Source organism: Mytilus trossulus, chromosome 11 (genome assembly GCF_036588685.1).
Source record: "Mytilus trossulus isolate FHL-02 chromosome 11, PNRI_Mtr1.1.1.hap1, whole genome shotgun sequence".
Lineage (NCBI taxonomy): Eukaryota > Metazoa > Mollusca > Bivalvia > Mytilida > Mytilidae > Mytilus > Mytilus trossulus.
The window spans coordinates 65,911,341-66,054,732 of record NC_086383.1 but is presented as its reverse complement, the minus strand read 5'-3'; the positions used below and the strand labels follow the sequence as shown (position 1 = coordinate 66,054,732).

The 143,392-nt window shown below is 35.1% G+C and overlaps 1 protein-coding gene and 1 long non-coding RNA gene across 2 annotated transcripts; both read right to left on the bottom strand.

Annotated features, from left to right (window-relative positions):
- Positions 1–60,502: 60,502 nt before the first annotated feature.
- On the bottom strand, positions 60,503–110,689 carry LOC134690247 (uncharacterized). The gene is made up of 16 exons (XM_063550224.1): positions 110,651–110,689; positions 109,814–109,915; positions 109,157–109,255; positions 108,500–108,598; positions 107,762–107,869; positions 103,360–103,431; positions 95,542–95,593; positions 83,313–83,555; positions 80,225–80,716; positions 78,838–78,944; positions 75,840–76,293; positions 72,491–73,266; positions 71,321–71,351; positions 67,379–67,650; positions 66,521–66,548; positions 60,503–63,794 (listed from the first exon to the last, which is right to left on the bottom strand). Exons 1-16 carry the CDS (start codon positions 110,687–110,689, stop codon positions 63,220–63,222), a joined length of 3,549 nt encoding a protein of 1,182 aa, XP_063406294.1. The 3' UTR covers positions 60,503–63,219.
- Positions 110,690–112,815: 2,126 nt separating this feature from the next.
- Positions 112,816–142,442, bottom strand: LOC134690556 (uncharacterized). The gene is made up of 5 exons (XR_010101970.1): positions 142,324–142,442; positions 120,242–120,327; positions 115,010–115,092; positions 114,733–114,756; positions 112,816–112,901 (listed from the first exon to the last, which is right to left on the bottom strand). It is a non-coding gene; the product is annotated as an uncharacterized LOC134690556 (long non-coding RNA).
- Positions 142,443–143,392: the final 950 nt, after the last annotated feature.

Below are 143,392 nucleotides of genomic sequence, written 5' to 3'. Positions count from 1 at the left end.
GTGGTATGATTGCCATTGAGGCACAAATCAATTAATAAATAGTACACTGTAAAAAGTAAACAATTATAGATCAAAGTAATGCCTTCAACACGGAGCCTTGGCTCACAACGAACAGCAAGCTATATAAAGGGCCACAAAATTACTAGTGTAAAACAGGAAAACCAACGGTCTAATAAAAATGTCTCAAATTCAGCATGATAGTTAAATAAAATAATAAGATCTTGAACACATATTTTCACGGTGCAATGCATGTAAAACTATTAATCATTCCTTTTAAATAGAAAAAAACCCAAACTTTTTCATTATTCAAACTTAGAAGTTGAAAAAAAAGGAACTCTTTCATTATTCATACCTATAAAAGTTGAAAACTGAATTCCGAAAAATGAATAAAGAATAATGAACCTACTTCTGCGTGGTGGACCATTTTCTTAACTATATATCCCGCATTACAATGATCAATTTCCTTCTCGAAGCGTATTTATAAAAAAAAAAAGAATGAAATTTCATTTATTCCATTTGTTCGTGTGCCTAAAATCCGTAAAATCCCTCCTACGAATGATCAGTTCTTTATTTCAAACAGAATGAAATATAATGATAAAATAAACATAAAAACATTCGATTATTTTTTGAGAAATAAACCAGACAGTCTTACATATCGTAACGTTTCAAACTGAATTCATTGGCCTAACGATAGATTTTTATTCTTTATTCAAAACAAAACACAAAACGAACAAAAAAAACCCAAAAAATGTCAAAAAACTAATAAAAAACATCTCTTTTTTTGTAACCCATACAATCTTACCTTTTCGATTCAAATGATGGAGACAAACTGTTGGACCTTATCAAATCATCCGGGACCTGATTGAACTTTTAACAGCCTGCGCGCATCCTGAAACGCATAAGACCTTGACACGTCCGTATCAAGGACATTATTATCGCCCTGCATCCTTGATTATTTTTTATCCCTTGCATCATGTCATCGAACTTTTTTTAAAGATTATAAATTATTAATAAAATATCTCTTTAAATAATCTGTTTTGTCAACACAAGTAATAACATCTCGGTTGGCTTACTTTAGAATGAAATAAACATTATTTTTTTATTGTCGAGCGACCTTGGAAAAAGAAAAGAAATTAATAAGTAACTGTAAAGTCAATGAAAATGTATACTATGATATTGGGTGCGACGGGCTTTGAACCTAGTTTCATAGTCTATGCTTTTACATTAACTACTTTTTAAAATATAAATATAACCAATTTAACACATATTCAGAAGTAAAGTCATCTTAAAATTGATATACTTATAGTTGTTGTTTTGCCAACTTCTTGTTCAACAGATGTACGTATATAACAAGGTGTAAATAAATAAAAAAATAGCCAACAAAATTTTGGGCAATGTAAAATTTTAACACTAAATATCTGCAATATTTGTGCAATTTGTCATATACACCAGGGATAAAGTTTTAAATGCAACACACACGGGTGGAACTTATTGTTTCAAAACAACAAGATGTTCAAAAGAATGTTATAGATTGATAGTATAAATAATTCAATTCAATTCAAATCCTTATTGCAATAACACTATATATATCTTATATAGCATGTCACGCCACAACATAACAAAATGAAAACATTCACTAACAAAAAAAACCATCATTACCAGGGGCGGATCCAGCCGTCTAAAAAAGGGGTGGTGGTTCCCAACTCAGGATAAAAAGGGGGACAACTATATGTCCCCATTCAAATGCACTGATTGTCCAAATTGAGGGATTCCAACCCCCGGAACCTTGTCCCCTGGGTCCGCCACTGCTGAATACATAATAATTAAAGTAAATATAAAGATAAATATTTCAAGAGTCCGCTGTCCTCAGTCCTATAGAATGTTTTAAAAAGGACCCTAGCTAATTTACCTAAATGTGTGAATTTGGGTTGAGTATACATAGAATTTTATCTATTATTATATCATTTAAATTTCTAAAGTAACGGTCAATATCACATCTATAAAAAGAAATGAAACTAAAAAATCAGAAAAAAATGTAGGGTCCGTGTGCATGGTTACGAGATTGAAGCCATTGAAAATTTGGCGGGAAATAATTCTCTCTAGACTTTTCACACATTTAACATTAGTACCCTTTTTATTATAATACAATACGGGTTATGGGAGACATTTTTCTTATGGCATTACATGGATAAAGCCAGAGGATTCCGAGTATGTGGCAAAATATTCAAAAACAAGAGGGAGCGAACATCACCTTAACGGTTTCGGCACTTAAAGTTTACCATCCAGGGAGCCGTGGTGTAGTGGTTAGTGCATCGGACTACTAGCACAAAGGTTCCTGGTTCGATTCCCATCTGGGATGAAAATTTCAGGAACTCAATTTTCAGCTCTCCCTTGACACCATTTGCGAGTATGGTCTTGAGGAAACGATGATAGTCCGTCGGAAGGGGACGATAAATGGCTGACCCGTGTTAAGAGAGAGCCATATTTCTTGCACGTTAAAGACACCCTTGTAGATTTCGAAAAATAGTAGGCTAATGCCGCTACAAGGCAGCACTCGTACCCGCAAAGTGGAAAGGGATTAATATAAGTTGCAAAACTTGTTTCCCAATCCACTATAAATAAATATGTTTAAACTAAACATCAAGGGACGTTAACTACAGAGGGTAGTAATGAATATTCATCTTTACCGGATGATTGACAGCGATGTAAATAAAAACATGAGAGTCATTACCGGAGTCAGTTGAGATTATTGTGTGCAACGTCAGATCAAATTAGTTCAATTAATAATTGTTAGAAATACTGTTTTCTGCTGAAAATTAAAAAAAAATTTAATTGAATGGAATGGAATTGAGCTATGTACAATACAGTAAATATTAGCAATTAGAATTAGACGGTAGACACTAAGCATATTTTGCCTATTGATTCTTTTTGCATGCCTATTTGGTTATATTATAATGCACTAATTGTTTCGATACTGTTTAATGTTTAAATAAGACCTTTTTGTGGACCATTTATGCACTATTAATATAAAGATCAGATTCATACAGGATCATACAGTTCAAGCTAACTATTTTATGTACGAAAGCTAATACTTATGCAACGGTGATGCTGAGATAATCTCCCTTTGCTAGAATATGGGATGACGCAAACTGAACTATATCACTGTGCAAGAACGGAATAGAAAAGTGAATATATAAATCAAACTATATTGGGATGATTTGGTAAACGTTTAATCCAACTTACTGGATATTTTATGGAAGATTTTGCCATTTGTATAGAGGAATTATACCTTCTAAAATGAACTTGGGAGAATAATAAACTAATTATACAATTTTCAATTACATTAAAGATGTTAAACGCCTTGAAAACTCGTCCACTGATGTGAAAAGTGATGCTTATATTGAAAGCTCCTCTAATAAAGCTGTGCCTGATAAATCGTGAAATGCAAACATAAAGTTTGTTAGACAAAAAACTTGGTTTACATTAGCAAATTGTTAAAAACTCAGTAAAAATAAATTCAAAATTTTACTTAGAAAATGTATCAAAATTACTTTTTAACATATTGGAGCCATCAAAAAGACTTAATTAAAAAAGATGATCACAGTAAATTGAGCAACTACTTTAAATTTAAACATAATTTCACTTTTGAAGATTACTTCAATATTAATAACAGAGATAAGAGAGTTATACTAACTAGATTTAGAATAAGTAATCATTGTCTCCGCATAGAGAGAGGCCGTTACGAACGAAAAATTGATGACCATGGAAAAAATATTACACAGCCAAGATCAGAGAGAACATGCCAGTTTTGTTCAATGAACTCGGTTGAAGACGAAGAATATTTTTTATTTAAATGTACCCTTTATAATACGGAAAGAAAAACCTTTCTGGGATGAACTCTTTGCAAAATACCCATATTTATCCCAAATATCTAATAGTAATCTGCTTATTTGGTTTATGTCAAACGATAGCCTTCATTTTAACTCTAAATTATGTGAATTGCTATCCTCATTTTACACATTGAGAAACTAAATATTTGCTTTACTGAAACTTATAAAACTTATTTATAGTCTTCACCAGTTCATTGTAACATTATATACTTGAATTGTTCTTTTCTGGGCAGTAAGAGTTATCCTTTGTTCCATATATACAATGTAGGCAACAGTTTTCTGACTCTCCTCATAAAAAAATACATTTGTATTGGTATTTTTATCTGTATTTTTTTTTTTTCATTTACATGTTGTACTGTTAAATCAATCATCCTTAATCAGAACGATAGTTGTATGTGTGAGTGTATGAGAGTGGGAGAGAAAGGCTTTTTATTTTTACTTTTTGTGATTACATATGCTTGTTATGAGCCCTATGATTAGGAAATAAAATATCTTTATCTTTATCTTTATCTTTAAACTTGTCAAATATCACATCAAATACTAATATTGATGCGTGCTATCATTAATGCGATGTTTGTCACTACAAACTTGAACTATAGATTTTGAATAAAATGATTATAAAAAAAAATCCTCTTTAATTTCATATATAATATTTCAAAATGCGAGTTTTATTATTGCGATTACAACTCTGTCGCATTTGCGCAAAAATAAAAACCTCGCATTATTTCTGAATTTACAGACATCTGTACCGTGATCTGTTATAGGTTTTTTTTATAGTTAATTCCTGTGTCATTTGGTCTCTTTTGGAGAGTTGTCTCATTGGCAACCATGCCAGATCTTCTTTTTTTTTTATATAATAAAACGAAAACCTGAACGTCTATACATCATGAATTAAAATTCATCTTTTTTTTAGTCGTGCTGGAGACAGAGTCAAATGAACAAATGGACTAGATGAAACTGAATGAAAAAAAGAAAGAAAACACCAACTTGATCTGATTCGAGAAAAGATTATATTTGCTGCAGCTTTTTCCATTTGCGCCAATCTGCACTAAATTAGAGCCATTTTTTTGTATTTCTCTGCGCCAATTTTATTTTCTTCATTTGAACAAATTAACCGGAAAACACAAGTCATGAGGCATATAAGATGTATAGAATTTATTTATATAATAACAAAAATATTCCTTCTGGCCTTTTGCCACCTGCCACTTGCTTACACGTGACGGGGAGGAGGAGGGGGAATTGAAAGCAGGATAAGTTTATTGCAAAAGTTCTAAAACTGTGTAGATCACACTTGAAGTAGCACTTTATAAAATAAGATAGTAACAGTTTGACATAAAAAGCACATTTGCATATGCACAAATCTTTCTTAACCGAGTATTGTCATGCAACACTTCTGTTGAACTGCAACCTTGTGATATCTTCCCTTCAATAGAGATCTGATTATCATTTTTACAAGTTAATGCCTGTATTTTCTTTATGGCATCGGTTCCATATATTAAAGTAAATGTTCGGGTACCAGACGTGTGTTTAAATGATGATACCCATGAGCTCAACATGTGTCTATATACACATTTATCTATATGATATCTTGTATTCATTGAACTGCTGCGTTTGGTTTAAAAAGATTTTTTTTTTCATCTAAATTTATCAGATCTAACCTTTCGAATTAATTTGGCGCTAATAAAAAATTGTCAATGTGCGCAAATGAAAACAAATATGATTTTTCGATATATTCAAAATTGGCGTACATTTACCGATCACATATTACTGGTTAGATTAAAAAATAATATGATATTTAGATTTAGAAGCGCCTTAAGAAATTGATTGATTGTTGTTGCCATCAGTACAGCCGCAAATATTTCAGAAAAGTTCAGGGAGAAAACTAATTAATAGATACAATAGGGACTTAATGTTACTGTCATCGGTCATTCAGAGTGAAGTATAGATACGAAAATTTGGACTGCCGATTGAACATGGTTTGTTTTGATATTGCATAATAACAACCGACGGTAGGTATACATAAATACTGTTGATAGACGGTATACAGGAGCACTATATCGTATGTTAACCACTGACGGTAGGTATACACAAATACTGTTGATAGACGGTATATAGGAGCACTATATTACATGTTAGCCACCAATGGTATGTATAGACAACTGTAACTATGGTATAGATATATTGTCATGCCTTCGTCACTTTACACCGGAACTCAAGGTGTGACTATGGTATAGATATATTATCATCCCTTGGTCAGTTTACACTGGAACTCACGGTGTGACTATGGTATAGATATATTGTCACTCCTTGGTCACTTTACACCGGATATCAAGGTGTGACTATGGTATAGAGATATTGTCACCCCTAAGTCACCTTACACCGGATATCAAGGTGTGACTATGGTATAGATATATTGTCATTCCTTGGTCACTTTACACCGGATATCAATGTGTGACTGTGGTATAGAGATATTGTCATCCCTAAGTCACTTTACACCGGAACTCAAGGTGTGACTATGGTATAGATAAATTGTCATCCCTTGGTCTCTTTAAACAAGATCTCAAGGTGTGACTATGGTATAGATATATTGTCATCCCTTGGTCTCTTTAAACCGGTTCTCAAGGTGTGACTATGGTATAGATATATTGTCATTCCTTGGTCACTTTACACCGGAACTCAAGGTGTGACTATGGTATAGATATATTGTCATTCCTTGGTCACTTTACACCGGAACTCAAGGTGTGACTATGGTATAGAGATATTGTCATCCCTTGGTCACTTTACACCGGACCTCAAGGAGTGACTATGGTATAGATATATTGTCATCCCTTGGTCTCTTTGAACCGGAACTCAAGGTTTGACTATGGTATAGATATATTGTCATCCCTTGGTCACTTTTCACCGGAACTCAAGGTGTGACTATGAAATAGCTATATTGTCATCCCTAAGTCTCTTCACATCGGATCCCAAGGGGTGACTATGGAATAGATATTTTGTCATCCCTTGATCACTTTACATCGGATCTCAAGGTGTGACTATGGTATATATATATTGTCATTACTTGGTCACTTTACACCGGATCTCAAGGAGTGACTATGGTATAGATATATTGTCATCCCTTGGTCACTTTACACCGGATCTCAAGGTGTGACTATGGTATAGATTTATTGTCATCCCTTTGTCACTTTACACCGGAACTCAAGGTGTGACTATGGTATAGAGAAAATTGTTGATAGACGGTATACAGGAGTACTGTATTGTATATTAACCACCGACGGTAGGTATAGGCAAATAGAGTTGATAGACGGTATATATATGAGCACTGTATTGTATGTTAACTACCGACAGTAGTTATAGACAACTGTCAATAGACTGTGTAATGGAGCACTATATTGTATGTTAACCACCGACGGTAGGTATAGAAAAATACTGTTGATAGACGGTATATAGGGGGACTATATTTTATGTTAACCACCGACGGTAGGTATACACAAATACTGTTGATAGACGGTATATAGGATCACTATATTGTATGTTAACCACCGACGGTAGGTATACACAAATACTGTTGATAGACGGTATATAGGAGCACTATATTGTATGTTAACCACCGACGGTAGGTATACACAAATACTGTTGATAGACGGTATATAGGATCACTATATTATATGTTAACCACCGACGGTAGGTATACACAAATACTGTTGATAGACGGTATATAGGAGCACTATATTGTATGTTAACCACTGACGGTAGGTATACACAAATACTGTTGATAGACGGTATATAGGAGCACTATATTGTATGTTAACCACCGACGGTAGGTATACACAAATACTGTTGATAGACGGTATATAGGAGCACTATATTGTATGTTAACCACCGACGGTAGGTATACACAAATACTGTTGATAGACGGTATATAGGATCACTATATTGTATGTTAACCACCGACGGTAGGTATACACAAATACTGTTGATAGACGGTATATAGGAGCACTATATTGTATGTTAACCACCGACGGTAGGTATACACAAATACTGTTGATAGACGGTATATAGGATCACTATATTATATGTTAACCACCGACGGTAGGTATACACAAATACTGTTGATAGACGGTATATAGGAGCACTATATTGTATGTTAACCACTGACGGTAGGTATACACAAATACTGTTGATAGACGGTATATAGGAGCACTATATTGTATGTTAACCACCGACGGTAGGTATACACAAATACTGTTGATAGACGGTATATAGGAGCACTATATTGTATGTTAACCACCAACGGTAGGTATACACAAATACTGTTGATAGACGGTATATAGGAGCACTATATTGTATGTTAACCACCGACGGTAGGTATACACAAATACTGTTGATAGACGGTATATAGGAGCACTATATTGTATGTTAACCACCAACGGTAGGTTTACACAAATACTGTTGATAGACAGTATATAGGAGCACTATATTGTATGTTAACCACTGACGGTAGGTATACACAAATACTGTTGATAGACGGTATATAGGAGCACTATATTGTATGTTAACCACTGACGGTAGGTATACACAAATACTGTTTATAGACGGTATATAGGAGCACTATATTGTATGTTAACCACCAACGGTAGGTTTACACAAATACTGTTGATAGACGGTATATAGGAGCACTATATTGTATGTTAACCACCAACGGTAGGTTTACACAAATACAGTTGACAGACGGTATATAGGAGCACTATATTGCATGTTAACCACCGACGGTAGGTAGGGACAAATACTGTTGATAGACGGTATATAGGAGCACTATATTGTATGTTAACCACCGACGGTAGGTATAAACAAATACTCTTGATAGACGGTATATAGGAGCACTATAGTATATGTTAACCACCGACGGTAGGTAGAGACAAATACTGTTGATAGACGGTATATAGGAGCACTATATTATATGTTAACCACCGACGGTAGGCATACACAAATACTGTTAATAGACAGTATATAGGAGCAGTATATTTTGTATGTTAACCACGGACGGTAGGTATACACAAATACTGTTGATAGACAGTATATAGGAGCAGTATATTTTGTATGTTAACCACGGACGGTAGGTTTACACAAATACTGTTGATAGACGGTATATATAGGAGCACTATATTGTATGTTAACCACTGACGGTAGGTATACACAAATACTGTTTACTGACGGTATATAGGAGAGCTATATTGTATGTTAACCACCAACGGTAGGTTTACACAAATACTGTTGATAGACGGTATATAGGAGCACTATATTGCATGTTAACCACTGACGATAGGTAGAGACAAATACTGTTGATAGACGGTATATAGGAGCACTATATTGCATGTTAACCACGGACGGTAGGTATACACAAATACTGTTTACTGACGGTATATAGGAGCGCTATATTGTATGTTAACCACCAACGGTAGGTTTACACAAATACTATTGATAGACGGTATATAGGAGTACTATATTGCAGGTTAACCACCGACGGTAGGTAGAGACAAATACTGTTGATAGACGGTATATAGGAGCACTATATTGTATATTAACCACCGACGGTAGGTATAAACAAATACTGTTGATAGACGGTATATAGGAGCACTATATATTGTATGTTAACCACCGACGGTAGGTATATAAACAAATACTGTTGATAGACGGTATATAGGAGCACTATATTGTATGTTAACCACCGACGGTAGGTATACACAAATACTGTTGATATATGGTATATAGGAGCACTATATTGTATGTTTACCACCGACGGTAGGTATACACAAATATTGTTGATAGACGGTATACAGGAGCACTATATTGTATGTTTACCACCGACGGTAGGTATACACAAATATTGTTGATAGACGGTATACAGGAGCACTATATTGTATGTTAACCACCGACGGTAGGTATACACAAATACTGTTGATAGACGGTATATAGGATCACTATATTATATGTTAACCACCGACGGTAGGTATACACAAATACTGTTGATAGACGGTATATAGGAGCACTATATTGTATGTTAACCACTGACGGTAGGTATACACAAATACTGTTGATAGACGGTATATAGGAGCACTATATTGTATGTTAACCACCGACGGTAGGTATACCCAAATACTGTTGATAGACGGTATATAGGAGCACTATATTGTATGTTAACCACCGACGGTAGGTATACACAAATACTGTTGATAGACGGTATATAGGATCACTATATTGTATGTTAACCACCGACGGTAGGTATACACAAATACTGTTGATAGACGGTATATAGGAGCACTATATTGTATGTTAACCACCGACGGTAGGTATACACAAATACTGTTGATAGACGGTATATAGGATCACTATATTATATGTTAACCACCGACGGTAGGTATACACAAATACTGTTGATAGACGGTATATAGGAGCACTATATTGTATGTTAACCACTGACGGTAGGTATACACAAATACTGTTGATAGACGGTATATAGGAGCACTATATTGTATGTTAACCACCGACGGTAGGTATACACAAATACTGTTGATAGACGGTATATAGGAGCACTATATTGTATGTTAACCACCAACGGTAGGTATACACAAATACTGTTGATAGACGGTATATAGGAGCACTATATTGTATGTTAACCACCGACGGTAGGTATACACAAATACTGTTGATAGACGGTATATAGGAGCACTATATTGTATGTTAACCACCAACGGTAGGTTTACACAAATACTGTTGATAGACAGTATATAGGAGCACTATATTGTATGTTAACCACTGACGGTAGGTATACACAAATACTGTTGATAGACGGTATATAGGAGCACTATATTGTATGTTAACCACTGACGGTAGGTATACACAAATACTGTTTATAGACGGTATATAGGAGCACTATATTGTATGTTAACCACCAACGGTAGGTTTACACAAATACTGTTGATAGACGGTATATAGGAGCACTATATTGTATGTTAACCACCAACGGTAGGTTTACACAAATACAGTTGACAGACGGTATATAGGAGCACTATATTGCATGTTAACCACCGACGGTAGGTAGGGACAAATACTGTTGATAGACGGTATATAGGAGCACTATATTGTATGTTAACCACCGACGGTAGGTATAAACAAATACTCTTGATAGACGGTATATAGGAGCACTATAGTATATGTTAACCACCGACGGTAGGTAGAGACAAATACTGTTGATAGACGGTATATAGGAGCACTATATTATATGTTAACCACCGACGGTAGGCATACACAAATACTGTTAATAGACAGTATATAGGAGCAGTATATTTTGTATGTTAACCACGGACGGTAGGTATACACAAATACTGTTGATAGACAGTATATAGGAGCAGTATATTTTGTATGTTAACCACGGACGGTAGGTTTACACAAATACTGTTGATAGACGGTATATATAGGAGCACTATATTGTATGTTAACCACTGACGGTAGGTATACACAAATACTGTTTACTGACGGTATATAGGAGAGCTATATTGTATGTTAACCACCAACGGTAGGTTTACACAAATACTGTTGATAGACGGTATATAGGAGCACTATATTGCATGTTAACCACTGACGATAGGTAGAGACAAATACTGTTGATAGACGGTATATAGGAGCACTATATTGCATGTTAACCACGGACGGTAGGTATACACAAATACTGTTTACTGACGGTATATAGGAGCGCTATATTGTATGTTAACCACCAACGGTAGGTTTACACAAATACTATTGATAGACGGTATATAGGAGTACTATATTGCAGGTTAACCACCGACGGTAGGTAGAGACAAATACTGTTGATAGACGGTATATAGGAGCACTATATTGTATATTAACCACCGACGGTAGGTATAAACAAATACTGTTGATAGACGGTATATAGGAGCACTATATATTGTATGTTAACCACCGACGGTAGGTATATAAACAAATACTGTTGATAGACGGTATATAGGAGCACTATATTGTATGTTAACCACCGACGGTAGGTATACACAAATACTGTTGATATATGGTATATAGGAGCACTATATTGTATGTTTACCACCGACGGTAGGTATACACAAATATTGTTGATAGACGGTATACAGGAGCACTATATTGTATGTTAACCAACGACGGTAGGTACTGATAGACGGTATATAGGAGCACTATATTGTATGTTAACCACTGACGGTAGGTATAGACAACTACTGTTGATAGACGGTATACAGGAGCACTATATTGTATGTTAACCAACGAAGGTAGGTACTGATAGACGGTATATAGGAGCACTATATTATATGTTAACCACCGACGGTAGGTATACACAAATACTGTTGATAGACGGTATATAGGAGCACTATATTGTATGTTAACCACTGACGGTAGGTATACACAAATACTGTTGATAGACGGTATATAGGAGCACTATATTGTATGTTAACCACCGACGGTAGGTATACACAAATACTGTTGATAGACGGTATATAGGAGCACTATATTGTATGTTAACCACCAACGGTAGGTATACACAAATACTGTTGATAGACGGTATATAGGAGCACTATATTGTATGTTAACCACCGACGGTAGGTATACACAAATACTGTTGATAGACGGTATATAGGAGCACTATATTGTATGTTAACCACCAACGGTAGGTTTACACAAATACTGTTGATAGACAGTATATAGGAGCACTATATTGTATGTTAACCACTGACGGTAGGTATACACAAATACTGTTGATAGACGGTATATAGGAGCACTATATTGTATGTTAACCACTGACGGTAGGTATACACAAATACTGTTTATAGACGGTATATAGGAGCACTATATTGTATGTTAACCACCAACGGTAGGTTTACACAAATACTGTTGATAGACGGTATATAGGAGCACTATATTGTATGTTAACCACCAACGGTAGGTTTACACAAATACAGTTGACAGACGGTATATAGGAGCACTATATTGCATGTTAACCACCGACGGTAGGTAGGGACAAATACTGTTGATAGACGGTATATAGGAGCACTATATTGTATGTTAACCACCGACGGTAGGTATAAACAAATACTCTTGATAGACGGTATATAGGAGCACTATAGTATATGTTAACCACCGACGGTAGGTAGAGACAAATACTGTTGATAGACGGTATATAGGAGCACTATATTATATGTTAACCACCGACGGTAGGCATACACAAATACTGTTAATAGACAGTATATAGGAGCAGTATATTTTGTATGTTAACCACGGACGGTAGGTATACACAAATACTGTTGATAGACGGTATATAGGAGCACTATATTGTATGTTAACCACTGACGGTAGGTATACACAAATACTGTTTACTGACGGTATATAGGAGCGCTATATTGTATGTTAACCACCAACGGTAGGTTTACACAAATACTGTTGATAGACGGTATATAGGAGCACTAATTTGCATGTTAACCACTGACGATAGGTAGAGACAAATACTGTTGATAGACGGTATATAGGAGCACTATATTGCATGTTACCCACGGACGGTAGGTATACACAAATACTGTTGATAGACGGTATATAGGAGCACTATATTGTATGTTAACCACTGACGGTAGGTATACACAAATACTGTTTACTGACGGTATATAGGAGCGCTATATTGTATGTTAACCACCAACGGTAGGTTTACACAAATACTGTTGATAGACGGTATATAGGAGTACTATATTGCAGGTTAACCACCGACGGTAGGTAGAGACAAATACTGTTGATAGACGGTATATAGGAGCACTATATTGTATATTAACCACCGACGGTAGGTATAAACAAATACTGTTGATAGACGGTATATAGGAGCACTATATATTGTATGTTAACCACCGACGGTAGGTATATAAACAAATACTGTTGATAGACGGTATATAGGAGCACTATATTGTATGTTAACCACCGACGGTAGGTATACACAAATACTGTTGATAGATGGTATATAGGAGCACTATATTGTATGTTTACCACCGACGGTAGGTATACACAAATATTGTTGATAGACGGTATACAGGAGCACTATATTGTATGTTAACCAACGACGGTAGGTACTGATAGACGGTATATAGGTGCAACTATATTGTATGTTAACCACTGACGGTAGGTATACACAAATACTGTTTATAGACGGTATATAGGAGCACTATATTGTATGTTAACCACCAACGGTAGGTTTACACAAATACTGTTGATAGACGGTATATAGGACCACTATATTGCATGTTAACCACCGACAGTAAGTAGAGACAAATACTGTTTATAGACGGTATATAGGAGCACTATATTGTATGTTAACCACCAACGGTAGGTTTACACAAATACTGTTGATAGACGGTATATAGGAGCACTATATTGCATGTTAACCACCGACGGTAGGTAGAGACAAATACTGTCGATAGACGGTATATAGGAGCACTATATTGTATGTTAACCACCGACGGTAGGTATAAACAAATACTGTTGATAGACGGTATATAGGAGCACTATATTGAATATTAACCACCGACGGTAGGTATAAACAAATACTGTTGATAGACGGTATATAGGAACACTATATATTGTATGTTAACCACCGACGGTAGGTATACACAAATACTGTTGATAGACGGTATATAGGAGCACTATATTGTATGTTAACCACCGACGGTAGGTATACACAAATACTGTTGATAGACGGTATATAGGAGCACTATATTGTATGTTTACCACCGACGGTAGGTATACACAAATACTGTTGATAGACAGTATACAGGAGCACTATATTGTATGTTAACCAACGACGGTAGGTACTGATAGACGGTATATAGGAGCACTATATTGTATGTTAACCACTGACGGTAGGTATAGACAAATACTGTTGATAGACGGTATATAGGAGCACTATATTGTATGTTAACCACTGACGGTAGGTATACACACATACTGTTTATAGACGGTATATAGGAGCACTATATTGCATGTTAACCACCGACGGTAGGTAGAGACAAATACTGTTGATAGACGGTATACAGGAGCACTATATTATATGTTAACCACCGACGGTAGGTATTGATAGACGATATATAGGAGCACTATATTGTATGTTAACCACTGACGGTAGGTATAGACAAATACTGTTGATAGACGGTATATAGGAGCACTATATTGGCTGTTAACCACCGACGGTAGGTATACACAAATACTGTTTATAGACGGTATATAGGAGCACTATATTGTATGTTAACCACCAACGGTAGGTTTACACAAATACTGTTGATATACGGTATATAGGAGCACTATATTGCATGTTAACCACCGACGGTAGGTAGAAAAAAATACTGTTGATAGACGGTATATAGGAGCACTATATTGTATATTAACCACCGACGGTAGGTATAAACACATACTGTTGATAGACGGTATATAGGAGCACTATATTGTATGTTAACCACTGACGGTAGGTATAGACAACTACTGTTGATAGACGGTATACAGGAGCACTATATTGTATGTTAACCAACGAAGGTAGGTACTGATAGACGGTATATAGGAGCACTATATTGTATGTTAACCACTGACGGTAGGTATACACAAATACTGTTTATAGACGGTATATAGGAGCACTATATTGTATGTTAACCACCGACGGTAGGTTTACACAAATACTGTCGATAGACGGTATATAGGAGCACTATATTGTATGTTAACCACTGACGGTAGGTATAAACAAATACTGTTGATAGACGGTATATAGGAGCACTATATTGAATATTAACCACCGACGGTAGGTATAAACAAATACTGTTTACTGACGGTATATAGGAGCGCTATATTGTATGTTAACCACTGACGGTAGGTATACACAAATACTGTTTACTGACGGTATATAGGAGCGCTATATTGTATGTTAACCACCAACGGTAAGTTTACACAAATACTGTTGATAGACGGTATATAGGAGCACTATATTGCATGTTAACCACTGACGATAGGTAGAGACAAATACTGTTGATAGACGGTATATAGGAGCACTATATTGCATGTTAACCACGGACGGTAGGTATACACAAATACTGTTTACTGACGGTATATAGGAGCGCTATATTGTATGTTAACCACCAACGGTAGGTTTACACAAATTCTGTTGATAGACGGTATATAGGAGTACTATATTGCAGGTTAACCACCGACGGTAGGTAGAGACAAATACTGTTGATAGACGGTATATAGGAGCACTATATTGTATATTAACCACCGACGGTAGGTATAAACAAATACTGTTGATAGACGGTATATAGGAGCACTATATATTGTATGTTAACCACCGACGGTAGGTATATAAACAAATACTGTTGATATACGGTATATAGGAGCACTATATTGTATGTTAACCACCGACGGTAGGCATACACAAATACTGTTGATATATGGTATATAGGAGCACTATATTGTATGTTTACCACCGACGGTAGGTATACACAAATATTGTTGATAGACGGTATACAGGAGCACTATATTGTATGTTAACCAACGACGGTAGGTACTGATAGACGGTATATAGGAGCACTATATTGTATGTTAACCACTGACGGTAGGTATAGACAACTACTGTTGATAGACGGTATACAGGAGCACTATATTGTATGTTAACCAACGAAGGTAGGTACTGATAGACGGTATATAGGAGCACTATATTATATGTTAACCACCGACGGTAGGTATACACAAATACTGTTGATAGACGGTATATAGGAGCACTATATTGTATGTTAACCACTGACGGTAGGTATACACAAATACTGTTGATAGACGGTATATAGGAGCACTATATTGTATGTTAACCACCGACGGTAGGTATACACAAATACTGTTGATAGACGGTATATAGGAGCACTATATTGTATGTTAACCACCAACGGTAGGTATACACAAATACTGTTGATAGACGGTATATAGGAGCACTATATTGTATGTTAACCACCGACGGTAGGTATACACAAATACTGTTGATAGACGGTATATAGGAGCACTATATTGTATGTTAACCACCAACGGTAGGTTTACACAAATACTGTTGATAGACAGTATATAGGAGCACTATATTGTATGTTAACCACTGACGGTAGGTATACACAAATACTGTTGATAGACGGTATATAGGAGCACTATATTGTATGTTAACCACTGACGGTAGGTATACACAAATACTGTTTATAGACGGTATATAGGAGCACTATATTGTATGTTAACCACCAACGGTAGGTTTACACAAATACTGTTGATAGACGGTATATAGGAGCACTATATTGTATGTTAACCACCAACGGTAGGTTTACACAAATACAGTTGACAGACGGTATATAGGAGCACTATATTGCATGTTAACCACCGACGGTAGGTAGGGACAAATACTGTTGATAGACGGTATATAGGAGCACTATATTGTATGTTAACCACCGACGGTAGGTATAAACAAATACTCTTGATAGACGGTATATAGGAGCACTATAGTATATGTTAACCACCGACGGTAGGTAGAGACAAATACTGTTGATAGACGGTATATAGGAGCACTATATTATATGTTAACCACCGACGGTAGGCATACACAAATACTGTTAATAGACAGTATATAGGAGCAGTATATTTTGTATGTTAACCACGGACGGTAGGTATACACAAATACTGTTGATAGACGGTATATAGGAGCACTATATTGTATGTTAACCACTGACGGTAGGTATACACAAATACTGTTTACTGACGGTATATAGGAGCGCTATATTGTATGTTAACCACCAACGGTAGGTTTACACAAATACTGTTGATAGACGGTATATAGGAGCACTAATTTGCATGTTAACCACTGACGATAGGTAGAGACAAATACTGTTGATAGACGGTATATAGGAGCACTATATTGCATGTTACCCACGGACGGTAGGTATACACAAATACTGTTGATAGACGGTATATAGGAGCACTATATTGTATGTTAACCACTGACGGTAGGTATACACAAATACTGTTTACTGACGGTATATAGGAGCGCTATATTGTATGTTAACCACCAACGGTAGGTTTACACAAATACTGTTGATAGACGGTATATAGGAGTACTATATTGCAGGTTAACCACCGACGGTAGGTAGAGACAAATACTGTTGATAGACGGTATATAGGAGCACTATATTGTATATTAACCACCGACGGTAGGTATAAACAAATACTGTTGATAGACGGTATATAGGAGCACTATATATTGTATGTTAACCACCGACGGTAGGTATATAAACAAATACTGTTGATAGACGGTATATAGGAGCACTATATTGTATGTTAACCACCGACGGTAGGTATACACAAATACTGTTGATAGATGGTATATAGGAGCACTATATTGTATGTTTACCACCGACGGTAGGTATACACAAATATTGTTGATAGACGGTATACAGGAGCACTATATTGTATGTTAACCAACGACGGTAGGTACTGATAGACGGTATATAGGAGCACTATATTGTATGTTAACCACTGACGGTAGGTATAGACAACTACTGTTGATAGACGGTATACAGGAGCACTATATTGTATGTTAACCAACGAAGGTAGGTACTGATAGACGGTATATAGGTGCAACTATATTGTATGTTAACCACTGACGGTAGGTATACACAAATACTGTTTATAGACGGTATATAGGAGCACTATATTGTATGTTAACCACCAACGGTAGGTTTACACAAATACTGTTGATAGACGGTATATAGGACCACTATATTGCATGTTAACCACCGACAGTAAGTAGAGACAAATACTGTTTATAGACGGTATATAGGAGCACTATATTGTATGTTAACCACCAACGGTAGGTTTACACAAATACTGTTGATAGACGGTATATAGGAGCACTATATTGTATGTTAACCACCAACGGTAGGTATACACAAATACTGTTGATAGACGGTATATAGGAGCACTATATTGTATGTTAACCTCCGACGGTAGGTAGAGACAAATACTGTCGATAGACGGTATATAAGAGCACTATATTGTATGTTAACCAACGAAGGTAGGTACTGATAGACGGTATATAGGAGCACTATATTATATGTTAACCACCGACGGTAGGTATACACAAATACTGTTGATAGACGGTATATAGGAGCACTATATTGTATGTTAACCACTGACGGTAGGTATACACAAATACTGTTGATAGACGGTATATAGGAGCACTATATTGTATGTTAACCACCGACGGTAGGTATACACAAATACTGTTGATAGACGGTATATAGGAGCACTATATTGTATGTTAACCACCAACGGTAGGTATACACAAATACTGTTGATAGACGGTATATAGGAGCACTATATTGTATGTTAACCACCGACGGTAGGTATACACAAATACTGTTGATAGACGGTATATATGAGCACTATATTGTATGTTAACCACCAACGGTAGGTTTACACAAATACTGTTGATAGACAGTATATAGGAGCACTATATTGTATGTTAACCACTGACGGTAGGTATACACAAATACTGTTGATAGACGGTATATAGGAGCACTATATTGTATGTTAACCACTGACGGTAGGTATACACAAATACTGTTTATAGACGGTATATAGGAGCACTATATTGTATGTTAACCACCAACGGTAGGTTTACACAAATACTGTTGATAGACGGTATATAGGAGCACTATATTGTATGTTAACCACCAACGGTAGGTTTACACAAATACAGTTGACAGACGGTATATAGGAGCACTATATTGCATGTTAACCACCGACGGTAGGTAGGGACAAATACTGTTGATAGACGGTATATAGGAGCACTATATTGTATGTTAACCACCGACGGTAGGTATAAACAAATACTCTTGATAGACGGTATATAGGAGCACTATAGTATATGTTAACCACCGACGGTAGGTAGAGACAAATACTGTTGATAGACGGTATATAGGAGCACTATATTATATGTTAACCACCGACGGTAGGCATACACAAATACTGTCAATAGACAGTATATAGGAGCAGTATATTTTGTATGTTAACCACGGACGGTAGGTATACACAAATACTGTTGATAGACGGTATATAGGAGCACTATATTGTATGTTAACCACTGACGGTAGGTATACACAAATACTGTTTACTGACGGTATATAGGAGCGCTATATTGTATGTTAACCACCAACGGTAGGTTTACACAAATACTGTTGATAGACGGTATATAGGAGCACTAATTTGCATGTTAACCACTGACGATAGGTAGAGACAAATACTGTTGATAGACGGTATATAGGAGCACTATATTGCATGTTACCCACGGACGGTAGGTATACACAAATACTGTTGATAGACGGTATATAGGAGCACTATATTGTATGTTAACCACTGACGGTAGGTATACACAAATACTGTTTACTGACGGTATATAGGAGCGCTATATTGTATGTTAACCACCAACGGTAGGTTTACACAAATACTGTTGATAGACGGTATATAGGAGTACTATATTGCAGGTTAACCACCGACGGTAGGTAGAGACAAATACTGTTGATAGACGGTATATAGGAGCACTATATTGTATATTAACCACCGACGGTAGGTATAAAAAAATACTGTTGATAGACGGTATATAGGAGCACTATATATTGTATGTTAACCACCGACGGTAGGTATATAAACAAATACTGTTGATAGACGGTATATAGGAGCACTATATTGTATGTTAACCACCGACGGTAGGTATACACAAATACTGTTGATAGATGGTATATAGGAGCACTATATTGTATGTTTACCACCGACGGTAGGTATACACAAATATTGTTGATAGACGGTATACAGGAGCACTATATTGTATGTTAACCAACGAAGGTAGGTACTGATAGACGGTATATAGGTGCAACTATATTGTATGTTAACCACTGACGGTAGGTATATACAAATACTGTTTATAGACGGTATATAGGAGCACTATATTGTATGTTAACCACCAACGGTAGGTTTACACAAATACTGTTGATAGACGGTATATAGGACCACTATATTGCATGTTAACCACCGACAGTAAGTAGAGACAAATACTGTTTATAGACGGTATATAGGAGCACTATATTGTATGTTAACCACCAACGGTAGGTTTACACAAATACTGTTGATAGACGGTATATAGGAGCACTATATTGCATGTTAACCACCGACGGTAGGTAGAGACAAATACTGTCGATAGACGGTATATAAGAGCACTATATTGTATGTTAACCACCGACGGTAGGTATAAACAAATACTGTTGATAGACGGTATATAGGAGCACTATATTGAATATTAACCACCGACGGTAGGTATAAACAAATACTGTTGATAGACGGTATATAGGAACACTATATATTGTATGTTAACCACCGACGGTAGGTATACACAAATACTGTTGATAGACGGTATATAGGAGCACTATATTGTATGTTAACCACCGACGGTAGGTATACACAAATACTGTTGATAGACGGTATATAGGAGCACTATATTGTATGTTTACCACCGACGGTAGGTATACACAAATACTGTTGATAGACAGTATACAGGAGCACTATATTGTATGTTAACCAACGACGGTAGGTACTGATAGACGGTATATAGGAGCACTATATTGTATGTTAACCACTGACGGTAGGTATAGACAAATACTGTTGATAGACGGTATATAGGAGCACTATATTGTATGTTAACCACTGACGGTAGGTATACACACATACTGTTTATAGACGGTATATAGGAGCACTATATTGCATGTTAACCACCGACGGTAGGTAGAGACAAATACTGTTGATAGACGGTATACAGGAGCACTATATTATATGTTAACCACCGACGGTAGGTATTGATAGCTATAGACGATATATAGGAGCACTATATTGTATGTTAACCACTGACGGTAGGTATACACAAATACTGTTTACTGACGGTATATAGGAGCGCTATATTGTATGTTAACCACCAACGGTAGGTTTACACAAATACTGTTGATAGACGGTATATAGGAGCACTAATTTGCATATTAACCACTGACGATAGGTATAGACAAATACTGTTGATAGACGGTATATAGGAGCACTATATTGGCTGTTAACCACCGACGGTAGGTATACACAAATACTGTTTATAGACGGTATATAGGAGCACTATATTGTATGTTAACCACCAACGGTAGGTTTACACAAATACTGTTGATATACGGTATATAGGAGCACTATATTGCATGTTAACCACCGACGGTAGGTAGAAAAAAATACTGTTGATAGACGGTATATAGGAGCACTATATTGTATGTTAACCACCGACGGTAGGTATACACAAATACTGTTGATAGACGGTATATAGGAGCACTATATTGTATATTAACCACCGACGGTAGGTATAAACACATACTGTTGATAGACGGTATACAGGAGCACTATATTGTATGTTAACCACCGACGGTAGGTATACACAAATACTGTTGATAGACGGTATATAGGAGCACTATATTGCATGTTAACCACCGACGGTAGGTAGAGACGAGACAAATACTGTTGATAGACGGTATTAAGGAGCACTATATTGTATGTTAACCACCGACGGTAGGTATAAACAAATACTGTTGATAGACGGTATATAGGAGCACTATATTGCATGTTAACCACCGACGGTAGGTATACACAAATATTGTTGATAGACGGTATACAGGAGCACTATATTGTATGTTAACCAACGACGGTAGGTACTGATAGACGGTATATAGGAGCACTATATTGTATGTTAACCACTGACGGTAGGTATAGACAACTACTGTTGATAGACGGTATACAGGAGCACTATATTGTATGTTAACCAACGAAGGTAGGTACTGATAGACGGTATATAGGAGCACTATATTGTATGTTAACCACTGACGGTAGGTATACACAAATACTGTTTATAGACAGTATATAGGAGCACTATATTGTATGTTAACCACCAACGGTAGGTTTACACAAATACTGTTGATAGACGGTATATAGGAGCACTATATTGCATGTTAACCACCGACAGTAGGTAGAGACAAATACTGTTTATAGACGGTATATAGGAGCACTATATTGTATGTTAACCACCAACGGTAGGTTTACACAAATACTGTTGATAGACGGTATATAGGAGCACTATATTGCATGTTAACCACCGACGGTAGGTAGAGACAAATACTGTCGATAGACGGTATATAGGAGCACTATATTGTATGTTAACCAATGACGGTAGGTATAAACAAATACTGTTGATAGACGGTATATAGGAGCACTATATTGAATATTAACCACCGACGGTAGGTATAAACAAATACTGTTGATAGACGGTATATAGGAACACTATATATTGTATGTTAACCACCGACGGTAGGTATACACAAATACTGTTGATAGACGGTATATAGGAGCACTATATTGTATGTTAACCACCGACGGTAGGTATACACAAATACTGTTGATAGACGGTATATAGGAGCAATTTATTATATGTTAACCACCGACGGTAGGTATACACAAATACTGTGGATAGACGGTATATAGGAGCACTATATTGTATGTTAACCACTGACGGTAGGTATACACAAATACTGTTGATAGACGGTATATAGGAGCACTATATTATATGTTAACCACCGACGGTAGGTATACACAAATACTGTTGATAGACGGTTTATAGGAGCACTATATTGTATGTTAACCACTGACGGTAGGTATACACAAATACTGTGGATAGACGGTATATAGGAGCACTATATTGTATGTTAACCACTGACGGTAAGTATACACAAATACTGTTTATAGACGGTATATAGGAGCACTATATTGTATGTTAACCACCAACGGTAGGTTTACACAAATACTGTTGATAGACGGTATATAGGAGCACTATATTGCATGTTAACCACCGACGGTAGGTAGAGACAAATACTGTTGATAGACGGTATATAGGAGCACTATATTGTATGTTAACCACCGACGGTAGGTATACAAAAATACTGTTGATAGACGGTATATAGGAGCACTATATTGTATGTTTACCACCTAACTAGATTTAGAATTAGTAATCATTGTCTCCGCATAGAGAGAGGCCGTTACGAACGAAAAATTGATGACCATGGAAAAAATATTAGTTCAGAGAGAACATGCCAGTTTTGTTCAATGAAATCGGTTGAAGACGAAGAACATTTTTTATTTAAATGTACCCTTTATAATAAGGATAGAAAAACCTTTCTGGGATGAACTCTTTGCAAAATACCCATATTTATCCCAAATATAGAGACAAATACTGTTGATAGACGGTATATAGGAGCACTATATTGTATGTTAACTACCAACAGTAGGTATACACAAATACTGTGGATAGACGGTATATACGAGCACTATATTGTATGTTAACCACTGACGGTAGGTATACACAAATACTGTTGATAGACGGTATATAGGAGCACTATATTGTATGTTAACCACCGACGGTAGGTATACACAAATACTGTTGATAGACGGTATATAGGAGCACTATTTCATATGTTAACCACCGACGGTAGGTACAGACAAAAACTGTTGATAGACGGTATACAGGAGTACTGTATGGTATATTAACCACCGACGGTAGGTACTGACAAATACTTTTGATAGACGTTATATAGGAGTACTGTATTGTATGTTCACCACCGACGGTAGGTATAGACAAATACTGTTGATAGACGGTATAAAGGAGCACTATATTGTATGTTAACCACCGACGGTAGATATAAACAAATACTGTTGATAGACGGTATATAGGAGCACTATATTGCATGTTAACCACCGACGGTAGGTAGAGACAAATACTGTTGATAGACGGTATATAGGAGCACTATATTGTATGTTAACCACCGACGGTAGGTATACACAAATACTGTTGATAGACGGTATATAGGAGCACTATATTGTATGTTTACCACCGACGGTAGGTATACACAAATACTGTTGATAGACGGTATATAGGAGCAATTTATTATACGTTAACCACCGACGGTAACTATAAAGAAATACTGTTGATAGGCGGTATAAAGCGGCACACTATTTTATGTTGACCACCAACCGTAGGTTTAGAAAAATACTGTTGATAGACAATATATAGTAGTTCTTTATTGTATGTTAACCACCGACGGTAGGTATAGACAAATACTGTTAATAACGGGAATACAGCAGCACTATATCATATGTTAACCACCGACGGTATGTACAGACAAAAACTGTTGATAGACGGTATACAGGAGTACTGTATGGTATATTAACCACCGACGGTAGGTATAGACAAATAGAGTTGATAGACGGTATATATAGGAGCACTGTATTGTATGTTAACTACCGACAGTAGGTATAGACAACTGTCAATAGACTGTGTAATGGAGCACTATATTGTATGTTAACCACCGACGGTAGGTATAGAAAAATACTGTTGATATACGGTATATAGGGGGACTGTATTGCATGTTAACCACTGACGGTAGGTATACACAAATACTGTTGATAGACGGTATACAGGAGCACTATATTACATGTTAGCCACCAATGGTATGTATAGACAACTGTAACTATGGTATAGATATATTGTCATGCCTTGGTCACTTTACACCGGAACTCAAGGTGTGACTATGGTATAGATATATTATCATCCCTTGGTCAGTTTACACTGGAACTCACGGTGTGACTATGGTATAGATATATTGTCACTCCTTGGTCACTTTACACCGGATATCAAGGTGTGACTATGGTATAGAGATATTGTCACCCCTAAGTCACCTTACACCGGATATCAAGGTGTGACTATGGTATAGATATATTGTCATTCCTTGGTCACTTTACACCGGATATCAATGTGTGACTGTGGTATAGAGATATTGTCATCCCTAAGTCACTTTACACCGGAACTCAAGGTGTGACTATGGTATAGATAAATTGTCATCCCTTGGTCTCTTTAAACAAGATCTCAAGGTGTGACTATGGTATAGATATATTGTCATCCCTTGGTCTCTTTAAACCGGTTCTCAAGGTGTGACTATGGTATAGATATATTGTCATTCCTTGGTCACTTTACACCGGAACTCAAGGTGTGACTATGGTATAGATATATTGTCATTCCTTGGTCACTTTACACCGGAACTCAAGGTGTGACTATGGTATAGAGATATTGTCATCCCTTGGTCACTTTACACCGGACCTCAAGGAGTGACTATGGTATAGATATATTGTCATCCCTTGGTCTCTTTGAACCGGAACTCAAGGTTTGACTATGGTATAGATATATTGTCATCCCTTGGTCACTTTTCACCGGAACTCAAGGTGTGACTATGAAATAGCTATATTGTCATCCCTAAGTCTCTTCACATCGGATCCCAAGGGGTGACTATGGAATAGATATTTTGTCATCCCTTGATCACTTTACATCGGATCTCAAGGTGTGACTATGGTATATATATATTGTCATTACTTGGTCACTTTACACCGGATCTCAAGGAGTGACTATGGTATAGATATATTGTCATCCCTTGGTCACTTTACACCGGATCTCAAGGTGTGACTATGGTATAGATTTATTGTCATCCCTTTGTCACTTTACACCGGAACTCAAGGTGTGACTATGGTATAGAGAAAATTGTTGATAGACGGTATACAGGAGTACTGTATTGTATATTAACCACCGACGGTAGGTATAGGCAAATAGAGTTGATAGACGGTATATATATGAGCACTGTATTGTATGTTAACTACCGACAGTAGTTATAGACAACTGTCAATAGACTGTGTAATGGAGCACTATATTGTATGTTAACCACCGACGGTAGGTATAGAAAAATACTGTTGATAGACGGTATATAGGGGGACTATATTTTATGTTAACCACCGACGGTAGGTATACACAAATACTGTTGATAGACGGTATATAGGATCACTATATTGTATGTTAACCACCGACGGTAGGTATACACAAATACTGTTGATAGACGGTATATAGGAGCACTATATTGTATGTTAACCACCGACGGTAGGTATACACAAATACTGTTGATAGACGGTATATAGGATCACTATATTATATGTTAACCACCGACGGTAGGTATACACAAATACTGTTGATAGACGGTATATAGGAGCACTATATTGTATGTTAACCACTGACGGTAGGTATACACAAATACTGTTGATAGACGGTATATAGGAGCACTATATTGTATGTTAACCACCGACGGTAGGTATACACAAATACTGTTGATAGACGGTATATAGGAGCACTATATTGTATGTTAACCACCGACGGTAGGTATACACAAATACTGTTGATAGACTGTATATAGGATCACTATATTGTATGTTAACCACCGACGGTAGGTATACACAAATACTGTTGATAGACGGTATATAGGAGCACTATATTGTATGTTAACCACCGACGGTAGGTATACACAAATACTGTTGATAGACGGTATATAGGATCACTATATTATATGTTAACCACCGACGGTAGGTATACACAAATACTGTTGATAGACGGTATATAGGAGCACTATATTGTATATTAACCACTGACGGTAGGTATACACAAATACTGTTGATAGACGGTATATAGGAGCACTATATTGTATGTTAACCACCGACGGTAGGTATACACAAATACTGTTGATAGACGGTATATAGGAGCACTATATTGTAAAATAACCACCAACGGTAGGTATACACAAATACTGTTGATAGACGGTATATAGGAGCGCTATATTGTATGTTAACCACCGACGGTAGGTATACACAAATACTGTTTATAGACGGTATATAGGAGCACTATATTGTATGTTAACCACCAACGGTAGGTTTACACAAATACTGTTGATAGACAGTATATAGGAGCACTATATTGTATGTTAACCACTGACGGTAGGTATACACAAATACTGTTGATAGACGGTATATAGGAGCACTATATTGTATGTTAACCACTGACGGTAGGTATACACAAATACTGTTTATAGACGGTATATAGGAGCACTATATTGTATGTTAACCACCAACGGTAGGTTTACACAAATACTGTTGATAGACGGTATATAGGAGCACTATATTGTATGTTAACCACCAACGGTAGGTTTACACAAATACAGTTGACAGACGGTATATAGGAGCACTATATTGCATGTTAACCACCGACGGTAGGTAGGGACAAATACTGTTGATAGACGGTATATAGGAGCACTATATTGTATGTTAACCACCGACGGTAGGTATAAACAAATACTCTTGATAGACGGTATATAGGAGCACTATAGTATATGTTAACCACCGACGGTAGGTAGAGACAAATACTGTTGATAGACGGTATATAGGAGCACTATATTATATGTTAACCACCGACGGTAGGCATACACAAATACTGTTAATAGACAGTATATAGGAGCAGTATATTTTGTATGTTAACCACGGACGGTAGGTATACACAAATACTGTTGATAGACAGTATATAGGAGCAGTATATTTTGTATGTTAACCACGGACGGTAGGTTTACACAAATACTGTTGATAGACGGTATATATAGGAGCACTATATTGTATGTTAACCACTGACGGTAGGTATACACAAATACTGTTTACTGACGGTATATAGGAGAGCTATATTGTATGTTAACCACCAACGGTAGGTTTACACAAATACTGTTGATAGACGGTATATAGGAGCACTATATTGCATGTTAACCACTGACGATAGGTAGAGACAAATACTGTTGATAGACGGTATATAGGAGCACTATATTGCATGTTAACCACGGACGGTAGGTATACACAAATACTGTTTACTGACGGTATATAGGAGCGCTATATTGTATGTTAACCACCAACGGTAGGTTTACACAAATACTGTTGATAGACGGTATATAGGAGTACTATATTGCAGGTTAACCACCGACGGTAGGTAGAGACAAATACTGTTGATAGACGGTATATAGGAGCACTATATTGTATATTAACCACCGACGGTAGGTATAAACAAATACTGTTGATAGACGGTATATAGGAGCACTATATATTGTATGTTAACCACCGACGGTAGGTATATAAACAAATACTGTTGATAGACGGTATATAGGAGCACTATATTGTATGTTAACCACCGACGGTAGGTATACACAAATACTGTTGATAGATGGTATATAGGAGCACTATATTGTATGTTTACCACCGACGGTAGGTATACACAAATATTGTTGATAGACGGTATACAGGAGCACTATATTGTATGTTAACCAACGACGGTAGGTACTGATAGACGGTATATAGGAGCACTATATTGTATGTTAACCACTGACGGTAGGTATAGACAACTACTGTTGATAGACGGTATACAGGAGCACTATATTGTATGTTAACCAACGAAGGTAGGTACTGATAGACGGTATATAGGAGCACTATATTGTATGTTAACCACTGACGGTAGGTATACACAAATACTGTTTATAGACGGTATATAGGAGCACTATATTGTATGTTAACCACCGACGGTAGGTTTACACAAATACTGTCGATAGACGGTATATAGGAGCACTATATTGTATGTTAACCACCGACGGTAGGTATAAACAAATACTGTTGATAGACGGTATATAGGAGCACTATATTGAATATTAACCACCGACGGTAGGTATAAACAAATACTGTTTACTGACGGTATATAGGAGCGCTATATTGTATGTTAACCACTGACGGTAGGTATACACAAATACTGTTTACTGACGGTATATAGGAGCGCTATATTGTATGTTAACCACCAACGGTAAGTTTACACAAATACTGTTGATAGACGGTATATAGGAGCTTTATATTGCATGTTAACCACTGACGATAGGTAGAGACAAATACTGTTGATAGACGGTATATAGGAGCACTATATTGCATGTTAACCACGGACGGTAGGTATACACAAATACTGTTTACTGACGGTATATAGGAGCGCTATATTGTATGTTAACCACCAACGGTAGGTTTACACAAATACTGTTGATAGACGGTATATAGGAGTACTATATTGCAGGTTAACCACCGACGGTAGGTAGAGACAAATACTGTTGATAGACGGTATATAGGAGCACTATATTGTATATTAACCACCGACGGTAGGTATACACAAATACTGTTGATAGACGGTATATAGGAGCACTATATTGTATGTTAACCACCGACGGTAGGTATACACAAATACTGTTGATAGACGGTATATAGGAGCACTATATTGTATGTTAACCACCGACGGTAGGTATACACAAATACTGTTGATAGACGGTATATAGGAGCACTATATTGTATGTTAACCACCAACGGTAGGTTTACACAAATACTGTTGATAGACAGTATATAGGAGCACTATCTTGTATGTTAACCACTGACGGTAGGTATACACAAATACTGTTGATAGACGGTATATAGGAGCACTATATTGTATGTTAACCACTGACGGTAGGTATACACAAATACTGTTTATAGACGGTATATAGGAGCACTATATTGTATGTTAACCACCAACGGTAGGTTTACACAAATACTGTTGATAGACGGTATATAGGAGCACTATATTGTATGTTAACCACCAACGGTAGGTTTACACAAATACAGTTGACAGACGGTATATAGGAGCACTATATTGCATGTTAACCACCGACGGTAGGTAGGGACAAATACTGTTGATAGACGGTATATAGGAGCACTATATTGTATGTTAACCACCGACGGTAGGTATAAACAAATACTCTTGATAGACGGTATATAGGAGCACTATAGTATATGTTAACCACCGACGGTAGGTAGAGACAAATACTGTTGATAGACGGTATATAGGAACACTATATTATATGTTAACCACCGACGGTAGGCATACACAAATACTGTTAATAGACAGTATATAGGAGCAGTATATTTTGTATGTTAACCACGGACGGTAGGTATACACAAATACTGTTGATAGACGGTATATAGGAGCACTATATTGTATGTTAACCACTGACGGTAGGTATACACAAATACTGTTTACTGACGGTATATAGGAGCGCTATATTGTATGTTAACCACCAACGGTAGGTTTACACAAATACTGTTGATAGACGGTATATAGGAGCACTAATTTGCATATTAACCACTGACGATAGGTAGAGACAAATACTGTTGATAGACGGTATATAGGAGCACTATATTGCATGTTACCCACGGACGGTAGGTATACACAAATACTGTTGATAGACGGTATATAGGAGCACTATATTGTATGTTAACCACTGACGGTAGGTATACACAAATACTGTTTACTGACGGTATATAGGAGCGCTATATTGTATGTTAACCACCAACGGTAGGTTTACACAAATACTGTTGATAGACGGTATATAGGAGTACTATATTGCAGGTTAACCACCGACGGTAGGTAGAGACAAATACTGTTGATAGACGGTATATAGGAGCACTATATTGTATATTAACCACCGACGGTAGGTATAAACAAATACTGTTGATAGACGGTATATAGGAGCACTATATATTGTATGTTAACCACCGACGGTAGGTATATAAACAAATACTGTTGATAGACGGTATATAGGAGCACTATATTGTATGTTAACCACCGACGGTAGGTATACACAAATACTGTTGATAGATGGTATATAGGAGCACTATATTGTATGTTTACCACCGACGGTAGGTATACACAAATATTGTTGATAGACGGTATACAGGAGCACTATATTGTATGTTAACCAACGACGGTAGGTACTGATAGACGGTATATGGGAGCACTATATTGTATGTTAACCACTGACGGTAGGTATAGACAACTACTGTTGATAGACGGTATACAGGAGCACTATATTGTATGTTAACCAACGAAGGTAGGTACTGATAGACGGTATATAGGTGCAACTATATTGTATGTTAACCACTGACGGTAGGTATACACAAATACTGTTTATAGACGGTATATAGGAGCACTATATTGTATGTTAACCACCAACGGTAGGTTTACACAAATACTGTTGATAGACGGTATATAGGACCACTATATTGCATGTTAACCACCGACAGTAAGTAGAGACAAATACTGTTTATAGACGGTATATAGGAGCACTATATTGTATGTTAACCACCAACGGTAGGTTTACACAAATACTGTTGATAGACGGTATATAGGAGCACTATATTGCATGTTAACCACCGACGGTAGGTATACACAAATACTGTTGATAGACGGTATATAGGAGCACTATATTGTATGTTTACCACCGACGGTAGGTATACACAAATACTGTTGATAGACAGTATACAGGAGCACTATATTGTATGTTAACCAACGACGGTAGGTACTGATAGACGGTATATAGGAGCACTATATTGTATGTTAACCACTGACGGTAGGTATAGACAAATACTGTTGATAGACGGTATATAGGAGCACTATATTGTATGTTAACCACTGACGGTAGGTATACACACATACTGTTTATAGACGGTATATAGGAGCACTATATTGCATGTTAACCACCGACGGTAGGTAGAGACAAATACTGTTGATAGACGGTATACAGGAGCACTATATTATATGTTAACCACCGACGGTAGGTATTGATAGACGATATATAGGAGCACTATATTGTATGTTAACCACTGACGGTAGGTATAGACAAATACTGTTGATAGACGGTATATAGGAGCACTATATTGGCTGTTAACCACCGACGGTAGGTATACACAAATACTGTTTATAGACGGTATATAGTAGTTCTATATTGCATGTTAACCACCGACGGTTGGTAGAAAAAAATACTGTTGATAGACGGTATATAGGAGCACTATATTGTATATTAACCACCGACGGTAGGTATAAACACATACTGTTGATAGACGGTATACAGGAGCACTATATTGTATGTTAACCACCGACGGTAGGTATACACAAATACTGTTGATAGACGGTATATAGGAGCACTATATTGCATGTTAACCACCGACGGTAGGTAGAGACAAATACTGTTGATAGACGGTATTAAGGAGCACTATATTGTATGTTAACCACCGACGGTAGGTATAAACAAATACTGTTGATAGACGGTATATAGGAGCACTTTATTGCATGTTAACCACCGACGGTAGGTATACACAAATATTGTTGATAGACGGTATACAGGAGCACTATATTGTATGTTAACCAACGACGGTAGGTACTGATAGACGGTATATAGGAGCACTATATTGTATGTTAACCACTGACGGTAGGTATAGACAACTACTGTTGATAGACGGTATACAGGAGCACTATATTGTATGTTAACCAACGAAGGTAGGTACTGATAGACGGTATATAGGAGCACTATATTGTATGTTAACCACTGACGGTAGGTATACACAAATACTGTTTATAGACAGTATATAGGAGCACTATATTGTATGTTAACCACCAACGGTAGGTTTACACAAATACTGTTGATAGACGGTATATAGGAGCACTATATTGCATGTTAACCACCGACAGTGGGTAGAGACAAATACTGTTTATAGACGGTATATAGGAGCACTATATTGTATGTTAACCACCAACGGTAGGTTTACACAAATACTGTTGATAGACGGTATATAGGAGCACTATATTGCATGTTAACCACCGACGGTAGGTAGAGACAAATACTGTCGATAGACGGTATATAGGAGCACTATATTGTATGTTAACCAATGACGGTAGGTATAAACAAATACTGTTGATAGACGGTATATAGGAGCACTATATTGAATATTAACCACCGACGGTAGGTATAAACAAATACTGTTGATAGACGGTATATAGGAACACTATATATTGTATGTTAACCACCGACGGTAGGTATACACAAATACTGTTGATAGACGGTATATAGGAGCACTATATTGTATGTTAACCACTGACGGTAGGTATACACAAATACTGTTGATAGACGGTATATAGGAGCACTATATTGTATGTTTACCACCGACGGTAGGTATACACAAATACTGTTGATAGACAGTATACAGGAGCACTATATTGTATGTTAACCAACGACGGTAGGTACTGATAGACGGTATATAGGAGCACTATATTGTATGTTAACCACTGACGGTAGGTATAGACAAATACTGTTGATAGACGGTATATAGGAGCACTATATTGTATGTTAACCACTGACGGTAGGTATACACACATACTGTTTATAGACGGTATATAGGAGCACTATATTGCATGTTAACCACCGACGGTAGGTAGAGACAAATACTGTTGATAGACGGTATACAGGAGCACTATATTATATGTTAACCACCGACGGTAGGTATTGATAGACGATATATAGGAGCACTATATTGTATGTTAACCACTGACGGTAGGTATAGACAAATACTGTTGATAGACGGTATATAGGAGCACTATATTGGCTGTTAACCACCGACGGTAGGTATACACAAATACTGTTTATAGACGGTATATAGGAGCACTATATTGTATGTTAACCACCAACGGTAGGTTTACACAAATACTGTTGATATACGGTATATAGGAGCACTATATTGCATGTTAACCACCGACGGTAGGTAGAAAAAAATACTGTTGATAGACGGTATATAGGAGCACTATATTGTATATTAACCACCGACGGTAGGTATAAACACATACTGTTGATAGACGGTATACAGGAGCACTATATTGTATGTTAACCACCGACGGTAGGTATACACAAATACTGTTGATAGACGGTATATAGGAGCACTATATTGCATGTTAACCACCGACGGTAGGTAGAGACAAATACTGTTGATAGACGGTATATAGGAGCACTATATTGTATGTTAACCACCGACGGTAGGTATAAACAAATACTGTTGATAGACGGTATATAGGAGCACTATATTGCATGTTAACCACCGACGGTAGGTAGAGACAAATACTGTTGATAGACGGTATATAGGAGCTTTATATTGTATGTTAACCACCAACGGTAGGTTTACACAAATACTGTTGATAGACGGTATATAGGAGCACTATATTGCATGTTAACCACCGACGGTAGGTAGAGACAAATACTGTTGATAGACGGTATATAGGAGCACTATATTGCATGTTAACCACCGACGGTAGGTAGAGACAAATACTGTTGATAGACGGTATATCGGAGCACTATATTGAATATTAACCACCGACGGTAGGTATAAACAAATACTGTTGATAGACGGTAGATATATAGGAACACTATATATTGTATGTTAACCACCGACGGTAGGTATACACAAATACTGTTGATAGACGGTATATAGGAGCACTATATTGTATGTTAACCACCGACGGTAGGTATACACAAGTACTGTTGATAGACGGTATATAGGAGCACTATATTGTATGTTTACCACCGACGGTAGGTATAAACAAATACTGTTGATAGACAGTATATAGGAGCACTATATTGTATGTTAACCACTGACGATAGGTATACACAAATACTGTTGACAGACGGTATATAGCAGCACTATATTGTATGTTAACCACCGACGGTAGGTATACACAAGTACTGTTGATAGACGGTATATAGGAGCACTATATATTGTATGTTAACCACCGACGGTAGGTATACACAAATACTGTTGATAGACCGTATATAGGAGCACTATATTATATGTTAACCACCGACGGTAGGTATACACAAGTACTGTTGATAGACGGTATATAGGAACACTATATATTGTATGTTAACCACCGACGGTAGGTATACACAAATACTGTTGATAGACCGTATATAGGAGCACTATATTGTATGTTAACCACCGACGGTAGGTATACACAAGTACTGTTGATAGACGGTATATAGGAGCACTATATTGTATGTTTACCACCGACGGTAGGTATAGACAAATACTGTTGATAGACGGTATATAGGAGCACTATATTGTATGTTAACCACCGACGGTAGGTATACACAAATACTGTTGATAGACCGTATATAGGAGCACTATATTGTATGTTAACCACCGACGGTAGGTATACACAAGTACTGTTGATAGACGGTATATAGGAGCACTATATTGTATGTTTACCACCGACGGTAGGTATAGACAAATACTGTTGATAGACGGTATATAGGAGCACTATATTGTATGTTTACCACCGACGGTAGGTATACACAAATACTGTTGATAGACGGTAGATATATAGGAACACTATATATTGTATGTTAACCACCGACGGTAGGTATACACAAATACTGTTGATAGACCGTATATAGGAGCACTATATTGTATGTTAACCACCGACGGTAGGTATACACAAATACTGTTGATAGACGGTATATAGGAGCACTATATTGTATGTTAACCACCGACGGTAGGTATACACAAATACTGTTGATAGACCGTATATAGGAGCACTATATTGTATGTTAACCACCGACGGTAGGTATAGACAAATACTGTTGATAGACGGTATATAGGAGCACTATATTGAATGTTAACCACCGACGGTAGGTATACACAAATACTGTTGATAGACGGTAGATATATAGGAACACTATATATTGTATGTTAACCACCGACGGTAGGTATACACAAATACTGTTGATAGACCGTATATAGGAGCACTATATTGTATGTTAACCACCGACGGTAGGTATACACAAATACTGTTGATAGACGGTATATAGGAGCACTATATTGTATGTTAACCACCGACGGTAGGTTTACACAAATACTGTTGATAGACGGTAGATATATAGGAACACTATATATTGTATGTTAACCACCGACGGTAGGTATACACAAATACTGTTGATAGACGGTATATAGGAGCACTATATTGTATGTTAACCACCGACGGTAGGTATACACAAATACTGTTGATAGACGGTATATAGGAGCACTATATTGTATGTTTACCACCGACGGTAGGTATACACAAATACTGTTGATAGACGGTATATAGGAGCACTATATTGCATGTTAACCACCGACGGTAGGTAGAGACAAATACTGTTGATAGACGGTATATAGGAGCACTATATTGCATGTTAACCACCGACGGTAGGTATAAACAAATACTGTTGATAGACGGTATATAGGAGCACTATATTGTATGTTAACCACCGACGGTAGGTATAAACAAATACTGTTGATAGACGGTATATAGGAGCACTATATTGCATGTTAACCACCGACGGTAGGTATAAACAAATACTGTTGATAGACGGTATATAGGAGCACTATATTGTATGTTAACCACCGACGGTAGGTATAAACAAATACTGTTGATAGACGGTATATAGGAGCACTATATTGTATGTTAACCACCGACGGTAGGTATAAACAAATACTGTTGATAGACGGTATATAGGAGCACTATATTGTATGTTAACCACCGACGGTAGGTATAAACAAATACTGTTGATAGACGGTATATAGGAGCACTATATTGTATGTTAACCACCGACGGTAGGTATAAACAAATACTGTTGATAGACGGTATATAGTAGTTCTATATTGTATGTTAACCACCGACGGTAGGTATACACAAATACTGTTGATAGACCGTATATAGGAGCACTATATCATATGTTAACCTCCGACGGTAGGTAAAGACAAAAACTGTTGATAGACGGTATACAGGAGTACTGTATGGTATATTAACCACCGACGGTAGGTATAGACAAATAGAGTTGATAGACGGTATATAGGAGCACTATATTGTATGTTTACCACCGACGGTAGGTATACACAAATACTGTTGATAGACCGTATATAGGAGCACTATATTGTATGTTAACCACCGACGGTAGGTATACACAAATACTGTTGATAGACCGTATATAGGAGCACTATATTGTATGTTAACCACCGACGGTAGGTATACACAAGTACTGTTGATAGACGGTATATAGGAGTACTATATATTGTATGTTAACCACCGACGGTAGGTATACACAAATACTGTTGATAGACCGTATATAGGAGCACTATATTGTATGTTAACCACCGACGGTAGGTATACACAAGTACTGTTGATAGACGGTATATAGGAGCACTATATATTGTATGTTAACCACCGACGGTAGGTATACACAAATACTGTTGATAGACCGTATATAGGAGCACTATATTGTATGTTAACCACCGACGGTAGGTATACACAAGTACTGTTGATAGACGGTATATAGGAGCACTATATTGTATGTTTACCACCGACGGTAGGTATAGACAAATACTGTTGATAGACGGTATATAGGAGCACTATATTGTATGTTTACCACCGACGGTAGGTATACACAAATACTGTTGATAGACGGTAGATATATAGGAACACTATATATTGTATGTTAACATCCGACGGTAGGTATACACAAATACTGTTGATAGACCGTATATAGGAGCACTATATTGTATGTTAACCACCGACGGTAGGTATACACAAATACTGTTGATAGACGGTATATAGGAGCACTTTATTGTATGTTAACCACCGACGGTAGGTATACACAAATACTGTTGATAGACGGTAGATATATAGGAACACTATATATTGTATGTTAACCACCGACGGTAGGTATACACAAATACTGTTGATAGACGGTATATAGGAGCACTATATTGTATGTTAACCACCGACGGTAGGTATACACAAATACTGTTGATAGACGGTATATAGGAGCACTATATTGTATGTTTACCACCGACGGTAGGTATACACAAATACTGTTGATAGACGGTATATAGGAGCACTATATTGCATGTTAACCACCGACGGTAGGTAGAGACAAATACTGTTGATAGACCGTATATAGGAGCACTATATTGCATGTTAACCACCGACGGTAGGTATAAACAAATACTGTTGATAGACGGTATATAGGAGCACTATATTGTATGTTAACCACCGACGGTAGGTATAAACAAATACTGTTGATAGACGGTATATAGGAGCACTATATTGCATGTTAACCACCGACGGTAGGTATAAACAAATACTGTTGATAGACGGTATATAGGAGCACTATATTGTATGTTAACCACCGACGGTAGGTATAAACAAATACTGTTGATAGACGGTATATAGGAGCACTATATTGTATGTTAACCACCGACGGTAGGTATAAACAAATACTGTTGATAGACGGTATATAGGAGCACTATATTGTATGTTAACCACCGACGGTAGGTATAAACAAATACTGTTGATAGACGGTATATAGGAGCACTATATTGTATGTTAACCACCGACGGTAGGTATAAACAAATACTGTTGATAGACGGTATATAGTAGTTCTATATTGTATGTTAACCACCGACGGTAGGTATACACAAATACTGTTGATAGACCGTATATAGGAGCACTATATCATATGTTAACCTCCGACGGTAGGTACAGACAAAAACTGTTGATAGACGGTATACAGGAGTACTGTATGGTATATTAACCACCGACGGTAGGTATAGACAAATAGAGTTGATAGACGGTATATATAGGAGTACTGTATTGTATGTTAACTACCGACAGTAGGTATAGACAACTGTCAATAGACTGTGTAATGGAGCACTATATTGTATGTTAACCACCGACGGTAGGTATAGAAAAATACTGTTGATAGACGGTATATAGGGGGACTGTATTGCATGTTAACCACCGACGGTAGGTATAGAAAAATACTGTTGATAGACGGTATATAGGGGGACTATATTGCATGTTAACCACCGATAGTATGTATAGACAACTGTAACTATGGTATAGATATATTGTCACCCCTTGGTAAGTTTACACCGGATATCAAGGTGTGACTATGGTATAGATATATTGTCATGCCTTGGTCACTTTACACCGGAACCCAAGGTGTGACTATGGTATAGATATATTGTCATCCCTTGGTCACTTTACACCGGAACTCACGGTGTGACTATGGTTTAGATATATTGTCACCCCTTGGTCACTTTACACCGGATATCAAGGTGTGACTATGGTATATAAATAGTGTCACCCCTAAGTCACTTTACACCGGATATCAAGGTGTGACTATGGTAAAGATATATTGTCATTCCTTGGTCACTTTACACCGGATCTCAAGGTGTGACTATGGTAAAGATATATTGTCATTCCTTGGTCACTTTACACCGGAACTCAAGGTTTGACTATGGTATAGATATATTGTCATCCCTTGGTCACTTTACACCGGATATCAAGGTGTGACTATGGTATAGGTATATTGTCATGCCTTGGTCACTTTCCTTGGTCACTTTACACCGGAATCCAAGGTGTGACTATGTTATAGATATATTGTCATCCCTTGGTCACTTTACACCGGAACTCAAGGTGCGACTATGGTATAGGTATATTGTCATCCCTTGGTCACTTTACACCGGATCTCAAGGTGTGACTATGGTATAGATATATTGTCATCCCTTGGTCTCTTCACATCAGATCTCAAGGTGTGACTATGGTATAGATAAATTGTCACCCCTTGGTCGCTTTACACCGGATATCAAGGTGTTACTATGGTATAGATATATTGTCATTCCTTGGTCACTTTACACCGGAACTCAAGGTGTGACTATGGTATAGATATATTGTCACCCCTTGGTTACTTTACACCGGATATCAAGGGGTGACTATGGTATAGATATATTGTCATCAATTGGTCATTTTACACCGGAACTCAAGGTGTGACTATGGTATAGATATATTGTCATCCCTTGGTCACTTTACACCGGAACTCAAGGTGTGACTATGGTAAAGATAAATTGTCATCCCTTGGTCTCTTTAAACCGGATCTCAAGGTGTGACTATGGTATAGATATATTGTCATCCCTTGGTCACTTTACACCGGAACTCAAGGTGTGACTATGGTATAGATAAATTGTCATTCCTTGGTCTCTTTAAACCGGATCTCAAGGTGTGACTATGGTATAGATATATTGTCATCCCTTGGTCTCTTTACACCAGATATCGAGGTGTTACTATGGTATAGATATATTGTCATCCCTTGGTCACTTTAAACCGGATCTCAAGGTGTGACTTTGGTATAGATATATTGTCATCCCTTGGTCACTTTACACCGGAACTCAAGGGGTGACTATGGTATAGATATATTATCATCCCTTGGTCACTTTACACCGGATCTCAAGGTGTGACTATGGTATAGATATATTGTCATTCTTTGGTCACTTTACACCGGAACTCAAGGTGTGACTATGGTATAGATATGTTGTCATTCCTTGATCACTTTACACCGGAACTCAAGGTGTGACTATGGTATAGATATATTGTCATTCCTTGGTCACTTTACAGCGGAACTCAAGGGGTGACTATGGTATAGATATATTATCACCCCTTGGTCACTTTACACCGGATCTCAAGGTGTGACTATGATTTAGATATATTGTCATCCCTTGGTCACTTTACCCCGGAACTCAAGGTGTGACTATGGTATAGATATATTGTCATTCCTTGGTCACTTTACACCGGAACTCAAGGTGTGACAATGGTATATATATATTGTCATTCCTTGGTCACTTTACACCGGATCTCAAGGTGTGACTATGGTATAGATATATTGTCATTCCTTGGTCACTTTACACCGGAACTCAAGGTGTGACTATGGTATAGATATATTGTCATTTCTTGGTCACTTTACACCGGATATCAAGGTGTGACTTTGGTATAGATATATTGTCATTCCTTGGTCACTTTACACCGGAACTCAAGGTGTGACTATGGTAAAGATATATTGTCATTCCTTGGTCACTTTACACCGGAACTCAAGGTGTGACAATGGTATATATATATTGTCATTCCTTGGTCACTTTACACCGGATCTCAAGGTGTGACTATGGTATAGATATATTGTCATTCCTTGGTCACTTTACACCGGAACTCAAGGTGTGACTATGGTATAGATATATTGTCATTTCTTGGTCACTTTACACCGGATATCAAGGTGTGACTATGGTATAGATATATTGTCATTCCTTGGTCACTTTACACCGGAACTCAAGGTGTGACTATGGTATAGATGTATTGTCATTCCTTGGTCACTTTACAACGGAACTCAAGGTGTGACTATGGTATAGATATATTGTCATTCCTTGGTCACTTTACACCGGATATCAAGGTCTGACTATGGTATAGATATATTGTCACCCCTTGGTCACTTTACACCGGATCTCAAGGTGTGACTATGGTATAGATATATTGCTATCCCTTGGTCTCTTCACATCAGATCTCAAGGTGTGACTATGGTATAGATATATTGTCACCCCTTGGTCGCTTTACACCGGATATCAAGGTGTTACTATGGTATAGATATATTGTCATTCCTTGGTCACTTTACACCGGAACTCAAGGTGTGACTATGGTATAGATATATTGTCATCCCTTGGTCACTTAACACCAGATCTCAAGGTGTGACTATGGTATCATCCCTAAGTCACTTCACACCGGATCTCAAGGGGTAACTATGGTATAGATATATTGTCATCCCTTGGTCACTTTACAAAGGATCTCAAGGTGTGACTATGGTATCATCCCTAAGTCTCCTCACACGGGATCTCAAGGGGGAAACTGTGGTATAGATATATTGTCATCCCTTGGTCACTTTACACCGGAACTTAAGGTGTGACTATGGTATAGATATATTGTCATCCCTTGGTCACTTAACACCAGAACTCAAGGTGTGACTATGGTAAAGATATATTGTCATTCCTTGGTCAGTTTTTTCACTTTACACCGGATCTCAATGTGTGACTATGGTATAGATATGTAGCAGTGAATTTGTATAATCAGTGATTATGTAGAATCCCTAAAATTTTCAGGGATTATGTAGAATCACTGGCTAGTTTAGTGATTATGTAGAATCCCTGAAATTTTCAGAGATTATGTATAATCACTAGAAAAAACGTCGGGGATTCTACATAATAACTGAAATGAAGAAATCGTTGTATTTATAAAGAAAGTTGATAAAAATTAAAATAATTTATTCTATAAAATCACATAAAAACATCATGCCCGTGTCACACTGTCCCGATTTTTATATACGATGGACCACCGAATGCGAAAATTGTAAGTTCGTACGAAGTTGGTCCCGATCTCGTTAAAATACCAAAAAGTGACCGAAGCAAGTACGATGAATAACGAAGTCTATACGATGGTGCAAAAATTATATACGATAGCAAAAGATGGATATACGAAGGTTAACCGAAGACGAGTATTTAAGCTTCATATCTCAGCCGAAGTCTACACGATGGATCACAAAGGCTACACGATGGATTACGAAGGCTACACGATGGATTACGATGATGGTGCGATGACCGTACGATGTCTAAAAAACGTTATGTCCAGCTACTGAATGTTTGGTTGATTTCTAAAAAAGATAGTTTATGTATAGTGTCTATAGTTGTCCTCAAAATGTTACATACGAGGGAATGCCATGCTCGGCATTACCTTGTTTGAACTGTAAAATGTGTGCACTAGTCTGAATAATCACCCATAATAATGCACATGTTTACTGATCTATCTTTAATGTAATATAATGGGTTCGTTGATCCCTTTTATTCAAAAAGAGCTCTTTCCAGGAGAATATGTTATAGTTATTGACCAAGCAAGTCGGTATATAGAAGTTAATCTGCACAGCTCAGGTGACCCTTATTAACCCGAACGACGAAGGAGTGAAGGAGTTCGGGTTAGAGGGTCACCCTGAGCGTGCAGATTAACCTCTACATCCGATTTGATTGGCCAATTACTGTTTTAACACATGACGTCATTAATTTACGAGAACGTTTTAGATGTGGACGATGTTCCGCAATCCACGGATCCTATGAAAGTTCCTTGTAGGCGTGTAGGGTAAAGAAAGGGGGAAATACGACTTGGGTAAGTTTTAAATAGATAACTTTTTTTGGTTTAGACTTACTATAAAATTGCGATTTAATGGTACATTTTTTTTAATGTTTCTGTAAAATCTATTCCATTTTTTATAAGTGACGATTAAGACTTTGACAAGTTGTGTACTTTCAAATTGTTGTATGAAAAAAAAATATAACTGAAAGGATTATTGAGCTTTTGAATTTCTTTCCCTCAATGATATGCTTTAAAAGAGAAAGATAAACCGAGGAAGATTACCTAAATTTTAAATGTTGAATAAACAGAAAATACGTTTCTCTTTCCAATCTTTTACTCCCCCTCCCCAAAATTGCTTTGTTTCTTCTATATTACTTTTTTAAAACAAATCCATCTAAATGAAGTCTGTTTGATCTCCAGCTAATCTCCCTGTTTTAAAAGAAACCGTTAAGATGACCCCCTTTAAATTCGATCCAAAAATATGGGGAATAGATATTCAAAAAGTCGTTTAAATTTCCATTAAGTCTAAAAATAATACAAATTTTATCAGAATTCTTTAATACGGATATTCTTAGATACATTTATATTTTGGCAGAAATTACCAAAAAAAAATTTAACCATCTTTCTGAATTTAATACACTGATTTAAGATTTATCTTGTACACAAAATATAATAATACATTTTATGTTCAAGCTAAGTTCAACTTTGTCGTAATTTCACGGCAGATGGATGATTCGGGGGGGGGGGGGGGGGGGGTGCTAACATGTCGTCACCCTAGTATTGGACAAAGTATCGTGTTTTAGCTAAAAATAGTCAATATTGTTCTTGGTCTCGCTTTACCCTACGATATCTTTTTTAATTTGATAGAATAACGCCCCTTCAAAATCTAGGAACCGCCCCTAAAGGTAAAAATAGATTTGAACTGTGCAGTATATCTGAGGTAGTTAATGCACACCTTAGCTGTGCAGTATCCAGATTATAGCACAGTAAGAACAAAGAGATTTTACTCATGCCATGTGTTAACATAATAATAAACACAAAAGGAAGGATGTTGGGAAAGCAACAAATGCGGCAAAATATGACATATAGAAAACAGAATGGTTATGGAGTAAACATTCGTGTGATAACAACTCAGACGATACATAAAAAATCAGAATAATGCGCCAATGTATTGTATTGATTGTCACATGTATTAATCTGTATTATCTCCCTTACTCCATGTGTCATGATTATACATGTATGATTGATGGGTTATTTCCCTTTACTGTTTACCGCCTCATGATCATTATTAAATGTGCCTTTCTAACGATCACATGTGTTATGTTTTCTCTGCTTACTGGCGTGGCGGCAGCGGTTTAAGAAACCCACATCTCAAATAACTCAACAATTTGAACATTATTCCACTCTAAAAGTAAAAGGTGAGCAGGAAAATTTGTCATTTATTCTGACTAACACGACAACATTTTCTATTGTTGGACTTAACTGATCTTTACAAAATGGCAGGCACACGTGCTCCAAAACAATGGTCACTCTCAAAACTTGAAACAATAACATCGTTAGAAGCATGGAGACAAAACTTACAATATACCTTGTCCCTTGATCAAAACTTCGCAGCGTTCCTTGTAGATGGATTTACATGGCTGAAGAAAACCAACGCCAATCCTTTACGTGGCATTGTTGACGATGGCGAGGCGGTTGCCGAAGCTAACCGACGAACAGCAGCCCAAAAGTGCACACATTTGGACCTTATGCTTGGGCAAATAGCAAATTACTGTCCGATTATTTCAAGAAACACTATAATTAAAAATTCGACATCCATTAATTCGATTTGGCAGTCAATTCGTCTACACTACGGATTTCAGTCTACTGGTGGACACTTTCTTGACTTTAATAGCATCTTTTTGGAACCAGACGAGCGTCCTGAGGACTTATTTCAGCGATTGGCTAGTTTTATTGAAGACAATATGCTTCGTGCCGGTGGCAATATTCATCACCACGGAGAAGTACCTGAAGCCGACGAAGAACTATCGCCTTCTTTGGAAAACCTGATTGTACTAACTTGGTTAAAACTTATTAATCGTGACTTGCCCAACCTAGTGAAGCAGCGATATGGAACTGAGTAACGGTCAAAAACATTAGCTTCTTTGAAACCTGAAATTTCACAGGCACTTGATAGTTTACTTGACGAAATTCATTCAGCCACTGATGCCAAGGTTTTACGGGCGTCAATAAAAGACAAACATTTTGACAGAAGTGCAAAAAAGACAGGTAGTATAAGAACTGGTCGTCAAATAAAGTGTTGTATTTTATGTAAGCAAGCAGGTCATCCATCCCAACATTTTTTAAGTACTTGTAAATATTTACCTGATGAAGACAAACAATATATGTCCAGAGTAAGGCAATCTCATTGTACAGAAGTAGGTGATAGTGAGTCTGAGGACAATGTTGATAATGAACAAGTCTCATTTTTAAATGATAATGTAGGTCCTAGTAAGCTTAGAGTTGTATCTGCTTTAAGACGGGTGAGCACTAAACAGTCCCCTTACTTTAAGGCATTTTATAAACATTTCCCGCTTGAGCTAACACTAGATACGGGCGCTGAGGTGAGTATGATAAAAGCTTCTTCCGCGGATTACATCGGCGTAACAATCAAGAAGAGCAAACATTCCGCTTTACAAGCTGACGGTGTTACCCCGTTAAATATAGTTGGTGAATGTCATTTCACACTTTCGAGAGACGGAATCGAGTTACAGTTAGAGGCCCTAGTAGTGAACGACTTGGACGTTGATATACTCGCCGGTATTCCTTTCATGTCATCGAACGATATCGCGATTTTCCCTAGCAAACATAAAATCGTAATACGCGACAAGGTACCTGTTATGTATGGTAGCCCAAACGAGGAACTTAACTCTAGTAATACTCGTGTACGTAGAACACAGGCCTTTCTTATCCGGGCTCCATCAGCAAGTTCAGTAGTTTGGCCAGGATGTTACGGCGAATACGACATCCCATCGGAAATAGAAGCGGATTGCATTCTCGCGGTCGAGCCTCACACTGACGCTTCTCGTACGAAAGATTGGCCCAGTCCCCAAATTGCTCAGTCCGTCGCAGGCAAAATACGCATCGTGAATAACACGTCGGTACCGCAGTTCATGCAACGAAATGAACATTTCTGTCGAGTACGACTTACGACTACCATAGACAACGCACGAGAGGCTCCGGACAATATCCGTGACATAAAAACAGCTAACTACATAGACTCCAAACATACTTCCCAATTTTTCAAACAAGTCTCTGTAGACCCAGATAATTTACTTAGTCCAGATCTCCAAACCCAGTTCAATGAACTTCTTCGAAAGTTCAGTGAAGTTTTTAGTCCCAACTTTGAAGGTTATAATGGGGAAATAGGTCCTTTTGAAGCATCTGTTAATATGGGTCCTGTCCAGCCTCCCCAACGTAAAGGTAGAATGCCACAGTATTCAAAAAATAATTTGGTAGAACTCCAAAACAAATTTGACGAATTGGAATGTAAAGGAGTGTTCCGTAAACCCGAAGACGTCGGAATTTCAGTCGAGTATATTAACCCTTCATTTCTTGTCAAAAAAGCTTCCGGTGGTTTCCGACTTGTAACAGCATTTGCCGATGTTGGCAGATATAGTAAGCCGCAACCCTCTCTTATGCCTGACGTGGATTCCACACTCCGTACGATCGCACAGTGGAAATATATAATCAAGTCTGATCTTACGAGCGCATTTTACCAAATCCCATTGGCAAAAGATTCGATGAAGTATTGCGGAGTCGCGACCCCTTACCGTGGAGTTCGCGTATATACACGTTGTGCGATGAGAATGCCTCGTTCCGAAACGGCTCTTGAAGAACTAATGTGTCGTATAGTGGGGGATTTCTTACAAAAAGGTTGCGTAGCTAAGTTGGCAGATGACTTATTTTGTGGCGGTAATACCCCGGAGGAGTTTTTATACAATTGGGAGTGCGTTCTTCAGTCACTACAAAAATCAGGAATTTGCCTATCACCTAGCAAAACTGTTATTTGCCCAAAATCGATAACAATCCTAGGTTGGATTTGGTCACAGGGTTCGATTTCCGCTAGCACACACAGAGTAGCAACACTAGCATCGTGTCCCGTACCAGACACTGTGCGGGGTCTTCGATCATTTATCGGTGCGTACAAGATGCTAAGCCGCGTCATTCCGAATTGTTCCAACTTAATTGCCCCATTAGAAGAGAAAGTAAGTGGTATGAAATCAGCTGACAAAATTATTTGGTCCGACACGCTAAGAGAACATTTCGAGTTTGCCCAAAAGTCTCTGAGCTCCCGTAAAGCCATCACGCTATCTAAATGCAGTGATCAACTGTGGATAGTCACAGACGGTTCCGTCACTAAACGCGGTATCGGAGCGACCCTATACATAACTCGTGACGGTAAAGTGTCCTTAGCAGGATTTTTCAGTGCTAAGTTGCGTAAACATCAAGTGTTGTGGCTACCGTGTGAAATCGAAGCGCTTTCCATTGCCGCTAGTGTCAAACATTTCAGTCCCTTTATTATTCAGTCAAAACTGTAAGCTAATGTGTTGACAGATAGTAAACCATGCGTACAGGGATTTGAAAAACTATGTCGCGGTGAATTTTCGGCCAGTCCGCGTGTCACATCGTTTCTTTCTGTTGTAAGCCGATATCAGGTCAGCGTCAACCATTTATCCGGTCGTGCAAATATTCCATCCGACTTTGCAAGCAGAAACGCACCCGTTTGTACAGAGCCTAATTGTCAGGTTTGTTGCTTTATATCGCGTACCGAAGATTCTGTCGTTCGAGCCGTAAGCATTCAAGACGTTCTCAATGACGAATTTCGCTTACCTTTCACCACCAGGTCGGCCTGGATTAATATTCAATCAGAATGCCCTGATCTTAGACGCACCCACGCTCATTTAAAACAAGGCACTCGGCCCTCCAAAAAACTGACAAACATCAAAGACGTCAAACGTTACCTGAATGTTGCATCAATCGCCAAAGACGGTTTGTTAGTTGTTCGGCGTTGTGATCCTCTTGCTCCACCCAACGAATTGATCATTGTTCCACGTAACGTTCTTGACGGACTCGTCACCGCTCTACATATTAAGTTGGACCATCCGTCAAAACACCAATTAAATCTCGTCTTAAAGCGTCACTTTTACGCTTTGGACATGCCAAAGGCGGCCGAACAGGCTAGTGACTCCTGTCACACGTGCGCGTCTTTAAAACGGTTCCCTAAGAGCCTTGTCGAGCAGTCTTCAGAAGACCCACCGGACTTGGTTGGCATATCTTACGTGGCCGACGTTCTTAAGCGCAACCGTCAACTCATACTGGTCGTCAGAGAAACTGTAACGTCGTACACTAGTACATGCTTTATCAAAGACGAAAAACTTGGTAGCTTGCGAGATGGGCTCATACACTTATTGATACCTTTAAAGCCTTTAAACGGTCCAAGTGTTGTCGTTCGAGTTGACCCGGCCCCGGGTTTTCGCCCTTTATGTGACGATTCATACTTAAAGCAACTCAACATATCAATTGAAATTGGCCGTGTTAAAAATCGGAACAAAAATCCAGTTGCCGATAAAGCCATCGCTGAGCTCGAAGACGAGTTACTTCGTGAGGAACGCGATCATTCTCCTCTATCTGAAAATACACTAGTTATAGCTACTACGAGACTTAATTCTAGGCTTCGCCAGCGTGGATTGTCCTCCCGCGAACTATGGACTCAAAGAAGTCAGTTTACTCATGAACAGTTGCCAATTTCTGACATGAACCTTATTCGCGCACAACACGAGGCTCGAAATAAAAATCACGGATTTAGCGAAAAGTCTAAATGTAGTCGACCCGGTCGTCCGACCCCTGATATTAATATAGGGGATTTGGTTTACCTTTATACCGACAGATCAAAGACCCAATCGCGAGATCGATACCTTGTTGTAGCCCGTGATGGCGAATGGTGTTTCATCAAAAAATTCTCAGGCAATCAACTCCGCGCCTCGTCCTACAAAGTAAAACTTTCGGAATGTTATAAAGTTTTAAACACTATTAGTGCCCAGCAAAATCCAAGATATTCTCAGAATGTCTACAATCAGGAGTCTGATTCAGATGGCCATGACGAAGATAGCCTTCCTGGGCCTATCCGTGACCTACCACCAGATCGCGCGGAGCCCCCGCCTATTCTTATTTGCGAAAATATCGACGACGTTGAAAGTCTGGACGAGCCGACTGCGCAACATGATAATAGTCTCGAACATGACTTGACACTTAGTAACTCGAGTACTGAACAAGATAAGCGCGTACTCCGTAAGCGTTCCGAATTGAAAAAGCCAGCGCGGTTTAAAGATTTCATTTCCTTTTAAATGTAATGCTCACTCGTCACCTTGGGTAAATTGTTTAAGAGATACAACAAAATGTACGTTGTTTTTCATTTACTGCTTATTTTTATGTTTACTACAATGTGTATGCAAAGTATTTTTTGCTTAACTACTTATATAGTAATATGCATTTGATGAAGATATAGAGACTTTAAAGGAGAAGGAAAAAATGTCAGAAATATTTTGTTTCTTATTGATAGCTATGTGCTTAGTTTACGCGTATTGATAACATTTATTTTCATTCATGTTCTTATAATAACAGTGATTATTAGTTGACAATTGTAAAGAGAGAGAGAGAGAGACTTTAAAGGAGAAAAGAAGTTGCGCCAATGTATTGTATTGATTGTCACATGTATTAATCTGTATTATCTCCCTTACTCCATTTGTCATGATTATACATGTATGATTGATGGGTTATTTCCCTTTACTGTTTACCGCCTCATGATCATTATTAAATGTGCCTTTCTAACGATCACATGTGTTATGTTTTCTCTGCTTACTGGCGATGAAGGAAAAATTGCTTTCCCAATATACATGTACCAGCAGTGTTGGTGTACGAGGCGCGTTTATGATTTTTATTATGTTACTTGATATGAAAAATTGATAAAAAATATTATCTACTTGTACAAGTAAATCCTGAGCCTGTAATAGCTGTTCTTCTTGTTCCATTTGAATTGATAGAATCAACGCTGTCGCCTCTCTTGTTCTCATAGAATCATATGATATAAGCTCCATGTTTTGCGAACGTCTTTCTTTACTGTCGTATTAGACTGACCAGTGCTTATTGCGCATGGCACTTTAAATATTTTTGAACAGCGCGAAAATTAACTTACATTTAGCTGGATTTATTGCCGTCGTAGTTCCATCTTGTCGCCTTCGTACTTTTATTCGATGGCAACACGACGGGTCAACAAGGTCTTCACGAAGTCGTGTTGCCATCGTAAGACCTTCGTGTAGCTTCGTGATTCATTTGCGTAGACATCGTAATGTCAAAACTGCCCGATGGAAACGATGGAAACACGAATGCAATACGATGTTCAAAGATGCATTCCCGTTGACATTACGATGGTGAGGATGGTGATACGAACTCAATACGAACCCTCAACGTTGGGCGTACCTTCGGGGATTTTTTAACATGTTAAAAAATTTAGAACCCTTCCCGAAGTTGTCCCCGAAGGCTAGAAAAAGTGGCCGATGATTCTACGATGGTTAAAGATGGCACTACGAATAGCCCGATCTGGATACGATCAGTCCCAATTTTGAAAATTTCCATAATCGTGTTACCATCGGCGTAAAAATCGGGACAGTGTGACGCGGGCAAAAGTTGTAACAATATATCAAAATGATCAATTCATTTTTTTTTTAAAGTTAGGCACACTATATTAAAATGTTCAATAATATATTAAAAAGAAATGTGCTTCACATCTGTTTTTACCATAATATCCACCTTTTAAAAATCCTTTTCCTGCACATATCGAATCAGATTTTAACAACACGACTAAGAGAAATAAAAAGTTCAGTAAAAACATAAGAAGGTACCCCAAAAAAAAAAAATAAAAAAAAATAAATGGGATTTTGCAACCTTGAAGTGGTTCGAAAAGAAAGATAAAGATACCATTGTTTTGTGGTCAGGCAATATCCTTTTTTTATACCTTTTTTAAGAATTGCCATTATGTTTTTTTGGGTTTTCCTTTTTTTTTTATCCTGTCGAATTGCTATGAGAATATGCAAGCTTCCTCTTAAAGTTTGTTCTATTTGTCAATCCCAAGTTCTGCCTGTTTTTCTATACATTTAGATGCCTAAGTTCTCACAGTTTAAATTTCATGCAAACTGTACTTTGAACAAAAAAGAAACACACAAAACAGTTGTTCCATAATCTACTTCACCATTTGCTTTACTTGTATCACAAATAACATGCTTGTGGATTTACAAATAGAGCATGAATATCAATTTGACGATATTATTTCATCTGGCAAGGAAAATGAAAGAAACTTTAAATTCTTATTTATCAAACAAAGGACCATTAAATTATTCATAATCCCTGTAATCATATTAGGGAATTTGTAGAATAATTATTAAAATGTTCAGTGATTATGTAAAATCACTGGTCATTTTCAGGGATTATATATAATTACTAATGATTTTAGTGATTCTACATATTCCCTGAAAAATCAGGGATTCTACATAATCCCTGATTATACAAATTCACTGTAACAGATATATTGTCACCCCTTGGTCACTTTACACCGGAACCCAAGGTGTGACTATGGTAAAGATATATTGTCATCCCTTGGTCACTTCACACCGGAACTCAAGGTGTGACTATGGTATAGATATATTGTCATTCATTGGTCACTTTACACCTGATCTCAAGGTGTGACTATGGTATAGAGATATTTTCACCCCTCGGTCACTTTACACCGGATATCAAGGTGTGCCTATGGTATAGATATATTGTCATTCCTTGGTCACTTTACACCGGATCTCAAGGTGTGACTATGGTATAGATATATTGTCATCCCTTGGTCACTTTACACCGGAACTCAAGGTGTGACTATGGTATAGATATATTGTCATCTTTGGTCACTTTACACCGGAACTCAAGGTGTGAGTATGGTATAGATATATTGTCATCCCTTGGTCACTTTACACCGGAACTCAAGGTGTGACTATGGTATATATATATATATTGTCATCCCTTGGTCACTTTACAAAGGATCCAAATTGGTGACTATGGTATATTAATATGTTCGTACACATTATACTTATATATGCCAAAATACCGGTATCTCAAACACATTTTACAATTGCCGAATCCCCCAAACTAGAAGGAATCTATTTTTAATACACATATCAGATATGTATAATCTCTGCACATACTAATTTCATGAAAATATCATTTATATATGTAAACAGTCTTTAAACTGTCAATACAAGTTGAAAACCAGGTTCAACCCACCATTTTTCCCTTTATAAATGTCCTGTACCAAGTCAGGAATATGGCCATTGTTATATTATAGTTCGTTTCTGTGTGTGTTACATTTTAACGTTGTGTTTCCGTTGTGTCGTTTGTTTTCTCTTATTTTTGAGTGTGAATTCACATTACTATAAGACGTGTCACGGTACTTATCTTTCCAAAATTCTTGTATTTGGTTTTGATGTTATATTTGTTATTCTCATAGGATTTTGTCTAATGCTTAGTCCGTTTCTGTGTGTGTGTGTGTGTGTGTGTGTGTTAAATGTTGTGTCGTTGTTCTCCTCTTATATTTAATGCGTTTCCCTCAGTTTTAGTTTGTTACCCCGATTTTGTTTTTTGTCCATGGATTTATGAGTTTTGAATAGCTGTATACTACTGTTGCCTTTATTTACTCTGTCATAAACGAACCCGCCGGCCAGGAAAAATAACAACCAAGTTAACTCAGTTGATATGGAAACCTGTGTTCAAACCCTATTGCTCTGAAGATCGTCTCGAGATATGTAGATTGAACAGTACTGATTATTGACTAAACCTGAGACTTATCGATCTTTTATATAAACTTATTCTTAAAGGTTACCAAGTCACTGTAATAAGATCATTGAATATTGTTTTTATTGGTATTTTTTAATAGTTTGTTTTATGTTGTACTGTCACACCACTGTCTAAGGTTAGGGGGATGGTTAAGATCCTGTCAACATGTTTAACCCCGCCACATTCTGTATATGTGTATGTATTTATCCAAGTCAGGAGCCTGTAATTCAGGAGTTGTCGTTTGATTATATGTAACATATTTGTTTTTCGTTTGTAAATTTGGCCATTAGTTTTCTCGTTTTACATTGTCATTTCACGGATTTTTATAGCTGACTATGCGGTATGTGCATTGCTCATTGTTAAAGGCCGTACGGTGACCCATAGTTATCAATGTATGTGTCGCTTGGTGTCTTGTGAATTGACTCGTTGGCAATCATACCACATCTTCTTTTTATATATGTGTAGTATGTTTACATAAAACAAATTAAAAAAAAATATATACTCGTAAACAGAATATACATATATAGTACAAAATATGAAAACGCTTATAGCTGTAACCAGAGAGCATGATTTTTCTTCCGGTAGTAATTAACTTTTGCCCTACAATAACACTAACATGACTTTTAAAAGAGAGGCGAAAGATACCACATGTTTATTAAACTCAAAAGTCTTAGACAAACTGACAACGGCATGGTACAAAAATATACCAATGTATATTCAAACTCACAAGACAAAATCAAAGTGACAATGCCATTGTGAAGAAAATATACCACATGTATATTCAAACTCAATAGTAACAAGATTGTGTCCCAAGTACACGGATGCCCAACTCGCATTATCATTTTCTATGCTCTATAGACCGTGAAACTAGGGTAAAAACTCTAATTTGGCATAGAAATTAATAAGATCATAGCATAGGGAACATGTTTACTAAGTTGCAAGTGGATTGGACTTCAACCTCATTAAAAACTACCTTGACCAAAAACTTTAACCTGAAGCAGGACGAACGGACGGACGAACAGACGGACAGAAAACATAATGCCCCTCTACTATCGTAGGTGGGGCATAACAATCAAACTGACAATGCCATAGTAAAAAAATTACCATGTATATTCAAATCACGAGTCAAAAACAAACTGACAATGCCATGGTGAACAAAATATACCAAATGTATATTCAAACTCATACGCTGGAGATAAACTGACAACGCTATGGTAAGGAAAAGATACGAAATGTATATTTAAACTCACAAGTCAAAAACAAAATGACAAAATGTACATTCAAACTCACAAGTCAAAATCAAACTGGCAATTTCCAGGGTAAAAAAATATACCAAATGTATATTCAGACTCACAAGATTAATTCTAATTGACAATGCCATGGTGGAAAAAAATCTACCAATTGTATATTCAAACTCATAAGTTAAAAACAAACTGACAATGCAATGGTAAAAAATATAGCAAATGTATATTCAAACTCACGAGTCAAAAACGAACTGACAATGCCATGGTAAAGAAAAGATACCAACTTCATATTCTAAGTCACAAGTCAAACACAAACTGACAATGCAATGATAAAAAAGAATATACTTAATGTAAATTCAAACTGACGAGTCTGAAACAAAATGCCATGGTGAAGAAAATATAACAAATGCACGGTATATCGAAACACACAAGTAAAACATAAATTGACAATGCCATGGTGCAGAAAAAATACCAAATGTATTTCTCAAACTCAAAAGTCAAAAGGAAATACAATGTTATGGTAAAAAAAATATACCAACTGTATATTCAAACTTACAAGTCAAAGACAAACTGATAACGCCATGGTAAAGCAAAGATACCAAATGTATATTCTTACTCATACGTCGGAGCCAAACTGGCAATGCCATGGTAAAGCAAAGATAACAAATGTATATTCTAACTGATACGTCGGAGGAAAACTGATAACGTCATGGTAAAGCAAAGATACCAAATGTATATTCTAACTCATAGACATACGTCGGAGACAAACTGACAATGCCATGGTAAAGCAAAGATACCAAATAATGATTTAAACTCACAAGTCAAAAACAAACTGACAATGCATTTACGTAAAAACAAATACCAAATGTATATTCTAACTCATACGTCAAAAACTAATTGACAATTAATGCTATGATAAAAAAAAAAATACAGCAAATGTATTTTCAAACTCACAAGTCAAAAACTAACTGACAATCCCATGGTAGAGTAAGTTTACCAAATGCATATCCAAACTCACAAGTTAAAAACAAACTGACAATGCCATGTTGAAGAAAATATACCAATGTATATTCAAACTCATAAGTCCTTGACAAACTGGCAATGTCACGGTAAATAAAAGATACTTAATATATATTTGAACTCACAAGTCAAAACAAAATGGCAATATGTAAATTCAAACTCATAATTCAAAAACAAACTGACAATGCCATGGTTAAAAAAAAATACCAAATGTATATTCAAACTCATACGTCGGAGACAAACTGACAACGCTATGGTAAAGAAAGGATACCAAATGTATAATCAAACTCATAATTATAAAAAAAAAAGATGTGGTATGCTTGCTAATGACACAATCTTCCACCAGAAACTAAAATGACACAGAAAATTACAAGTAGGAGACAAACGGACAACGCCATGGTCAAAGGCGGATTTAGGGTAGCAGGCAGGGAGCTGGCCTTCATTTTGTGGAAAAAAAATAATGGATTAAATAGGGAATCACTGAAGCATGACTGAAGCCCCCCTTATTTGACAATTTATGGATCCGCCACTTATGGAAAAAAAGGTAGCAACCAAATGACAAACAAGTCTTTAAAAAACAACATGAACATTTAAAGAATGAGCAACATGAACCACACATACACTTGGTGTGATCTTAAGTGCTCCACTGAGCAACACGAACCCAACCACCAGGTAAACGGACAGAAAGTCACAGGACAAAAAGTCACAGGACATAAAGTCACAAATTTGATAGGACAAAAAGTCACAATTAATTCTTTGACAATTGTTTGAATATATAAGAGAAAGATCTTGAAACATTTACTTTTTAATACATCTTTTCATTTTTAAGTGTAGGAGATTGTTCCTAAGCTTTGTTAAATAAAAATTATTAAATTTTAATCATTCAGAGAAGAAATTTCTTGGCACTATGAAGCCATTTAAGTACCATGTCACGTTGACATCTTGTTTTCATACCACTTATTTGATCATTATTGATATTTATTGAATAAATTTTAATTACAAATATGCTTTATGTATAACACTTCAAGAAAAAAACAAAACTTTTATTTTTTTAAATTGTTTTTTCTTGTTAAAAATATTCGAAAAACTGAATTGTGACTTTTTGTCCTGTGACTTTTTGTCCGAGACTTTTTGTCTGTGACTTTTTGTCTGTGACTTTCTGTCCTACATTCAACCACCAGTGGGGATGATCTTAAGTGCTCCTTCGTGTTAACCAACACTAGGTGTGCTTTTAAAGTGCCTCCTTATGTTCACCAAAACTGGGTGACCTTTAAAGTGCCCATAAAGTTCAGCAAAACTGGAGGTATTCATTCTAAAGTGCTCACCAAGGTTCAGCGAAACTGGGTGTGCCCTAAAGTGCCCAGTAAGGTTCACCAAAATGTGTGTGCTCTGAAGTGCTCCTTAAGGATCAGCAAAACTGGTTGTACTCTAAAGGGCACCTTTTGGTTTACCAAAATTGGGTGTGCTCTTTAGTGCTCCTTAATGTTCACCAAAACTGGGTGTGCTCTAAAGTGGTCCTTGCAGTTCATCAAAACTGTGTGTACTCTAAAGTGCGCCGCAAGGTTTGTTCAAACTTGATGTACTCTAAAGTACTCATTAAAGACCAGTAAATAGGGATGTACTCTAAAGTGCTCCTTAAGGTTCATAAAAACTGGGTGTACTCTAAAGTGTTCCACAAGTTTCAGCAAAACTGGGTGTACTCTAACGTGTTCCTTAAAGTTCACCAACACTGGGTTTACTCTTTAAGTGCTCCTTACGGTTCACAAAAACTGGGTGTGCTCTAAAGTCATCCTTAAGGTTCATCAACACTGTTTGTACTCTAAAGTGCTCTGTAAGGTTAACCAAAACTGGGTGTGCTCTAAAGTAGTCATTAAAGACCAATAAAACTGGGTGTACTCTAAGGTGCCCCTTAATGTTCACCAAAACCTGGTGTACTCTAAAGTGCTCCTTAAGAATCACCAACACTGGGTGAACTCAAAAGTGCTCCGTAAGGTTCAACAGCACTGGATGTACTTTAAAGGGCTCCTTAAGGTTTTACAAACATTGGGTGTGCTCTGAAGTGCCACTTAGATCAACAACACTGGTTGTAATCTAAAGTGCTCCGGAAGGATCACCAAAACTGGTTGTACTCTAAAGTGGTCTTTAATGTTCGCCAAAACTATGTGTAATCTTAAGTGCTCCTTAATGTTTCCAAAAAATGGGTGTACTCTAAAGTGTTTCGTTAGGTTTGCCTAAACTGGTTTGGTCTAAAGTTCTCTGTAGGGTTCGCAAAAACTGGTTGTACTCTAAAACATGGCTAGTATTTATCTTGTATCGCTAAACTGACCTTGGACAATTCTAATACCAATACAGTATGGTAAGTAATGCAGTGCTATAATTTATCTTTTAGCGAAAGGAATTCGAAACAGTGCTTGGACACTTTTTTTTTTAAACAAAACAAGTAAAAAATGGCTAGTATTTGTCTTGTATCGTTAGGAAAAAACTTGGACACTTTATTAACAATCCAAGTCATCTATACCAATTAAATTACGTTCATCGGGAGCAAGATATATCTCATATCGATATTATGAAGATCATAAAGAGGCAGAAGAATCTACATTTCTTTATCTTTTTCGTTATATCCAACATACCTCAATACAATTTAACATGATTCATTGCAGAAGACTTTTTAACAAAACCTTTTACCTCAAATTTAAATAAACTCAATATATATTCAATTATAAACCCTTCTTGTGATCTGTAGGTATTGGATGTAGGGGTCGTGGCATGCCTCGTACCGAACAATAAATATTCATATTGTCATGACATGAAAAGACCGTAACAAAGATAAGTTTTACTAGATATATTTATTACTGGAGTAACTTTAAAAAAATTATACAATGCAAATCATTGATAGAATACATAAGAAGAATCATTTTATATACATGGCAACAATAAATAATTTGATCATTTATAAACAATGCAGAGACAATGTACTCTTTACAACATGGTTCAATGAATAGATACTAGAACAAACCAGCGAAATCGCAGGCATTTAGAGCGTAGTTGAAATTATGTAAACTGATGTGTGGTAAATATTTGTAAAAGCGTTTGACTGGATAATTTCAGGAAAGGTATCAAAAGAACTAGGTGGCAGAGCAATTTATTCAAGCCCTCCGCCCTTAATTGTTGGTTTATTTTTATTGTCTATTAATTTTCCATATACTATGAACACACATATATTATAATCTCTATATGATCGAAGAAAAAGAAAATATTTTATTTTCCAAAGGGCATAACGTTAACTTTACAACGTCAAATTGGTAAAATATTTACCATAATTCGTCAAAATATCCTTATCGTGATTTGTCAGAGGTCTAAAATAATTATCGTTAATACCGTAATTTTGGGACAAAATTAACGTGATTCGTCAAAATCAAACTATGTTTAATCGTCTAAAACAAAGTGTACATGTTATTGTCATCCACCAACAAATATCATTAACGTCATTTGGCAAGAATATTTACGGTTGTCGTCATGGAAGTATCCCTATAACGACCCTCATGAAAAAAACGTGTAATTTTCAATCGGAATTATTCAGTCTTTCCGGTTGCACGAAGAGATTACTACTGCATAGCGAGAATGGCCGAGTAATTACGATTGTGTAATTACCTATAAACCGTTCTAAACGGAAGTCTAGTCTATTACTTAAAAGTCCAACCGATGACTGAAACAATATCCGGACGCCTTTACTCAAGTATCGTTTTTCTTTTAAAATAACCCAAACGGAATAATTATAAGCGGAGATAACAAATGCGATTATACATGGTACCTATAGGACACAGATGCATGATGATTAATTTGTTGTGGAAGCAAGAAAAGCGACAAACAAAATGAGGTCTTAATTCTCGTTAAATAGTATAGATAAGAAGTTGTGGTATGAGTGCCAATGAGACAACTCTCTCATCCAAGCTCTCATCCAAGTCCCAATTTGTAAAAACAAAGCATTATAGGTTAAAGTACGGTCTTCAACACGGAGCCTTGGTTCGCATCAAACAGCAAGCTATCAAGGGCACCAACAAAAATATATGCTTTCTGTCATCTAATTATTCATCATATTTTGATTGCTATTGCCAGGCTAGGCTGATAATTTACAGCTACATGGTTGTGAATATTAACATAAAATTGGTGCCGTTCAGGTTTGTTAATAACAAAACTAAGTCATTGAGAAATCTGCTTGAAGTTACAATAACAATCTATAGATATACTATATAACATAAACAAAAATACATCTTGACGTCAAAATTGAATTCACTGGTAAATTATATTTTACTCTTTTTAATCAAAACTTATGAATGAAGTCATCAGGATTTTGTAACACCTATAGGACCTTTTGTGTTAATTAGTATTACACTATCACAGGATAATTATAGCTAGGACTGAGTCAACCAAGGAGATTGATTTATTTTTGTTATTACAAAAATATGAATTCAAAGGTCGCAGAAAAGTATATAAAAGGACAGAGACTCATGATGAATAATCATAGTAAATAAAATGTTCAAATGAAATTATTGTTAACGAATACTTACAATTTGAATAACATGATAACAAAGCAATGACATTTTTAGATTAATAAGAATAAAAACTATACATATAATACATAAATTACAACACACTTCATGAACACCATGTAATGGCAACTAATCATGTTAATGAACATTAAAATAAAATTGAGAAAGGAAATGGGGAATGTGTCAAAGTGACAACAACCCGAACATAGAGCAGACAACAACCGAAGTCCACCAATGGGTCTTCAATGTAGCGAGAAACTCCCGCACCCGGAGGCGTCCTTTAGCTGGCCCCTTAAAATATGTATACTAGTTCAGTGATAATGGACGTCATACTAAGCTCCAAATTATACAAAAGAAACTAAAATAAAAAATCATACAAGACTAACAAGGCCAGAGGCTCCTGACTTGGGACAGGCGAATTAAAAATTTAAATAAAAATGAATGGAAACATAAAAAAAAAATTGTACAAAATTGTGCTAAATTTGAGCTAAATTTTGAAACATTTGCTGAAAAATTACCTAAGCTCTCCCCTGTCGTCACACAAAAACCGATCCCATGCCATAACAGCATAACACAACCTTTCAGAGGCTACATTTTAAGAAGAACAGTCAAAATTGTGTATCAGACCAATTTGTGATGGTCAGTCTGAATGCAAAGATGCTGCAAGATGCTACAGTGTAGTTTTATCAACTCCCTTAAAAGAGGGACGAAAGACACCAAAGGGACAGTCAAACTCGTAAATCTAAAACAAACTGACAACGCCATGGCTAAAAATTAAAAAGACAAACAGAAAAACAATAGTACACATGACACAACATAGAAAACTAAAGAATAAACAACACGAACCCCACCAAAAACTAGGGGTGATCTCAGGTGCTCCGGAAGGGTAAGCAGATCCTGCTCCACATGCGGCACCCGTCGTGTTGCTTATGTGATTACAAATCCGGTAGATAGTCTTATTCGGTAGGTCAAATTCATGAAAGGGAAGGGGACATGGACAACCCCAAAAACTTGAAAGATTTGATCAATGTTTATTTATTCAGAAAAAAATTGTTTACATATTTGGATTATTTTTTAAGAATTTCTTGTGTGATGATACTACGTCAGTATGAATTGTTTTTATTACGAACCTATCTATTACGCATGTTCAGTGTTTACAATGCACATTTCTTATATAGTTTTTCAATTCATAACCTTCAAACTTTCTAGCATATATATACTAACATACAGTGCTGATATGCATTTTGTTTTGTGTACATAATTATCAACTCTTTTCATATAATCCAAGATGGTGACTTTCATTTATTTAAGAGGTGCACGAAATTTGTGTACAACAGATAATTATTGAGTGCATATATATACTGAACCGCAAAAGAAACGTAATTTTCAAAAGACTAAATTTTCAAATACATTGATAAAAATATCTATTTCCTTTTGGTTTAGGTAAATTACCTTCAAAAGAAGCTAAGATTATGTTTAAATCTTTGTTATGGCTGACTGCGTTCATTAATTCGGTCGGTCTTATAGGTCCGTGGGACACCTTTCGCAGTCACATTTCATGATGATGAGATGCACGTCGACTCCGTACCTCAATAAGGGTATTTTAAAGGTACGAAGTTTTTGTGTCATCATAATCTTTTTGATGCAGTACTGATACCACGACTTAACTCAGGATAACGAGAACAGGCAATCAGACGTTTGAATGCTGGACAGCCACTTCAAGTCGTTCCAAATGCACCACCCAAAGTATGCGTGAATGCTACAATGCAACAAACAGTACAAATGACAGTTTACGTACTCAACGCTAATGGCGGACCTGAATTAAATAAATCTGTGATATGGTAGTGAAAAAGTTTATCAATGAACACTAAATGAACTGAAATAATGCGAATTTGTTAAATAATAAGGGTATTTATACGCCTATTCAATAAAAAAAATATAGCATTTATTCTTCCATTATGTTTGCCTTAAATTACTGCGACATTTCTTTTGCTGTTCAGTATATAAGGCACATTGAGTAAGAAAGAGCATTTTGTATATTCATTTCTGTGAATGTTTTTTGTTTGTCTTTTGTGGATAGTTGTCTGACAATCTATCATATTACATGTCCTTGCTTTAAATATCCGTGATGAAAATAATGGATTTGAAATTTGAAGTATTTATGTATTTTATTTGCTTTCAGTCATTAACATTTTTTTAAACTAGTATACAGTTGGACACAATAAATAAATGATTTTAAAACAAGAATGTGTCCACAGTACACGAATTCCCCACTCGCACTATCATTTTCTATGTTCAATGGACCGTGAAATTGGGGTAAACACTCTAATTTGGCATTTAAATTTGAAAGATCATATCATAGGGAACATGTGTACTAAGTTTGAAGTCGATTGGACTTCAACTTCATTAAAAACTACCTCGACCAAAAACTTTTACCTGACATGGGACAGACGGACGAACAGACAGACGGACGGACGAACAGACGCACAGACCATAAAACATAATGCCCCTACTACTATCGTAGATGGGGCATAACAATATGGTGTCATTTAAATTCCTTGGTTCAATAAAGCTTGATAGAGTTAAGATTTGTCACTTCTCTTTCCTTTTGGTGGCAGATCAGTTGGTCTGGGTGTTATCTGTGCAGTTGATACCACCTGCTTTACTGCTACAGGTATCCGGGATGGCCTTTTTAAGTTTCGCTGACGTGGTGTCTGTTTGTCAGATTTTATTGTTGCAGCAAAATGCTTTATTGTCCGCAGCTTCGGAATTGCACCTTTACTCTTGTGTACCATTTCTTCTGAGGCTTTGAGTGTGCTTAGATCAACATTTTCCATTACTTCTGAGGCTTTGAGTGTGCTTTGATCAACATTTTCTAGTACTTCCTTCAAACACCTGGCTCCTTTCCCAATGTTTACTAAAGCCTGTATAAGGACCCTTATCGTAGGTTTTACAGACCTATCTTCTCTCCATGTAAATAATACTTCCCTATTCTGAGCTGCCAAATCTCTCGGATTCTTGGTCTTTATATTTTCCAAGATGGAAATTGATAATCCAAATTCAGCACCCAGTTGAAAGAATACCTGACCAATTTGTGGAGCTAACTTATCTAGAATCTCATCTGTTGGAATAAAATCAAAGTAATCGGCTGGAATATCTGAAATACAGTAATTATCAATATAAATACAAAATAATTCTTAAAACCCATTAGATGATGACATGTCGCCAGCAGGGATATCTTAAATAATTTATTACTCAAGGAAAAAAAACAAAAAAATATTAATCAGCCTGAATAGATTTTTGGAATACAGTTATTACTATGTCATGTATGTTAAGAAATAAAAAAAAAACAACAATTATTCAACAGGGATATCCAAAATATCCAAGTTTTTACTATAGGAATAAAACAAAAATAATAAGAAGGTATATCAAACATAAAGTTATTACTAAAAAAAACACCTGTATAAGCAGCCTGAAGGGATATCTGAAGTAAAATTATTACTATATTTAGAAACAAAACCAAAGTAATCAGCAGGGATATCCAAAATAAAGATATTACTATAGGAAAAAATCCCAAATTGATAAGTAGCCTGACACGATTTCTACGTAACATAAAAAAAAAAAACCCAAATTAATCAGCACGGTATCTGAAAACTTTTTTACCAAGGGAATGAAACCGAAAAAATTTGTAAGGGTTCCGCGGAACCCAGTGTCTCGCCTACTTTTGCTGTAAATCCAAGGCTCAACAAAAATGAGGAAAAAAATCTATAAAAATATTCCTCTTGATACTATCTTATGATTGTAAGAAGCTTCTGTCCAAGTTTGGTAAAAATCTAGGATAGTTAATCAATCTATTAAATGTTTTGAAAATTTTAACTGCAGACTGTATGTAATGTTAACTGGAAGAAAATCTAAGTCCATTTAAAAGTAAAATATAGAAAAAATGGAGTTATCTTTTTAAAACCACAGAGTGAATGTAATGTTTCACCACAAAAAAACTAAGTCCATTTAAAAGTAAAATATGGAAAAAAATTAACAAAATTTACTTCTGGATACTATCTTATGATCATAAACAAGCTTCTGTCCAAGTTTGGTAGAAATCCAGTTTGGTACAAACCCCGGATAGTTTAAGAAAGTTATTAAAATTCCGAAAACTTTAACCACAGAGTGAATGTCATGTTTCCCCGCAGAAAAAAACTAAGTCCATTTATAAGTAAAATACAGAAAAAATGGAATTTTATTTTTACAAAATATACTTCTGGATACTATCTTTTGATCATAAACAGGTTTCTGTCCGAAATTGGTACAAACCCAGGATAGTTTAAGAAAGTTATTAAAATTCTAAAAACTTTAACCACAGAGTGAATGTTATGTTTCCCGCAGAAAAAACTAAGTCCATTTATAAGTAAAATACGGAAAAAGTGGAATTTTATTTTTACAAAATTTACTTCTGGATACTATCTTTTGATCATAAACAGGTTTCTGTCCGAAATTGGTACAAACCCAGGATAGTTTAAGAAAGTTATTAAAATTCTAAAAACTTTAACCACAGAGTGAATGTTATGTTTCCCGCAGAAAAAACTAAGTCCATTTATAAGTAAAATACGGAAAAAGTGGAATTTTATTTTTACAAAATTTACTTCTGGATACTATCTTATGATCATAAACAAGCTTCTGTCCAAGTTTGGTAGAAATCCAGTATAGTTTAAGAAAGTAATTAAAATTTCAAAAACTTTAACCACAGAGTGAATATTTGTGGACGCCGCCGCCAACGACGACGGAAAGTAGGATCGCTTAGTCTCGCTTTTTCGACTAAAGTCGAAGGCTCGACAAAAATCAGAATTGGAATATAGTTATTACTTTAGGAATAAAACCCAAATTATCCAACAGGGATATTTGAATTATAGTTATTATTTAAGGAATAAAAACAAAATAATATGCTGGGATATCTGAAATGATGTTTTTACTATAATAGGGATATTGAGGTCTGTACATATGTTCACATGTTTATACCTTAACTAAGTCCAGCTATATAAACAATGTGTGTGATGTCTTTGTACACCTGAATGTTGATTTTTATTTGGAAATTTAGTTTGTGGCTGATGGTTCAATTTTCTTTTTCTTTTTATGTATATTAGCACTCACCGCAAACGTTTTTTTTTAACTTTATCTATAACTAGTCTTGAAATAAAATTTATAACCAACAACAAATCAAAATCTTTAAGCATGACGAAAAAAAAATGAAGTAAATTTTCGAAGTCCAAGGACTATATTTCTGCACAAAATCATCAGACCGGAAAAAAATTCGAACTTTGTCTGTACCTTGTTATGACAAAACAATACACCAAATATCAAATCAATAATTTGCTGGTCTGATGGATAGACAGACAGACATACAGATGGATGGATTGCAAACCTAAAGTCCCCTTTGACTTCATCAGTAGAGAATTAAAAAGAACAAACAATAATAATTTGTGACACTTGTGATGCAGGGTCTGCTTACATTTCTTAAGCGTTTGAGATCCCCCTTCTTCTAGGGAGGTGCTCGTGTTGTTCAGGCTTTAGTTTTCGGTGTTATGTAGAATGTTTTTAAGATATTCAGTTGACTCTATTTTGTTTTCTCACATGTATAATTTCAGATTGTATCTTTAGTGTCAGTGGACATGTGGCCTAAGTTGTTTAAAGTCATAAGAAACGAGTGACCGGTGAAAAATAATGTTCTTCCAATTCTTGAACTAATGCATACAAACATCATAAACTTAGTCTTCTGTGCTCGAATTTATCATTTTTTTTGTGTAAATTTCGTATAATCGTCAATTTTTTTTTCAATTGGTCAGTGTTGTGGACATGTGGCCTAAGTTGTTTAACTACTGTATCACTAACCTATTTCTGCCTTCTTGACTCTTCTAACCTGAAAAAAAATGTTGTGAAGTTTATTCATAATAATGAATAGACCTTGACAAGATGTTTGACAATAAATGACTATGAAAAAGAAGAAATATTGTCAAACAAGAAGTGTTTGTCCAACACATCTGACACGAGCTTTAAACCCTTATCAACCAATCAATTAATCCATCCCCTTTATAGAACAATTGATCATTTATTTCTGATCAGAAATTTTCGAACAATAATCAACAAAGTTTTCATTATTAGACACAATTGACTATAATCAGTTTTTGGTGAGGTTCGTATTGCTTTGTCTTTAGTTTTTGTGTTGTGTTTTCTGTTTTACTGTTTGACTGTTTGTCTGTTTATGTTTGGCCGTGGTGTTGTCGGTTTGTTTTTCGGTCTGTTGGTTTGGCTGTCCCTCTTGTGTTTTTACTCTTTCAGAAGTATGGTGGCGGTATTTACAGTAACAGTTACATCACTTGTGTCATAAAAAGATTAACTGTTAACGCAGGTTAAATAATGTGAAGTGATGACCATTAAAAGAATGGTGGCTTTCTTTACAGTAACAGTAACATTACTTGGGTCTTAAAAAAATAAACTTTTTACACAGGTTGGGTACTGTGACGTTATGAACGTTCAAAGTATGGTGGCTTTATTTACATTCATCAGTAACAACAACTTTACTTGTGTCTTTGAAAAGAAAAAAACCCCAGATGATATCTACAAAAACCTTACTTTTAGTTTACTAGTGGGAAAATTTGATACAGATCTAAAATTATATCAGATATGCAAAAACATAGATTTTAATTGTACTTGATAAAATACAGTTAAACATTGTTGGTTTTATCTTACTTGACATAATAAATGTGGTGATATCTCCATTTCCATTAGAGCTTCTGCTAAGATTTTAAAACTTCCCTTTACATTCAGCTCTTTCCATTTTGATAATACTAAAAACTTGGAAACCTCTATATTATCTGGATAGTTGTAGGTTATATCCTCCCATTTCTGTAACATTCCAAGATATGTTACGAAGCTGTGCATTTTGCTTGATGCACAGTGGATTGAAAAGCGCAACAATTCGTTATCACTTGGTATCTGACTTAGCGCATCATCACTTAGACCTGAAACAAATGTCTATCACTGATTTTATCTTGTTTATTTATATAAATGCTTATTTTCGGAATGAACTGCTGACACAAAAAAAAACAATGGACCATGAAATTTTGTCAAGGACACTTAATAGCTGAAAGGCAGAAATATACACTTTTCGATCCTTCAATAAGAAAATAAACTCATCATAGATAGCAGGATTAAAATTTTACATTAAAGCCAGACGCCGGTTTCGTCTACAAAAAACTCACCAGTGACGCTCGAATCAAAACATTTTTAAAATGCCAAATGAAGTACGAAGTTGAAGAGCATTGAGGATAAAAAATTCCTAAAAGTTTTGCCAAATTCAGCTAAGGTTATCTATTCCTGAGGTAGAAAAGATTCAAATTTATTTTTATGAACATATAGTTTTTTACAGTAGTTGAAAAACAGACACAAACACTGAACATTGGCCTATGAACAATGAAAATGAGGTAAAATTCAAATGAAATCTGCCTAACCGACAGATACATCTTACAAAATGAAAAATGTCTGACTGTTAAGAGCACTTAACAATCATTTAATGCATGTTCTATATGAAATCTTAAAACAAATCATATAACTTTAAATATTTTTTATTTAAACAAAACTGTCTCTTTATTCCAGTTTTAAAATATGTATAATCCATGATATTTTTTCTAGTGATTATGTATGGATCCTGAAAACTTTAGCAATGATATATAATTCCTAAATATTACTCGGGATTTTACATAACCCAATAATAAAATCAACGGTACCAATTTTGTTGCACCAGATGCGCATTTCGACAATACATGTCTCTTCAGTGATGCTCGTGGCCAAAATATTTGAAATCCAAAGCATATATAAAAGATGAAGAGCTATAATCCAAAAGGTCCAAAAAGTATAACCAAATTCGTGAAAGGAATCAGAGCTTTGCATGAGGGAGATACATTCCTTAATTTATAATAATTTCTAATATTTTGTAACAGCAAATTTTAATAACACAAAAAAATCCGTATTTTCATGCCAGTACCGAAGTACTGGCTACTGGGCTGGTGATACCCTCGGGGACTAATAGTCCACCAGCAGAGGCATCGACCCAGTGGTAGTAATAAAATCAACGGTACCAATTTTGTTGCACCAGATGCGCATTTCGACAATACATGTCTCTTCAGTGATGCTCGTGGCCAAAATATTTGAAATCCAAAGCATATATAAAAGATGAAGAGCTATAATCCAAAAGGTCCAAAAAGTATAACCAAATTCGTGAAAGGAATCAGAGCTTTGCATGAGGGAGATACATTCCTTAATTTATAATAATTTCTAATATTTTGTAACAGCAAATTTTAATAACACAAAAAAATCCGTATTTTCATGCCAGTACCGAAGTACTGGCTACTGGGCTGGTGATACCCTCGGGGACTAATAGTCCACCAGCAGAGGCATCGACCCAGTGGTAGTAATAAAATCAACGGTACCAATTTTGTTGCACCAGATGCGCATTTCGACAATACATATCTCTTCAGTGATGCTCGTGGCCAAAATATTTGAAATCCAAAGCATATATAAAAGATGAAGAGCTATAATCCAAAAGGTCCAAAAAGTATAACCAATAAAAGAGGGACGAAAGATACCAAAGGGACAGTCAAACTCATAAATCTAAAACAAACTGACAAATGCACTTTCCCAATATAGTATAATTACATGAATATATATACAAGGGAACCCAAAATAAAACAACACTGTAAAAGCCATTTGTGTCTGAATTGTACCACAGGACCTATGTGCACCAAGAATGCCCAAGATAAAATGTAAAAGTTTTCCAATAGAATGTCATTAGAATATGACCTAGGGGTAGGGAATACCAAAAGTTCTGAAAACTGACATGTACCGATAGTTATAGATTAATTTTATAGAAAGTCATTGATCTATCAAACTGACTAAAGCAGAAAAACTTATCATTTGAAATTGATAATTAAGTCATAGTCACTGTAACATAACTCAGGGAGCAGGGACTCAAAATAGTGGTTTAAGTGATATGCAACAGTACTCACAACATTTTGATCTATCATAAGTGATTTATATGCTCTTCAACTTTGTACTGGTTTTGCTTTTTAACTATTTTGATTGGAGCGTCACTTAGGAATCTTATGTAGACGAAACGCGGTCTGGCGTATACAATTATTATCCTGGTACCTTTGATAACTATTTACACCACTAGGCGGATGCCGCTGCTAGTGGACGTTTCGTCCCCGAGGGTAACACAAACCCAGTAGTCAGCACTTCGGTGTTCACATGAATATCAATTACATGGTCATTTTTATAAATTTCCTGTTTACAAAACTTTGAATTTTTTCGAAAAAATAAGGATTTGTTTATCCTAGGAATAGATTACCTTAGCCGTATAAGGCACCACTTATTTTGATTTTAAGGTCCCCAATGCTCTTCAACTTTGTTCTAGTTTGGCTTTATGACTATTTTGATTTTGGCGTCACCGATGAGTCTTATGTAAACGAAACGCGCGTCTGGTATATCAAATTATAATCCTGGTACCTTTGATAACTAATTATATAAAACAACTTCAACAGAAACTAAGCATTGACAATTGCAAAATAATTGTAACTCATTGGACCGTGGATCTAGGGGCGAGTTCGTCAGTTTAATTTTTGTATGACGTCACATTTAGCCATGATGTCTTTGTGCCACAATCATTCATGAAGTTTTGAGGAATTTTATTGCAGTTCAAATTTATACATTTGTCAAGTTCTAACGTATACTTTTTGTAATGAATTAGAATTAAAAAAACAGTACTGTAGTTGAAGAGTTGCCGGCGTCAATTTTTATTTGAAAGGCGCAAATTTTGTTAAATTGTCTTTGCTACGCGTCGCCAGTAAATCTGAATTTGCGACCTTCAAATCGCCAATTGATGGTGTAAACTCTTCAACGGCATTACTATTATTCCTTAAAGCAAAAACCATAAAAAAAACACATGTAACTGTGAGGTCTCCAACAATGACAATTGTTTTTTTTTCAATAGAACAAGATTTGAAAAAATCCTGAATAAAGGTAAATAAAAAAAATAACCTGGTTTGAAGAAAGCAACAAACGACAATTACTAGATTAAGGTTTGTGAATTAGGGTCATCTAAAAAAGGTAGTTATATTGACGTCAAATACAAGATTTCTATCCTGGTATCTATAATTAGTTAATATACTACTAGAATTATCATTATAGAAAAAAGTAAAAACATAAAAATACTGAACTCCGAGGAAAATTCATAAAGGAAAGTCCAAAATCAAATGGCATAATCAAAAGTCCAAACACATCAAACGAATGGATATCGACTGAAAACCAAGTTATGTGATGATGTACTTATATATATGGTGTAATCTCACTTAATATGATGAGCCAAAGTTTACTGTCTGCGTTTTCTATGTAATGATATAGTATTGTCGTCTTAATTGTTTACCATTGTGTCTTTTTTTTCTCTGACAGTGAAATTTATTTAAAAAAAGCTGAATGAACCATCTTTTAACTTTGAGTTTGGAAAGTAATTTAATGTGTATATTCAGACCTACAACTTTTGTAGCAACGACTTAATATTCTCTGTCAATGTTTTCGCTATGTTGGTAATATATATTGTGTAAGGACATTAAAAGTGATGACAAAAGGTCAACTTACCTTGACAATGATCTTCACACTGTTCTTTTTTCTGTATTTAAAAAACAAATACAACTAGATGTTTAACAGGTGCAAGACAGAGCTTAATTTCAAAACAGTCACGTGAAGTAATTGACTGCAAGGTTTTAGAAAAGGTGGATGTATGGGTCAATTAGACTACACCCAAAACAGATCAAAGAACTGATAGCTCTTAGGGGTAAGATACATATCATATATCTCAGACATGAACTTATTTCAAATGGAATAGCAGGTCCTTCAATGTCCTTAATTCTAAAGTTATGTTGTTAAAATAGCCCGAAAAGTTAGATGCGATCCAGCAAGAATATGCAACTGCACCACCTTCAACAATGAGAAGGATGACTATGCGGTATGAGTTTTGCTCATTGATAAAAGACACAGTGGCCTATAGTTTCAAACTTAATGTTATTTTGTATCTGTTATAAAGTTGTCTCACTAGAAAATTATACCATGTTTATATAAAAGGATTTCTTCATTTACAATGAAAGTGGACCACAAGCTTACATTGTACCAATGTTGCTTTCAACATAAATTTTTCTTCCAAATATGATATGTTAACACACGTCTACATCAAAACAGTTTAAAACAAATTTGAATACATTTGTCTCGTTTAGATAAAGAAACTTAAATATGATACCACAACTAAATTGATGAAGACGCTAAAAGTAAGTAAACACTACGACCATTTTCATGAATCACGATTGTTCTTGAAGAATACAACTTGACCACTCTGTTAGTAAGAGAAACTATCAACGAAAAGTATACAGTCATCAAACTATCTCCACATGAATGATAAAGATGTTTTTGACCAGGGTCCTTAATGCTCTATCTTCTTATGAACTTTGTACTTTTACGCCAGTCTTTTCACTTATTTATTCTAGCATCACTGACGAGTCTTTTCACTCTTTTTGTACATAATTATAAGCCATTTATCTTTTTGTATGTTATGATTTTGTAACAAGAGATAATCTTATTAGCTGTTTATATCATAAAATCATTTATATGTTAAAAATATAAACATTGGAAGTATTATTTTATGACATTATACCAGGCTTGCATAGCTGCATGAATCTAATCCTTACACATTTTTTTAAGCGACCATAGTGTGATTGATTTTGTCTATAATATTTATTTTCCATATATAATACACACCTGATCTTGATTCCAAACAAACCAGTTTCCTGCTGTGTGTATATGTTTATGTTTGTCACAAACCCATTTTTTGGTCTGCAAAGCTTCCTCTTCACTGATGAAACATTGCATCTTGAAACATGAATATTCGATATTGAAAGGTGATGGGTGGCTGCGTTTTGCATGGACTGTGGACTGATAGAAATCTGAGATTCTTTCCATTGTGATGACCAGGCATTCCTTAACACCTGTAGCTATATCAGGTACGATTAACCCGGAGGAGGTTCTGTGAATGATGTAAAGAAGAATCTTGTTGCCTTCAACACATACAACAATATCATGTGACCTGTCAAATGATAAACCAATAAATCCTGAAAACAGGAGTTGTCTCCCTTCATACTGCTTCACGGTCCACATGCTCAGACATGCACTGATCAGACGATTCGGTAGGGCTGGTGGTATAATAGTGCCTTTAAATAAAAACGCTAAGCATATAGCTCTCTCTGGTGTACATTCTTTGTCCATGAAGCATGTGGTATTTTTCTCTGTAACCATACAGGGAACAAAGAAGTTTTTCACTGGTAACCGACTTCCTGTAGTTGTATCATATCTCCGTTGCTCTGCTAGGATATCTAAATAAATCAAGCTGTTAAATATAAACTCTTTGTATGGCAATATTGCACGGAAATCTTTTTGCTCCCAAATTAGGTAGAGGTCTTCCCGTCTTATGGTCCCACATTTTGACATTCTTTTAAAAGTATCATGAATTCTTTTTTCCTCTGGCCAAAATACTTTATCTGAAAAGATAAAAAAACTAAAAAAACTTTAATAAACAGCTGCGCCATGAGCGCATGATACCCCCGACGTCTTGTGTGGAAGTTTTATGCAATAATCATAAATAGTTTCTGAGAAAGTTTTAAGCAATTACCATTTATTGCTTTTGAGACACGGAGGGACATGTGAAACCCCCCCACCCTGTTTTTTATTTTTACAAAAATCACTAAAATAAAATTTTGAATCAAACCAAAAACTATACAGATCTTTAGATTAATATAACAAAGAAGTGTGTACAGTTTCAAGCAATAATCATAAATTGTTTTTGAGATACAGCGTGACATGTAAAAAAAACCCTCCCCATTTTTTACAAAATACTCAATAACTCAAAAATAAAATTTTGAGTCATCATCAAAAAGTATACAGATCTTTAGATTATTATAACAAAGAAGTGTGTAAAGTTTTAAGCAATAATCATTAATCGTTTTTGAGATACGGCACGACATGTAAATACCCCTCCCCTTTTTTACAAAATACTCAATAACTCAAAAATAAAATTTTGAATCATCACCAAAAAGTATACAGATCTTTAGATTAATATAACAAAAAAGTGTGTAAAGTTTTAAGCAATAATCATAAATCGTTTTTGAGATACGGCGCGACATGTAAAAAACCCTCCCCCTTTTTTACAAAATACTCAATAACTCAAAAATGAAATTTTGAATCATCACCAAAAAGTATACAGATATTAAAATTAATATAACTAAGAAGTGTGTAAAGTTTTAAGCAATAATCAAGAATTGTTTTTGGGAAACGGTGCGACATGTAAAAAAAAACACACCCCTGTTTTAGTTACAAAGTGCCGTAACTCAAAAAGTTTAAATCTTATTTTCACCAAAAAGTATACAGATCATTTGACCATCATAAAAAACAACTATATTAAGTTTCATGAAATTTAGAAAAGTTGTTCTCAAGTTACGGTGCGACATGTATAGCCGGACAGACAGACGGCAGGACAGACAGACGGACGGACAGACAGACGGACGGACAGACAGACGGACGGACAGATGGACGGACACCGGGCACTTGTATACCATAATACGTCCCGTCAAAATTTTGACGGGCGTATAAAAACAAGAATGTGTCCAAAGTACACGGATGCCCCACTCGCACTATCCTTTTCCATGTTCCATGGACCGTGAAATTGGGTAATAATCTTATTTGGCATTAAAATAAGAAAGATTATACTATAGGGAACATATGTACTAAGTTTCAAGTTGATTGGACTTCAGCTTCATCAAAAACTACCTTGACCAAAAACTTTAACCTGAAACTCCAACTTTCATTTTCTATGTTCAGTGGACCATGAAATTCGGGTGAAAAGTCTAATTTGGCTTTAAAATTAAAAAGATCATATCATAAGTAACAAGTGTACTAAGTTTCAAGTTGATTGGACTTCAGCTTCATCAAAAACTACCTTGACCAAAAACTTTAACCTGAACGGACGGACGGACGAACGAACGGAGCCACAGACCAGAAAACATAATGCCCCTCTACTATTGTAGGTGGGGCATACAAAGAGATGATGTGATTTGATTGCCAATATAACAACTATCCACAAGGGACCAACCAACTAGAATGAAAGTCATCTAAGGTTTAACATGTAATTAATTAATGTTCACTTGAAAGCAAATTGTCATCTTGTTTTAAGCAAATATTAAAGGTTGGCTTTTTAAATATTTTGAAACGAGTGTCACTGATAAGTCTTATGTAGACGAAACGCGCGTCTGGCATACATAATTATAATCCTGGTACCTTTAATAACTATTTACTTATGTATGGACCTTCAACTAGAATCTGTACCCCTCTAAAAATATATTATAAGTACACGAAATATGTGAACTGTGAGTCAAACGGCAGTCTCTAAAGAAAAATACAGATGTTATAAATGCTGCAACCGAGCCGAAAATATTTCTACATTGTCATAAATACCTCTATAATAAGTTGTTATAAAACAACCTGTTAGTAAACACATCAGAACCCCCATAAAAAGTCTAGATACATGTCATACAGAACCTTTTAATCTTAGCCATATTTGGCCAAACTTTTTAGAAATGTTGGGTCCTCAATGCTCTTCAACTTTGTACTTGTTTGGCTTTATAACTATTTTGGTCTTATGAAGACGAAATGCATGTCTGGCGTATTAAATTATAATTCTGGTACCATTGATAACTAATTAACCTCCATAACAAATCTTTACATAAAAGCCTGTCACAAAGGATCTCATAACCTTCATTATTTGGAATGACATAAATACATGTCACAAAGGACCTCATAACTTCCATAATAAGTATTGTCATTAACACCTCACAAACACGACTTTATCACCTCTGTAATTAGTTTTTACATGAATACCTGTCACAAAGGAACTCAAAACCTCTGCGTTAAGTATTCACATTAAGGAACTTATAACCTCTTTAATAAGTTTGGACATAAATACCTGTCATAAAGGCCCCTAACCTCCATAATAAGTATTGACATAAATACCTGTCACAAAGGACTTCATAACCTTCATACTAAGTAGTGATATTAATACCTGTCACAAAGGACCTCATAACCTCCACCATGAGTAAGGGGTTGATGATTACAAAATCTTTCAGTTGTGGAGTCTCAAAGTACACAATCTTCCCCAGGGAATGGTGGAAATTTAGGAAATCTTTGAGTTGGTCTGGAGACAATACTGACACCTTGCTTATAGCATTCAATTCTTCAACTTCCTCCAATGATAAGATTTGTTTTCCTTCTGCCACTAGCTCTGCTATCTCGAGTTCAAGGGGTACACAAGCGTTGGGCATCTTCTCCCCCCAACAAGGATGTTCAAATGTTAGTTCTGTGATGGCTTTCTTAAGGACTTCAATTTCGGTATCTGTGTTATTCCTTGCATTGACAAATATCCGTTGTGTTAGAACTAGATGGTTTCGTCCCTCGTGGTCCTTAAACAATTCCTCTACTCCATTATACAGCTCCTCACGTCTGGACTCCACATCCTCCTTAAAAATTATAATTTAAGATATGATGTTAAACTTCTTTTTAAAAAATTTCTAAATGATAGTGAAAATACCTAGGACTTGGCAACAATACATGTTTTTAGAGTACTGATTTACTTTTTTAAATAATACACAGGTTTTCAAGATACATGAGAAAACTTTCCCTTATGTTCTATTTTTGACCATGACGTCATTTTTGCATGTAAACTGAACTGATATGGGCTGTACTTAAAGTTTCCATACCTACCTGCAGACAATTCACATACTATTTGTTGTGTGTGGCCTGCAGACAATGAACATACTATATGTTGGGTGTGGCCTGCAGACAATGCACATACTATTTGTTGTGTGTGGCCTGCAGACAATGAACATACTATTTGTTGTGTGTGGCCTGCAGACAATGAACATATTATTTGTTGAGTGTGGCCTGCAGACAATGAACATACTATTTGTTGTGTGTGGTCTACAGACAATGAGCATACTATTTGTTGTGTGTGGCCTACAGACAATGAACATACTATTTGTTGTGTGTGGCCTGCAGACAATTAACATACTATTTGTTGTGTGTGGCCTGTAGACAATTAACATACTATTTGTTGTGTGTGGTCTGCAGACAATGAACATACTATTTGTTGTGTGTGGTCTGCAGACAATGAACATACTATTTGTTGTGTGTGGCCTGCAGACAATTAACATGCTATTTGTTGTGTGTGGCCTGTAGACAATTAACATACTATTTGTTGTGTGTGGTCTGCAGACAATGAACATACTATTTGTTGTGTGTGGTCTGCAGACAATGAACATACTATTTGTTGTGTGTGGCCTGCAGACAATGAACATACTATTTGTTGTGTGTGGCCTGCAGACAATGAACATACTATTTGTTGTGTGTGGCCTGCAGACAATGAACATACTATTTGTTGTGTGTGGCCTGCAGACAATGAACATACAATTTGTTGTGTATTGCCTACAGACAATTAACATACTATTTGTTGTGTGTGGCCTGCAGACAATTAACATACTATTTGTTGTGTGTGGTCTGCAGACAATTAACATACTATTTGTTGTGTGTGGTCTGCAGACAATGAACATACTATTTGTTGTGTGTGGCCTGCAGACAATGAACATACTATTTGTTGTGTGTGGCCTGCAGACAATGAACATACTATTTGTTGTGTGTGGCCTGCAGACAATGAACATACTATTTGTTGTGTGTGGCCTGCAGACAATGAACATACTATTTGTTGTGTGTGGCCTGCAGACAATGAACATACTATTTGTTGTGTGTGGCCTGCAGACAATGAACATACTATTTGTTGTGTGTGGCCTGCAGACAATGAACATACTATTTGTTGTGTGTGGCCTGCAGACAATGAACATACTATTTGTTGTGTGTGGCCTGCAGACAATGAACATACTATTTGTTGTGTGTGGCCTGCAGACAATGAACATACTATTTGTTGTGTGTGGCCTGCAGACAATTAACATACCTTTGTTGTGTGTGGCCTGCAGACAATGAACATACTATTTGTTGTGTGTGGTCTGCAGACAATGAACATACTATTTGTTGTCTGAGGCCTGCAGACAATGAACATACTATTTGTTGTGTGTGGCCTGCAGACAATTAACATCCTATTTTTTGTGTGTGGCCTGCAGACAATGAACATACTATTTGTTGTGTGTGGCCTGCAGACAATTATCATACTATTTGTTGTGTGTGGCCTGCAGACAATTAACATACTATTTGTTGTGTGTGGCCTGCAAACAATTAACATACTATTTGTTGTGTGTGGCCTGCAGACAATGAACATACTATTTGTTGTGTGTTGCCTGCAGACAATAAAGATACTATTTGTTGTGTGTGGCCTGCAGACAATGACCATACTATTTGTTGTGTGTGGCCTGCAGACAATAAAGATACTATTTGTTGTGTGTGGCCTGAAGACAATTAACATACTATTTGTTGTGTGTGGCCTGCAGACAATAAACATACTATTTGTTGTGTGTGGCCTTAATCGTACATTGTAGAGTACACTAACCTAGAACATTTGTTGTACAAAATATTTTAGGTTGATGTTATCTTCTCTCAATACAGTTAAATAACATTGAGAATGGAAATGGGGAATGCGTCAACGCGGAGACTACAACCCGACCATAGAGCAGATGGTATTCTAACGTTACATTAGCGTAATAGCAGATCTTTAATTCAAACAATTTTGTTTCAGTCAAATGATCATGATGATTTAGTGGTTGATAATTGTAAATCATTTGTCTATTGTTGATAACTATTGACTACTAATGTTCTTTTGTGTTTGATTATGTTAGGCTGCTGTCGTACTTACTTAATACCAACACAAATATCTGCTTTTATTCATACGAATCAATAGAATGAATAAATTATGACCCATTGCACAAGACTTTTGTCATGAGTTAAAATTTACTATGTCATATCTTACGAAAGAATAAAAGAATAATAACTATAAATAAATAACTGGACACGGGACAAGATTGACTTGATCAGCCTCCTTTTTTAACTAATTTACTCACCACTGGTATTTTGTCTTTATGGGTGGCAACAAACAAGATCTTTGGAATGCCTACATATACCACCTTACAATACGTTAGGATTGAGTTAACCCAATGTTGAAGGAATACTGAAATATAAAAACAACAACAAAAATGAAATAAAAGTTTAATACAAATAGAAACTGATATGACATAATTGATAGTGATAAAAACCAAAGAAATACATTTTATAGGGGATCAAATTGACAAGGTCCAGTGGGAGTTCCTTAAAAAAAAAATATTTTTTTTTGTTCTTTTAACGCTACAAAAAACAATAACAAATCTATGGTAACTATTCAATGGGACAACATAAACATGAACAACACAGAAAACTCAGCTATGGTAACTATTCAATTGGACAACATAAACATGAACAACACAGATAACAAAGCTATGGTAACTATTCAATGGGACAACATAAAAATGAACAACACAGATAACAAAGCTATGATAATTATTCAATGGGACAACATAAACATGAACATAACAGATAACAAATCTATGGTAACTATTCAATGGAACAACATAAACATGAAGAACACAGATAACAAAGCTATGGTAACTATTCAATGGAACAACATAAACATGAACAACACAGATAACAAATCTATGGTAACTATTCAATGGGACAACATAAACATGATCAACAGAGATAACAAAGCTATGGTAACTATTCAATGGGACAACATCAACATGAACAACACAGATAACAAAGCTATGGTAACTATTCAATGGGACAACATAAACATGATTAACACAGATAACAAATCTATGGTAACTATTCAATGGGACAATATAAACATGATAAATATGAACAACACAGATAACAAATCTATGGTAACTATTCAATGGGACAACATAAACATGAACAACATAGATAACAAATCTATGGTAACTATTCAATGGGACAACATAAACATGAAGAACACAGATAACAAAGCTATGGTAACTATTCAATGGGACAACATAAACATGAACAACACAGATAACAAATCTATGGTAACTATTCAATGGGACAACATAAACATGAACAACACAGATAACAATTCTATGGTAACTATTCAATGGAACAACATAAACATGAACAACACAGATAACAAAGCTATGGTAACTATTCAATGGGACAACATAAACATGAACAACACAGATAACAAAGCTATGGTAACTAAGTTTACTTTGCAAACAATTAAATCACAGGTAAATTCCAACTGATTATTGGGAAAGCTTTCATTGTCTTCACAATATTAAAGTTAGTATGGGCACAGTAACCTGGAAGCCTTGTTTTTACTGATGATAAAGTAGATGTTTTTTTAACATAATAAACAATAAATGACGTTCAATATGAGTCTTTGTAACTAACATACAGTACCTGCTGGGGTTGGTGTCATGTGCTGTCCTGGAAAACACAGAACATCTGGGACTAGTTCATGTAATCCTTTGCTTCCGTCGAATACCACAAGAAACAAAGCTCTGAACGTCATGAAGGTTTGGTGTGTCGTATAATAAACATACTGTCCACCAAAGTCCCAAAAAATCAGTCTTCCAACTTTCATCTTGTAGTCTCCACTTTTGAGGACTTTTTCCATTCTCTTTCTTATTTCTTCTTTTGTCATTTTCGATTTCATGTGTGTTTTTACCTCTGGTATTCTCTTGGACACACTGTCAGATATTTGAGGTGAGACAGATGTGGCTGCTAGAGGCTGTTTGGAGGGACCAGCTGTCATCACTTTATCATCACTTCTAACAGGGTTTGTATCTGGTGAATGCGGTTTCTTTGGTGTTTTTTCTTCTTTTCTTTCATCCTCTTCTACTGAAGTCATCAACACCTTATTATAAACCACATCTAAAGCGTCATACGTTTCTGTAAAATAATATATATCACTTGAATAGATAATATTCAAAAAAAAATTATTTGGTTTAATAATGTGCTGCTGTTATACTGATACCATCTTTTTAAATAATCATTAAAAGACATGCTCAAGGCCAAAAGCATTGAATAATTGTTAACAAAACCGTAACATATGCCTCAAAAGAATAAATAAAGTCCCTATATGTATATGTCGTAATGTCTTTTTAGCAAAGACAAAAACTACCATTTTGTCTGTTTTATTCCTGTGTTTTAACTTTGAGTAGGAAATTCAGGAATGAATTTGAAGCTAGAAGCATCAAGTATGATTTAAGTTCAGTTTAAGAAGAAGAAATATTAAAAAAAAAATTACAGACAGAACGGCAGTAGATGAACAGACGATAAAACTCCAAGTTAATAGCTAACAAGCATTCTGTGAGTATTGCGTGGCAATACATAGTCCCCTACCAGTTAAAAAATCATTGTATTGGAACAAAATTCTGATTTATAACTTGTCATGATTTAAATATATACCAATTATCAAATCAAGATCTTCAAGCATGACGAAAAATAGTGCGGAAAACTGATTATTTGAGTGAATTTTCAAAGTTCAAGGACCATAACTCTGCACAAAATCATCTGACCAGAACAAAATTCGAACTTCAACTGTAATATGTCATGATAAAACTATATACCACTTATCAAATCAATATCTTCAAGAATGACAAAAAAATGCGGAAAAATGACTATTTTACTGAATTTTGAGTCAAAAACCATAACTCTGCAAAAAATCTTCAGACCGGAACAAATTCAAACTTGATCTTTAACTTGTCATGATAAAACTATACACCAAATATCAAATCAATATATTCAAGCATGAAGTTTATAAATGGGGAATGTGTCCATGGGACACAGATGATACCCCTGCTTGCATATAACGTTAAAAAGGGATATAACTCAAGAACTGTAAAGTGACGCTACTCAAATATGTACTTGATCTGAGTTTTGTGGTAAAAAAGCATTGTGGACAAGTTTCATATCATTTGGTTGAGGCAAACTAAAGTTAGAGAACAGAAAGTTCTGAAACATGTATTTCAGGAATTTTTCCATTTGTAAAAGGGGCATAACTCTTGAACAGTAAAAGTGACGCTACCAAAATTAAAACTTGATCTGTGTTTTGTGGTAAAAAGCATTGTGGACAAGTTTCATATCATTTGGTTGAGGCAAACTAAAGTTAGAGAACAGAAACCTGTATATCAGGAATTTTTCCATTTGTAAAAGGAGCATAACTCTAGAACAGTAAAAGTGATGCTACCAAAATTAAAACTTGATATGTGTTTTGTGGTAATAAGCATTGTGTATAAGTTTCATTACATTTAGTTGAGGCAAACTGAAGTTAGAGAACGGAAACGAAAAATTCAGCAATTTTTCCATTTGTAAATGGATTTGATTGAGTTAAGTCTGCCAATTGATATTTTATCGTATGTTTTTCTATGTTGTGATGTTATGCTATTGTTTTGGAAAAAGGTAGAAGGTTTGGATCCATTAAAACGTTTAATCCCGCTGCAAATGTTTGCACCTGTCCTAAGTCAGGAATCTGATGTACAGTAGTTGTCGTTTGTTTATGTAATATATACGTGTTTCTCGTTTCTCGTTTTGTTTATATAGATTAGACCGTTGGTTTTCCCGTTTGAATGGGTTTACACTAGTAATTTTGGAGCCCTTTATAGCTTGTTGTTCGGTGTGAGCCAAGGCTCCGTGTTGAAGGCCGTACTTTAATCTATAATGGTTTACTTTTTAAATTGTTATTTGGATGGAGAGTTGTCTCATTGGCACTCACACCACATCTTCCTATATCTAATAACTCTAGAACAGTTAAAGTGAGGCCACCAAAATTCAAACTTGATCTGTGTTTTGTGGTGATAAGCATTCTGTATTAGTTTCATAACATTTCGTTAAGGCCAGTTAAAGTTAGAGAACAGAAACTAATTTTGGACGTTCGTATGTACAGACGGACAAGGGTAAAACTTAATGCCCCCTCCACTACGGCGGGGGCATAAAAAGTGGAGAAAACTGATTTGCCGGACTGACAGATGGACAGACAGACGGACAGAGTGCAACCTAAATTTCCCTTCGACTTCGCCGGTAGGGGACTATAAAGAGCTATGCAATGAGTTCATTATAGTATTTCCTTTTGAACTTCCTGTAAGATTCAAATATAATATGCAGAAGTTTTTATTTTTTTATCAGAAGTCAGTATAACAGCCCTGTAGAAAAAAATGCACAACAATATCTTAAGCCGGTTAAGGCATATAAAAAATGCCAAAAATATGACCGATAACATGATAAAAGGACAATATCTCTGAATATCAGACTAGAATTTTGTTTAAATCATAAGAGAAACTACATTCACCAATGCCAACAATAGTGTTATTGAGTTCGTATTACCGTTAAATTCATTCAATAAGCCGCAGGCTTTTTCTACATGATCTATGTTTTTGTCTTTTCAAGTTATAAAGATTACCTGATTCTGTAGCTAATAGAGAGGTGGAAGATACCAAAGAGGTATTCAAATATAAATGAAAAGTTTTAATGTTGTAGATTTTCTTACCTGGATCAATATAAATCCAGCTTCTAGTCTCAACATCAAGGCCACACCGACCTTCTAGTAGGGAAATCCCATCAGTAGGATGTCTTCCTTCTGGGACGACATCACCAGCTAAGAGCTTGACAAGACTCGATTTTCCGACCGCGAACTGGCCTGTTACCATACAGCGCATGTCATAGGAAACATACGTTCCACTGCCAAGTAACCTGTTTAACATAGCGGACTTTGTCTGTGTGTGGATTGGATCTGTAATTATAACTTTTTCTATAAAAATATCATTAAGTCTAAGTTTAATAAAGATTTGTTAACCAATTTAAAAGTTTGTTTTCAATATTTTTCATTAACAAATCATTAAAAGTCTATGTCAAACATGGATTGATTGTTGTTTGTGTAACGTCCAGCTGTTATCTATAAGGTCACATGAATGAATAATCATTGGTGAAAATCCCAAGTGTCTACAACTTACGGTTTCTGATTTAGAGTGGCCAACCGACTTTGTTTAATTTTCAAAGGGGCATAACCCAACCAAGGAGTCTTTGAATCTTTTCGGTTTAAATAAATCAAAGTCACAGGGTGAGTTCTTGAACAAATTCCACTCATCGGTTTTGGTCTTCCTATGACAGTTAAGGCATTTATTTACTAACAAGATTTTTTGTTTTTGTTTTGGGCAGATAACTCTGGAGTCCCAAGGGTCCGGAAACAGTCATATTTGCCAGTCATGTCCTAAACTGAAACTATAATGTCCTAAACTTTTAATTGGGATTTAGGTCAAATTTTATTTTTCAACCGTAATAATTTCGGTCATTTCGTTGTGATCGACTTTCAAAATCGCTATTTTGAACATATTTTTGTTTCGACTTCCTGTAATTAAACTGCCACTTCAATAAAGTGTTATAATCCTGAGGGCCCTCCTAATAACTATAATAATGCCTCGGGGAGCTATTGGCTAATGATTGCTAATCTCTTTACCTGTGTTTTTACTTCACACCTGGCAATTAATTATCACAAGCTCCAAACTATTATTATAAAAAAATAAAAGAGTCTGGACTGTCAAACTTGTATGACAGTAATCAGAATTGAATACAAGAAGTGGAGGGAACCAGGTGTCAAGTGTGTCGAGCCTCAAACTTGTATGACAGTAGTCACAATTGAATACAAGAAGTGGAGGGAACCAGGTGTCAAGTGTGTCACGCCTCAAACTTATATGACAGGTATCACAAATGAATACAAGAAGTGGAGGGAACCAGGTGTCAAGTGTGTCAAGCCTCAAACTTGTATGACAGTAGTCACAATTGAATACAAGAAGTGGAGGGAACCAGGTGTCAAGTGTGTCAAGCCTTAAACTTGTATGACAGTAATCACAATTGAATACAAGAAGTGGAGGGAACCAGGTGTCAAGTGTGTCACGCCTAAAACTTGTATGACAGTAATCACAATTGAATACAAGAAGTGGAGGGAACTATAGTGTCTGTCACAAAGAACACTCAGATTAAACCTGATACTGGCACACAAACAAACACCATTGAAAGTACATCATTTATTACATAACCGAAAACTCCGTCTATTGTAAGGGAACCAGGTGTCAGGCCTCAAACTTAAATGACAGTAATCACAATTGAATAGAAGAAGTGGAAGGAACCAGGTGTCAAGAGTGTCAAGCCTTAAACTTCTATGACAGTAGTCACAATTGAATAGAAGAAGTGGAGGGAACCAGGTATCAAGTGTGTCAAGCCTCAAACTTATATGACAGTAATCACAATTGAATAGAAGAAGTGGAGGGAACCAGGTGTCAAGTGTGTCAAGCCTCAAACTTATATGACAGTAATCACAATTGAATACAAGAAGTGGAGGGAACTAGGTGTCAAGTGTGTCAAGCCTCAAACTTGTATGACAGTAGTCACAATTGAATACAAGAAGTGGAGGGAACCAGGTGTCAAGTGTGTCACACCTCAAACTTGTATGACAGTAGTCACAATTGAATATAAGAAATGGAGGGAACCAGGTGTCAAGTGTTTCAAGCCTCAAACTTGTATGACAGTAGTCACAATTGAATACAAGAAGTGGAGGGAACCAGGTGTCAAGTTTGTCAAGCCTCAAACTTGTATGACAGTAGTCACAATTGAATACAAGAAGTGGAGGGAACCAGGTGTCAAGTGTGTCACGCCTCAAAATTATATGACAGTAATCACAATTGAATACAAGAAGTGGAGGAAACCAGGTGTCAAGTGTGTCACGCCTCAAACTTGAATGACAGTAATCACAATTGAATACAAGAAGTGGAGGGAACTATAGTGTCTGTCACACAGAACACTCAGATTAAACATGATACTGGCACAAACACCATTGAAGGTACATCATTAATTACATAACCGGAAACTCCGTCTATTGTAAGGGAACCAGGTGTCAGGCCTCAAACTTAAATGACAGTAATCACAATTGAATAGAAGAAGTGGAAGGAACCAGGTGTCAAGAGTGTCAAGCCTTAAACTTCTATGACAGTAGTCACAATTGAATAGAAGAAATGGAGGGAACCAGGTGTCAAGTGTGTCAAGCCTCAAACTTGTATGACAGTAATCACAATTTCAACAAGTGGAGGGAACCAGGTGTCAAGTGTGTCAAGCCTTAAACTTGTATGACAGTAGTCACAATTGAATAGAAGAAGTGGAGGGAACCAGGTGTCAAGTGTGTCAAGCCTCAAACTTGTATGACAGTAATCACAATTCCATTTAACATGTCTAATGATGTATCTATGGAGTCAATGCCTCCAAACTTACATCATGTACATAGCTGTGTAGTAATAACTCTTGCACAAACAAACACATTTGTTTGTTTATTTATAAATATGTGGCCGACAAAAAAGATACTTCTCTAATTAATTTTGACTTTTACTTTCAATTCTGACATTTTGGACAAAAATTCATTGTGTTGTTTAATTATTTATTCTATATTTTGGTTTCTATTTACATTTCTTCTACATAACTTTTAATCAATTTGTATTGATGTGTCAATTTGAAATCCTCATTTTGTAGATTGAGTGACATATTTTAATTTGTTACCTAATAAGGGACCATTTACAATATTCAAAATGTATGTTCCTAAAGAGAGGCGAAAGATATCAAAGGGACATACAAACTCACAAGTCAAAAATAAACTGACAACGCGATGGCTTAAAAAAAAGAAGACCAAAGGACAAATAATAGCACACAAAACACAACACAGAAACCTAAAGACTGAGCAACACGAACCCCACCAAAAATAAACTGACAACGCCATGGCTAAAACAAAGAAGACCAAAGGACAAACAATAGCACACAAAACACAACACAGAAACCTAAAGACTGAGCAACACGAACCCCACCAAAAATAAACTGACAACGCCATGGCTAAAACAAAGAAGACCAAAGGACAAACAATAGCACACAAAACACAACACAGAAACCTAAAGACTGAGCAACACGAACCCCACCAAAAATAAACTGACAACGCCATGGCTAAAACAAAGAAGACCAAAGGACAAACAATAGCACACAAAACACAACACAGAAACCTAAAGACTGAGCAACACGAACCCCACCAAAAATAAACTGACAACGCCATGGCTAAAACAAAGAAGACCAAAGGACAAACAATAGCACACAAAACACAACACAGAAACCTAAAGACTGAGCAACACGAACCCCACTAAAAATAAACTGACAACGCCATGGCTAAAACAAAGAAGATCAAAGGACAAACAATAGTACACAAAACATAACACAGAAACCTAAAGATTGAGCAACACGAACCCCTACAAAAATAAACTGACAACGCCATGGCTAAAACAAAGAAGACCAAAGGACAAACAATAGTACACAAAACATAACACAGAAACCTAAAGATTGAGCAACACGAACCCCACCAAAAATAAACTGACAACGCCATGGCTAAAACAAAGAAGACCAAAGGACAAACAATAGCACACAAAACACAACACAGAAACTTAAAGACTGAGCAACACGAACCCCACCAAAAATAAACTGACAACACCATGGCTAAAACAAAGAAGACAAAAGGACAAACAATAGTACACAAAACATAACACAGAAACCTAAAGATTGAGCAACACGAACCCCACCAAAAATAAACTGACAACGCCATGGCTAAAACAAAGAAGACCAAAGGACAAACAATAGCACACAAAACATAACACAGAAACTTAAAGACTGAGCAACACGAACCCCACTAAAAATAAACTGACAACGCCATGGCTAAAACAAAGAAGACCAAAGGACAAACAAAAGCACACAAAACATAACACAGAAACCTAAAGATTGAGCAACACGAACCCCTACAAAAATAAACTGACAACGCCATGGCTAAAACAAAGAAGACCAAAGGACAAACAATAGTACACAAAACATAACACAGAAACCTAAAGATTGAGCAACACGAACCCCACCAAAAATAAACTGACAACGCCATGGCTAAAACAAAGAAGACCAAAGGACAAACAATAGCACACAAAACACAACACAGAAACTTAAAGACTGAGCAACACGAACCCCACCAAAAATAAACTGACAACACCATGGCTAAAACAAAGAAGACCAAAGGACAAACAATAGTACACAAAACATAACACAGAAACCTAAAGATTGAGCAACACGAACCCCACCAAAAATAAACTGACAACGCCATGGCTAAAACAAAGAAGACCAAAGGACAAACAATAGCACACAAAACACAACACAGAAACTTAAAGACTGAGCAACACGAACCCCACCAAAAATAAACTGACAACGCCATGGCTTAAACAAAGAAGACCAAAGGACAAACAAAAGCACACAAAACATAACACAGAAACCTAAAGATTGAGCAACACGAACCCCACCAAAAATAAACTGACAACGCCATGGCTAAAACAAAGAAGACCAAAGGACAAACAATAGCACACAAAACACAACACAGAAACATGAGAAACTTAAAGACTGAGCAACACGAACCCCACCAAAAATAAACTGACAACGCCATGGCTTAAACAAAGAAGACCAAAGGACAAACAAAAGCACACAAAACATAACACAGAAACCTAAAGATTGAGCAACACGAACCCCACCAAAAATAAACTGACAACGCCATGGCTAAAACAAAGAAGACCAAAGGACAAACAATAGCACACAAAACACAACACAGAAACATGAGAAACTTAAAGACTGAGCAACACGAACCCCACCAAAAATAAACTGACAACGCCATGGCTTAAACAAAGAAGACCAAAGGACAAACAAAAGCACACAAAACATAACACAGAAACCTAAAGATTGAGCAACACGAACCCCACCAAAAATAAACTGACAACGCCATGGCTAAAACAAAGAAGACCAAAGGACAAACAATAGCACACAAAACACAACACAGAAACCTAAAGACTGAGCAACGCAAACCCCACCAAAAATAAACTGACAACGCGATGTCTAAAACAAGGAAGACCAAAGGACTAACAATAGCACACAAAACATAACACAGAAACCTAAAAACTGAGCAACACGAACCCCACCAAAAACTGGGGTTGATTGTCATTATCACACTATTTATTCACATTCATTCTTCCAAGTTTAATAAATAGTATAAACTTTACAGTGAATAATATCACTCAGATTGATTGTTATTTGTTATGCTTATACTTGTCAATTCAATTGTGTATAAATACTTGTTTATAATCTTAATAAATAAGATTGGACTGAAGACTTTACACTGACCGATGTCCATCGGAAATAAAAGTATTCTATGCTGAATTACTGAATTATTCGTCGTGAGTTCTAGAGGCTTAATAGTTTGTACCAGTTTAAGACCCAGAGTTATCATTGTCAATCAGTGTATTCTTTCATTGTGTGATCAGGTGCATCACACAGTTTCAGTAACAAGAGGCCATTCCGTCAGGCTCTTGTTACACAACTCTATAGGCAAACAGTTTTCCCCCGGTGATACATCTCGCCTTACCAAACAGATTGAGTCAGCACGAGTAGCACAATGGATCTTTACCTCAGGACTTGTATTTAATTGAAAATCTTTTTAAACTGATTTAATCTTCAGTTAATTCTTTGTAATAAATACATCTTATTAATAACTTAATCATTCACTTTTGCCACATAATTTAATTTAGAGAATTATTTTATGTAGCATAGATCAAACATAACTCTAGTTAAAGAATTAAATGAAATCCTTTTAAAATCCCCCATTTATTATCAAATTATCTAGCAAAAACATGTTAGGGAAAGAATGTCGATTAAAAAGACTAAGACCAAGTGTACACTACTTGACAATTTACAGTACAGCAACTTGCTTTTCTGAAAATAGGACAACTTGATACTTCTATAACATCTTATACGACGTCCTTTTCAAGAAACAATGCTTTCAGTCTAAATTCCTCACAAGATATGTAGTAATATCAAATTACAATTTGCATGACAGTGGTGTCGAGACCTAAAAAGCTGTATAGTTCTATTAGATCTGTAGCAATTGTAATAAAAAAAACTGAGTTCCATTAATGTACACCACGTTCCAAATCGTTTATCTGTCTAAGGCCAATAATTGAAACCAATTGTTGTTTTGCTTCTTGAAAACTCTTTATAAATATTTGATTAGAAATGTAGGCTTGAAGACATCGATAATGTAATTTGAAATCAAATTAGAATTAAAAAGAACCATCTAGTGTTGTGTTACTAAAGTCGGTCAGTATAGTTCCCATCTTACTTACTTAAGCAGAAAACTGATTAATTTTCTACGCTGGAGCCAGAAACGTTGCCGGAAAAGCAATCCCTACGTCCTGCTTTCTGTGACTTTCTTTGCAGGCGAGACAAAAGCTCTTTAGATATTTATCTAACTTTAGTATGTATTTCCTTTTTTTTAGCATATGATATAACACAAGTAACTAAAACATGTCCTTGGTAAAACATATAGATTAATTATTTTTTTTTAATATTGTAAGGAAAAAAACTTGTTTTCCTTAAAATCCAGTTCAATACAAAATTATGCTGATGGCAAAAAGTCTGTTTTCATTTAATTTTTTTGTACCTAAATTAGACCATTAGTTTTCTCGTTTAATTGTTTAACAATTGTCATTACGGGGCCTTTTTTTAGCTGAATATGCGGTATGGGCTTTGGTCATTGTTGAAGGCTGTAAGGTGACCTATAGTTGTTAATTTCTGTGTCATTTGGTCTTTTGTGGAGAGTTGTCTCATTGGCAATCATACCACATCTTCTTTTTTTATATTAACTGCGTCACATTCTTTATGTGCCTGTCCCAAGTCAAAAACCTGTAGTTCAGTGTCAGTATGTTGTCTATACAATACCTACCTTTTAAAATTGTCTTGGGAAAATAATTCTAGCAAAGTAGAATATTGCTTGCAATTGCAGAGTACGAATAAACATGAATATAGCATCCTACAGAAGACCATATATTTGATGGTACTTACTAAGTCATGTATTTCATCTATTGGAAAGCTGGTAACCCTATAGGTCCATAGCTATATATAGTTTGTTATTATCATTTATAGTGACTAATCTCATCAATACATTGCAGTTGATTGCAGGACATAGTACAACAAGAATGTGTCCTCAGTACACGAATGCCCCACTCACACTTTCATTTTCTATGTTCAGTGGACCGTGAAATTGGGATAAAAACTCTAATTTGGCATTAAAATTAGAAAGATCATATCATAGGGAACATGTGTACTAAGTTTGAAGTTGATTGGACTTCAACTTCATCAAAAACTACCTTGACCAAAAACTTTAACCTGAAGCGGGACAGACGGACGAATGGACGGACGGACAGACTGATCACTATAGGGCGACCAGCCTTTGGCGGGGCCCTAATTAACTGTAATATATATATGTCCAGTTTGTTATGAATCCAACTTCAAACGTAAATAATCGTACAAAATTTAATATAATTAATAAAGAGGCGGTGATTAATTTTTCTATCCGTAACACCTAAATATAATAAAAAGACGTCAACACATTTGACAAAATCCAATGAGAATTACAAATATAACATTAAACATGTAAACTAAATACATGAATTTGGGATAAACAAGTACAGAAACACGTCTTATAGTAATGCGAATTCACATTCAGCAAAACAGTCACAATCGGGAATAAGTCACGTTTGGTAATTAAAAGATTAGACGACATAATGACAAACCACAATCTACCATGTGGTAAAAATGTCCTTAGCTAGTTTGGTTAAAGAGACATCATATGGATCCACCAATTCGTGATGGTGTCCATAAAATTTACGAAGTGTCAATTTTAATCTGTCCTCCTCATAACTTTGTTGGAGCAGTTTCTGCGTAAGGAGCACACTCCTGTATATGAAGTCTGTATAGTGTGAACAAGCCCGTGAATAACGTATCAATTGTGATATGTAAACACCATACGAAGGGGCAGAGGGTATGTTACTGCTGAGAAATGGGAAATTGATAATTGGGAAGTTGAAATCGTCCCGTTTATCATAGATTTTCGTGTGAAGTCGTCCATCTACGTCAATATTGAGGAATAGATCAAGGTATGAAGCAGTCCTTCTAGTATCAGTAGTATGCTTAATTTCAAGTTCACTGGGATATATGAGATGTAAATATTGGCTGAAGTATGGGTTGTTCAATGATAAAACATCATCAATATATCGGAAAGTAAAATTAAAGAATTTCGCAAGGTGCTTTTTCTTTTTGTCTTTTAGAAGGTTCTGAATAAATTCTGCTTCATACGAATACAAAAACAAATCAGCCAGCAAGGGTGCACAATTAGTACCCATTGGAATACCGACTGTCTGTTGAAATATAAATCCTCCAAACTCAACAAATATATTGTCGATCAAAAAGTCCGGCATTTTAATAATATCATCTTCGGTATATTTTCTGGAAGATTCAGTGTGATTCTTCACAAAATATGAATTATTGTATCCCAAAACAAGAAATTTGTATCTACGATTCCCATTTTTATAGAAAAAGCTCTGTTTTATGAGATGGTGATGTCGATCTTTCTATAGGCGTTTCTTGTCATGTGCTTAAAAGTCCTAAGTTGGTCACTACATCCGTTAAGTCATGATTTTGGCAGCGTAATATAATGTTAATTGAAAGACTTCGTACACCTTACCAGCATCCTGTACACAAAATATAGTTGACCTATTGCTTACAGGATCCAAGAACCGACTAAAAGAAAACTTCAACATTGACCAACGAACCATGAAGATGAGATCAAGGTCAGATGAATGCTGCCAGACAGACATGTTCATCTTACAATAATTCTATACATCAAATATAGTTAGGTGACCTACTGGTTATAGTATATATATGAGAAACTGACTTGACAAGGAAAACATAACCTTGATCACTGATTCATGACATGATTGGACTGCAGTGATCCTTATATCTCACATTCTATCACTTTTGTCACAGGCGAGATATAAATCATTGGTTTCTAACAGCTATCATGTCAGTATGTCATCTATACAATAGCTCCCTTTTTTTGGCAAAATAATTCTAGCAAAATAGAAGATTGCTTGTGATTGCAGTTAAACATACAAGTAATGGTTTACTTTTACATGTTTTATAAATTGTTATTTGGATGAAGAGTTGTCTCATTGGCACTCACGCCACATCTTCCTATATCTATGTACTATAGCATCCTCATTCGAAATTAAAACAATAGAAAACCCAATTCAATTGTCCTGCTTAGCGTTTAAAAACCCAATTCATTCAAAGGGAACCCCAATTATTTATTAAAACTATGCATTCCCAACCCTATTAGTTGCTGTCAAGTGTGTCATTTACCCTAAATAATTAATTAGTTTTGCGTAATTTATAAATCTATTTTTGTAAATTAAATAAATCTACTGTCGTTCTTAAAATAAAGCACCAATTAACCAGATGCTCCGCAGGGCGCAGCTTTATACGACCGCAGCTGTTGAACCCTGAACGGTTGGGGCAAGTATGGACACAACATTCAAGCTGGATTCAGCTCTTAATTTGGATTGTGATTAAATAGTTGACACAGCATAGGTTTCTGACACAGAATGAATGTGGTCTAATGAACTTACAAATTTTTTTTTGCCTTTGAGCAATTCACTATGCTGTTGAATATTAATCCTCTCAAAAAAATGTTTGAAGAAATTTTCTTTTTATTTATGAAATCTGAAATGAAAAAAATTGACCCCCCAATTTTCTTTTCACATCCCCCTTTCCCTTATTTCAAAACTGATCTCAATTTAAATTTCTAATGAAGTTTGCAACAATAACTACTCATTTAAATACATCATAAAATATTAATATGTAAAAAAAGTGCTTGTTTTTACTGAATGGTAAAGATTGTTTTAATCTATCAGTTGGTAGTAAAAGTGAATATACATTGCATATTGTATAAAACAATGATTTAAGTTGATTCAACTAATATTCTGGACAAAGAAAGATAACTCCAATTGAAATCCAATTGGAATTTCTTGCTATTGCACAATATTGTGCAATTAGATATTTCTTGCTATTGTGCAATACTGTGCAATTGAAAATATTTGCTATTGCACAATACTGTGCAATTGAAGATTTCTTGCTATTGCACAATACTGTGCAATTGAAGATTTCTTGCTATTGCTGAATACTGTGCAATTGAAAATTTCTTGCTATTGCTGAATGCTGTGCAATTGAAAATTTCTTGCTATTGCACAATACTTAATATAATAATTTTGGATCCTGATTTGGACCAACTTGAAAACTGGGCCCATAATCAAAAATCTAAGTACATGTATAGATTCAGCATATCAAAGAGGCCCAAGAATTCAATTTTTGTTAAAATCAAACTTAGTTTAATTTTGGACCCTTTGGACTTTAATGTAGACCAATTTTAAAACGGGACCAAAAATTAAGAATCTACATACACAGTTAGATTTGGCATATCAAAGAACCCCAATTATACAATTTTTGATGAAATCAAACAAAGTTTAATTTTGGACCCCGATTTGGACCAACTTGAAAACTGGGCCAATAATAAAAAATCTAAGAACATTTTTAGATTCAGCATATCAAAGAACCCCAAGGATTAATTTAAAAAAAAAATCAAACTAAGTTTAATTCTGTACCATTTGGACCTTAATGTAGACCAATTTGAAAACGGGACCAAAAATTAAGAATCTACACACACAGTTAGATTCGGCATATCAAAGAACCCCAATTATTCAATTTTTGATGAAATCAAACAAAGTTTAATTTTGGACCCTTTGGCCCTTTATTCCTAAACTGTTGGGACCAAAACTTCCTTTTGTGGTCATAAACCTTGTGTTTAAATTTCATAGATTTCTATTTACTTATACTTAAGTTATGGTGCGAAAAACCAAGAAAAATGCTTATTTGGGTCCCTTTTTGGCCCCTATTTCTAAACTGTTGGGACCTAAACTCCCAAAATCTATACAAACCTTCCTTTTTGTGGTCAAAATTTCAAAGATTTCTATTAACTTAAACTAAAGTTATAGTGCGAAAACCAAGAAAATGCTTATTTGGGCCCTTTTTGGCCCCTAATTCCTAAAATGTTGGGACCAAAACTCCCAAAATCAATCCCAACCTTTCTTTTGTGGTCATAAACCTTCTGTTAAAATTTCATAGATTTCTATTCACTTTTACTAAAGTTAGAGTGCGAAAACTAAAGTATTCGGACGATGACGACGCCAACGTGATAGCAATATACGACGAAATTTTATTTAAATTTTGCGGTCGTATAAAAAGCAATCTTAACTACTCGGGCATTCTCGCCCACTTACGTTAACAAAATTTGTTAGTGAAGCGATAAGGGTTGAGAAGTCACAAATGGCAGAACTGGCTCCTTGTCGGAATCTTTGAATCATTTGTCCCTTACTAAAATTTTGTATCCCGATAAACAATCGACACCAGTTCATAAAATTTCTTTTTATAACAAGGAATAGAAAAGGTAGAAAAAGCACATCTTGTGCCAAAGACTTAGTTTATTAAATTATCTCAAAACTGACACATATTCTGAGGATTATAGAGAAATGTCACCCGTATTATCAATTCACTCGTGGAGAAAGCAATAACTCTGTGTGCAATGACATTGATCATATATTTATAGTGACTGTTTTGCTGTTTACATGGACAATATTTTGGTTTATGTCATAACATGTAATGTGTTAAAACTAATGAATAGTTTGAATAATATATATATAATAATAAAACAAGTTAAAGAAAATTACCTTCTATCCCTTGACCAGCAGTCACACCTGGAGATTTCTCTGACATGACAGTCTAAAAAATAAGTAATATGCACTGTGAATACATCTTCAATCATGTCCCTTGAAGAAGTATTAAAATTTTAAGATATAAACCCCCCCAAAAAATAATATATAATACATAATACCAATATATATGTAATACCAATGTTCCACATTACATAAAATATATCCAACACATTTTTATATTTTTCCGGATAATGTGTGGCTCAGAGTAAAAGAGAGATATAGTTTAAAGGGAACAGTTTTTTGTTTTAATTTGGAAAATCCCCTTGCAGGTATATAAAAAGTAAAATAACAAAATTATTGAACTCCGATGAAAATTCTAAGCCGAAAGTCCCTAAGTAAATGGCAAAATCAAAAGCTCAAACACATCTAACAAATCATTAAAAAATTATACAATGCAGCAAGAATATTTGTGTTTAATGGAAACTATGGATCAAAACCTGTCTTACTGATTATTTTGCCTTGATCAAGTTTTATGGTTTTAAAGATAACCAGATGCTCCGCTTGGCGTAGCTTTATACGACCGCAGAGGTTGAACCCTGAACGGTTGGGGCAAGTATGGACACAACATTCAAGCTGGATTCCGCTCTAAATTTGGATTGTGATTAAATAGTTGACACAGCATAGGTTTCTGACACAGAATGAATGTATTCAAATGAACTTAAAATTTTTGTTTTCTCTTAGAGCAATTCACTATGCTGTTGAATATATAATCCTCTCAAAAAAATGTTTGAAGAAATTTTCTTTTTATTTATGAAATTTCAAATGAGAAAAATTGAACCCAATTCCGAAACTAATTTCAATTAAAATATTCTAATGGAGTTTCGATTAGCAACAATTACTACTCATTTAAATACATCATAAAATATTAAGATGTAAAAAAACTGCTTGTTATCACTGAATGGTAAAGATTATTTAAATTTATCAGTTGGTAGTAAAAAGTGAATATGCATTGTATATTGTATATAACAAAGATTTAAGTTGATTCTGGACAAAGAAAGATAACTCCAATTAAAAAAATTCTTGCAGATATTTCTTGCTTACTATACTGGACAAAGAAAGATAACTCTTAATTAAAAAAAAATTTGCTATTTCACAATATTGTGAAATTAGATATTTCTTGCCATTGCACAATACTGTGCAATTGAAAAGACTAGCTATTGCACAATACTTAATATAATAATTTTAGATCCTGATTTGGACCAACTTGAAAACTGGGCCCATAATCAAAAATCTAAGTACATGTTTAGATTCAGCATATCAAAGAGGCCCAAGAATTTAATTTTTGTTAAAATCAAACTTACTTTAATTTTGGACCCTTTGCACTTTAATTTAGACCAATTTTAAAACTGGACCAAAAATTAAGAATGTACATACACAGTTAGATTTGGCATATCAAAGAACCCCAATTATTCAATTTTTGATGAAATCAAACAATGTTTAATTTTGGACCTCGATTTGGGCCAACTTGAAAACTGGGCCAATAATCAAAAATCTAAGTACATTTTTAGATTCAGCATATCAAAGAACCCCAAGGTTTCAATTTTTGTTAAAATCAAACTAAGTTTAATTTTGGACCCTTTGGACCTTAATGTAGACCAATTTGAAAACGGGACCAAAAATTAAGAATCTACATACACAGTTAGATTCGGCATATTAAAGAACCCCAATTATTCAATTTTGATGAAATCAAACAAAGTTTAATTTTGGACCCTTTGGGCCCCTTTTTCCTTAACTGTTGGGACCAAAACTCCCAAAATCAATACCAACCTTCCTTTTATAGTCATAAACCTTGTGTTTAAATTTCATAGATTTCTATTTACTTATACTAACGCTATGGTGCGAAAACCAAGAAAAATGCTTATTTGGGTCCCTTTTTGGCCCCTAATTCCTAAACTGTTGGGACCGAAACTCCCAAAATCAATACCAACCTTCCTTTTGTGGTCATAAACATTGTGTTTAAATTTCATTGATTTCTATTTACTTTAACTAAAGTTATTGAGCGAAAACCAAGAATAATGCTTATTTGGGCCCTTTTTTGGCCCCTAATTCCTAAACTGTTAAAACCAAAACTCCCAAAATCAATCCCAACCTTTCTTTTGTGGTCATAAACCTTGTGTCAAAATTTCATAGATTTCTATTAACTTTAACTAAAGTTATAATGCGAAAACCAAGAAAATGCTTATTTGGGCCCTTTTTGGCCCCTAATACCTAAAATGTTGGGACCAAAACTCCCAAAATCAATACCAGCCTTCCTTTTATGGTCATAAACCTTGTGTTAAAATTTCATAGATTTCTATTCACTTTTACTAAAGTTAGAGTGCGAAAACTAAAAGTATTCGGACGACGACGACGACGACGACGACGACGCCAACGTGATAGCAATATACGACGAAATTTTTTTCAAAATTTGCGGTCGTATAAAAAGCATAAATGAAAAACAAACAAGAGGCTCAAAAAAACTTGTATCGTTCACCTTGGCATTTTTGCTAACACTAAATTGGATTGATTACTTAATTCAATGATTGAGTAATTGCTGGTGTTTAATGCTAATTTCAGTGTTATTGGCTATATTGTGAAAATCAGTTTTTATTGGTGGAGGAAGCCTGAGTACCCTAAGCAAACCAGGACATACCGCAGGTTAATCAAGACTGGAGTCAAACGCACCTCACAAGCTCAATGTTGGAAGAATAATCAACAAGATTATTTGGTGAAAATAGGAGGCAGGTAGATCTTGACAATCAGTATTTTTCCCCCCGACAGATTTTCTCCACCTATTGTGGTTTCAAGGATTAAGATAATTAACACATTTTACCCTCATGTTCTATTATTAACTATATTGCAGCCATGTCTTGTCGTTTAAGGCTATAATTCGCTTAGAAGTCATCCAGTTCTTTTGGTTGTATTGGCAATTTTATAGATCTTGCATTTCTGATTATCTTTGCTGTTTACAGTTAATACTTTTCTATTATAGTTTTCAAGGTAATGAGCAAAAGCACTAAGATCAGTAAATCAAAGCACCAAAGGGTGCTATAGGCAGTTAATCAAAAACCCAAAGGCAAACTTGGCCACGTTCAGATGAATAGTGTAAAGAATAAGTCAAAATATTTATCTCGGGCATTGTTCACAGCTATTTCTAAAGTACCAAATAATGTGTGTACAGTAATGTTCATGTTATGCAATCCTTCAACTTTCAAAAGTTATTTCCAATTTATATTTATAAAGATTCAATGTCTGAGATTATACACATACACTGTCCTATTTTAGGGGAGAGTTTTGTGCCAGTTAAGATGTTTAAGCTGCCACATTCTGTATGTACCTGTCCATAGTGAGGACCCACTAATGTGGTGATTGTAGCTGTATATCATATCTGTTTTTCATAATTGTTTTGTACATTTTTTTAAATTTGAAAAATTTCTTGTGTATACTTTTGATTTTAGTATGATGTTTAAGTTATTGTAAATCCTGTTTTGTTGCAACGTTGGAAAGTTCCAGGCGGAAAGAACTAACTAGCCGAAAAGTTCTCCAGTACTTATTAACTACATTGTAGTTACTTTGTTCTTCCTCTGGTTTAAAAGTTCCACTGGAACAAGTGACTAGTTGAAATAGTTTACATTTTTGTTATTATGTTAAAGGGCCAGCAAAAGCAATCCTTTGGGTGTAGGATTTTCTCCCTGCATTAAAGATATATTGGTAACCTTCGACTGTTGTCTGCTCTAAGATCTGGTTATTGTCTCTATGACACATTTTGGCAATCAATAACAATGGGTATGCAGTCTACTTTGCAAGTGGTGCAGTATGCCTGGTCTTTGCCCTTGGAACTGGGCAGGCACCATTTGAAGTCAGCTTTCCAGGCATTGTTGAACTTTGTCAAATAATTGTTATGTTTTGAACCTGGTGTCTTTAAAGACGGAGATATTTGTCGTTTTGGCATTTTGAACACATACTGGTGTACAAAATAATCATTTTGTTTATATAATTTTTCAGTCAGCTTGTGTAGCAAACAGCTCACATTGAGCTGAAACCATTCCTTTTTCCAGTATTTTCATTTACAATAAATGTTTTTCTCGGCATCAAAACACTTCCGATAAACAGCTGATAAATGTTTAGACAACAACATTCCATTTTCTACCAATGCCGGTATTTATCGGTATTTAATAATCCTTGGCGTGTGCCATAAACAGAAGCCACATAGAGTAATTGATAATCCAACACATTTTGATTGTTCAATCAAACTATTATCACTTGTAAATTAGCCTTAAGCAAGGATTAAAATCTCCACATGTTGCGTAATCAGGTTACACCGGATTCGTTCGATAAACCTCAGGTTTTTACGATCTCAATGAAAAATATTGTAAACAAAATAGTAAAAATGGCAACTGAAAATTTTCATTCATGAAATTTTTCTGCACAGGAGTTTTTCCTCTTCGAAGGGAGGACGGGAGGGGACCCCTGAAAACGGGAGTTTTGTACTCCCGTCGGGATGTTCAAATGTATGTATGTATCATCAGAATTCTCCCAATTTTAATTTAAAAGGTACGTAAATTTCGTCTTCTATGTAGTTTGAAATTGCCGCCAACTTATATCAGCTGATTAATAGACTACTGACGTATGTAATACGTATCGATGACCAACAATATTCCTACGACTTTTGCCATATATGAAATGTAAACGTTTCATCTTTATAGATTTTCGTCAATCAAATATGCTCACCTTGGTCTATGTGAATATTAAACAAAGGAAGCAGATGGATTCATGACAAAATTGTGTTTTGGTGATGTGATGTGTTTGTACATCTTACTAACTTTACTGAACATTCTTGCTGCTTACAATTATCTCTATCTATAATGAACTTGGCCCAGTAGATTCAGTGGAAAATATTAGTAAAAATTTACAAATTTTATGAAAATTGTAAAAAATTGACTCTAAAGGACAATAACTCCATAGGGGGTCAATTGACCATTTTGGTCATGTTGACTTATTTTTAGGTCTTACTTTGCTGTACATTATTGCTGTTTACAGTTTATCTCTATCTATAATAACATTCAAGATAAGAACCAAAAATAGCAAAATTCCCTTAAAATTACCAATTCAGGGGCAGCAACCCAACAACGGGTTGTCCAATCCATCTGAAAATTTTAGGGCAGATAGATCATGACCTGATAAACAATTTAACCCCATCAATTTGCTCTGAATGCTTTGGTTTTTGAGTTATAAGCCAAAAACTGCATTTTACCCCTATGTTTAATTTTTAGCTGTGGCAGCCATCTTGGTTGGTTGGCCAGGTCACCGGACACATTTTGCAAACTAGAAACCCCAAAGATGATTGTGGCCAAGTTTGGATTAATTTGGCCCAGTAGTTTCAGAGGAGAAGATTTTTGTAAAAGATAACTAAGATTTACGAAAAATGGTTAAAAATTGACTATAAAGGGCAATAACTCCTAAAGGGGTCAACTGACCATTTCAGTCATGTTGACTTATTTGTAAATCTTACTTTGCTGAACATTATTGCTGTTTACAGTTTATCTCTATAATACTATTGAAGATAATAACCAAAAACAGCAAAATTTCCTTAAAATTCCCAATTAAGGGGCAGCAACTCAACAACGGGTTGTCCAATTCATCTAAAATTTAGGGCAAATAGATCTTGACCTGATTAACAATTTTACCCCATGTCAGATTTGCTCTAAATGCTTTTGTTTTTGAGTTATAAGCCAAAAACTGCATTTTACCCCTATGCTCTATTTTTAGCCGTGGCAGCCATCTTGGTTGGTTGGCCAGGTCACCGGACACATTTTTAAACTAGATACCCCAATGATGATTGTGGCCAAGTTTTGTTAAATTTGGTCCAGTAGTTTCAGAGGAGAAGATTTTTGTAAAAGTTAACGACAACGGACGATGGACGACAGACTACGACAGACGACGGACGCCAAGTGATGAGAAAAGTTCACTTGGCCATTCGGGCCAGGTGAGCTAAAAATTAATGACTTTAAATTAATCCCATTGAAATTGGTTAAAAGATTTGTATTTATTTTCAATTGAAGAGTTCTTGCTATTGCGCAATATTATACTGTGCAATTTAAGATTTCTTGCTTTTGTGCAATACTGTGCACTTGAAGATTTCTTGCTATTGAGCAATAATGTGCTATTGGGCAATACTGGCCAATTGAAGATTTATGTCTATTGCGAAATACAATGCAATTGAAGATTTCTTGCTATTGCGCAATACTGTGCAATTGAAGATTTCTTGCTATTGCGCAATACTATGTTGCTGCCCAATACTGGCCAATTGAAGGTTTCTTGCTATTGCGCAATACTGTGCAATTGAAGATTTCTTGCTATTGCGCAATACTGTGCAATTGAAGATTTCTTGCTATTGCGCAATACTGTGCAATTGAAGATTTCTTGCCTTTGCGCAATACTGTGCAATTGAAGATTTCTTGCTATTGCACAATACTGTTCTATTGTGCAATACTGTGCTATTGCACAATACTGTGCAATTGAAGATTTCTTGCTATTGCACAATACTGTGCAATTGGAGATTTCTTGCTATTGTGCACTACAGTGCAATAGAAGATTTCTTGCGAATATGCAATACTGTGCAATTGAAGATTTCCTGCTATTGCGCAATACAGTGCAATTGAAGATTTCTTGCTATTGGGCAAGACTGTGCAATTGAAGATTTCTTGCTATTGTGCAATTGAAGATTTCTTGCTATTGCCCAATACTGTGCTATTGCGTTATAAGGTGCAATTGAAGATTTCTTGCTATTGCGCAATACTGTGCTATTGCGCATTACTGTGCAATTGAAGATTTCTTGCTATTGCACAATACTTTGCAATTGAATATTTCTTGCTTTTGCGCAATACTGTGCAATTGAAGATTTCTTGTTATTGCACAATACTGTGCAATCATTTGAATTCTCAAAAATTTTGAAAAAAAAAAATATGAACCCCCCCAAAAAAATTGGAAGAAAAAATGCCCCCAAACTTTTTGAACCCCGTCCCCCTTGGAGTAATTACCGCGAAACCGAAATTAATCCCAGCCTTCCCTTTGTGGTATGGAACCTTGTAGTACAATTTTAGAAAGATCCATACTGTCTGGAAATAGAAAAATACTTGTTTTTGCCCTATTTTTTCCCCTTTCCATTCACTTAAACTAAAGTTATTGTCTGGAAACAAAATGAATCTTCGGACGACGCCGACGACAACACCATAGCATTATACGATGCAAATTTTTTGCCGTCATATAAAAAGTGTGGAAAACAGAATATTTGCATGAATTTTTCGAAGTCCACGGAACAAAACTCTGCACAAAATCATCAGACTGGAACCAAATCTGAACTGGATCTGTAATTTGTCATGGTGGAACTATATACCAAATATCAATCCATATATCTTTAAGCAAGATAAAAATAAATGCGAAAAACTTTAGAATGAAATAAAAGACACAACAATAAATTCTTGAATTGAAAAATGAAGGCTATTCCACTAAGTTTAGTTAAAGTCCGTTAAAGCGTGGAATTTAGGATCTCCAATATATCATGTTGTTCAATCAAAATCGTGATAACAAATAATTTCATTAGAATTTGAAATTTTTTGTTCAAGACTTAAAGAATGTTTAATTTATAAAATATCTCTCCTGAAGTATCTTGGTTTTGTGGCATTTAATTTCTTAGTTTATATTATTTATTTTTTGTAACTGATTTTCTATTTGATTCATTCTAAGTGTAAGCATATGCAATTCAACACCATATATATCTATCACTATATGTACCTGTAAGTATTCCATCACTTCTTTATACTGCCTCTCTTTCCATCTGGCTGCTATATCATATGGAGTCTCACCCTGAAAAACAGACAAATCTTTATATTGCTTTCATCTGATAAGGCCTAAATTAAAATATTGTTTGTTTGCCCTTTTCCGACCCTATGTTTTGAAACAGGGTAGGTTACGTAGGTAAAATATTTTATTTTTCTTTCCCAAAAAATATCTTAGCTCGGTACATTTTGTCATGGGTAGGCAGGTAGGTATAATATTTTATTTTATAGAAACAAAATCTGCCTGATGTAATTTTTGTTTGTACAAATGTATTGCTTTTGTTTAAGTTCATGCTTTTGCTAAAAAGTTTCTGGGACTATAAGTATAATAAGCATATTTTCAACGTTTATATGCCTGGAACTTTTAAGAGTTTCAAATTCTACTTCCGTCGTATGCTTACCTTGACCTAAAGGTTTTCTGTAAGAGATAACTTTATCCTGGTAAAATATGTCCAGGCAGACATACATTACTAGTAGAAAAAGTCCCTAGAGAGTTTAAATTTTTGTGTGTGCCTGTGTTTCCAATAAAAATGCTACAAGACTTGAAACTCAATTGTCACGTATCTTACGTTGCATTTATAAATGATCTGTATGGAAAAACTTGGCGATTTTACTGCCAAATATTGTCCACTTTACAGACCTTTGGTTCATGTCAGATATATATAATATGCTGGTCGAAGGCTTAACTGGACCCCTGTTGTGTTCACTTATCGCTACACTGACTTCGGTGCGAGGGTCTCTCTAATAAGTGACAAGAAGCATCAAGAAGCAACAAGAAGTGTCAAGAAGCAACAAGAAGAATAAATTAAGCGACAAGAAGCGAAAAGAAGGCTATTTAGCGACTAGAAAACTTTAAAAATTATTATTAGAATAAATATATAAAAAAAAAGCATTGAACTTTTTATTTTTTTAGATATATATATGGGTAGTAATAAAGTGATTTTCATTTTTTTTTTATATATAATATTGATAGAATTAAACATTTGTGAAGAAGAAAGGGATTATATAGTTTTTATTAGACAACATATGTTAAAGATCATGTATGCACTGTTTTCAGCAATGTGAAAGGTATGAATAAATGAGTCAAGATAACACTTGCTGTTTTGCCTGGCTGTGGTCTGAACAATTTCTTTCAAAAAAGGATGTTTGGCAGAATTAAATTAAATTTGAATAATATTGATGACAGTTAGCATATATCATCAGCAATATTTTGTTTGTTTAAAGGACCTTTTTTTAATTATTTTTATAATTAATTTTTTTAAGTTTTCTTGTCGCTAAATAGTCTTCTTGCCGCTTCTTGTTGCTAAATTCATTCTTCTTGACACTTCTTGTCACTTCTTGTTGCTAAATTCATTCTTCTTGACGCTTCTTGTCGCTAAAATTCTTCTTGTCTCTAATTATATAGACCGCGGTGCTAAGCTATAGATGGAACGGCTAACCAGTTTAGTCGAAGGCATCGTACACATAATCATCCTGATCTACATATCACCAAAGGCCATCCCAACATAACGGGATACAAATATTTTGTGCACACGTTGACAATTTTGTATTGGACGAACATTTTGAATGAACCCTGCTCTTCAAGTAAAAAGACACAGAGTAACTTTCGTCATATCATGATTTCAGCTTTCAACATCGATTTGAAACTCTAAATGCAAGTGTTCATGTCAAACGCTCAAGTGATACCAAACGGACTTGACCTTATACAGGAAAGATAAAACCCGAGGATTCTGGTAAAAAAGTTTTGAGCGGGAAATACAAATATAAGATTTTTGGTAGGAATGACAAAATAAATTAAAATAAAATCTTACTTGTAAATACAAATAAAATATTTTTTAGCTGAACAAATTTATAGGGTCGGTCGGTAAAGGGCAAACAAACAATATTTTAATTTAAGCCAAACTACAAAAAAGACTTTTGTTACATATATCTTACAATTAGTACTAGTAGCAGCTGAGTGTTTTATTTTGTTTTTACAGATACCATATTATATTCCTTCATTAAATATAACTCATGAGACATCACAGGGATGATTCCACTATATAGTTTAGGGCCGCTCAGCGGCCCTTAAATCTGTCAGCGGCCCCAAAAAAATGTATGTGAATATAAATTCCCAATTCAGGAAAATAAAATAAAAATCGGTATTAACTATAATTTTTCATAGTTTGTCGTCAAACGTAGTAAAATCCGGATAAGAATGCTGACTACAATCGCATTTTATTAACAACGATTTAATTATGTCAACGTGAGGTAAACAATTTTAGCAGTCGGATTCAATTGAATAAAATTTTATGGGAGTATTTGAATTCCCAAAAGTAGATCACTCAGCAGGTTGATCAAAAACCTGCTTTTTGTCAAAATTGGTGTCAAAGCAGACCTCGGCAAAGAACAAATTCAAATTTTGATATAACATTGATGAATAAATTTTAATGGGCGCCGATCTTATAAAAGCAGATCGCCCAGCAGAGCCATTTATGGAACTTGCTTACAACCTGTTTTGTAAAAGAAATTATTTTATATTTTGCTCTATTTCCTCAAAAGACAAAAGTTCACTGGTGCTATTGCTTTAAATATAAGTATATAACCTTTTGTAATTGCTTTTCTGAATTCGACAAGTGGCCAGTTCAATTTGAAATCCATTTGAATCAAGGTAAGTTTATATTATATTCTGGTACCTTTGATAACTAATTATAAAGATGATCTATTGAAAAAATACCGAATGGATGATTTTTTTCAGTGGTTAATATGGCAAGCCGTTTTGTTATTTAATCTAACTTCAAGATATCTCATAAACTTTATAAGATATCTTATATAGTTTGTAAGATATCTTATAATGTTTATAAGATATCTTATAAAGTTTATTAGATATCTTACATGCATATGTTATAAAATTTATGAGATATCTTTTATAGTTTATAAGATATCTCATATAGTTTTCTTTATCAGATATCTTATACATTGTATAAGATATCTTATAAACAAAATGATATATCTTATACACTATATATAAGATACATTATATAAAGTAGATTTATAAGATATCTTATATACTATATAAGATATCTTATATACTATATAAGATATCTTATAATAGATATTAGATATCTTCTTTATTATATAAGATATCTTATAAAAAAGATTATTTAAGATATCTTATTTCTCTAATTCTTCGTCAATTTATCCCTTTCTGCACCCATTGTATAAAAAAAAAATAATCATGAACTTGTGGTTTCGTTTGTTATCAGTACTTCATTGGTTAAAATCCGATTATGACGTCGAATGTTCTTGCTTTCCTCTGAATTTCCCATTGTGACGGCAAAAAAAAAAGGCGACCATGCCTGATGACGTCATATAGAAAGAACACATCTTTTTGCAGATCATTTGAAAAGAAGGAATAAGTGTGCCTGCATAATGTTAGAAAATCATTAGAGAAACAGATTTGTGTAATACGATATTTATCCACTCTCGACAGTTAAATTTTAAATATTTAAAATGCTTGGGCAAGCCTTGCGTTTTAAATTTGAAAATTTTTAAACTGTCTCGAGTGGATAAATATCGTATTACACTCAATGGAGCGGTAGAATCTATATATATCATAATATATAATATACGATATCTTTAAAAAAAAAATATATAAGATATCTCATATATTAAATGAGATATCTTATAAAAATTTAATATGTTATATAAGATATCTTATATATTATGGGATAATTTGAGATAATTTGAAATTCGAATAAATAGCTAAACTGCTTAAGTGCCATAGGTTTATGTTAGCTGGTATATATGCCTTGTTTACCAAAGTTAAGATGATAGTGCATCATGTGCAATGGTATTCATGGTATTCATGTATTACATTTTCCCTGGTCTGAATCCAATAATTTCTTCAAGCAGTGTTCAGGTGAAACTTAATATACATTTTCCGTTTTTACAGGTCAGGAAAATGATATTATTTCGTTTCAGATTGTATGCATAAAAAATTCCCAATTTGGATAAAAATTCCCAATTTGATGTTCAAGGGACCCACTTGAAAACACCTGGAATCATGCCTGCTGTATACCCCATCCACACCCTCCTATATAATACCCCATCCACACCCTTCTATATATGTATACCCCATCCACACCCTTCTATATCTGTATACCCCATCCACACCCTCCTATATCTGTATACCCCATCCACACTCTCATATATATGTATACCCCATCCACGCCCTTCTATGAAACTTTTTCATATTTAAAGTTAAATTTAAAAGATCAAAAGACTAAAGTCTTGAAAAAAAACATTTGACCAACCATACATAATTTTAGTGATTCATAACTTAATAGATAACACTATTATATACTATAAAATATTACCTCATGTGTTGTAATCAAGGGACTGGCACCTCCTTGTTCTACCAGACATCTTGTGGTCTGTAGATATCCCTCCCGAACAGCCCAATGTAAAGCTGTGTATCCACGGTTCTATAATATAACAAAATAACATGTAACTATTATGTACAATACTTTGTTGTCAATATCAATAATATACAACATATCCTACAACTGACATTAAAACTTGTCTGATAAACTGGACAATGTTATTTAATAAATATAAACAAAATATATATCACTTGAATCAGTAGTCAAAACTGAATACAATGACCAGTCACACTTGTATTTATATTGATCATAAACAACAAATAAACAACCGTTTTTTTTTGGTGAAATGTCAAAACTTCCATTAAACCTGATATCTTAAAATTATTTTTTTTTCAAGAAATGTGTAAAATAATTATATCAATGGATTCAGTAGAACAAAACAAACAAAATGAGACCCCACTTTATATGATTCTTACAGATATTTGTTTATTAAAACTGTCTAATTAACAACAGGAATTAGTGTATATTCAGTATAATCATTCATTTTAATAAAATATTTTTTTAAGAAACATGAAAAGGAGTAATATTTTCTAATTAAGAACAATAATATGAGTAAAATGAGACCCAACTTGATATAATTATTACAAATATTTGTTCATTAACCCTGTCTAATTAACAACATGATTTTGTGTAGATTAATAGTAATGTGATCAGACTAAGTAGATAACATACTGATGTGATGTCGATCTTACATCCTCTATCAATGAGGAGTCTACAGATCTCCAGGTGTCCTCCATCGGCAGCCCACATTAATGCTGTCCATCCATCCTCCTGGAATAATACAACTGACATCAAAACTTGTCTGATAAACTGGACAATGTTGTGTAATAAATATAAACTAAATTTATATCACATGAATCAGTGGTCAAAACTGAATAAAATGACCAGTCACACTTGTATTTATATTGTACATAAACAATAAATAAACATGTTTTGTTGTGAAATGTCAAAACTTCCATTAAACCTGATATCTTAAAAAAATATTTTTTTCAAGAAATGTGTGAAATAATTATATCAATGGATTCAGTAGAACATAACAAGCAAAATGAGACCCCACTTTATATGATTCTTACACATATTTGTTTATTAAAACTGTCTGATTAACAACAGGAATTAAGTGTAGATTCAGTATAATAATTCATTTTAATAAAATATTTTTTCAAAGAAACATGACAAAGTAATATTTTCTGATTCAGAACAATAATACGAGAAAAATGAGACCCCACTTGATATAATTATTACAAATATTTGTTCATTAAACCTGTCTAATTAACAACATGATTTAGTGTAGATTAATAGTAATGTGATCAGACTAAGTAGATAACATACTGTTGTGGTGTTGATCTTACATCCTGTATCAATGAGGAGTCTACAGACCTCCAGGTGTCCTCCATCGACAGCCCACATTAATGCTGTCAATCCATTAACCTGGAATAATACAACTGACATCAAAACTTGTCTGATCAACTGGACAATGTTGTGTAATAAATATAAACAAAATATATATCACATGAATCAGTGGTCAAAACTGAATAAAATGACCAGTCACACTTGTATTTATATTGTACATAAACAATAAATAAACATGTTTTGTTGTGAAATGTCAAAACTTCCATTAAACCTGATATCTTAAAAAAATATTTTTGTCAAGAAATGTGTGAAATAATTATATCAATGGATTCAGTAGAACATAACAAGCAAAATGAGACCCCACTTTATATGATTCTTACAAATATTTGTTTATTAAAACTGTCTGATTAACAACAGGAATTAAGTGTAGATTCAGTATAATAATTCATTTTAATAAAATATTTTTTCAAAGAAACATGACAAAGTAATATTTTCTGATTCAGAACAATAATACGAGTAAAATGAGACCCCACTTGATATAATTATTACAAATATTTGTTCATTAAACCTGTCTAATTAACAACATGATTTAGTGTAGATTAATAGTAATGTGATCAGACTAAGTAGATAACATACTGTTTCTGTGATGTCGATCTTACATCCTGTATCAATGAGGAGACTACAGATCTCCAGGTGTCCTCCCCTGGCAGCAAACATTAATGCTGTCTGTCCATACTCCTGGAATAATACAACTGACATCAAAACTTGTCTGATAAACTGGACAATGTTGTGTAATAAATATAAACAAAATATATATCACATGAATCAGTGGTCAAAACTGAATACAATGACCAGTCACACTTGTATTTATATTGTATATAAACAATAAATAAACATGTTTTGTTGTGAAATGTCAAAACTTCCATTAAACCTGATATCTTAAAAAAAAAAATTTTTCAAGAAATGTGTGAAATAATTATATCAATGGATTCAGTAGAACAAAACAAACAAAATGAGACCCCACTTTATATGATTCTTACACATATTTGTTAATTAAACTTGTCTAATTAACAACAGGAATTAGTGTAGATTAATAGTAATGTGATCAGACTAAGTAGATAACATACATCTGTGATGTCGATCTTACATCCTGTATCAATGAGGAGTCTACAGATCTCCAGGTGTCCTCCCTCGGCAGCAAACATTAATGCTGTCCGTCCATCTCCCTGGAATAATACAACTGACATCAAAACTTGTCTGATAAACTGGACAATGTTGTGTAATAAATATAAACAAAATATATATCACATGAATCAGTGGTCAAAACTGAATAAAATGACCAGTCACACTTGTATTTATATTGATCATAAACAATAAATAAACATGTTTTTTTTTGTGAGATGTCAAAACTTCCATCAGAACTGTAATGTTATTTTTTTTAATTTTTTTTTAAGAAATGAATAAAATATTTACATCAATGGATTCATTACAATTCTCTAAGTAAAATGACATCTCACTTTATATAATCCTAACAAGTATTTGTTGATATAATGATTAAATCTGTCTGATTAACATGATTCAGAATAATGATTATTTTTTTAAAAAGTAACTTTTTCAAAGAAATATGAAAAATAGTTACATTTCCTGATTTAGTACAAGGAGACAAACAAAATGAGACCCCACTTTATATAATTATTACAAATATTTGTTGTCCATTCAACCTGTCTAATTAACAACATAATTTTGTATATATTAAGGAATGTGGTCAAAGTGAAGCAATAACATACATGTGTGATATTTGTTTTACTTCCGCTGTAAAACCTTGGTGTAAAACATGTTCTTGTAAATATTCAAAGTAAGAATTTTTTCAACTATAATTCAAAACAAACAAAAACAATTATTTAAAAAAAATACCTTTATGCATTTTTTTTCTCTCACTAAAACTGTTAAATTAAAAACAGATTTTGATTTAGTATTGAATTCAGTATAATGATATATATATCAGTTTCGATACAGATATATTTGTATATTATGTTCAGAAGTAACATGTAGTTATGTGTTTTATACTGCTAATGTACAATCTGTTGTTTTGTGAAGTAACTTGCAGTTGTGTGTTTTATACTGTTTATGTTCAATCTGTTTTGTTATGAAATAAGCTGTAGTTGTGCGTTTTATACTGCTAATGTACAATCTGTTTTGTTCTGAAGTATTTTGTAGTTGTGTGTTTTATACTGCTAATGTACAATCTGTTATGTGCTGAAGTAAACTTGTAATTATGTGTTTTATACTGCTGGTGTACAATCTGTTATGTTCTGAAGTAACTTGCTATTATGTGTTTTATACTGCTGGTGTGCAATCTGTTATGTTCTGGAGTAACTTGCAATTATGTGTATTATACTGCTTATGTACAATCTGTTATGTTCTGAAGTAACTTGTAGTTGTGTGTTTTATACTGCTGCTGTACAATCTGTTATGTTCTGAACTAACTTGCAATTATGTGTTTTATACTGCTGGTGTACAATCTGTTATGTTCTGAATCTGTTATGTTCTGAAGTAACTTGTAGTTGTGTGTTTTATACTGCTGGTGTACAATCTGTTATGTTCTGAACTAACTTGTAGTTGTATGTTTTATACTGCTGGTGTACAATCTGTTATGTTCTGAAGTAACTTGCAATTATGTGTTTTATACTGCTGGTGTACAATCTGTTATGTTCTGAAGTAACTTGTAGTTGTGTGTTTTATACTGCTGGTGTACATTCTGTTATGTTCTGAAGTAACTTGTAGTTGTGTGTTTTATACTGCTGGTGTACAATCTGTTATGTTCTGAAGTTACTTGTAGTTGTGTGTTTTATACTGCTGGTGTACAATCTGTTATGTTCTAAACTAACTTGTAGTTGTATGTTTTATACTGCTGGTGTACAATCTGTTATGTTCTGAACTAACTTGTAGTTGTATGTTTTATACTGCTGGTGTACAATCTGTTATGTTCTGAACTAACTTGTAGTTGTATGTTTTATACTGATGGTGTACTATCTGTTATGTTCTGAACTAACTTGCAGTTGTGTGTTTTATACTGCTGGTGTACAATCTGTGATGTTCTGAAGTAACTTGTAGTTGTGTGTTTTATACTGCTGGTGTACAATCTGTTATGTTCTGAAGTAACTTGCAATTATGTGTTTTATACTGCTGGTGTACAATCTGTTATGTTCTGAAGTAACTTGTAGTTGTGTGTTTTATACTGCTGGTGTACAATCTGTTATGTTCTGAAGTAACTTGCAATTATGTGTTTTATACTGCTGGTGTACAATCTGTTATGTTCTGAAGTAACTTGTAGTTGTGTGTTTTATACTGCTGGTGTACAATCTGTTCTGTTCTGAAGAAACTTGTAGTTGTGTGTTTTATACTGCTGGTGTACAATCTGTTATGTTCTAAAGTCAATTGTTGTGGTGTGTTTATGTACAATATCCTGTATTTTGAAGTAACATGTAGTTTTACACTGTTTCACTGTGCTTTATTTTCAAGTAACCTGTAGTTTTGTGTCTTTTATCATGTTTATTGTACCATCAGATGACGTATCTTAAAATGATTTTTCTATAAAGTATTAAAATAAGGTAGTTTTGAATGTGACTTTTTCACTTACTCCTTGATAATCAATTTCTACATCATTCTGTAAGCACAATTTTAAGGCTTCTTTATCTCCCTCCCTAGCAGCTGTAACAAGTTTCTGTAAGTAAAACATAGAAATTACATTTAATAGATTGTAATGAATGTCCTTACTGTTAAATCAGGTAATAATTTATATGTATTCTTCTTTTGGGAAATTAGTGTGGCGTTAATTATCACTGAACTAGTATAAATTTGTTTAGTGGCCAGCTGAGGGACGCCTCCGGGTGCAGGAATTTCTCGCTACATTGAAGACCTATTGGTGACTTTCTGCTGTTATTTTTTCTATTGTCGGGTTGTTGTCTCTTTGACACATTCCCCATTTCCATTCTCAATTTTATTCTTCTGTAAAGCAATGATTCAGTGGTTCAAATCAACATTTTTCCCTGAAAAGTCCTGGACCTTAATAACAGTAAAGTGGAAGGTCCACACCTTAGGATGAAAGGTCCAAACATTGACTTTTGATTGGATCAATTTTAAAGATTTTGTGACCCTCTCACTAAAGCACTATGCCTATCAGAGTGGGTTAGGTATTTTATAATTACAGGTCATGGTTCAGGAAGCTTCTCCAAATTGGAGCCAATGGTGATCTTTCTGCCAATGAGACTTAAATTTTTGCTTACATTTTTCGCGATCATATCTTTTATCCTTGTTTAAACTGTCATTGCTTCTTTAGTTTAGCTACACCCAAAGTAGCCAGAATTTCATCGGCCTCACCTGTTTTTCTCTAAGAAGACGTGATGCTTAAGCAAAACAAACTCATGGTTTAGCAACGTTGACAACCACATGCGTTAATATGAAGAACACGAACTTGACAAAAGCACCAATAAAATTGTCATCTGACACGCTGTACTATTAATGAACCAGGAAGTAGATTACTAAGTTAAAAATAAATTTAATCACAAAGCTAATTTATCGTGACTCATTACCACATCAATTTAGAAGTTATAACAAAGTGTTTAAACAGTAATTCGATACAAATGTTTTCTAAAACTTGAAAATTAAAAGTCTGACGGATGCAGCTAATAACCAAATCCGAAGTCCGAACGCTAATCTGATAGGTCTCAGATCTAGGACCACCGCTAATTTAAACCCAATGACTACATAAATCAGTAGTATTCTTACTTCATGTAACATTCAGACAGAGAGGAGTTCCTTAAATAGCATGTAATTGGAATATATGCGTATATTTATGAGTAGAATATAAGACGATAAAGTGTCACCTGTGTAATGAGTAGAAGATAAGACAATTAAGTGTCACCTGTGTAATGAGTAGAAGATAAGACGATTAAGTGTCACCTTTGTAATGAGTAGAAGATAAGACGATTAAGTATCACCTTTGTAATGAGAAGAGGATAAGTCAATTAAGTGTCACTCATGTTATGAGTAGAAGATAAGATCAAGTGTCACCTGTGTAATGAGTAGAAGATAAGACGATTAATTGTCAGCCGTGTAATGAGTAGAAGATAAGATGATTAAGTGTCAGCCATGTTATGAGTAGAAGAAAAGACAATTAAGTGTCACCCTTGTAATGAGTAGAAGATGACAATTAAGTGTCACCCGTGTAATGAGTAGAAGATAAAACCACCAAGTGTCACCCATGTAATGAGTAGAAGATAAGACAAGTAAGTGTCACTCATGTTATGAGTAGAAGATAAGTGTCAACCGTGTAATTCCTAGATGGATAACACAATTAAGAGGATTTCTGCTATTATTTATTAGCAATTGTTTTGTATTTTTTGTTCGATCTGTTTTCTTCGATCAGTATACTTAGTTTTGTAGTTCACCTAGAATTCTAGTTTTTATCTTAAATTATCACATACTTGTATCTAATTGTACAATAATGGGGAACAAAACCAAACATGACAAGGGGACTATTAGGTAAATCTTACCTCATTCCAATCCTCCATTATATCCTAAAAATAGAAAAGAAAAATTATATTCAATATATACTGTTTAGTTATCATTGAGGTACATGTATTATAGTTACTGCCAATTAAAAATACCTGATCATTATTGGATGTAATATACTGACCTAATATTTTAGATACTAATTTTAATTAAATAATAATAGCATTGAAACAGTCATTTATCTCAACTTTTCTGCACTATCATAACTATTAGAAGTTAATGAACTGAACTAAAAACCTTGAAGATCTGATCACATACCTAAATGATGTACAAATGTATTCTACAAGCAGGGTGTGACTCTTTCCATCGAACACCAGAACATCTATTGCACTTTCCCAGATCTAAGAATTTCAAAAAATATTTTTACCAGCTTTAAGAAACACATAAAAAATATCAAGTAACTGTTTCTTAAAACACTATCAACAATTTATAATCAACTAGAACTGTCAAATTAAATTCAATTGTTTGTTTTTTTATTCTGTATGCACAGGACCTATAACATAGTGGATTTAGTTAGAGGCTGTGTACCATATTTGGTTTTCCTTCATTGTTGTACAAAGTAGGCTGTTGATTTTTTTTCTTTTGAAATGTTTCACATTTTATCATACCAAGGCTTTTAATAGATGATTATATGGTATGGGTTTTGCTCATTGTTGAAGGCTATTAGACGACCTGTAATTGTTTATACCTTTGTCCTATGGTCTAGGAATAATTGTATCATTGTTAATCATACCACAACTCCTTATTATCATATGGTATCAGTTTTGCTCATTGTTGAAGGCTGTTGAACAACCTGCCATTGTTTATACCTCTGTCCTATGGTCTAGGAATAATTGTTTTATTGTTAATCATACCACAACTCCTTATTATCATATGGTATCAGTTTTGCTCATTGTTGAAGGCTGTTGGACAACCTGCCATTGTTTGTACCTGTCCTATGGTCTAGGATAATTGTATCATTGTTATTCATACCACACCTCCTTATTATCATATGGTATGGGTTTTGCTCATTGTTGAAGGCTATTAGACGAATTGTAATTGTTTATACCTTTGTCCTATGGTCTAGGAATAATTGTATCATTGTTAATCATACCACAACTCCTAATTAATATATGGCATGGGTTTTACTCATTATTGAAGGCTGTTGGACGATCTGTAATTGTTTATACCTTTGTCCTATAGTCTAGGAATAATTGCATCATTGTTAATCATACCACAACTCCTAATTATTATATGGTATGGGTTTTGCTCATTGTTGAAGGCTATTAGACGAATTGTAATTGTTTATACCTTTGTCCTATGGTCTAGGAATAATTGTATCATTGTTAATCATACCACAACTCCTAATTATTATATGGTATTGGTTTTGCTCATTGTTGAAGGCTGTCTGACAAACTGTAATTGTTTATATCATTATGCTTTAGTCTAGGGATACATGTATCATTGTTATTCATCACATGAACTTTCATGAACATTTTCTTTATACAATGAATTTGAATAATTTCAAACTATTGGGTAACAGAAAGAAGTTGCACAGCATAAACAACATGAATGTGTCCTAAGTACATGGATGCCCCATCCGCATTATAATTCTCTATGTTCAGTGGACCGTGAAATGGGAAAATCTCTAATTTGGAATTAAAATTAGAAATATCATATCATAAGGAACATGTGTAGTAAGTTTCAAGTTGATTGGACTTCAAGTTCATCAAAAACTTTAACCTGAAGCAGGACAGACGGACCAACGGACGAAATATCAGACGAACAGACGGAACCACAGATCAAAAAACATTCCCATAAATGGGGCATAAAAATTGCTAACATTCTACAAATCAACATTTTCAAGCTGCTCATCAAAAATAAAATCATTCCCTTCCATAGAAGCCAAGAAAAAGTAATTTTCATTGTACAATGAGTGTTGTATAAGTTCGAACTATCAACCAATGGAAGTGGCTGTACGACAGATGTGAAAACAGGAAGTGGATGTATGACAGATGTGAAAACAGGAAGTGGATGTATTACAGATGTGAAAACAGGAAGTGACTGTATGGCAGATGTGAAAACAGGAAGTGACTGTATGGCAGATGTAAAGACAGGAAGTGGCTGTATGACAGATGTGAAAACAGGAAGTGGCTGTATGACAGATGTGAAAACAGGAAGTGGCTGTATGACAGATGTGAAAACAGGAAGTGGATGTATGGCAGATGTGAAAACAGGAAGTGGCTGTATGGCAGATGTGAAAACAGGAAGTGGTTGTATGACAGATGTGAAAACAGGAAGTGACTGTATGACAGATGTGAAAACAGGAAGTGGTTGTATGGCAGATGTGAAAACAGGAAGTGGCTGTATGACAGATATGAAAACAGGAAGTGGCTGTATGGCAGATGTGAAAACAGGAAGTGGCTGTATGGCAGATGTGAAAACAGGAAGTGGCTGTATGACAGATGTGAAAACAGGAAGTGGCTGTATGGCAGATGTGAAAACAGGAAGTGACTGTATGGCAGATGTGAAAACAGGAATTGGCTGTATGGCAGATGTGAAAGCAGGAAGTGGCTGTATGACAGATGTGAAAACAGGAAGTGGCTGTATGTCAGATGTGAAAACTATTTACTCTGTATTGATTTACCTCATTTTGGAGAAGCAGCAAATATCAATTTTCAAGTCTTTGGTTGAACTGTCCACGGTTCAAACCCACCACCTCCCACACTAAAAGTTAACACAACACACAACACCATGAAGATCAACGAGGCAGTCGTTATGGATTGATTTGTTTTGTTCTCTTATACAATACATACTAATAAATAAATACTGATGAATGTACCTCTGAGGTCAGCCTAATTTATAAGTTAGGTTGTGTCATCATCTAAAGCATCTGTGAAAAATAACTATAAATCTGATTACTTGTTTAAGCACGATATATATGTAAAATTGAAGTATGACTAAAAAATACTTCATTCGTACTTGTTATGAATGTTTCTTATAAACATATCAATGTGTGTGTGTTATCTCCCTGTTTCAATAAAATAAACTTACAGTTATAAGTTAAATGGTTCGCTATTGACCCCCTACGGATCCATAGAGGGTGAGTAAAATCCATAGAGGCTGAGGCCGAAGGGGGTAAGTAGTGAACCATATATACGATATAACGAATTTATCGCACATGGGACTTTTCCTGCTGCGTTTTGTATAAAAATAAACAATGAAATACAACAACATCAATAGATGACGTCACCATTAAAAATAGACAGACGTCATGAACCCATATGAAATTTACTAACCCCATACAGATCCATACAGGAGGTGGCTGTATGGCAGATGTGAAAACAGGAAGTGACTGTATGGCAGATGTGAAAACAGGAATTGGCTGTATGGCAGATGTGAAAGCAGGAAGTGGCTGTATGACAGATGTGAAAACAGGAAGTGGCTGTATGTCAGATGTGAAAACTATTTACTCTGTATTGATTTACCTCATTTTGGAGAAGCAGCAAATATTAATTTTCAAGTCTTTGGTTGAACTGTTCACGGTTCAAACCCACCACCTCCCACACTAAAAGTTAACACAACACACAACACCATGAAGATCAACGAGGCAGTCGTTATGGATTGATTTGTTTTGTTCTCTTATACAATACATACTAATAAATAAATACTGATGAATGTACCTCTGAGGTCAGCCTAATTTATAAGTTAGGTTGTGTCATCATCTAAAGCATCTGTGAAAAATAACTATAAATCTGATTACTTGTTTAAGCACGATATATATGTAAAATTGAAGTATGACTAAAAAATACTTCATTCGTACTTGTTATGAATGTTTCTTATAAACATATCAATGTGTGTGTGTTATCTCCCTGTTTCAATAAAATAAACTTACAGTTATAAGTTAAATGGTTCGCTATTGACCCCCTACGGATCCATAGAGGGTGAGTAAAATCCATAGAGGCTGAGGCCGAAGGGGGTAAGTAGTGAACCATATATACGATATAACGAATTTATCGCACATGGGACTTTTCCTGCTGCGTTTTGTATAAAAATAAACAATGAAATACAACAACATCAATAGATGACGTCACCATTAAAAATAGACAGACGTCATGAACCCATATGAAATTTACTAACACCATACAGATCCATAGGGGGTCACCATGTGACGGCGTTAAACCAATCGCGTCATAATTTACCCGTGGTGGGATAAAAAGGTATAATGTGCAATTATTTCATTAACATGAATAAATCCTAAATTTAATGGCCCGCTTCATGAAAATGAAGACCTTATCATATGAGGTTATTTTTGCATCGTTGACTATATATTGACTTGTAAACATCTCCATTCTTGCTTTGTTTGGTTGCTGTCATTGACATATATCTCACTTTATTTTTCTATAGCACAAGTTCAATGCTTATATTTGAAGACAAATAACATTGTAATGATGTTATCACATTCTTTGTGTCTTGTTTACTATAAAAACATTGGTGGTATTTTGAATGTAAAAACTATATAGTGATTATCTCCCCTTATAGAGTTTGAATATTTTACATTATCTCCCCTTATAGAGTTTAAACATTTTAGGTAGCAGGTACCAGTTTTGGTGTACCAGAACATGTGTCCCACGCAGAAATTGTGTTATAGTAAAGCATTGAGGTATATAATTGCATCATGTGGACTAAAAAAATAATTGAATGTAAATTCTAGGCTAGTATACTACACAAGTAAGTAGTTGCATACACAGGTTGGGGATTTCCTTCACACATGGGTCCAATCAGATGTCAAAATTGTGGTCTCCTCACTTGACAGCATCCAATCAAAGTAGTGAAAATATTCATTTTTTTGTAAACAAAAATATCTTGAGAATTTGATGGTAAGGATAGGTTCGGACAAGGCTCTAATTCACTAAATATCCTTCATGTCCTTTATCTCTTGAATTTTGCCTAAAATTCTTGTCGGCTTTTAGCAGGATTCTGCAGGTGAGCAATAGATTGGTATCAGAGCATCACATTTTTTGCCTTATTTACAATGCATTTATAAATTTTTAAATCTCCATGCTGGACAGACACCCACATTTAAAGGTTTTCTATATATTTACATAAGCACGCACACATCTTGGTTCCTTGAAACCATACATTTTATTTGTATATAAGCTTGAATGAATTTTCAAGAAAATAAAATCATAAATCCATGAAATTCTAAAGATTTATTGTAAAATAACTGGTTTCTGCCACCTTAGCTTATCTCCTCTTATAGTTTGAACATTTAACATTATCTCCCCTTACAGAGTTTGAATATTTTACATTATCTCCCCCTATAGAGTTTGAACATTTTACATTATCATCCCTTACCATGCTTATAGAGTTTGAACATTTTTCATTATCTCCCCTTATAGAGTTTGAACATTTCACATTATCTTCCCCTATAGAGTTTGAACATTTTACATTTGAAACAAATTTCAATAGTAAATGATCCTATATAGTTCAAATAAAATGTACACTTACCTATAATAACAACTTGGCTGGACATGGATCACATTGACTATAATAGTAACTTGACTGGACAAGGATCACATTGACTGGACACGGATCTAATAAATACAAATAATTAGATGTTCAAAATAAAAATATGGATAAAAAAGAAAAAGACAAACAACAGTACACAAAACACAAAATTAATTGAAGACTGAGCGGGAAACCCATCAAAAGTTTGGGGTTATCTCAGGTGCTCCACATGTGGCACTTGTGTTGCTCATTAATAAGTACACACTCAGTGATAGTTCTAATTTAAAGATAGTTTTCAATGGTTGAATACAATGTTGACCTCTTTCATTGTATAGTTGCGGTCTCATTGACATTAACATCCAATCTATCATTCATACACCACAAGTAACTTCTTAAAAAACTCTTTAAGCAACTCACATTGTAATGATTGCAATGTTTTGTTTTGTTTTCATTAACAAATGCACTTCATTTTTTGTAATCATGTCATGTTATTTTTTGTTTCCAATTTATTTAACAAAAGTAGAGCTCTGAGGAAAAATGACGCCACTGCCTCTAATATTGGGATATTTTTTATGCAAGTCTTGATTTTCACATACCGTAAATAGTTTAACAATGCAACATGTCTCGTAAGCATATAATTGATATTCATATATGCGTGTGTGAAGTGAAGATGACAACTGACTGTTTTTTTTAATACAAATGAACAGATCAAGAGTAAAGACTACCTGAATGATCTACAGTATCCAATGACTACTGGCTGGTTTCTTTTTTGTACAAATAAATAGGTCAAGACTACCTGAATGATCTACAGTATCCAATGACTACTGGCTGGGTTTTTTTTTGGTACAAATAAATAGGTGATCAAGAATACTAAAATGATCTACAATATCCAATGATTACTAGCTGTTCTTTTGTACTAATAAAAAGGTCAAGACTATTTAAATGATCTACAATATCCAATGGCTACTGGCTGTTCTTTTGTACATACTAAATAAAGACTACCTGAATGATCTAAAGTACTCTAAGTAATGTGTAATTTTTTTCTTGCAATTACATTTTTCTAAATCAAGAATACAGACTTCTATAAAAAAAGAAGATGTGGTATGATTGCTATAATGAGACAACTATCCACAAAAGACCAAAATGCCACAGACATTAACAACTGTAGGTCACCGTATGGCCTTCGACAATGAGCAAAGCCCATACCACTTAGTCAGTTATAAAAGGCCCCGATGAGACAATGTAAAACAATTCAAACGAGAAAACTAACAGCCTTATTTATGTAAAAATATGAAGGAAAAACAAATATGTAACACATAAACAAACGACAACCACTGAATTACAGGCTCCTGACTTGGGACAGGCACATACATAAATAATGTGGTGGGGTTAAACATGTTAGCGGGATCCCAACCCTGCCTCTAACCTGGGACAGTGGTATAACAGTACAACATAAGAACGAACTATAAAAATCAGTTGAAAAAGGCTTAACTCATCAGACGGACAAAAATACAAGTGGACTAGTATCCTTTCAAACCAAATGATTATGAAGAGCCTGTTGTAACAAGCTCTTATACCCCACTAGTCCTATAACATATGACTTTGCATTCTTATTCAATTTTTAACGTTTTTATACTGATGTTTTCATTATTTTTTTTAATTTTGAATGCGAAGTGTGACACATTGATAGTAAAAAAAAATAATATCAGAACAGTAAATAGAAATAGTAAATAATGCTCCCGAGGTCATATGTTTATAAAGGACTAATTACCCACATACTCATTAAATAAGTTACTATAGTGACATAGTTATTTCTGTTACTTGAAGCAAATTCTATTTCTGTAGATTTATACAATAGCATAATATTGTTATACTTGTTTTATTTCACCTTGAAGATTAGACAAATAGGGATACTCCTTTGATTTTTTACTCTGCTCAATTTGAGATTCATTCTTTAACCATATATCATAGTAAGCTAATTTTTAATTTACACTAATCCAAAATCTTTCATGTCAAATTTCTGTCTCCATTTAAGTTTATGCTTTTGAACCATCATGGTATTAAACACAATTCCAAGTAATTATGCTGTTATAGTGGGTCACCATATATTCAACTTGGGTGGCATTCCAGTTATTGAAATTTGTGTCAGATTGGATAATGAACTAGACTTTTAGGAATTGATCTCATTATTTAATATGGAACCATAGTATGGGACCCCTACCCGGTAACAAAATAAAACATGTCAAGCGGCAAAATTTATCACCAGAGATTACAAGTCAAGAGAGGATGGATAAGTCTCCAAAATGCTTGCCAAACTGGAACTTCAACAAGATCTCCAGACAAGGACGAACAAGGAGTTGAAGCCAAAGTTAGTATTTATGTAAAAAGTAGTCGAGGGGCTGATTTACGCTATATAAGATTGAACCAGACAAATTCCTCAAAAAAGCATGTCCAAAGAGAACCAGAAATTCAAAGAATACCACGCAACAATTATTGTGGAAAACAATGGAAAAGCAAGTGAGGAATAATTCTTACAGTGAGTTTATTGACATTCCACTAAATAAAACACCGTACATTATGCAAACTCATCCTTTGTAAGACAGTGATCGCCCCGAATCAGCTATGACGACACTGTTGTGCAGGCATCAAACGTAGAGAGCTTCAAATCTGTTCTCCCGCCCCGCCAATAAATCGGCAGCGCTTTCTCAAACCGTTGTATTAAAGCAAGCATCTATATCGACAATTTATTCACATGTCATACAGATACAGTCTGTTACAGACTCTACAGGTGTAACTTTGTAAACAAAGATGGACTTCCGGTACTTCGATCTGTCTTATAACCAGTAGAAAGTGGACCAACAAGGACATATTATATTTTCTTATAAAAAAGGCAGTTGTTTGTAAAACGAAAAGACTATCAAGTATTCCCCGATTAATTATATATCTTTAATGTTTTAACAATGTTTTAGTTTTTCTTCACATAATCAATAGTTATAAAAATAGATTTATGAGTATCTTAACTACATTGGTTGGTACACTTCGATCTTTTTGGTAATAAGAAGGACCGGAGGTATGTAAACTGGTTCCCGGTTGATTACTACACATGATAATACATGCAGATTCCAGTTTGTATGTAAAATAGTAAATACGAAACCAAGCGCAGTAGGCGGAGAAATGTAATGGGGAAGAAAATATACGAAACCAAGTGCGGAAGGCAGAGAAATGTAATGGAAGTTTAGGTCAGCAGTATTGGAACCCATCACCTCCCACACTAAAGGTTAACACAATACCACAACACAATGAAGATCTTTGGTTTAAACCCACCACCTCCCACACTAAAGGTGAATACAATACTACAACACCGTGAAGATAAACGAGGCAGTCTTTATGGATTAATTTGTTTTGTTCCCTTAAAAAAAAAAAAATTATACAATACATACTAATTAGATAAATACTGATAAATACCGCAACACCGTGAAGATCAACGAGACAGTCTTTATGGATTGATTTTTTTTATGCAATCTTAAAAAATACGATACATACTAATTAGATAAATACTGATGAATGTACCGCTGAGGTCAGCCTAATTTATACATAAGGTTGTGCCATCATCTAAAGCATCTGTGAAAAATAACTATGAATCATATTTAATTGTTTAAGCCTGATATATGTAAAATATACATGTATGTATCACTTAAAAATACTTTATTGGTACACTATTGTGGGTTATCTCCCTGTATTAACATATCAAAGTTTGTGGGTTATGTCCCTGTTTCTTATAAACATCAATGTTTGAGTGTTATCTCCCCTTTTCTTATAAACATATCAATGTGTGTGGGTTATCTCCCTGTATAAACATATCAATGTTAGTGGGTTATCTCCCTGTATAAACATATCAATGTTTGTGGGTTATCTCCCAGTTTCTTATAAACATATCAAAGTTTGTGGGTTATCTCCCTGTTTTTTTATCTACATATCAATGTTTGTGGATTATCTCCCTGTATAAACATATCAATTTTTATAGCTATAAATACGTTACCATCATAAATTCTGAGTGTAACCCCAATTGCGTCATAGGTCAGATGGAAAATCCCAACTAAAAATAAACGTATTCTCACTGGTCCGGACATATACCCCTGTTTGCCCATATTCTTCCATTCAATTTCCATCTGCGACATCGGTCACACGTGCACACCAAACAGATTCAACAGAGAAGTGTTTAGTTTTTTGAATAGCTTAATTGCTTTTCATATATATTGTGTATTTTATTGGAAATATATTCCCTTGTTTTGTTTAAATTTCTAAACAAATTATTTGTGTTTTTTTGACTAAAGTAAAATTTATTATGGACTTTAATTTGAATAGTCCGTATGTAAGTATTCCTGGTTCGGACTATCTCTTAGATGGGTCACTACCTTTAAGTCCCCCCCAAACTACCAGTACATTGACCGGAGTTTCGACAACGGTGTCTGGTAATGCTACCTATCCGACCCTTTCACAAGGTTCGGCCATGCATTTTGGGGGGGTACCTACGTCAACTTCGGTGACTCATACTTTATCTAGGTCTGTTAATTCAGCGGGTACTATTAGTTCTGTCCCAGGTACAGCTATGGGCTTGAACTTGCCAGGTTCTAGACCCCCATTATCCTATTGTGGGTATATGCTTCCCAACACGGGCACACAACCTTTACCCTCATGGTCTCAGCCACCTTGGCCACAGTCTTACCCTTATGGTGGGTTTATGCCAAACCAACCTGGTTTTTGGCCTTATAGGGACAATTTCTATGGTCCCCCTTCTGGGGTAGCTACTGCACCACCTTTAGCTCCTGCTCTACCCGTAGCAGTATCTTTGACTTCTGCAGTAGCTCCTTCCACCACCGTACCTGACTCTCAAGCTTCTAGTTCTTCACATGGTACTCAGGTTTCTGATCATGCATCACCTTTGGATGGTTTACAGAAGTTACTTTTAGACTTTGGTGAGTCTTTCAAGGCAGAATTCCATACTCTATCCAGTCGTATGACTCTACTGGAAAATAGAGTTTCTTCTCATCAACCTTCTCCAGCTAAGTCTGTAGAATGTGATGAGAGGGAGGATGACGAGCTTTCTGTTTCCCCTGGAAGTCATGAAAGGGCTTTCCTCACTGATGAGGATGTTGAAAGTTCTTCTTCTCCCAAGGTATCGAAGACGGCCCCTGAGCCTTCTTCTAAGTCAGCTCAACAACCTCCCACCAAGGAGACTGAGGATCCTCCTTCCTTGAAGGATCTTAGGGATAAGGTGTATACCTTGATGAGGGATGAAGCACATATCCCTTTTCTCTCTCCTTCCAAGCCGAAGAAACCTTCTTCAACTTTTGAGGCTTCCTGTGGTATTTCTCAGGATACTGTGACTTCTCACAATTCTTTTCCTGAATCTGGCCATATGGCTTTTGCTTTACAATTTATTAATGAAGGTATCGCTAATTCTGCTAGTGAAAAGGTTTCTAATAACAATATCTCAGGATTTGGAATGTCATCCTTTACTGATCAGGTTAAGTACAAGGATTTTGATATCTTTGATTCTTCACTGGGTAGACTTGTTCCCAGTTGTGACAAATCTATGTCATCTTTATTGGGAAAAAAGCCAGTAGATGGTCTTCGTCTCACTCAACCTGTTTGGTCAAAGACTGAGAATCTCCTTCGTAGTGCTTCTCAAGTTCTTGGCACAGCCGAACATTTTCTAGCTGCAACCGGACATTTGCTTAACAGCGAAGATTCGGTTGTTCCAGCAGAAGTACGATCCTTCTTACTTCAACTGGATAAAGCTTTAGGTTCATCTCAGTTGCTTTTAATGGGTTCTATTGCTAATTGCACCCTATCAAAAAGAGCAGAGTTTCTTGAAAACATTTCTATAGCTGAGCCTTTGAAAGATTCTTTACTGAAATCCCCACTCTCTGACAAGATGTTTGGTTTACCCTTACAGCGGGTTCAAGAGGAACTCAGCAAAAATCCTCCTCCAGTCAAAGTTAGTGTACAAGTTACTAATGGCAAGAGGTCGGTTAATGCTACATCTAGTTCTATTAGTACTTCTGCTTCAGGTGGTCCTCCTTCTTCTGCTAAGAAAAGGAAGAATAACTACGGCAAACCGCAGAACAAACCCAATAACTCAGGAAAAAGCTCAGGTAAGCCTTCTGGTGGTTTTAAGGGTTCCAAGAAACCTGGGTCTAGTACCTAGGTTCTTGCCCCCTCGTACGTTATTGACAGCTTCCCCAGGGGAAAATTCACAACAAGTTCCTCAAAAATCAATACCAGTAGGGGGGAGGTTAAGTTTTTTCCTAAATCAGTGGAAGAAAATTACCTCAGACTGTTATGTGCTGTCAATAATTCGAGGGGGATTAACACTTCAGTTCAAGAACCCACCTCCTCTATCTGCAGTTCCAATAAGTTTGTCTCATACACAAGACCCAGTCAAGTGTCAACTTCTGTCAGTAGAAGTGGACACTATGTTACAAAAAGCTGCAATAGAGGAGGTGTCGATCTTAACTCGAGCTCTGTCTCCGGGATTTTATTCCCGTCTTTTTCTGGTTCCAAAGAAGACTGGAGGAATGAGGCCAGTCATAGACCTATCTATTCTGAACAAATTTCTTATTGTTCCCCACTTCAAAATGGAAACAAACAGATCCATCAGGGCTTCAATCCTTCCGGGAATGTGGACTACTTCTCTGGATCTTTCAGACGCGTATTTCCACATTCCCATTTCCAAATCTTACAGGAAATACCTTCGCTTCGTTTGGAACAACAAAGTTTTCCAGTTCAAGGCTCTCCCTTTTGGCCTGTCTACAGCCCCTTTGGCTTTCACAAAAATCATGCAGGCTGCTATAGCTCACCTACATTCCCTGTCTATTCAGATTCATTCCTATCTGGACGATTCCCTTCTCAAGGAATTTTGCCCAATCAAATTGAGGGTTCAGACAGATTTGGTCATCAATTGTTTTCTGTCCCTAGGCTTCCTTATCTCTTGGAAAAAGTCAGAGATAATTCCGTCTCAAGACTTTGTTTTCCTGGGAGAACATTTCCTAACCAGTGTAGGCCTAGTCCTCCCACCAGAGGAGAAATTTACAAAACTATGTCAGAAAATACATTTATTCCTGACGGTTCAATCAGTCACAGCACGTCAATTCTTGCAACTTCTGGGTCTATTGAACTCTCTGGCAGATGTAATTCCATTGGGACGACTTCACATTCGTCCGCTTCAGTTTTATCTACACAAGTTATGGATTGCAGCTTCACAAGAATGGGAAGCATTGATTCCAATCACTCAGCCTTTATTTCCACACCTTCAATGGTGGTTAGTACGGGAAAATGTAATGAGGGGCCTATGTCTGTCCCCTCAAGTTCCCAGTCTAACATTATTCACAGATGCCTCCACCCTCGGTTGGGGAGCATATCTGGAGGGGCTTACAATCTCGGGAGTCTGGAGTCCAGATCTTTTGGAAGAGCATATCAATGTATTGGAAATGAAAGCAGTTCTGTTTGCACTGAATCATTTCCAAATGTCTCTAAAGAATCAGTCTGTCATTCTGGCCACAGACAACACAACAGTTGTAGCTTATCTCAAGAATCAGGGAGGAACTCATTCACCTTCTCTTTATCAGATAGCCAGAGACATTCTCCTTCTGTGTTTTCAACTCCAGGTTCATCTAGTGGTGAGACATATTGCGGGGCACCTCAATATTCTAGCCGACACTCTATCCAGATCTCTTGCTCCAGTAAACACGGAGTGGGAACTACTTCAAGTAGTTTTCAAAGCTGTGACTCTTCATTGGGGGTCACCTCAGATAGATCTGTTTGCGACCAGTCTCAATCACAAACTTCTAACATTTGTGTCTCCGGTTCCAGATCCAAAATCTTTTGCAGTAGACGCAATGAGCCTATCTTGGAAAGGAATGTTCGGGTACGCCTTCCCTCCTTTCAGGTTTCTCTCCCCAGTACTTCAGAAAATAGCAGGGGAAAATTGCAAGATCATAGTTATTGCTCCAGCATGGCCAAAACAGTCTTGGTTTCCAGACCTTCTGCGCCTATCATGTGCTTGTCCTCTAGTTCTACCTCTGAGACCAGACCTTCTGTCTCAAATCAAGGGCAAGGTTCTTTATCAAAATCCAGAAAAACTTCATCTACACGCCTGGCTTCTCTCAGGGTTAGCCTCAGAAAGAGAGGTTTTTCTGAAGGAGCAACCAAGCATCTCACAAAGTCTGTCAGAGACTCCACTAGCATTGTCTATGATGCAAAATGGTCAATCTTCTCAGATTGGTGTAGTGAGCGGGAAATTGATCCTTTCCAAGTCACTGTACAACAATTAGCAGACTTTCTAGTTTTTCTTTTTGAATCCAAAGGATTATGTCCCTCTACTATTAAGGGATATAGATCAGCTATCGCAAGAACTATTCATATTTCTGGTGGCCCAGATTTTGGAATCAATGAACATATTTCTCTTTTGGTTCGTAGTTTTAGTCTTGAAAGACCAAGACAAAAAACTTTAGTTCCTAAGTGGGACCTTGGACTAGTTTTATCCTTTTTAAAACTTCCTCCTTTTGAACCAGCAGAAACAATAGATTTAAGGTTTCTTTCCTATAAATGCTGTTTTCTTTTAGCTTTGGCTTCTGGACGGAGAAGGAGTGAAATCCATGCCTTCTCTATTTCTGATGCTTGCCTTCGATTTAACAGGGATAAATCTTCTGTTACTCTTTTAACGGATCCTGCTTTTTTGGCAAAGAATCAGATTCCAGATAAGGGTGCAGAACCAGTTGTGATTCCTGCACTCCCTAGCGATTCTATTTCTGTACTTTTATGTCCAGTAAGAATCCTTTCTATTTATCTGGAAAGAACGTGTAGTTTACGTTCTGTTTCTAACTCAAGACTCTTTATTCCTATTAAAAAAGGAATCTCAGATCTTTCTGTTAAAACTATTTCTACTTGGATATGCAAATGCATATCTTTAGCTTATGGTTCTTCTAAGGCAGAACTTTTAAATAGTTTTAATGTTAAAGCTCATGATGTTAGGGGTATCTCTACATCCTGGGCTCTGTTTAACAGTGCATCTTTGGAAGAGGTACTGTCTGCAGGTTTCTGGAGAAATGAGAACTCTTTTATATCTCACTACCTCCAATCTATGGCTACTTTTGCCGAGAGTTTATACTCTCTTGGACCTATAGTTTCAGCACAAAGATTGAACTTTCCTCCTGTTTCTTCTGTTACAGGGGATTCAGCTTTACGTTAGATTCTGTTACTCAGAATTTATGATGGTAACGTATTTATAGCTATAAAATATTCAAATTTTAAAGTAAATTTGGATTTTATTAGATAAATACTTACCATCATAAATTATAGGTCCCACCCACCTCCCCTTCATCCCCTTTCCTTATGTTTTCTGTCTTGAGGAAATTGAATGGAAGAATATGGGCAAACAGGGGTATATGTCCGGACCAGTGAGAATACGTTTATTTTTAGTTGGGATTTTCCATCTGACCTATGACGCAATTGGGGTTACACTCAGAATTTATGATGGTAAGTATTTATCTAATAAAATCCAAATTTACTTTAAAATTTGAATAGTTTGTGTGTTACCTACCTGTATAAACATATCAATATTTGCAGGTTATAAATTATGTCCCCATTTCTTATAAACATATCAATGTTTGTGTGTTATATCCCTGTTTCTTATAAACATATCAATGTTTGTGTGTTATCTCCCTGTTTCTTGTACATATATCAATGTTTGTATGTTATCTCCCTGTTTCTTATCAACATATTAATGTTTGTGGGTTATCTCCCTGTATAAACATCAATGTTTGTGGGTTATCTACCTGTCTCTTATCAACATATTAATGTTTGTGGGTTATCTCCCTGTATAAACATATCAAAGTTTGTGGGTTATCTCCCTGTTTCTTATAAACATATCAATGTATGTGTGTTATCTCCCTGTATAAACATATCAATGTTTGTGTGTTATCTCCCTGTTTCTTATAAACATATCAATGTTTGTGGGTTATCTCCGTGTTTCTTATAAACATATCAATGTTTGAGTGTTATCTCCCTGTTTCTTATCTACATATCAATGTTTGTGGGTTAGCCCTGTATAAACATATCAATGTTTGTGGGTTATATCTCCTGTATAAACATATCAATATTTGTGTGTTATCTCCCTGTTTCTTATAAACATATCAATGTTTTTGTGTTATCTCCCTGTTTCAATAAAATAAACTTACAATAAAGGTACAGATAGTGGACAAAAGTTTTATTGTTTATTTCAGGGTTGGCAAAGTAATACCCGCCCGGGTTTTCCCGGGCTGGGCAATACTCTCTGAAACAGGGAATACTGTGCAATATGATTTTTTAAGCTTATTTCAACACAAAATAGTAAAGACATGTTGTAGTTTCATAGCATTATAGCTAAATATATACATTTCATATAGATAACCATTGAGAGTCATTTCTAGAAGATTAAAAATTCAATTTCATTCTCTTCTCCACATAAATTCTATGTAGGCAAAATACAAAATTTGCACATTTTAGGATTCCTTGTTAATTTCCAAGCAGTGTTTCAATAATCTTAACACCTTGTTGCAGTGATTATGTGGATTGTAAATTAAATTGCTATATATGCAATCATGATTGCTAAATAAACAACCTACAGGGTCTTGTCATTAACTGTCATAGAAATGAAAAGATGATTATTGTTATATAAACATATCTGTGTTCTAATCTGAATAATTACTTATTAATTAGTTTTGTACATTTGTTCATATATCATGTATATAAATTATTTCAATGTAATTTTTCTTACATATACATGTAATCCTTAAATTCTTTATACTTTTGTACATGTATGTATCATAAGACTCTCAAACAAGTAAACTTATTTTACTTAGGTTTATATATATATCTTAAATGTATTTCATTTGTGTTTAAGTACTGAATCCTTTTTAAAATTCAGGCCAGTATCTTATATTACCCAGTATTACCCAGTAAAACCCAGTAAAACCCAGTTTTTCCAGTATTTCCCACTGGGCTGTGCAATACTCATAAAACCCAGGTTTTTGCCAACCCAGGTTTATTTGGCCACGATTTTCGTGAGGGTCGTTTTCATTTTCTGATTTGTCTGATTGGTGAAAAACAAATGCACATTTTTACGATCTTAATTTGGTTAGAATGCATAGCAAACTTTTCCAGAAATATTTTCTTTGTGTTCACCTCGTCAGAAAATTAAAATGAGCCCGAATGATATCATTGCCATGAATAATTCCTAAATTTTATGGCCAGCTTCATGAAAATGAAGACCTTGTCATATGAGGTTATTTTTGATTTGTTGACTATATATTGACTTCTACACATCTCCATACTTGCTTTGTTGGGTTGCTGTCTTATTGATATATAGCTTACATTTTACGTTTGAATCAAATTTCACTAGTAAATAATCCTTTATAGTTCACATATAATTAATGTACACTTACCTATGATAACAACTTGACTGGACAAGGATAATGACTGAATGAGGGTCACATTGACTGGACAAGGATAATGACTGAACGCGGGTCACATTGACTGGACAAAGATAATGACTGAACGAGGGTCACATTGACTGGACAAGGATAATGACTGAACGAGGGTCACATTGACTGGACAAGGATAATGACTGAACGAGGGTCACATTGACTGGACAAGGATAATGACTGAACGAGGGTCACATTGACTGGACAAGGATAATGACTGAACGAGGGTCACATTGACTGGACAAGGATAATGACTGAACGCGGGTCACATTGACTGGACAAAGATAATGACTGAACGAGGGTCACATTGACTGGACAAGGATAATGACTGAACGAGGGTCACATTGACTGGACAAGGATAATGACTGAACGAGGGTAACATTGACTGGACAAGGATAATGACTGAACGAGGGTCACATTGACTGGACAAGGATAATGACTGAACGAGGGTCACATTGACTGGACAAGGATAATGACTGAACGAGGTTCACATTGACTGGACAAGGATAATGACTGAACGAGGGTCACATTGACTGGACAAGGATAATGACTGAACGAGGGTCACATTGACTGGACAAGGATAATGACTGAACGAGGGTCACATTGACTGGACAAGGATAATGACTGAACGAGGGTCACATTGACTGGACAAGGCTAATGACTGAACGAGGGTCACATTGACTGGACAAGGATAATGACTGAACGAGGGTCACATTGACTGGACAAGGATCTAATAAATACAAATAATAGATGTTCAATCTACAAACATGGCTAAAAAAAAATACCAACAGACAAAACACGAAATAAAAAACTAAAGACTGAGCAACGCGAACCCCACCAAAAGTTGGGGGTGATATCAGGTGCTCCTAAAGGGTAAGCAGATCCTGCTCCACATGTGGCACTCGTGTGTTGCTCATGAATGTAAGTACAAACCCAGTGATAGGTCTATAATTTAAAGATGCTTGTCAATGGTTTAATACAATTTTGACCTCTTTCCCTGAATGGTTGATGTATCATTGACATAAATATCCCATCTTTCATTCATATACCACAATTTGATTTCTTAGTTAAAATCTCTAATTTTTAAAGCAAATATCATTGTAATGATTGCAATGTTTTGTTAGACATGTTAGTTTTTATCCCCATTATGCAATTAATTTTGCAATTATGTCATGTTATTTTTTGTTTCCAAATATAACATGACATAATTGCAAAATTGCAATATATATTTATATATATAAACTCCCTTGCTACCGGTGTGGCATGTTATTATTTTAGAAATATTAGTTTGACCTCTACATGCTCTATGTTCTATTTTAGACAAGGAGGCCATACTGGTTGATCAATCTGGAGAAAAACCACAAACTCTATAGTTGCAGGACTCACACTACTTTAGTTTAGAATTATAGAGAGAAGTGACTTCTATTTTTGAAACAGATTGTCAAATCAACTTGCAGAAATTATATGTGTGCACCTGGGATAACCACAGAAAACTTATAAAATCAGTTCAACTATTGAAAATATTTCTTAATTTTATGATAATCTTTGATATATATGTAAAACTGTGTACTGATGTATTTGTCTAATAATATGAAGAGTCCATGTGGTGTAAAATAAATACATCCTTTTTCAACTTTTTTTAGTTTGTTCTTATGTTGTACCATTACACCACTGTCAAAGGTCATGGGAGGGTTGGGACCCCGCTAACATGTTTAACCCTGCCACATTATGTATGTATGTGCCTGTCCCAAGTCAAGAGCCTTTAATTCAGTGGTAATCATTTGTTGTGTGTCGCATGTTAGTTTTCTTATTCTAGTTTGAATTGTTTTAAATTTGTCATTTTGGGGCCTTTTATAGCAGACTATTGGCTTTGCTCTTTGTTGAAGCCAGTACATTGTAACCTTATAGTTGTTAATTTCTGTGCAATTAGGTCATGTACGTCTCTTGGGAAGAGTTGTCTCATTGGAAATCATACCACAACTTCTTTTTTATATCTAGAGATGTCATAAATTGTATTAATGATACAGTGTACATCTAGCTTGGAATATATATATCAATGGACCAATGGATTATGATTTTCTATTAAAATATATATGAATGGGTAGGGGCTCTGGCAAATTAAAAAATACATGTAAAACAATGGGGTGCCAGGTTTAAGCCTATCAGTTGTCTGTACAATAATGATCTATATGTTGAAACAAACACACCAGCTACCCTGCACCCCTCCCCCATTTTGACCATAGATTATTGATTGCCACTGTTGTTTACATTGGAGACTTATTCCTGGAATATAGGGTTGGGTAAGGAACAAATTAATTACAAATGTAATAATACTATTTGTGTCTACGGTTACATGTACATTACATTATTGTTACATTAAAGACTGCAATGACGCTATATTTATTAAACTTAAAGACAAATCCTTCTATTCAGATCTACCAATAATATATTCTTTTATTTTTACTTTAGGTTAGGTAAAAGCTTCAAAATAAGCAAATAGAAAAATGGGGTCACCGACCTCGTTTTTGATTTAAAATGCCATATTTTTCATGGACTTCTATTCAATAGCAGTGTAATATTTTTTTTAAAGTCTGTATCCAATAAAAACTTGTTTGTTCCGTTAACCTAGTTGTTAATACAAACTATTTTAATAATATTACCATTGTCTGAGTGGAAAATAATAACGATAAGTTGCTATAATAGTTTTCCCGCCATTTTTATTGTGAAATACCTATAAAAAAAATAAGTTTAATAAAAATTGACCAATAATTTCTCTTTGAGTATTCAACAGAATAAGCGTTGTTTATATATCTAAATAAAACCATGAAATAAAAAGATGGGGTCACCAGAATGGAAAAAGAGATATTTCTAAAAAAAGGTTTAACAATTTGAAATGGCAGGAATACATTGCAGCAATTCTAAAACAACGTCAATGACGTTCGGCCGGTTTGGGCGATATTCTTACAAATTACGGACAACACAGATCTCGTAGTTTGCTGTTTTGTGTTTTTTTTTGTTTTCACCTACAATAAATGCACATTTATTTACACATGATAGTACTTAGTTTTCAGTCAGTTTCACAGACACGTAATATAAATGCGGTGGTTGGAAAACAATGTAATGTTCAAATGAACTCACAAATACTTCTATAAACAACATTTCTATTCAGGTTATTTATAGTGCTTATGTGTCTGTCTTGAACAGAAATACTTCTTAAAATAGTTGTTTATATCATTTCATAGTTCAGTCAAAGTATATCTGAAAGACAAGACAGAACTTTGCCTACGATATCGTGAAATCTGTAATTTCGGTTAAGAATTATGTTCCTTTTTTTTATCATATGGCAATTACTTAAAATCAATAGTAATCTAAGACCGCGCTTCCACTGACAATAAAGATCGCCGATCTTTAGTATTGCAAAAATGAGAAGGATCGATCTCCATTGGACTTAAAAATACCACCTCCTTGATTGCGTTCAATATCGTAGCGGCTATATATATACATGATATATATATACATAGGGCTACGTAGATTTATGACTATTGAACGAGTAGCTAGTCTAGCTTCTATTAATATCTATATAGCAGTTAGGCTAGCTACGCATTCAATAGTCAAAAATCTAAGTAGCTCAATGTAGCCGCTACAAAATTGAACGCAACCCTGATCTTTGTTTAAGTGTAAACGCTTAGATACATCGCGATAGACCGATTTACAATTCAAAGTGTTTTATGTAGATATGAAAATAAATCTGCGCATGGTCAGTTTAAAATATTCTTATAAGTAACTGATTTCAGTGTTTTAGTCAAATTCTCAAATGATTTGAAAGAACATGGAGATAAAAACTAGAGGCTCTAAAGAGCCTGTGTCGCTCACCTTGGTCTATGTTCATATTAAACAAAGGACACAAATGGATTCATGACAAAATTGTATTTTGGTGATGGTGATGTGTTTGAAGTTCTTACTTTACTGAACGATTTTGCTTCTTACAATTATATCTATAATGAACTTTACCCATTAGTAATATTTGAGAATATGACTAAAACACTGAAATCAGTTACTTATAAGAATATTTTAAACTGATATATAATATAACAGAAATAATTTGAATATTATGGATCAAAAGAAAAAAGAGATCAAACATTTATCTAAATTATTTAGCAGTAATCAAAATTTTAAAACTATTTAATCTTATATAATCTTTTCATTGATCATGTTGTTTTATTGCCTGGGATTATAATATTTAACACCTGTCAAAACTTGACATCATTATTTAATTGCTACACACCCATACTTAATCCTTAATTACCTCTCTTGATTACCTATGCAGGATGTCACACCTTTACTTTTAATAATTAATTTTGAAAAGAAAAGTTAAAAAAAGAATAAAAGAATAAGAATTAAATGAAGTAAATACAATAAACGTCTCCAATATACATTGTTGATGCAGAAAAACGAAATTTAAAAAAAAAAAAAAAAAAAATTTTTTTTAATAAATTTCGAAAACCATCTATAGTTATGTATAGTCCGCAACCCTTGTACAAACTACATATTTAAGGAAAAAAAGTGCGGACTATACATGCCTAAATACGGTATAAAGGGCAATAACTTCTTTAAAAATTACCAATTGGAGGGCAGCAACCCGACAACCAGTTGTCCAATTCATCTGAAAAAGGACAGATAGATATTGACTTGATTAACAATTTAACTTCTTGTCAGATTTGCTCTAAATGCTTTGGTTTCATAGTTATACACCCAAAACTGCATTTTACCCCTATGTTCTATTTTTTAGCCGTGGCGGCCATCTTGGTTGAATGGCCAGGTCATCGGACACATTTTTCAACCTAGATACCCCAAAGATGATTGTGGCCTAGTAGTTTCAGTGGAGATTTTTGTAAAAGATTACTTAGATTTACGAAAAATGGTTAAAAATTGACTATAAAGGGCAATAACTCCTAAAGGGGTCAACTGACATTTCGGTCATGTTGATTTATTTGTAAATCTAACTTTGCTGAACATTATTGATGTTTACAGTTAATCTCTATCTATAATAATATTCAAGATAATAACCAAAAACAGCAAAATTTCCTCAAAATTACCAATTCAGGGGCAGCAACCCAACAACCTATTGACCGATTCATCTGAAAATTTCAGGGCAGATAGATCTTGACCTGATAAACATTTTTATTCCGTCAGATTTCCTCAAAATGCTTTGGTTTTTGAGTAATAAGCCAAATTGCATTTTACCCCTATGTTCTATTTTTAGCCGTGGCGGCCATCTTGGTTGGTTGACCAGGTCACGCCACACATTTTTTAAACTAGATACCCCAAAGATGATTGTGGCCAAGTTTGGATTGATTTGGCCCAGTAGTTTCAGAGAAGAAGATTTTTGTAAAAGATTACTTTAATTTACGAAAAATGGTTAAAAATTGACTATTAAGGGCAATAACTCCTAAACTGGTCAACTGACCATTTTGGTCATGTTGACTTATTTGTAGATCTTACTTTGCTGAACATTATTGCTGTTTACAGTTTATCTTTATCTATAATAATATTCAAGATAATAACCAAAAACAGCAAAATTTCCTCAAAATTACCAATTCAGGGGCAGCAACCCAACAACCGATTGACCGATTCATCTGAAAATTTTAGGGCAGATAGATCTTGACCTGATAAACATTTGAACCCCCATGTCAGATTTGCTCTAAATGCTTTGGTTTTTGAGTTATAAGCCAAAAACTGCATTTTACCCCTATGTTCTATTTTTAGCCGTGGTGGCCATTTTGGTTGGTTGACCGGGTCAAGCCACACATTTTTTAAACTAGATACCCCACTAATGATTGTGGCCAAGTTTGGTTTGATTTGGCCCAGTAGTTTCAGAGGAGAAGATTTTTGTAAAAGCTAACGCCGGACGACGGACGACGGACGACGGACGCAAAGTGATGAGAAAAGCTCACTTGGCCCTTTGGGCCAGGTGAGCTAAAAATGTAAACGACGTTTTTGCGTCATTCTTCTGAAAGATAAATGGAAAAAATGAGATGCGGTATGATTGAAAATAACACAACTTTCCAGAAAGTGAGACTAATTGACACAGGAAATATAGGCCTACGTACGGTGTTCAACAATAAGCAAATCTCATACCCATATACAGCTATAAAAGGTTCAGAAATGTCAAATGTAAAACAATTCAAACGAGAAAATAACGGCTTAACTTATGAACCAAACAAAAATAAATGAAAAACAGATATGTAACACTTTAACAAACGACAACCACTTAATTACAAGCTCCTGGCTTGGGATAGGACCTGTTTCAGTGCTCAACTGATACCGTTACTTATTCATTCCTTATTTGCTAAATACACGTTGTAATACATTGAAACTTTTCTTTGTTTTTTTAGGACTTATGACATGTTAATCAAAAAGATAATTAATAAATGTAAAAGCATATCTAATGAACCAAATATTTCCTTATTCTATTTTCTACGATTTTTTTTTTAACAAAATGATTAGACCGATTTTTTTATGACTGCAATGTATACTAAACATATGCTACATGTAAACGCACAAGTTAGAAAAAGACCGTAAACGCGAGATGCTCTAAAGATCGATTCAATTTTGTGCAAGTGTTAAACGGGTCTCTTTAACATACTTTCTGTTTTGATCATGCATCCATAGGCATCTATATATGCATATCAAAATATTCCGTAATGTTGCTAGACAGTCTAAGTATACTCATACAGTTGTCATACCGTGATTATGAATGGAACCTAGTCCAACCTCTTTTTCTCAAATCAACTATTGATTTTTTTTCATTTGTATTCCTCTTTAATTCTTTATTCTGACAACTTTTAAACACAGGCACGATTATGTTGTTTTTATATAAAAATTGCGCACCTAGTACATAAATATTAAATTTGGCCAGGCCTCTACAATAACTTTTTTTTCAACTTGTCCAGTAGGACAAGTACATACCAAAACTTACTTGTCCGAATGAAATTGTAACTTGTCCAAAAATAATCTTAATATTAACCTTTTTGCATTTCAAGTTGATTCAAGGAACAAAATGAATTAAAAAAAATTGAACAAAATTTGATTTATATCCTTTGAAATACTTTTAAATATGAGCCATGAACAACTGAATTTAGTTGTGTCACAGGACTTACATGTAGGTTCTAGTTTTTATCAATGCTAAAGTCTCTTCACACTTTGCACATGAGGTTGGCCTCTAAATGTACACTCATTGGATTTTTGTCCTTTTTTTTTAAAGTTGAAAAAAGTTTATTCAAATGCAATCAGTAAAAAGAATATGAGGTATGATTGTCAATGAGACAAAAGACCAAATGACACAGAAATTAACAACTATAGGTCACTGCATTGCAAGTATTGTTTTTTCTACATAAAGATCAAACATGATTTGATGATTTTTATGGTAAATAATTTCCTCATTCTTATTTAAAAAATACAGTATGCACATTGGTATTAACTATTAAAAAGCAACAAAATAAGGTAGGAAAAGAGGTTCTGATTTGTCTTGGTCCAGAAATGTCTACTGCCTTGCCAAACTGTCTATTAATTGTGTCTATGAAATATGTCTCCTACGGTGCCCAACTGTCTATTAAACTTGGAGCCGAGCTGGTGACACACCGTCTTTTAAAGTTACCTTATCTAAAAGTCAGGGGCATTACTTAAACAAGTAACATTTAAACATTTTAACTATTTTGGACCCTTTGGACCTTAATGTAGACCAATTTGAAAACAGGACCAAACATTAAGAATCTACATACACAGTTAGATTCGGCATATCAAAGAACCCCAATTATTCAATTTTTGATGAAATCAAACAAAGTTTAATTTTGGACCCTTTGGGCCCCTTATTCCAAAACTGTTGGGACCAAAACTCCCAAAATCAATACGGTCGTAAACCTTGTGTATAAATTTCATAGATTTTCTATTTACTTATACTAAAGTTATTGTGCGAAAACCAAGAAAAATGCGTATTTGGGTCCCTTTTGGCCCCTAATTCCTAAACTGTTGGGACCTAAACTCCCAAAATCAATACCAACCTTTCTTTAGTGGTCATAAACATTGTGTTTAAATTTCATTGATTTCTATTTACTTAAACTAAAGTTATTGTGCGAAAATAATGCTTATTTGGGCCCTTTTGTGGCCCCTAATTCCTAAACTGTTGAAACCAAAACTCCCAAAATCAATCCCAACCTTTCTTTTGTGGTCATAAACCTTGTGTCAAAATTTCATAGATTTCTATAAACTTAAACTAAAGTTATAGTGCGAAAACCAAGAAAATGTTTATTTGGGCCCTTTTTGGCCCCTAATTCCTAAAATGTTGGGACCAAAACTCCCAAAATCAATCCCAACCTTCCTTTTGTGGTCATAAACCTACTAAAGTACCAGGATTATAATTTTATACGCCAGACGCGCGTTTCGTCTACATAAGACTCATCAGTGACGCTCAGATCAAAATAGTTAAAAAGCCAAATAAATACAAAGTTGAAGAGCATTGAGGATCCAAAATTCCAAAAAGTTGTGCCAAATACGGCTATGGTAATCTAAATAGAGCATGTAGTGTCACCAATAAGAACGAAATTACATCATCACACAAAATATCTGGACTCTGAAAATGAGAAAACTGTTTCCACTAGTTTCAACTTGTCGGCAAATGTCAACATTAAGTGTATTCTTAGATGGATATTGAAATTGGAGGTGAACATAAATTTAAAACTTTCTTTAACTTCAAAAAGGGATAGTGCAGAATGGAATTGTACAGTATGCAATACAGACGTGCATATTGTGGCATCACTGGTTTGTGATGGCTGCTTAGAGAAGTTTCAGCAAAAATGCGTTGGACTAAAACATGCGCCAAAAACAACATACTTGTCATTGTAAATTTAAAAAAATTAAGAATTGTATGCAATTTTGTAAATATCAAAAAAAAGTTTTCAAGTTTTATTCTTATATACATGTATATTACTAGTCCCATCATACATTGCAGTGCATAAATGTAACATTACGCAATGTAATCGTAGACACAAATATCATTATTACATTCGTTCCTTAGCCAACCCTGCATTCCAGCAATTAGTCTCCAATGTAACAATATTATAATATTTTCATTATTGTTACATTTCCATGTAACCATATTGAGCCAGTGCTTTATTGATTAGGTTGGTTTAAGCTTAGAAATATATACACATGTGTCTCTCAGAGGCGGTTTCACAGGCACCCTGCCCCTTTTTATATGTAGGTAGGGAATCAGAATCACTTAGGCATGACTTTAGTGGGCCCCCTCTTATGAAGTGAGTCAGTGCCCCACATCATACACAAGAAAATTTCTGGATGGGCCACTGACGGGCATTGTAGCTGTTTTATTATATGGCTTTTCTATAGACAGTGTGGGATAGGAACCATAAAATCAGTGTATATTAACTTGTTATTATATTTGTTCCAGACCGTACAAGTATTTGGACCGTACGCATACGGTCTGGACCGCATGCGTATTTTTTCAAAATCCTCATACGCGTACGGTCTGACTTATATCAAGAAGTTGATCAAGTTTATTAGATACAAATGCATATAACAGATCAACATAACTTAACTCTCAAATTGCTATAAAAAAAAGTTCAATTTGAATTGTCATTGAAATAAAAAACTTTATATTTAACATGTTTAAACTATATAAAAAAATCACTAATTAAATCTGTTAATCTCTTGTATTAAGCATATCAATCAGTAATACATTAATTGAATTATGATCACTGAAATGGACATGATGGAAGATATCGGAAGTAAACATAATTAAGGAGGACAATTGTTTTAGAATTTGGCAACTTTACGAAAAATGCAGATGCAAAGGAACATGCATGAACTGCAAGCATGTAAATGTAAAAAAAATTGTAAAACAAAAAATTGAGATTGTGATAAACGTTTGTTTGAATTTAACCAATGTAACCCATAACATGAATGGTCAGCTCAAACTGGACCATACGCGTATACTCATACGGTCCGACCGTACGTGTATGGTCGGAACGTACGAGTATACATATACGGTCCAGACTGTACGTGTACGGTCCAAATACTCATATGGTGTGGAACATATTAACATGATTAAAGAAGCTTACTGAAGTTCATAACACTAACAGGAAGTTTGTACCCATACATTGCCATATAGCCAAATTCTTGTATTATTAGTGTCATGATAAAAACTACCTCATGTTTTCAAATGTATCAAAACGATGGACAAAAAGGGGTAGCCCTCGTACTGGATGCATAAAATTTTAATAGAACTTTGCGTGTAACACCCCCACGCACCACAGGCACTTGTTTCTATGCATTGAGAGACCCACTATCAACGTATATTTACGAGTGTTTCTATCCATTGGAAGACCCACTATCAACGTATATTTACTCGTAAATATACGTTGATAGTAGGTCTTCCAATCGATAGAAACAAGTGCCTGTGGCCACACACCCATTTTTTAAATCGGCTTTGTGTGTTTATGCCGTCTCTGTATAATACTTAAAGCTGATTCGGTATTTATATACTTTTTTCTAAGTTTGGAATCGTCTCTGTTCCAGTGATATATGCCTCACATCTTGGGAAATATCTAAAAACTCCTGAACATTTTTGTTTTTTCGCTTGCAGTGAAAACACGGAAACAGACGGTCTCACTAATTAGCGACAAGAAGCGTCAAGAAGCGACGAGAAGAATAATATTAGCGACAAGAAGCGTCAAGAAACTATTTAGCGACGAAAACATTTTTTTTTATTATAAAAATTACTTATTCCAAATAAATATTAAAAGATTATGCAAAAGAAAACAATTTTAACGACAGGAAAGTTAATATTGATAGAAAAAAAATGAAACATAGATCTAATTCAGTTGCTACATTTATTTACATGGTATTTTATTATGTATAACAGCAAGTATTACGTTTACCCTGTCGTATAATGAGGGCCTGGACAGGGTATTGGGAGCATGGGAGAGAGGGGGCGGGAGAAGGGAGAGAGGGGGCGGGAGGAAGGAGAGAAGGGGCAGGAGAAAGGAGAAAATGGTATAAAAGGAGACAAAATTGTGTATTAAAATTATTAAAATTTAGCAGGACACAATTATCTGGTTATAAAAAGTAAAACAACATTAAAAAAAACCCCAAAAAAAACCAACTCCGACGAAATCTATAAACGGAAAGTCCTTAATCTAACTGCAAAATCAAACAAATGGATAACAACTGCACTTCAGTAGACTCTTTCAAATCTTCAATTTCAAAGCATCAATATTAACTAAATTACAACATCTTACTTTATTATACAAAACATTTTATATTTTTAAATTTTTCCTATTTTTTAAAGAATTGTACATTTTTTCAATCTATGTCTTGTTGTAAGTTTCCTCCTGTGACATAATCTTCAATTTGTTGAAGGCGGTCACTATATGGTAGAATAGAATAGAATAGAAAAAACTGTTATATTCCGAATTGGTTCAGCTAGGCATTTTCTTAGGCAGAAAATGATGGATTGATTCGATATAATAATAAAAACTACACAATCCTTCCTCACAAATGTTTAATTTCTTCATCTATCAATATAATAATAAAAATTATCAATTTATTATAT

Coding starts and splice junctions, on each gene's coding strand:
- LOC134690247 (XM_063550224.1), bottom strand. CDS start 110,689: ATGTCATTTTACTTAGAGAATTGTAATGAATCCATTGAT. Junction 76,294..78,837: donor ATAAAGACAAAATACCAGTG/GTGAGTAAATTA, acceptor ATAATTTTTAAG/GAGGATGTGGAGTCCAGACG. Junction 71,352..72,490: donor TTGTTTGGAATCAAGATCAG/GTGTGTATTATA, acceptor TTTTAAATACAG/AAAAAAGAACAGTGTGAAGA.